Source organism: Lucilia sericata, unplaced genomic scaffold, assembly GCF_015586225.1.
Source record: "Lucilia sericata isolate MDLA Ls3-8-SP2 unplaced genomic scaffold, ASM1558622v1 Contig000420F_arrow, whole genome shotgun sequence".
Classification (NCBI taxonomy): domain Eukaryota; kingdom Metazoa; phylum Arthropoda; class Insecta; order Diptera; family Calliphoridae; genus Lucilia; species Lucilia sericata.
In genome coordinates, this window is record NW_023994437.1 from 20,835 (window position 1) to 152,238 (window position 131,404).

Here is a 131,404-nt window from a genome sequence, read left to right on the forward strand (position 1 = left end):
ATAAAGTTTTTCATGAAAAACTACAGACAAAACTTTAATTTAAAGCAAAATTTAAAATGCAAAACAAAGTACATATGTATGTATATGTATGATAATGCTTTTTATATTTTTATGGCATTTATTACAAAAATTTAACAGAACGTAACGCATTTTTATAGCATAATTTTTCTAACTAAAAAAGCAGAATATGAAATGTCTGTAATTTTTAGTTGGTGCAAAATATTTAATGGCCATTTTATGGTTTCTTGACTTATGCGAAATAGAAAAATATATTAAAAAATAAACTTAATAGCTTTTCTTATTGCTGATTTAAATTCTTCCTTAGAATAGTTATAAACGCATTAAAATAATAGTAAAATTTTTTATTTTACAAAAATATTAAAACTTTGGGAAACAGTAAGCTGTAAGCATTTTATATTGTTGTTTCCTTCGATGGCTGGTTTCCTAATTGTGCCAAAAATGTGGGTGGAAATAGAAATAACTGCCACTAATGCAGTCATAAAAATGAAATAAATGTTTTTTTTAATGTTTTATAGACTTACAGACGTTTTCATACACATAAATCGTCTAAAATGAACTTATAAACAAGATGGCGTTAAAATACATAATTTTTAGTGCAATTAAAAATATCTTTAATATATAGGAAAACTTTAAGGAAATACATTTATTCATAGATCGATGCAATTTACTTAACAAAATCCTTTTAGATAAATTTAATAACTAAAATAATAAGAGACATACATCCATACATACTTATGAAGATACTGGTTACAAAGCAAAAAAGTAATGAAAAACCTTTATTTACCCTCATCATCAAGGGCGGAGGGTATCACTATTGGATAAAAAAGGTTAGGGGCTAAATTATGCCAACTCACGTATTGTGTGTTAAGCATGTCAGTGACACTGACATTGTCAATATAAATTTTATGTCATCTGTTTTTTTAGTAGAGTTTAGGTACATACAGTGTTGCCAAAAAAAGAAAAATCTAATTTAAAATAAAACTTAATAATACATACTGTATCGCCTTTAAGTTTATGAGCGATGTATAGTGGTGTTATTACAAATATAAATATCTAATAGACATAAAACTGCAAATGTATGAATTATAAGTATTCTTTATATAAGTCGAATGAAAAGTAACAAATTGAAAGATATCTTCCATAAATTTCTTTCAACCTGTTAACCTTTTCCCAAAAACTCAAAATATTTTTTCAAAAGTTTAATTTAAATACTACAATTTCTACCTTATGGTGCCAATTGCGAAAATCACAAAATTTAAAATAAAAAATACACAGCTGAAACATAAAATGCCTAAAACCAAATAACAAGTCCGAATCTTTTTCATAACGTTAAAACAGCACTGCAAACATATGATTTTAAAAGTTTAGTAATTTACGAGATACTGTAAGCAAGTGTCAAATGTTCCCATGTGTCCAAACGCCATTCTTATAAAAAATCAAAAAGGATGTGAAATTCTTTACAATACAAACATTTGTATTTATATCTCTTATTTGCAACAATATATTAATACATGTTTGCCATTTTTAATCTGAATTCTTAAATCTCTTCATTTCGCTTTAAGCATTTCTTATAAAATTATTTGCATTTTTAATATTATTTTTACAAAACTGTTAAATTAAAAATTAATAAAAAATCTATTAAAAAAAAAAAAAATAAAAATTAATGAAAATTCTTAATGTGTTTTTTTCTGAAAATATTTTTTTTTATGAATATTCTAGTCACAATGTGAGTATGTAATATGTATTTTTATATATAATATAAACATTTAAGAATAAAAACCTCCCGCATTGCAAACATTTATTAAACAATTCACAAACAAACTTGTATTCATGTTTGGACGACAGATAAATCACAGACCACCACCCACTTTTTTATGTGTAATTGTTATCGGTCGAATAATGGCACTTGTTTATATAAAATTTATCCACAATATTTAATTTTGTAAAATATCAAGTAAAATTAAAAATTTATAACTTCAGAACAAGTGATAGTTTACCCGTTTTTGTGTCTCTGAAATGTAATAGAACTATTTTGACTTAAATAAGTCTTTATGTAGATCACTTTTTTAAAATAAATATGAAATTGTATTTTTTACCTCTTTTTTATTCGCTACAAATAAAAAGACAAGACTACTTGCTTATTGACTAGACGTGATTGACTAGCAAACATAATATACATACACATGTACACAAATTTTGTCACTATAAACTCTTAATCACGTTCACGTGCCCTACTTCAAATTACACAATTAAAAGTTTAATAAAAAAAGTATGCTTGACTTTATGAAATATTTTGTTGCAAATGGAAAGTAACAGAATTTGGTACGTTAAAATAAAACATTATAAAAACGAAAAAAGAAAATACTTATAATTACTCTGGGAACTAATTTCTAATGGCTTTTATAATATTCAAGTATTACTGCGGACAAAGAGGAAATAAAAAGTTTTATTATCTGAAATCTCAACATTTTTAATTGTAGACTTTTGCATTTGTACAATATTAAAAAATAAACATCTTTAAAAAAATTTTGATGATTTCTATAGTTAGTGTTTATCTGAATTTTAAATTCAGTAATATTTTTACATTTAGTCATTAGATTCTGTAACATTTTAAATTTTTTTTTAAAAATTTGTGGTAAACATATACATACATATGTATGTAAGTATATGTAAAATATTCCATTTATTTTTCGCTGTGGATAATTTTTAAAGATTTTTCATAAAAAGGAAATATGAAATACATTTCTTATCGCAAAAAACATACAAAACGTATACAAATTTATGAAAACAATAAAAGTATGATTAATTTTTTCCAAAAGCATCAACTCTTTGTCTCTGTAAGCGCAATATAAAACAATGCAAATGTGTGTATTCTTAAGAAAATAAATAAAAATACGCAAATCCATATAAATACATAGTAGTAAGTTAATGCATCATATGGCAAAATTGACTGCATAATAATATGAATTTTTGTGTTTTTATTATTTTTTTAATCTTTATATACATACATATGTACATTAGGGTGATCGACTCGGTTTTTCAACCGGTTTTTTTCTTATACCAGCGTCGACTTTTTCTAAATGTTGATTTTTCGAATATCGAATAACCCGGTTTTTATTTACTTTTTAAAAACCGGTTTCGAATACTTTCATTTGCTTTGTATTCAAAGATTACTTAAATTTAATTTTGAAGTAAATAAAAATACAGCCCGTCTAAAATTTAAAAATATTGGAGTCCAGGAACTCGAGCATATTTTTCTATCGCACCTTTGGTTAAACTTTTTTGATTTTTAACATTTAACATTAACATTTTTTTTGTAAAATTTATTGGAATAACTGTTTGATAAAATTTTATCAATCTTAAGATTATATTTCAATTACAGTAATTAATTTGCGGCTTAAATATTATGGAACTGTTGTTTACAATAAGCTAGAATTTCATAGTTTTTTTTACATTAAAGGAATAATGTAAATCAGACGACTAGATGTAAACTGTTAAAAATCAGGCCAAGTTTTATTAATCAAATTTAAACATAAAGGTAAATTTTTTCAAATTAAAATAGATTTTGTTATTTATAATGAAAAACCGGTTAACCGTTTTTTCTAGATTTGAAAAATGTCAACCGGTTTTTTTCAAATGTCAACTATTCGAACTATTCGAAAACAGGTTTTTGGAAAATGTCTAATAATCTATCACCCTAATGTACATATAAATTCTACGATATTTTATACACACTTATTTTACATACATAAATATAAAGATATTAAGGAAAATCACAGACTAATAAAACTCATTAGTGACATCTTTGGAATATTTATTATTGTAAATTAATCCTGAACAATATTTTAGCGTTCATGCCTTAGAAGGTATATTAAATTCATACCCAGCAAAAAAAGACGTGCAAAAAAAGTAGTAAATGCATGGGTTGAACTGATAATGAACTGGTTCATATTTAGGGGAAACATGCATGATTTTAACATTAGCGTGTCATTGGCATGCATGTGTTCGTATTTGGAAAAATAGTTCGCCATTTAAATGAGTTCTTATAACCAATGAATATTCGATGATTCTCAAGCGAATTTTCATTGGTGCACTATATTTATTTAAAAATGCATTAATAATGGTATTTCGATTTAATTATCAATATTTAAATAATTTTTTTGTGTGATATTGATAAAAATAAAATAAGATAAAACATAACTAACTGATTTTTATTGGATTTAAATTCATGCAGAGGAAAAATACCCATTGTGTTTTAAAATCCGTTAAACAGTCTTGGTTTTTTCCTTCTGTTATTAATGTTAAAATGGACTTAATATTACTAGGTAGGTAGGTACCTACAAAAACAAAAATCTAATAAAAAAATTAATGTAATTTTTAATATTTATTGTATGAAATGCACGTTTTCGTTAAATCTCCTAAGAGAATACCAAATTATAGTAAAATATTACAATTCCTATAGTGGAGTTACATGAGTGAATTTGGGTGCATTTTTCATGCCTTCACTGATGACAAATTTATTAGAATTTAGGCATGTATTTAAAACGCATTAAATAGAATACGTACAAAAGAAATCATGAAAATATCCCTTCTTCTTTAACAACTTCAAATTTTTTTTGCTGGGTAAGGTTAATAAGTATTACATACATATTTTTATTTTCTGGGGAACAAATCAAGTCCAGCTTAATATATTATTACGCAATTCTGATCTACTCTTCCAATAAAGCTAAAATTTTATTAAAATAAATCTTTTAAAAGGTAGCAATAATTTCAATTCTCAATTTTTTTTTACTACTATACGAATAAAGATTCCATATGAAATTATAAGCTGACTATACATAATTTTACATATTTTTAAGGAATTAATAATTAATCTTTAATTATTTTAGAGATTAACCTGTTTAATTTTATTTTACATATTTTTCTTCTAAAGTGTTGAAAAATGAAATATTTTACCTGGGGACATTAACCTTGACTTTAAATATTGAACACCAATTCCTATTTAAAAGTACATACATAAATACATCTGCACATTCATACGTATGTATGTATTGTATGTATGTACGTATTTATGACAAAAAATCATTACTGCCTAAAACTCATAAAACCAAATCAAGAAAAATAGATACAAAACAAAAATACAATAAATAAATCGCATAAAACAAATTAAGAACAAAGTTATTTTTTTTTTTGTTTTTGTAACTAAATACAAAAGAAATACATTTTAAAAATTAAACAGACAAAAAATGTGACAACAAAGAAATACCGGCATATTGATCGTTTATCAAGAATAAAGGAAAATGGAAATAGGAAAGACAAAAACATAGTATGATGGTATGGGAATAAAAAAAATATATTTGAAAAATCCATAAAGCATTTGAGTAAAATACTGGGATGCAATGAGAAATCTACATGTTTGAACGTACGGTTTGAGGTATCTTTTAGATTAATTTTCGTGAACATTCCGATACATGCGACGTCAGTGACTGTGATTATATTTGTTTGAGGCAAAAGGTTGGTTAAAAGAAACCTGTTTTGTCAATTGTTAGTAAATACATACAAATGTATGTACACACAGAAAATTTCCCAAAACATTTACTTGAAATACAGGGAAATTTTTTCTTTCGGAACATGTTGAACCATACAAGTTGCATGAGGTTTGATAGTGTGTATATTTATAGGATTGTTTGTTTTAAAGTATCTTTTGGATTCGTTTTTAATTTTGTTCATTCCGATACATGAATCGTTAGATAGTTTAAGTTGGTTTCGTAGTTGCCACACTGTATGCATTTAAAATCGTTAATATGGAATATATAATAGAATATTCAATAACATGTATGGAAATTTCTAAACAGTTAATTTGATAAATAATTACTTATTCTAGAATCTCGCACCTCAATTTTTTCCAAAATATATTTCTTCAATTTTGTCATATGTATAACATTTAAGGTAGTAAACGTCCAATAATTCAAGGCCAAGTGTGTTCCATCTGGAAGTTATAAGTGCTCAAAGTTTAAAATTTGGAACAAATTAAAGTAAAAATATCTAACTTTGCAAAAAAATATGGTTGCTTTTAATAAATGATAGCATACATATGGGTAGTTCAATTAAGGATCGAAAAATTTCGAACAAAATAATTATCAGAACCAGCATCGAGACTACAGTTCAGATTATGTAAAATTGAAAATGCGTAAAAGTTCTATGTGCAGGAAATATTTTAAAACCACATTACAATTCAGGAGCACTTAAGCTACCATAAGCATGTATTAAAATTCAAAGGTGCAACAAAAAATACATTTTTGTTTTCCTTTAGTTTTACTTTAATATGTACATACTAATAAAATTACTATACATATTTCTCTTTTGTTTCAATTTGTTATACTTAAGAATTTTCGACTATATTTTATAACAGTTAAATAAACTATATAATAATCATATGTATCTGTTTCCAATTTTGTGAAAAGAAAACTTCAAAATGAAAAATAATTGAGAAATCTGGCAAGATGTATTGGGTGTGTTTGAGTTGGAAGTTCGATATTATTACCATATGTAAGAAACCTGTTTTCGCAATTTTATTAAACGAGTATAGTTCAGTCAACAACGAGCTGCACGCGTAAACGGTCGTTTGCTAAAAGATATAATGCTGCGTTTTTTGAAAGATATAATTAAAAACGAGGCGTTGAACAAGAAATACGACAGTTTAATAAATTAACAAATACATCTAATATTTTTAAAAGAAAAATAAAATTGTATCTGCTAAAATCTCATTACGAAAATTTCCTCTTCGGATCTTTTCAACAAGGCATGTCTGGAATATTTAATTTCCTTTAAAAACTACATTTGGAATTCTCGTCGAACGCCATTGTTTTGTCTGTTCGTTTAAAATTAAAAGAAAACAAGCATTAATGTGGGATTCGGTGCCCATGCGTTTGTGTGTGTTTAAGTTTAAACGAAAATCAAAAAGAATACTAAAACGGATACAAAATAAAAGTGAACAGAAAGAAAATGCTGTCTAGATAATTCATAGTTGTTGTTTTTAGTGTTTCTAAAGTAAGGTTGCATTTTGTGTATTGGATATAAAAATGCAATAAAATTACAAAAAAGAATGAAAAGATACATAAAAAAATCAAAATTTGCACTAAAGAAAATCTATACTTAATAAAAAATTGCACAACAAAATAAAAATATATATTTTTCTTTCATCCGTTTGAATTGATAGAAAGTAAAAATGTTAGTTCATTCAAACGCATCCTCTACGCCTACTCCTGGCTCTAGTTCTTCAACTAGTAACACATTGGAGCCAGTCACCACCTCTACTAATTCATCGTCGTCACAATTACATCAGCATTTACAACAATCATCGTCTTCAACGTTTTCTCTCCAACAACCACAGCAAAAACAACAAATGGGTTGTACATCTACTTTGAATTCACGACCCCCATCGCGTGCTCCTTCTATATTGGATAGTCCAACATTGGCACGTGTGGAACGTGCCAGGTTAAGATTGGAAGCTTCCGCCCAACACCAAAATTTGAATGATAGTTGTGGTAGTATAATAAATACTCTTAACGGCGAAGATAGCCTGGAAAGAGCTATATTAGATCCAAATAAGGTAATACTTTTTAAAATTTCGGATATTACAGTTAAATAAATACGAAAATATAATATTTTTCATTTTAATTCACATCGACAAATGTTTTTCAAAAAGTATGTAGTTAAGTAGAAGTTATATACTCTATAAGTACTATACCACATTTTCGATATAAGTTTCAGTTAAATTATTATAACTTTTTAACCAATTGAATCATGTATATATGCGCTTCAATTAGTTTTATGCGACAAACATACGAAATTAAGAAGAATAGCGAGGTCAAAGTTTCAATTGATTAATAAAAAATTATATTTGTTCGAAACAATAAGAGTAGTTAAAATGTATATTCACGTCATCATTTTTATATTTACCCTCACATCAACACTAATAAACCCAAATCCAACTGCAATAAATGTATTCTACGCACTGTAAATGCATTTATAAAACTTTATCCTTAAGATATTGATATACATATGTATGTATGTACATACATATATCCTATAGACGGCATTAATTAAGTTGTACGTAAAAATGTTTAGTTGTCGTAAAGTTGTGTTTAATTATATTTTTGAAATAAATAAATAATTAAGTATTTATTTCAAATATATAATTAAACACTGCTTTACGACAACTACACATACATATGTACATATAATGATTCCCTAGTCCTTGTTTAATTTGGTTTGTTATATGTATGTATGTCCGATATACATACATACATACATATGCTAATGATTTAGGTATGAATAGGTGCCAATTTTGTGGCAACTGGATATTTGTATAAAATGGTGTAGGTGGCAAAAAGTTTTGTTTTTATGGCATTATGTATATTTAAACTGTCCAATTACAATGGCATTGAAAATTTCGTAATTTTCCTGAGGTTATTTATTAGTGGAATTTGTGTTACATTGTGTACATATGTTTGGCCGCTTTTAATTTTTCCACAGTTTCTTGTGAGAAACAATATAGTATGTATTAAAAAAGAAATTTAAATAATTTTTTTAGTTATGCTCTGAATATTTGTAAAAATTGCCGCAATTTTATAAAAAACTAAAAGCACTAGAAAATGTAAAAACGAACAAAAGTCTTCACTTTTTCTTCAAATTTCTTTGTTTTTAATTTCTTGAATACAAGTTGTAAACCTACTTATATTCTTATACACACATATCGTCCAGTTAATGGAATACCGTCACAACTTTAAACATAATTTAAAACAAATTGCTATATTTTCATTTAAAATAAATAAGTATTTAGTTCCTAAAATACATATATATTTTCATAAATTTTAAATTTTTTGAAACATTTCAGACGGAAGATTGTTTTTCATAAATGAAATATTATGGTTTTCGAGTTGCGACAATTTTACATTTTGCGAGCGATATAAAGAATTTAATTTATTTTCTTTTTAACTTTTATTTCTTCTGTGATTATAACTGGTGTGAATGATAGTGGCTGAAATAAGCACCGAAGCTGAACAATTATTTCATCGAAGAATAAATAGGTTAAATATAGTTTAAAACACTAAATATTCCCGATACCATACAAAATATGCAATTTACAGAAAATGAAATCTTTAGTTAATGTTGTACTTAAGTGTTATGTACGTACATAGGTTTGTTCAGAAAAAATCGGCTATAAGAACGAATTTAAATAAAAAGCAGGCATATTTTAGAAATATTTGGCATCTGATTATATACGATTAGTCGATTAACCTATTTAATATTGTAATATCGTATAAGCAGAAAAAAGTAATAATCTTAAATTTATGTGGGCTAATACCTATATGTTTGTATTGCTTCACCATCATAATACACTCAAAATATATTAAGAATGAAACACAACGTCTTTTGTGCGTGATAAAAGGTCATTTTATTTGTGGCTTACGTAGAATCAAATATAAATACATACTACGAAATCCATATGAATGTATCTAAAAATACCTCGAATACTTAATAAAAACCTCTTAATATGAAACAATGATAAAAATAATGACCATATTGACAGACACATACATTGTATACATAAATTCTTATAAACGCATCAATGTTCCTCCGAAATGTGATCAAGGAAATAAATAATTATAAAACACGAATATGTACCAAGAAAAAATATGGGAATCTGTTAAAAATTTTAAGAATTTTTATAATCATTATGTTATGTGATTTTTAGTTATTTTATTGTATACACATAGGTACATACATATAGAAAAATATATCCTTTCTTTATATATATATTAACATATTTATTATTGCTGCATAAACAATGTTTTATTATTCGCAAAATACCGTGTTTATAAAATAGGAAATAGCGGTTTTAACTGTTTGAAGTGCGTTAACAAAGGAACAAATTAATATTTATTTACCGTTAATTTACAAAAAACTTTATTTGATCTAAATACCAGAATAGAATTTTCCATAATTTTTTGATCAAGCTCTTTGCTAACATAAAGTATTGGACGAATGCATTATTATTAGTATTAACTCCATTATTTTGTATTTTAAACTTCAACATACATAGATGATAATGTACATTCACAATTATTAAATGAGAATTGCTAAAACCCTCGTACATGCTATATCTACGTAGTGGTGTAATGAAATATTTCAATTGGAAATGGTATACTAGAGATACAAAGAACTTGCAATCAACGATTATTGTTTGCAGAAATACGGCTGCATGTTTTTTTTTATTTTTATTTTTTAATTTTTTCATACACTTTTTATAAGAAATGAACAATAAATTTAATGTTTCTATTGTAGTTGCATTCTGTTGTCAGTGGAAGTAATGTTTGCATGACGATAATGCCTTGAGCAAACAACAAAAAACCATTTGCGAATGCAAAAAGAAAAAAGCGGTAAAAACTTTAACAAAAGAAACGAAATGAATATACATACATATGTACATCTTAAAACAGAATCTATATACATTTACACTAAGAACGAAATCCCAGAGTTTTGACGAAATAAGGGTATAATGTACGTACTTGTATATTCTAAATTTTAAAACAAAATTTAAAATGAATTTATCTAATGAAAGGAAATAAAATGTTATTAAAGATTAGTAAGTTCGTAAATCAATATTTCGATGCAGGTGTGGACGCATCAAGTAAAAATGTTGGAAGACATAGCAAATACATATATGTATATACTTGCTAAATTTTAACTATAAAGAATTCTTTAAAATGGTTGTTAAATAAACAGCAAGTAAAATACAAACAAATACATATGTTATATCCATATACTATGTAATGTAGGTAGTTTTAATGTGTACAAAAAGGGCATTGAGCCGTAAAATATGAAAAAAATTGCAAAAATTTTAATAGAAATGTACATACATGTGGATATACATATGTATGTATATGTAAACGTATGCCAAATATTGTCTGAGTACAGACGTATGTATATATTATATACGTCTATACATAATACTTAGATATCGTAACTGAAAAGTTAAAGGCGCCTCATTATTCTAATAATTAATTAATCGAATAAATGAGATACATATGTATAAATACATTAATAAGAAGTTTTACTTGTGTTATCTTATTTAAAAAACGCTTTACTTTAAAGTTCTGATTTTTCATTTCATGTTACGATAAATCTACACATTTATACGTATGTATGTATTTAATTTACGCACTTTACACGTACTTACATTTGTAAATACATTTGTGTACATAAAATGTTTAAATACAAGTAACTGTCAAATTATAAATTGTGGGAAAAATGTTTTAAGATTTTTGGGTTCGGAATATTATAATAATGCTGTACTCGTGAATAGTAGTACAGTAAATTCGTTATAACCTCGTTAAACTGTATGTAGGAGCAAAGATTTTTAAGATGCATTATGTGTTTGTTGTTCACTGGAAATTAATGAAAGAAACAAATAAACAATGATATCACACATGACCTCTTTTTAAACAACGAATTAAATAAAAACAAATGCGAATAAAATGTACATACATATAAAGTCATTATGATGAATATGATACCCTTATACTTCCTGTAATGCTACTGAGAGATTAACCCCTTAAATGAACCTCAAAATGTGTGGATATCTAAATTATACGCCAGACAAAGAAAAAAGTTCATGTTATTTTAAAATTTAAATACAAATATCCATATTCTATGTAAACTACATATAAAATGCAAATGTTGCGAATCTTTTACTTTCATACATATGTATTATTTTATTATATGTATTTCCCTTTCATGTTCCAATAAAGCTATACATACATACATCACATAACTAGATGTTTTTGTGCTATCTGACATATAAGGACTCCCTCACTGTATCACAAGTGGACAATCGCATATTTTCTACATATCAAGAAACTTGTATGTAAGTGTATGTATATCGTAAACATGTGAATATGTACATATGTACGTACATAATATGTCCATTCGTATGTACATACTTATGTACGTTCATATGTAAGAATATAAGCACGTATGTACTTATGTGTATGTATGTTTTACATACATATAAAAAAATAAATATATTCATTTTAGTTTAATTGTTATTTCCGTTTAATGATTTGTTTACAGTTGTATTAAAACAAATTTTTGTACATATATACGTACATGCAAACATATGTATGCATGTGAATATTTTTATATTTAAATTTTTCTTTTGTTCAATTTGCCGTTTGGGTACATCAAATTCATCGGATTTGTTGTGGCTGTCGATTTGATTTATTTTTTGTTGATGGTTGGGTGGCGGCTGTCATAACAACAAAACCAACAACTACAAATACATATAATCGTGTATTCCATTTATTAGGCAAATAACAAAAGAACCGTTTGTAAAATGTAATCATTTTATAAACTTCCGTTTGCTGGTAGCACCAGCCAACATACTACATACTTCTCACCGCTAAAGCTTCTGGTATTGCACTTGCCAATTGCATTTTAGAGTTTTTATTTTTGTTTTATCGTTGTACTTTTGGGGTCTTTCAATTGTTTGTCTGTCATTATAAGCAGTCAAGTGCATGTTAATTTGTTAGTTTAGCATAAAACACACATTTTAAATTCTCTTGTTTTTGTGAGGTTTTTATCGTTTGGGGAAAGCCTTTTATGTTAAGTTATTCATTTGTAATAAAATGAGCATGTTTTTAAGCATACATACATATGTAATTATGTATAAACATATACACATATGCACATGTACATACATATGTATATGTACGTGTATATTGCACAGATTTTCAATTGTTGGTAGGGAACTGAGGACTATTTCAAAAAAAATATATTTTTTACTTTTCTCGTGTTCAGTACATTAATGCGAATCGATTGAGAGGTATTCCTATATACATATATATAGAATAACTAAAACAATAATGTACACTATCAAACTAATTTGCCAAACGACAATATGTATTGGAATTTAATTCACCGTAAATATGATTGCGAAACTTATTAAATTCTTTTATATTCTGATAATAGAAAATGAATCAGTCAAATTTGTTGTTAATTTCTTATTTATTCTTGAAAACAATTTAGTTTTCTAATTAATAAATAGAATAAAAACTTGGTTATACATCAACCAAATTAATTATTAGTATTATGACATCATTATACCCTACACCACTTTAGTGGGGAGGGTATATTGGATTTGTGCTGATGTTTGTAACATACAAAAATATTCGTCCTAGACCCACCTTAAAGTATACCAATCGGCTTAGAATCGTTTTCTGAGTCGATTAAGCTATGTCCGTCCGTCCGTCCGTCCGTCCGTCTGGCTGGCTGGCTGGCTGTCCATGTAAACCTTGTGCGCAAGGTACAGGTCGCAATTTTCAAGATAATTGGATGAAATTTGGCACGCACGTTTTATTTGACCCAAGGACGAAGCCTATTGAAAATGGTTAAAATCGGTCCATTATTTCACCTAGCCCCCATACAACAGAACCCCCCGAAAAGGGCTTCTGAGCTCATAATTATGTTAAATATACAGATATATCGATAAAATACGGCACAACTAAGTTTTATAGAAGTCTTGATGACCCTGCCAAATTTCATAAAGATCGGGCCACATTTGACCCTAGCTCCCATGCAAAGTCCCCTTCAGAAAGTTACTTGAATGTCCCAAATTAACTTATAAACACAAATATCGCGATGAAATTCAGCACAATAAAATATTATGTCAATATAAATATATTCACAAAATTTTATCGGGCTTGGTCCATATTTGCCCCTAGCCCCCATATAAAGCCTCTTTCAGAAAATTAGTTTTTCATCCATAAATTGCTTAAATGTATCGGAACAAGGGAATATTGAAGATAAATGCTTTATTATGAAAAATAAATCACATTTAATATTCATAACTGGTGTAGGGTATCATATGGTCGGCCACGCCCGACTGTAATTTCTTACTTGTTTTACTATACATACATATGTATTTATGTAATTTACTTTAGGGAATCTAAACACAAGTAGCACAATTGTTATCAAATAGTGTGATAAAAATGAACTAATAAGTATATATAGAAAATGTTAAATTCTTAATTTTTTGACAAAATAAAATTGGTTAATTGTTTATTTTTTATTGATTATTTTTTTGTTTATTTCATTTGTATATTTTCTTATATTGAAACAGAAAGATGTGCCGTGGCACCAAGTATGGACTCATATGAAACGATTATCTCATACCTCCAAAGTAAATTCAACCACAACATTGTGTGCACAGAAAACTGATAGTGCAGTGACTGGGAAGTCAATAATATTTCCAGATAAAACTGTCTCATTGAAAGATACTATGTGTGCTCATCAAGTGTTTACAAGGCCAGATATGGTAGGAAATAATTTGGTTCTTTTAAATTAAATTTATTTCATCTGGGTTTGTTAAAAAAATCAATAAAATGACTTGGTTTATGGCTTTCAGTTTCATAAAAAAATAACTTATTAAATTAATGGTTGTGGTTTAATATTGAATAGAATAATATATTTTGAATTATTAAAGCTTTTCAACGATGTATGTATGTACAGTTATATTGAAAATTTTACTAAAGCCTATTTAATTTTTCTATGGGAAATGTTTAAAAATATTGACAAACAAAAAAAATTGCATAGCATAAATTTTGCATTTGATAACAAATATCGTTTGCGAGTTTTATTTTTATTCATAAAGTCGATATGGATTCTTACAATAACTATGTATGTAGTATGTAGTACTGAAAAGTATGTTTACATTTATCAATTTTTTTTTTTTTCAGCACAAATATTTAAAGAATTTTTTAGATAAATGTATATACAATTAAGTAAAAAGGGATTAACCCTTCACAAATACACAGATATGTATATATATTAAGCTGCTTTTTATGTTAAATTTATATTTTTGGTAATTTTCTGTATGCTTCTGCGTATTGTTTATAAAGTAAACTAATTATAGAACGGATCTTTTTTCAATTGTATAAAGACTATTATAAAATAATAATTTAACAAAATCTTAATAAAACTAATAAAAATTATTATTCTTGTTTCGTTTTAGGTGAGTTGCAATTATTAAAATGTGATAAAAAAAACTTTACAAATCGGTATTGTTAAAAATTAGGGGCTATAAGACGTAAGTAGCTAGATTAAAAACGTTTATAGTAGTTTAATATTTTCATAAAATAATTTATGACTAACGAATTTGTGATCAATTCATTTTTAATATTTCTTTTTTTCAACAAAATAAATTTTCATATTATAGAAAATCAAAATAGAATTTATAAAGATTTTTATTTACTTTTCCAATTATTATTCGTAGATATTATAAAACATGTCCATTAGGGGGTTAACTTTTTGTAATTTTTTTGCAAAATATCAAAAATGCCATAGCAAGACCTTATAGGGCACGAACAGATGTTAAGGAATATATTATTTTTTCGCAATTGTGAAAAAAGTTCCCGCACCAAACGCGATGAAGTTTTGTAGAAATACTACTTTTTCTCAACGAGAACAGTAAATAATTTTGCAACACTTTTGCATTTTTGTTACATTATCTTTAAGATAAAATAGTTCTTTATAACGTTGTTATGGATTTTCTAATAAATTGCGATAATATTTTATATAGAAAATCAAAATAGAATTTATAAAGATTTTTATTTACTTTTTCAATTATTATTCGTAGATATTATAAAACATGTCCATTAGGGGGTTAACTTTTTGTAATTTTTTTGCAAAATATCAAAAATACCATAGCAAGACCTTATAGGGCACGAACAGATGTTAAGGAATATATTATTTTTTCGCAATTGTGAAAAAAGTTCCCGCACCAAACGCGATGAAGTTTTGTATAAATACTACTTTTTCTCAACGAGAACAGTAAATAATTTTGCAACACTTTTGCATTTTTTTGTTTTAAGATAAAATTGTTCTTTCTAATAAATTGCGATAATGTTTCATATTTTAGACAATATTATACATTTATATGAAATTGCTTTCGGTGCGGAAGGTTTTTTCACCAAATTGAATTAAAATATAACTTTTTATTATCAGGACAAAAAAGTGCCACTCCAAAAAAGTTATTACCCTAATGTCCATCCGTTCAAAATAAACTAAAAATTAAAATTACTATCTGCAATATCTTCATGTTTTCTCAAATATTAAATAGGAATTATGCCTTTTTAGGTTTATGCTTACGATATGTAAATACAGACATCTAAAATACGGTTATACTCGAATTTAAAACCACAAAACACACCTGTGTTTCTATTCGATATGAAGTGAACGGTAGTAAAAAGTATGATGAAAACTTGTTGGTAAGGTTTACATAAATACATATGTGGTTTATGAACATCGATTAGTGTTCGTTTGTTATTATAGATATATATTTACATATCAAAAGCTCGAAAGAATTAATTCTTTATATACTTTTAAAATTGGTTTAAATTTGATATGTTGAACATTCCATATAGATAACTATTACGAATATAATAAATAGGGTTTAAATTGCCAAGTCCATTGAGTGTAATTATTTTATTCTTTATATCATTACTTTTTTCTATTCAGTTTTAAACTGCTATTAAGTAACGAAAAGTAAATAAAGTATGTAATGTTCATTTATTAATACGAATGCGTTTAATATTTTAATGTGTACCTACACTTTCTCTCTAACACTTTGCCATTTTATTGCTTTTGTCGATGATATTAATGACATTATTAACATTAATATAAGTTGTGGTCATTGTGACCTTAACGCAAGGGTTGCCTACGCTCAATCATATTTATATAAATGCATATAGCTGTGTACAAATGTGTGTATGTCTACTAATATAATTATATAGTTATATGTATCAAATGTATAATTAATCTATTGATTTTTAAGTTTTAGCATTGTTAAAAGTTTAGAATGTTTCTTTTAAACAAAAACCTTCATTAGTGCACCACAGCAGATAGGAAAAAGTGGAGAAAAATGTAAAGAAGAAATAAACTCTTTCTTTAGTTTACTGTTTCCAAATAAACTGCGCTAACCTAACAATATTTACCATATGTATGTATGCAAGCGTGTACATAATATATACATACATACTACATACATATGTATACCACTCATAACAGTGACTCACTGTGATCTTGTTGAATATAATTATTTTGATAAATATTTTTTTGTTTATGTATAAAAGCGAGTCATCATAAACAATTTAAACATTATTATTTTTTACTTGGAGAAAAATAATTTACATATAAATTCACATATTATCACAATACTGCAATAATACGAATAAATAAAATCATATTGTAAATTTGACGAGTATTTATTATTGCTTTATACCTTTACAAATGTACATATGTAGATATGTTCATTATTCATAAATACACATGTACAGTAGTTTTCCGATTTAACGACCATTCAATTCTACGAACATCGCATTTAACGAACAAGCTAATTTTTCCTATTGACTACCTTAAATAACGAACAAAACTTGTTTTTTGTACTCTGTTTAACGAACTAATAAAAATATTATTATTTAAATGAAGATAAAATGACATTTATCAAAAACAAATAACCTAAGTTGTAGCAAAAATATACCGTTGTTTTAAGCGGTGCTTTTATACCCAAAACTGTAACACATTCTGGGTTCTTATTAAATTTTAGTTCGATGTAGCTATGTCCGTCCGTCCTTCAGATAATGACTTTAACGCTCAATACTCGCTTAACAATACGAGTACGCCGATGAAATTCGATACAAACATGTTCTATACTAACCGAAATCTCTAACAAATTTTATGGGAATCGGTCCATAATTGACCTTACCCTCCATATCAGGCCCCCTTAAGAAAATTACTTCAACGCTCATTACTCGCTTACAAATACGAGTATAGCGATGAACTTCGAGAAATAACTTTAAAGCTCATGACTGAATTAAAAATACAGCGATTAAATTCGACGCAAATGTGGTTTGAAGGTGGGTATATAAGATTCGGAATTTTGTGTTTTGTGCTATTTTTATAAAAAAAGAATTAATTTTTATAAAATACATTTAAAAAATATTTTATGTGCCTATTTTTAATTATTTTCCTACCAAAAACCCACGTTTTAGTTAGTACTGTATATAACGAACTTTTCAATTTTACGAACAGGCCTGACAACATATGGGTTCGTTAAATCGGAAAACTACTGTATTTAATTATTAGTTTACTTTCTTATATAAATACATACATATCTATATTTTATGTATATTTGTAGAAGATTGAATTGCAAATTTAGGATAAATGGCAATTGCCACATTATGTATTTAAAAATAACAAAAAAGCATTTCCACCTGTTCATGTTTACGCACTTTTCTTTAAAACTGACGTATTGTGCATGAGATGTAATATTTAAAACTTCTTTAGTGATAAATGTGTATGTACTTATGTACATTCGCAAGAACATACAATCATCCTGTCCTGTTAAAATGAATAGAAATCGGAGTTTAGTATTTATTTACCTGAAATATTAATAAACATTATGAGTAAAAGACTAGGTGGTTTTACATTAAGAAATACCTGTAATCAATACAATGGATGGATGTACAAGGTTTAAGAAATTTCAGTAATCTATTAAAATAACACTTTGTGTAACCCAACGTAACATCTAATTGTTGTTCAATCGTATTTTCCCAAGGTTTTTATCAATGAAAAATATTTTATGGGTGAAAATAATTTATAAAATACTTTATTATTATTTCCTTATGTGTTGCTTTTAGATCTAATCTGTCTAAAAATCACTCATGCATACATTTTTCAAAAATATTTTTTTCCGTTTGTAACACATCAAAAAGGATTAATCCATAATTGATCCTACGCCCTGTGATTCATTATAAAAGTCGTTTAAAAATCAAGATAAATTCAACAAAAATTATTTGAAATTATTCACTCTCTCGAATTCTGCTGAGTTCGTTCCATAATTTACCGAAGTTCCCATAAATGGCACTCTTCCGAAAATTACTCTGATACTCATATTAATATCGATATATGACAAGCTTTTAAATATGCATAAATATACGGTTCGCAATAGTTCAATATAATACTCTTACTTCTATCCGATTTTCTGCCGTTATTTGCAATAAAAAAATAATATATTCTATATTTAAAAATGAGTCTTATACATTTTATTTCATTTTACAATCGAAATCTGCTTTCGATATGAAATTTCATTCAATCACGAATGCGGACATACTTAAAAGCTCATTTCACCGTTTTTTATCTTTATTTCCTCCAACATATTTTAAAGCCTTTTTATTTTATTTATTTTGTGGCTGGCTTTCCCCCTACTCTTCATACAACCTTCTATACATACACACTGATACTTATTTTGAACGAACTAATTTTGAACAAACTAAAGCAACACGCCGACCGGCACTTAATTGCGTTTTCTACAGTTTTGCAAAAATCTTTTTCAATATTTTCGATATTTTTGGATAATATTTTCACAGAAAAATATCAAAAAACCTTTAAATAACGTGTTTAAGTAAAAGTAGTTGCAATTGTTACCTTTTAATGTGATTTTTTAATTAATTAGTCGACGACCTGCTAATTTATATTAAAATACTAATATATATATATACATATATTTTTTAAAGTTGGTATTAGTACAAATGTTTAAGTTTTTGTTGTTATTTTATGAGCTGTAACAATTGCATTTGAAAAATTATTACATTATTTATTAATTTTTAAGAAATTTTTAACAATTTCTTTAAAATGTGTTGTTTTATAGTCAGCTAAACACTAGATAAAAAACAAAAATATATTGATATTCTCAAGAGTTCACAGAATCAAAATAATTTTCCGTTTCCATCCTTTATTAATAACGTGAATTTACTTTCCAAGTATCGTTAAAATGTTCTTTCCACGTATCGCAGCTTTCACATTAATTGATAATATTTGGCTTTTATTAAAAGGATTAAAGGGTGTAATAAAATCTTTTCATTTAATGCTTTAGAGCATCAATTAGGCTAATAAGTCTCCTCATTAGGAAATATGAAAAAATATTAAAAAAACATTATAAACTTAAATTTAATTGTATTTGTTTAATTATACGTATGTACAAAGAAATACTTTTGCTTTCGTTTTTTATTTTTAAGATGTTGGCAAACTTGTCTTGTGTAAAATAATAGATGCGTAGAAAGTATTTTATATTGCAAGTTTTTATCTTTTCACAAAATAAATAAAATTAATTACAATTAAAACCAGATTTTGTTGCACTACAAGCCAAATTGTCTATAACTTTTTAACTATTTCTTTAACGAGTTTATAAATTGTGGTATCTATTGTAAATATTAAATTGTACAATTGCAAAACTTACTAACGCACATACATATGTACATAAAACGTCGATAACATCACAGGTTTTACAATATTTCATGATTTTTTTCGAAATCTAATTGTCAATAATTGTGAAAATTACACCCAAACTTTTTATTTATTTTTACATATTTAAAAATTTTGACTTTTAAAATATTGCAAAAATCTCTATAATTAATATTTCATATTTGAATAATTTAATTTGTAAAATTCAGACATTATTTTGAGTTCCGTTTGTTTTTTCTAGTTTCCTATTTTAAAATTCTTCAAAATGCTATTAATTTTGTTAAATCACAAAAAATGGAATTTTAATTTTTATTTAAAATAAATTAAAATTTAATTTTATTCTGTAAAAATATAAATTTTAAGAAAAATACAATGTTTCTTCAAAAAAATTGGTTATTCTGTAATAATTCTTATCGAAGTAGAAAACGCATTCATGTGTATATTTCTGCATACAACTAAATTATAAGAATTTAGAAAGATCCCTAATTGAATTGTACAGGCAAAATGGAAAGTTAGCTGCTGATTTTTGGACATCCTGTACAAAAAATAGTTTAACATCATTGATTAAAGATCTAGTTCCAAAAAAATTGTGTCGGCTCCATAACGCTTCCTCAAAAAAAAAGCCGAGTTTAAAGCGAACACATCTTGTACCATTTTAAAGGCAGCAAGAAATTCTTAGGTGTGCTTATAACGTGCTGGCGACTAAACGACTGTCTTGAATACATTGATATGTTTGTATGTATACATACATAGTTAAATTATCATACAAATGCAATACATATTTGTTGCCGTTTCAGACTGTGGCAATATTTAAAATGGAAGTTGTTTTCATTAATAAACGTTTTCTAATGATTTTAATTCTAGGGGATTACCTCATCACTTATACGCAATTTATATAGGTGTTATCTACTCTCTCTCTCTCTCTCTCTATTTCTCTCATTATTATTAAGTTATTTAAAAAATAAGCAAAATACACTTGCATTTTTCTACGGCTTTGTCGTCATTCGACTTTTTTTAGCAGCAAGTGGTGGTATTAAAAGTAAAATGCCAACTTGTGTTAAATAGAACCAAGCAAAGCAAGTGTTTTTTATTTAAAAAACCTTTTTAGTTACTACAACAGCATACTTTAAATAACTGGTTCTTTTGTAGTTAAAAGTTGATTTAACCAATTATGATTGATAAACTAGAAATTTATATTAGGGTGGCCAATCAAACTTGAATAAAGTTTTTGTAAGACATTGTGAGCTGGGTCTCCTTTTATTCGATAATATCTAAAGTTAAGTGGATAACGAGGATTCTTTTCTAAAGTTTTTTTCGAGTTTCCATCCTGCATTCTGAAAATAAATGTTATAAAATTGATATAGGGATAACCTTTCATTGAAGGAAGAAAGCACTTTTTTATACCGGTTTGGAATTTTTTAAATATTTCTACAGGGAACTTCGATTAGGTAAACACTCCAACATAAATATGTATGTGTTCATGTATGTGAATGAATTGTTTTGAATACATTCATTTGACTGGGTTGCTTTGTGTGAGACCTTCAAAATGATATTAATAAGCGTTTACTTAAGTAGTAAAAATACCCACATACCGACAATTTATCTATGTATGTATGTACATACATATGTCTTCTTAAGTGTCAGACATTTCACATATTATGGCCACATTTTTTATTCTAGTTGTTTAACAATATGTTTCTTTCATTAGGCACATACCGAAATAAGTAGACTTTCATTTATGGAATATTTTTAATGATATATTGAACTCAAACATAATATGTTTAATATTTCAGTACTGTTGAAAAACTTTTTAAACTAAAACTAAGAAAACATATAATAATTTGTATGTATATATTTGAACATTAAAGCATTACATTACATTAAAACAGTCATAATTCAAAATTAAAGTAAAAACGACGTTATAAAATATATTAAATATGTTTCGTACCTTTTGAAATTCTCATTGAAATAATATAATAATATGGATAGTTTCATTAAGTCAATTTTCTAAAGATAAACTTCCCTCCTGCCTTCGAGAAAAAATCTTAAAAAATTTTAACTTTGAAATTCGATAAAATCAAAACCATAACAAATTTGAAAACTTTCGAGAACTTTAAAAATTGAATAAATGAAAAAAATTATGTATGAACCAAATTTCATCAAAATAGGAGACCCGTCTACACTTTTTGTTGGAACTTTTAAATATTACACCAAGTTCAATGTAATTTTGTAGATTACATTGAAAAAGCTAAACCAAATAATGAGACACTCGAAAAACATTACCTAAAATATGTACAGTGAATCAACTAAGTTTTTTGCCTACCTTTTTTAAGAGAATTTTGTTTTTTGTTCATAAATAAAATTCAAAAAAACAGGTAAAAAGTAAATTTATGTTTTCCAATTGAAAATAGAGATTGTGTAGAATGGGAAAACCAAGAAAAAATATTAAAATAAACATTTTGGTGCATTTGTTGTTGCATTTTATTATTTTTCATCAGAATTTGCACGTCAATAAAGTATTTTGCATATTGAAATTTCCAGTTAATTTCGTTGGATTTTTCAAATTATTTTTTAATTGCTTTTTGGAATTTATTGTTTTATTGTTAAAAGGACACGTGTTAAGTATTTTTCAATTGGAATTTTCCAAAATCATATCCTCATTGTGTGAAAATGTGAAGTTATTGCCTTAAAAATGTTTAAAGGAAAATAATGAGGCAATTCCAATATAAAAAATTAGTTTAGATTTTTAGAACAAGTATAAATCAATGAAATTCAATTATGAGATGTTTAATCAATCATTAAAAAATATAAAATATAGAAATTGATGAAATAACACAAAGAATTATAAAAAAACGCACTGAGTTGTCTTTAACTGCCAAAGGAGAGCGACTTGTATCCAAGCAAAAACCATTGAAGCCCTCATTTATCTTCTCCAAAGTCCATAAACGAACTTAAAAGAACACTATGTTTAAATTTAGACCTCTAAACAGACCTTAGGTTGCTTGGAAACAATATAAAGTGAACTATCGTGTGGTACGGGAAAAATCTCATCATCTAAGATCCACAAAAGCAATATTTTTCAGCTAATACATACACTTATATATAGTTAGAACCCAAATCAAGAATAACTATCCAAATCCAGCTACGCCTACTGTATTTTATTCATAAAATAATGCATTCAAAATATGAGGTAGAATATCAAAATTCTAGCATGTAATAGTTCTATAGTGGTATACGGTGATATCCCCACACTTAGAGTGGCTAGGATGGTACTTAGTGTTAGCTTTATTGAATAAGAATCAATATTATACAATTCTAAATAAAATTCACACTGTACTCCCCAAATAGATGGGGTTTCCGTAATGTAGTTTTTGTTTATCAATACAAAATGACCAAAAACCCAGATTATTTTTGTTATAATCTATAGATTTATAACCCACTAATATTTTTTTCTAGGTCCAAATCAATTGATTTCCTAATATATCATGTATCCAATTCGAAATTACTTATTATTTTCGAAATTAAATCAAAGAAACGATAGATTTCATGTTAAGTCAAATATTGAAAAATTCTTATAAGTATATAGGATAATAAATCGGTTAAGAAATGTCCAAACTTAGTCGTTCCACTACTAAAATATCTAAAAAATGTTATTCTAATATATAGGAGTAATAAAAATATTAAATTTTATAAAATAATGCAGCAATATTAAAAAAAATAACAAAAAACCTAAAAAAGCAAAATACTTTATTGACCTTAAAAATTAACAATACGTTCACATTTTATCAAAAATCTCGTTAATTAATATCACGATTTTACTTTTTATGGTAGAAAATTAAAATATAAGATATTCTTACTTTATTTTGTTAAAAATAATTGTTCAGATAAAGTTTTTTCTTAAAATTTATAAAATTTTACATAGGCAAATTACTTAATTGATTCACTGTATGTAGTTATTAAATGTTTACTTAAATAAGTAAATAAGCTAATATTTGATCAAGACTTTAAACTTAGTTGTCAAGATATAAACATGACATCTTTTTGCCTTCACTCATATTTAATAAAAATTAAAATATTAATATTTACTTGCAGATGATAATAAAGGGAAAGGTATTTCGTCATACTTGAATTATGATTTTATACAAATATCAGAATTACTTTTCAGAAATTGTAGATACTTTTAGTTAGAGAAAATTTAAATACATACATACATGATTTAAAATAAAAATATGCGCGTATTTATGTATGTGTGTATGTACATATATACACATTTTTTTAATAACATTTTATTAACTGTTAAGCTTCCGGGCTAAATTAATATAAACCAAAATATCAATGGAAAAAACTTTTTCAACTCAATTTTAATATTTTATTTATTTTTTTTTAACGTGACAAATTTAATAATTAATTGGTTTCAAATAGAACTATGGGTTTCTCTGCACGATGAACATATTGATTATATTTTTATGTAATTACTCAAAAATGTTTTATTTTTATAAACTTTTAAGGTTGTAAATGATCTGGAAGTTGTAATCATTTTTAGCCAATTTCTGTATTTTATATCTTGTTGGATGATAAGTTTATAATGTTATAATTCTTCACCGTTAAAATACAAAAATATAAATTTAGTAGTACAGAGCCTTTGTGCCACCAATTAAAGTAATTCTGTTATCCTAACTTTTTCAAGAATGTATTATATAGTCACTAAATATCTAAAAGATATAAATGTGATTGGTGGGTGATACGCCCTTTAATTCCATTATTATATAATAATGGAATTAATGCAAATTATTAATAAAGCTTTTTCGTCGTTGGCCTGTGTTACCAATAGATAGATCATAACTAGTTGCTGCTACTGATTTCCCATGGAAAATAATTATTAAATATTAGTTCTGTAAATATACCTTCACTTTACTTTAAAATCAATAACAATTAAAGTCTCATAACCATAACCCGTTTTAGTTGTTAAACGTACATATACGGGAAAACAGCTAAACAACATTTTTTTATAGTATGGCTAGATTACCTACATTATGTATGTACATATGTTTACTTTTTTACGACTTAAAAAATTACATATGTTTGATGAAATTATAATAAGTTACTAAATTAAAAATATTCTTGAACAATATGTAGTCTTTTTAAGATATGTATAAAAGCATTTTTGTATGCAACGTTTATATTAGATAAGTTTTTTGAAATTGCAGTAATGGAACTACATTTGTTATTAACAGGGAAACCAAAATTTGCAAATGCATGTTTTTTGTGGTGCGTCGTATGGACTCATGGATAAGATATTTACACGTTTCAGACCAATTTAAGAATTTTGGCATCGATTTATTAGAGCATATTTTACCCATAAGAGCATAATTTTGCATGATTTGACTTTTTTAGCATATTTAAGGCATATTTTCGAGTTTTTAGAGCATATTTTACTCTTTTAGTGCATATTTTGAAGTTTTCGCTTTTTCGTTTTTGTACATTTTCAAAACTTTATTTAAAAAAAATAAAATTTTATTTTTTATTTTTAATTTTTTAGCCTATTTTACAATTTTGAAAAAAAAAAAATTCGTTTGTAGAACTTAAAAACTGCAAAAAATACATTACTCTCACCAATGTTATAGTTTTTTGTTCAATAAAGCATTACATTTTAAATCAGACATAAAACCGATTACTTTTGATTTCATGAGACCAATCCATGTTTATAGTTAAAAAAACTAATTAATGGAATTTATGACAACACCGATTAAAATGTCAGTTTAGAAGCTATGAATACAATTGGAAGAAATATGTCAAACTTTGTCGTTTGAAATATGTTTTTTGGGGTCCAAATAGTTTCATGTTATTTATTGGTTATCTGAACGTAAAACGGAATTCTATTAAACTAGTTCTTCAAACTATGAGATGAATCAATTATAAAAAATCGTGTAGGATGAAATATGACACTAAACAATTATTATTTCATTACAATTTCTGTCTTTTTGAGCTTTTCAATGTTAAAAAATAATGGAAAATTTTATTTTTAGAGCATATTTTTTAAATTTTAAGAGTATATTTAACATATTTAAAGCGCTTAAAACACCTTTTTTAGAGCATGTTTTCGGTTTCCCTGGTTATTAATATTGATTCTTCAATTCAGATATGTAACTAATAAATCCTTGCAATATTGCATAATCATTTTGTACTCAAATTTGAATACTTTTATGTAAAAAATATATGTACATAGACCTATTATTTTTGCCAATAGTGTACACAAATATGTTCATATATATTTCTACGCTTTTATTTTTAACCAGATCATTAAAAATTAAATTTTTTTAATTCGTTTTTGCATTTAAATTCGCTTTTCCATCCCATACTGAAGCAATATAAATGTGATTTTGTGTTTTATCGCAGTTTCATGCTCCGATGATTCCGGCAGTATCATAATCGTTATACTGATAGTGTTGCCAGTTTGGGAGATTTTCTTCATTTAGGAAAAATTTAAAGAATTTTAAAAGATAATGTGTAGTACTTTTTGAATGTTGTTTAAAGTACATCGATGCTTTTGAAATCATATATCGTATATCCTTAAAAAATGGGGTTTAAATTGTTTTTCAAACATTTTAGTGGACTGAAACTACTTTGCAATGGTGAATGGTAAATATAATGCTTTCGAAGCTTTGTACTTTCGAATGCCTCAATATCCTTGAAAAAAGTTTAGTTAATAATTATAAAAATTGAGTTTTTAGCACATATTAAATTTAATAAACAAATACTTAGTAGTAATATTAAATACTTTAACGTAAAATAAATGTAATTTATACATGTTTTCAGTAGAAAGTCCTCGAACAGATGCTTATTTAATTTTATGTTTAATTAATTCAATAATACGCTTACTCAAATCAATATAATGGTCATTAACATGAAGTATATGTATACCTCCTATGTTGGTGTGTAATAACAAGTATAAAGTCAATTCAAATTATAAATTATTATTTATAATTTTTTTTATAATTCATTTTCCTTATTTTAGCAAAGGAATTACTTCTTAAATTAGGAATGTTAAAAATAATTTTTATTTTAAATAAGTAAAATTCGTTAAGACCGACGATATGATAACCTCCAACAATATAAACTGATTTTTAAAGTAGTTTTGATATCGGACCTGTGGCCAATTATATAATAAAATAAAAATGTCAATGTCTATCAGAAATATATGATAGAGTCAAAGTATTAAGAATATTTCTCTAAACATGTAGATTTATAAATTTGGCACTTGGCTCTATCTGAAATCTTGGATGGACAGACATTGCACTATGTATAAGACGAAAACAGCTGATGGTACGCAAAACTGACATTCAACAGACGTTGGAAATTATATTTAGTATCTAGAAACTCATAGGATGCATTATAATAATAAATTACACATATTATATTATAACTTAAAAACGTTTAATTTGAATCTGTTATGTTTTAGCAATCCTTGTTGGCAGGACGCGTACCCGTATCCTCAATGACGGGTCCAATTAAACGTGGACTTTTGTGGCAACAACGGGATCGTTTATTTTCACGTTGGAAGGAAAGGTATGAACTATAAACATAGACTTGATTCATTACATTAAACTTGATTCATTATGCCGAATTTTATTAAATTATTTTCCAAATTTTATTTCAGATATTTTATTTTGACACGTGACTATCTTCATTGTTTTAAAAGAGCATCAGGTTCGGCAAATGACCGAGCCTCTGACATGGGGCAATTTATATTTAAGGTGAGTTACATATAATTATTTTAATGATTATTGAGAAAATAGTATTGATTCATAAAGAAATATAAAATTCGAAAGAGTTTTGTCTAAAAGATTTATTTTATTAATGTTTCACTTTTTCCATATTTTGGTTTAATTTCATGAATTTTACATAATATAATTGCAAAATTAATGGACTAAAGTTACATTCAGATTAATAAAATATTTACAAAAAAAACCTAACCACTAATTTTGGCAAAAAATCATTTGATTTTACGTTGCAACACAATAATGAATAATAAAATAAAGAATTCCCCTTTAAATTCAAAACTACATAACGTAATTAATATTTTGTTTAGGCACCCAAAAAATCTAGAAAATACATAATTTTGCATATACTATGCAAGTATATCTATGCATGTATATCTACTCTTACAACAATAAATGAATGTATATTTTTGTATATGTATGTACATGGATTGAATTATGAACTAAAAAAATCTCTAAAAACTAAACTGTAAATTATTCATTTTATGTGTGATTTATGTAAGTTTGTACAACATATTAAAGTAAGTACATATTCATACATATGTACATATATTTGTATGTATGTACATTCATCTACATGATATTCAACGCTAGTTTACAATTCATTCACCTTTAGACTTAATGTGACTTTTATTTTGTATATTTTTCATCTTATATTATATCAAAGTTAAAGTAACAGAACAAAAATATTAATTCTTACATATTAATTCAAAGTAACACTGACTACTGATTTACTCGCAATATTTGTGAGCATGTTAAAGATAATGTACCTAGTGATATTTTGTGCCTTGCTTGTGAGAAATATGCACTTTTAGCTGCAATAAAACTATTGTTCATAAGCAATATTTGCGTGTTGCAAATGATAAAAGTAAAACAATTATTTAATGAAAAGAATTGCATAGAAATAAGATTAAAAAACAAAAATGTTCCAATCTAAACAAGTAAGAGTGTTATATTCGTCTGAACCGAATCTTATAATACATATGAATATATTTATGTGCAGTGGATATACATATGTACATCCAAATATATTTGTCGGTTTAATGAATCAGTACAAGCACTACATACAACGCGTATTGATTGATCAATTCAATTCGAAACATTTTGTCGGATTATTCATATTTCATATTAGACTTTAGTATACAATTCTACAAGAACATGAACTTAATTTGACAGAAAATGCATGCATTAAAAATGCTTTAGAACAAGTGAAAAAAATTATTATCGTAAATATCATATTCAATGCGCATGAAAAATAGTGTTAAAATATCTGTTTTGTAAAAATACAAATCCAGAATTATCGAGTAACTACTTCTTGAACCGAGTACCCCATAAAATACTCAATTATTTGCCAGTTGTCTGTACAATAACAAAATCAATCATCTTAAACGTTTTTTTTTAATTTATTAATTTGTTTGCTCTGTGTAGCCCATCCCAGGCAAGCAACAATTATGAATCACTTCTGCTTAATAAAATGTTAAAATAATTCACAACTGATACGTAAAAAATATAAATAAAATATTTTGCTTCATACGTACATACATTTATATGTATGTATTTTTTTTTAATTTCTCTGAATGAAGTCACAAAATCATAATGAACATTTGTGTACATGTAAATTTTTACACTTGTGACGAATAATGTGAAAGTACTCAAATACTCAACAACTTTTATATTAATTCAGCAACGATGGACTTCAAGATAAAGTCATTCATACGTAGATATGTACATACAAGACATATTTATATCTATAGGAACTAAATAGTATATTCAAATGTAGAAAAATGAAAAATTTCACATTTTTCATCACGTAAAAAGTAAAACAAAAACATCTTCATATGAACTTGTATACAACGATGTTAAGTTATACAAACTACATACAAAGAATGGACATTAAAAGTGCCCAAAAAATATCGGTTTTGCTAAGATTTATCTTATTTTGTTTATTAGTTAATAATTCCATTCAAATTATAATTTCTAATAATTGAACAAATTCTTAACTTCCGAGAAAATTGTTTTCTGTGTTTTTTTTTTTTTTTTTGTCAATTTCCGCGTGGGTTCCCGTTATCTGAATGGACTTAAAATTTATACCAGTTAGTTATAGACACTATTAAACAAAATAAGACCCATTTGAGCAAATTTTATATTTTTTTGTACACTTCTAACGTACATACATATGGATGCATATGGATAATTCCATTTTCAATGAGTAGAATTCAATAGAAATTAAAATAAAAATTATATTATTTTAATTTTGAGATTTTTTTTTTCATTTTCTTGGCACATTATCAAAAAAGCAAAAAAATTTTTGTATAATTTATTTTAGCTAGCTTACATACGAATCGCGTGTATTTTAAACTTGACATAATTTTATGACTATAATTTCTGCCGTACTCATATTAGTTTTATCTTTGTTATCATTTTACTAATTATTATATGACAGCCTTATGTACCCTTATTTAAAAACATTAGATCGGCTCAAAAGTTGAATTCCCAAAATATTTTGGTTTTAACAGTGGCCGTTTGTGAACTGGACCGTTTTGCAAAAATCTTCTAAAGGTGACACGTTGTTACATGTTTAAAAATGTATAGTAGAACTAATTTTGAGTTTATTTAATATGATTCTCGTATGGAGGCCCTATATGGGATCAACTATAAACCTACAGGAAAAAACAAAAATAACGCAAACGTATATAATTTTCCCCACTGTAGTGTAGAGTAAAAATACACGTTTACTTATACCTACATGAATGATTGTTTATTATATATGTATGTATGTATATAAACTCATTTCAACTATGTATTTTTAAATAATTTTAATGTTTTTGTTTTTAGCTACAGTTGAGAAATTCGGCAAGATTTAATGACCGAAAGACCTAGTGGCTATTATATTTTCCATTTTAGTTTTATTTTATTGCTTCTTAGTGGAGAAAATGAAAATAGCAAAAAGTTTTAACTTAAATAGGGGTTAATGATCGTTTGACGTAATTTAATTATTATTGTAAGCCATTGTTGGAAGTTTTAACAGAAATGGTACTAAATTTCTTTTGATTTTAGTTAACACAAAAATCTTAAGAAAAATAAAACACTCATGTATTAAATAGCTTAACTTACATAAACATATTAAACCTAGATCCGTCTGGAAGTGGTTAAAAAAGTGAATGTCAGAGGTTGTAGGTATCTTCATATTAAAAGCCACAAATGCTTTTAAATGGTGACAACTAATGTAATAAACCTATTCTTCAACGAAGGAGAAAATTTTTAAATATTCAAATTGTTTCATCCAATATATGGATAACAATATGCATATGTAATAAATACAAAATATAAGCTACAATGTTTTTTTAAATGATTGTGAACTTACATAATCCAGACTTTATAAATAAGATTTTTCGTTATTGCAGGTCAAACTAGTTGACGTTGAAAAGGTGGAATGGCTAAATCGTCGTTCATATAGTGCGATTGGTTTGCTACTTGGCAGGGAAGGAAGAGTTTTACTACGTTGTGATGAAGGTCTCGAAGATTGGTTTGAGCTGCTAGAGGTAAGCAACAATTTACTATTTTATATAAATATTTGAACTTTTTAATAAGGTAGAAGTAATTTTCGTTACAATTAGTAAGAAACTGAATATGTCAAATGTTAAGACTTGACATAGCACGACGTTTTTTTGTTAACAAAAATTACAACTAGTATGTTATGCATTTATTCGTATTAACATTAGTGTATTTTTCTATTTTATTTTAGGAATGTACGATAACTTCTAAGGAACGTCGCAAAGCACTTAAAATAGCTCAAGGTCCTAGATCACGAGCGTCATTAGCCGCTCCAGTATCTCATGCTTCATTGCAAAGTAATCATTTTGGCTTAGGTGGCACTTATTCCAGTGCCTTGGACGATTGGCTTATGACGAATGGGAGTGGCATGGGTGGAGTTAGAGGTCAAAAGTTGGTCACGAATAGTATGTGTGGTTATGGAGGCACGAACCCTTTCTTATTTTCTGATTCGGTACCAGATTTAAGTGTTTTAAATAATGAGAACCATAATCACAGTAGTGGCTTGTCAACAAATCATTCGACTCCTCAGAAAATACCATATTCAGCTAGTAGCAACAGCAGTCGTTACTCGAATGGTTATACCTCACAAAATAGTTCATTTTCTAATTGCAATGGTTTGTATGGCTCACCTCGGCGTATATTTATAAACAGTAGCTTCGGTTCGACACATATCGTCGATGAAGAGGCTGAAGATGGTGAAGTAGAATTGAGACGTCCTCGCATTTTCCGACACATGAGTACAGAAAATGGTAACGAATTGGATCGTGATTGGTTATATCGTAAGCCGAAGGCCCCAACAGATATGCGACATTCAGGTAATTATTTTAAATTTATGTTTTAGAACTCAGTTCTTAATAAAATATTTTCTCTCGTAGTACAACCCATGTTGCCGACTCACAATAACACTTCTTATAATAAACAAATTTCGGATCTGGACTATTCTGCGCATGACAGTGGACTCGATACTCCACCATCTACACACCGTCCGTCTAGTTATCGCGAACCACCACAACATAATAGTCATGCCCGTGCATCACCAAGAGACTCAACAGAAACCTCCGTATCATCCTCCCGTGGAACCATGTTAAATTCTCCTGGTGGTAGTTTTCGAGCTAAACAAGTGCGTCAAGTCTCTAATTTAAATCAAGTTAATGCTCTTCATGGATCTCGTTATAGTGTTCAAGAGCGAGTTTTAAAAATTCGTAACGAAGAAGAGCATTGTACCTCGATCAAATCGTCAAATCGCATGAACCACAACGAACTGTATGATCCCAATCAAAATCGTTACTATAAGAACGGCAATCAACCACCCACATCGATGACACCACAAAATACTCCTGTAAAAATGCAACAGTTACATTCTCACAATCTTCAAATGCAAAATCAGTATCAAACTGCGAATGGTAATGGTAACGTCAATACTGTTAACAATAATAACAATTCTATTAATGTGCAGAATGGTTCCGCTATATTCCGCGAACGTTATCAACATCCAGCTTTGGCGGCTATAATTAATGAAGCTCAGGGTATGAAGTTCCGAGGTACGTTGAAGAACCAATTGAGCAGATTATGATGAATGTAGCATGTAGTGAATTATGTTATGTTTTAAACAGACTTAAGACTATATTATGAATACTTTAGGACTCACTTAATATTTACAACTTTAGTGAAAATGTTAAATTTTCATTTTCCCAAGAATCTTTTCCTGGGAAATATTCTTTCATTCGGATAAGGAACATACTGTATACAATTTTTGCTGATGACTTTCGTTTATTTTTTGACAAATGACTGAAGTTTTTTTACTTATATACATATATGTAATTAATATCCTATGGTAAAATTAGCATGCAATGAAAATACAAATAAATAGTTGTTCTTTTTTATTGCAAGAATAGAATATTGAAATTGGGCACTTGTACAATAAATATAAATTTACATATAATTAATTAACTAATCAATGTTTAAAAATTTTTTTATTTTAAAATAACCGCATGCCTGCACATCCTACATGAAATTAAAATAAAATAATCGCCAATCCACACCTACAAATATAATATGTAATAAAAATTGCACTTACACAAATATTAATTACAAATTAAAACAACAGCCGAAGCATGAATCACAAAGAAAAAGAAAGAGTTTTGAACTTTATTGTAATAATGTGAAGAATACATTGATTTTTAAAACAACAGATCGTTCTTATTCCGACTGTCAGCAAATGCCGTTACGACGCAGTGTTAATAACAATCCATCACCCCTAACCAATAGGAGAAATCACGTAAATCCAATATTTGGAACACCAACTCGAGTATAGCTGATTCAAATTTAGACCTCAAAAGAAGTGGCAAAAATTAATGCAGATAAATGCAAAAATATTAGAGACCATTTTTAAAATATTTGTATTTTAATGGGTATAAAACAGGTAATAGTAAATACATGTATATGTATTTATTTATAAATAAATACGTACCATGATAATAATTACTTTAAAAATTATATAAATACGTAAAATCTACATACATATATGTACATGTCTATCGTCACCCTAATATAAAAAAGAAGTATCTAAAATTTGTTTTCCAATAACTTTTTTAAATTTGTCAGACAAAAACTCTTTAATAAATAATTTCCTTTATATTAAATACCGATTTTTAATAAGATTTCATTCACCATACTATAATTAAAATGTTTGCCTTTTTTATATTAAGGTGACGATATGTAGAAAATATACTTATGCAAACTATGTATACATATTCAGTTTACAAATAAACTAAAAAGTAATTGTTTTATACATTTATTATATTAATATTATATACATAAATCGAATTAATTTAGTAATTATAATTATTGCTCACATTTTCATCTGAGCTTTCGAAAAACCCTGGCAATAAAGTCTGGTGGTTTGAGCTTTATTTAGTATGTCTTCAGATGAAAAACTGTAAAATTTCCAATGTGTTATTCTAACATTTAAAAATTAGATAGATTAGTATGCATATTGAACCATTGGTATCAATTATAAACATAAACGAATATTATTTCTTATTTAAAAATCGACGTAAACAAATACAAACTGTGAAATAAAATATAATTATCAAATATGTATAAATTTTATACTACTTTAAGTTTTGTTAATGAAAAAATAAACTTAAATAAAAATACTTAAAAATACTCTTTCCCGAAAATAAATTAAAACTTTATTCTATACTATAAATATTACCAAACACCAAATATTAAAATTAGTAAATTAGTAACGAGTAATTTGTATGTTCTTTATTGCAGTATTGTATTATGTTACTCAAAATATAGCATAGTCGAAGTTATAACTTGCATAGAACAGAAATGAAAGCTATATCATACATACAAAATGTAAAATCCAAATAAATCTCAATATAACAATGCACATACATATATACATAAAGTATTATTAAAAAAATGCGAATATATTGCTTTCGATTTGGGTATTTTAGTCAGAAGAAAGAAATGCCAACATTTATTTATACAATATGTATTAGTATTGCAATACTTTTTTTTTATTTTACAAATGTCTTTGATTTACTCAATAGAAAACCAGTAAATATACATAATAAAAGTATATAAATAGTTATAAATGTTGTTTTATTCAAAAATTTTTATCAAATATCTATAATTTGATTAAATTATTGGCTGGTAAGTACGCCTGTTTATGTAAATTCTAAAACTTTTAATTGCAAATAAAACTTCCAAAAATTTATGGTTTATGTATTGCTAGTTGGGGTCGCTTCGAGTTGCTGGGCGAAAGTCTTCACCCTTTCGGGTAAAACGTCAATTAATTGAAATGTTTTTATAGAAAAACAAGTTTGCTCTGATTTTTGGTGAAAAATCGGTATATATTTTCATCTTTAATATTCATAAAAAAATTCACATATTTTCTCCAAATAATTTATTGATCTAATTTAATTGTTTCCTAACAAATTCTTTATAATTTGTATTATTTTGCAATTTAACAACAAAACAATTATAGAACTGTACATTCTAATGAAATTTTATGCGATAATAATGTAATAAAACTATAATCAGGACTCGTTTTATGCGAATAATTTGTTTCGCATTCGATGCACTGGTTCCATACAAAATCTACGAATTGGGTTAAAAAATAGCGAATAAATTTAAATTAAGCCCTTAAAAGACAAGAACATAGCATTTGAACAATATTTTATATATCAGAACAGGTATTGCTAAAAAACAAAAAAAAAAATAAATTTATAAACCTCATGAATTAAATTAGCATAAAATAAAGATTGGATGTATATAGAATATAATTGTACCACAACATCGATATCAATACATATTTTATGATTTTAGAGTGCATTTATTAATAGACCCACTGTGCGGGTTTGGGTCAAGTATGGTTAAATTATTTTATCAACAGGATTTTGTTTTAAAATTTATAAGAAAAATTTATTTTATACGTAGAATTTTGAAGTTTATACATACATACGTAGGATTCAATTTTAACATATTTATGAGCTCTAAGCCCATATTTGGAGATTCCATTTGTATAGGGTCTATGGGAAATAATGGACCAATTCTCACCAAAATTGCATCCCACTTTGCCTTTATATACATTTCCCACCATTTTCGAACCGTTCTAGCACAACGTTCGTCATTTTGGGACAATGGATATAAAAAATCACCACTTTAATTCCAATGTTAAAGAACTTTCTTAAGAAAAAGAAAAATCGAATTAATAATTGTACGTTAAATTGCTAAACATACATACTTATTTCCGAATCGCTTTTCTGTTTTTGTATTGAGAACTTTTAATTCCAAATGAAGAAGAATACCAGTTAAAAAGCTTTCCATTGGTTTGTTCCCTCAATGAACTTAAAGCTTAAGATTTGTAATCATAAAATATAAAACTGATACGTATCAGCAAATAATTAAGAATATTGTTCTCAAAAGAAAACACAAACTCCTCCATCCTGAAGTACAAATAGTATTTAAAGAGCTTTTTCGTATAACGATGCAACAGACGTTGTTTTTGTATTATTCTCCACAATATTTACGCATCATCCCCCGTAATAAAATGTATATAGACACAAAAAATTAACCCAAGTGATGGTATGTATTTTTTCAATGATGTGAAATAAAATATCTTCTTGACAATCTAAAATAAAAAGGAAACTAATAAAATATCCGGGAAGAAAACAGAACCTCTAAAAATGAAAAAGAGAAATGTCAAATTCTAAGTACACAAAGTACATACATATGTATGTACGTGCATAAATACCTGTATAAATTGACTAAAACGCAGCACATTGACGAAGTCACATACATACGAACAACTTGTGAACCGAAGGAGTAAAAACAATGTAAAATTGTATAGATTTATCAGTAAAAATAAAAATTATTAAATATTAATTGAAATTATAAATCATTACTTTTCTAAACAGTTTTAACACTTCGGTAAAAACTTGGAATTAAAGTGAATTTGACAACAAAGTTAGTTGGGTACTTTACAAAATATAACTCCAACTAGAAAAAGGATACTGTGGTAAAAATAAGGAACATACACATGTATGCAAGTTTTGTGTAAAAATTCTTTTTTATTTAAGAGCAAACAAATATAGAAATATATGTATAATACATACTTATGTGTATGTATGTACATTCATATGCATGTACATATGTATGTATTTATTTGTATTACTACATATTAAGTAGCACTACTTTTAACGTAATTTAATCAAAACATTGCATTTTTTTATAATTCGTTATAATATCCAGACTGATAAGATGCGCAGTCGTACGGAAATGGTAACTACCACATTTGTGGATTCCGAAGAAGATTATAGTGATGACAATGATTCCGAAGAAGATTGGAGACCATCAGCATCCAATAAAAACGGTAAAAAATCAAAACAACAAAAATGTAGTGGCGGTGGCGGCCCATCAAAGAGAGGACGAAAACGTAAAGGTAATTCAGGACAACCTAATAAAAATTCAAAACGTAAAGCTATCTATGAAGAAAGCGAAGATGACGATAAAGATGAACTAAGCGATGACGACTATGACTACAGTGAATTCGAAGCCATATCCGGTCCATCGAGAAAAAAACCATCAAGTTTACCTCCAAAAAAGCAATTTTCTGACAAGAATTCATCTACATCTGGTAATGATGACGCTGGAGACACTTTAAATTTATTAGTATACGTTAAGGATTTGACAGGAACAGACCTTAAAAAAAACAGCCGTTTGTGTTTATGGCGCAAGGATAGCAATAATTTGCTACAAAAATATATACGTGTTAAAACAACGCCAGAACAGTATATATTCACATCAAGCTCAGTGGTAAGTTATCCATTGTGGTAATTTATTTCCATTTTATAAACTCTACTGGCCATAAACGGTTACAAATAATAATTCATTTCAAATAATTTAATTATTTTTATTTCATTTTATTTCATTTCATTTATTCATTAATAATCTTTTTTTTTTTTAAATTTTTTTAATTTTTTAAATTTTAAACAAATTTGTAGCAGATGTTAAAAGATAAATTATAAAAGATTGCTAAAAACTATACTAATAAAATTCTTTACGAAATTATATAAATCATTTCAATACAAAAATTCAAGTAAATAAATATGTATGTAATTGGTATTTACTACTATTTCTGTGTATACATACTAGGGTATTCAAACGATTAATCGTCCATCGGTTAATCGATCAATTTTTGACGATTAATCGTTCGAATAAATAAAAATTGCCAAATACCAAATAACGAATAAACCGAACAACTTCTATCAATTAACCGATTAAGAAAAATTACTGTTTATTTCATACTAAATCCTATGTAACAGTAAAATGTCTGTATATTTTATACAAAATTCACTATTTTTATAATAAATTTTCTTCCTTTATTAATTCCTTAATTATTTTCTATAATGAAGAAAATTTATTTGATGATTTCAATAACAATACTTCAGAAACATTTTAAGAATTTGTTCTTATGTAGATTTGAACTCAAAGAAGTGGAGAATTATAACTTTGTTTGTTATAGGAAGAAAAATAATGTAAAAATGCCACAGGTTTTTTTTATTAATCCAGTTTCCTTTTATTCGATTAACCGAATAATTTTAAATTATCCGATTATTAACCGGCTAACATAAAACCTCAAATAATTATTTGTCAAATAAACCGAATAAGTCAAAACCCGAATAATTGAATACCCTAATACATACCAACTACATTTTTTAATCTAATTCATCATGTTAAAGAATTATTCTTTTTCGATTTTTTTAATTGTATTACCAATGATACTGGCTAAATATTTGATAAAAAACATTTTACAACCTTAAATACATTACAGCAAGTATGACTTAAGACATTTTCTTTTTTTTTCTTATCTTATCTATATAGTACTCCAGTTTCGACGATAAACGCATTTCTGACTTTTATGATATCAAAGTCACGTCCATAGATTCTAGCAACCGACGTGTTAAAATAATTAACCCATCTGAATTGCAAAAAATATATCTTAAGGCTCCAAAGAATAAAAACAATAGTGACGATGATATTTTGAGTGATGAAAAATCGGACATTGGGGAGAACGAACAAATTTATGTAAAACACAAGAAAAATCTTAAAAAAATATGTGAAGCTGCGACACAACATCATCAAGACGAGGATGATGATGAGGAAGAAGTTGAAGAAGAAAATGATGAGGAGGAGGATGAAGGTGACTTGGAAGATGACGATGACGATATTGAAGAAGATGATGAAGCTGATGATGCTTAAGTACATTACGACATGAGTGAAAATAAATGGAAAAGATAACTTACTACAGCAACTATCGATATAAGGCAACGAAAAACTCTTTCAATTCTGTAGAAAACATAATTGCATAATAATAATATAAAACAATATGGCAAGCAAAAAAACCCAAAATAAATACTACATTACTTGTAATACTGACTACACTGACACTTACAATTTTATTATGTATACTTCCCAATAAGCAAAAACCTTTGAAATGATGTAAATACATATTTGAAAACATATTTAAATATCATACATAGCCTTTGAGAACAAATTTGAAAATTTTTGTTTTCAAATAGAGAATTCGTACCATCTCAAACAAAAAGGCAGTTAGAAATCAAACCAAATTTAAAAAAGGCTAAAGATAAGCTTGGAACTGAAATTTTTTTCAAACGTATTTCAAGTATTCTTTATTAGTATTTTCATGCATTTTACAAAACCTAATTATAATGCTAACTATTGCAAACTTCATATATTTTTGTACATCACCTGAAAACAAGACATTCATTTTATCATATTCTTCAATTATATTTCCGATTATTTCTTCTATATTTAGCGTTTTTTCGCTCCCTTGCTGTAGAACAATTGTTGTTTTTATTTTTATAAAATAATTTATTTTTTGAAAGAAAATTTTCTAAGTTCAATTGAAACAGAACTTTGAAAATTTTATAAATATCACACATTATATTTTATTAAACGTTTTTTGAAATTATAATGTTTATTTCAAAGGCTACACTTTTTAATTTGAAAACAATTTGAAAAATACATTATTTAGTTAAGAAAATTTTCAAACATTTTCACAGGCTTGAATCAATGTTTATTGGGTTAGAATGATATATTTGGGAGAAATGTACACTTACATACATATGTTTTGAATGCTTTCATAAAATATGGATAATTGAAAGTTCAATTCGAAATTAAAATCGTTCGAAATAGTATGATCTACAAGTAGTATCTCGATAACTTTTTCATTCGATAGAATCACGCAATAACAAAGCGAAAAGTAGACTTCACAAACATAAAAATATTTAAAATTAACATTATGATAATAGTTTTTATCTTAGTTTTAAGGAATAAAGAAGAACATTAATTTACTCATCTAAATTTAAGAAAGTAGTTTGGAGCTGACAAAGGCTTTAATTTAAAATTTAGTTAAATCGAATTTGCCAAAAATATTAGTCAATAAATAAATATTTGGCAACAAGGATTAAGTGATCATGTAGTTTTTTAAACATATTAATAAAAGTATCAATGATTTACTAAACTCTTTTTCTAAAATAATTATAAATAATTGATAAATGTAATTATCGGCAACGGATACTGGGGTTAATTTTCAATAGCAGGATGTACTAAGTAAGGTGAAATCGTTAAGGCAGCTCATTTTTATTAGTTTATTAAAAAAGTGTATGGGTTGTGTCAAAATAAAATAATTTTATTATAAAGAAAAAATTAAATTTGTTTTTTCAAAGGAAAAAATTAAATTTAAAATTATGAATTAAAATGTCCATAAAAAGTTTTTAAATAAGAATATTCAAATGAAGAAGCATTAAAAGGTTGTCCTGTTGTAGACACAAGTAAAATGTAACTACGGTTTTATAGGTAAATATTGTGAAATACACAAAAACTATTTCTTTCCAATATTTATTATTTTTTAATTTTAGAAATTTTATTTTGGCAAAATCCAACTCTAGACAACAAAAAATATTGTATTTGTTGTGTTTGTTGCCGAAACGCTCTCGCCTTAATTTTTACATCACGAACAATAGTATATTTCATTTTAAAATAACTGAGTATGTCTTTCCAATTGATATGTATTTCTTTCAACAAAAATAGACCAGGATGCACTAAGTTGAATCGAGGTGAAATCGTTAAGGTTTGGGTTGTGTCAAACTAAATAAATTTATTTTTATTCTAATAAAAATATTTGTGTTTTCAAAGCAAAAAAATTGAAATTTAAAATTATGAATTAAAATGTTCAGATGAAGAAGCATTAAAACATTGTCCTACTGCAGATACAAGCGTATTGCTAATATTTTCTAACTTTTAATTTTACGTTGTAATATTTTTGCATTTAACTATAGCAATATGTATTTGAATTCTACAACTTAAAATTTGACAAAAATACTATTATATAGAGATTATTTGTAATATAAATGTCAAAAATACATTTCCAAAATTAAAATTCAATTTAAAAATGTGTGGTTATTGTGTATTTCCCCTGTAGGAGTTTCTTAACATATACATATGTATATACATATATACATATGAATATGTATTTTAAAATAAATTTCTAAAAAACTATATAAAAATATAAGAAAATTGCTCAACTAACTCATAGTTGCTCTTTAATTTATGCACCAGAAGCTAACTCATAATGAACTGAAACTTATGCAAAGTGTGTTAGTATTCACTCTTTCTTAACATTGAAGAACTGAAAATTTTTATAATCCAAATAGTTAGCTTTTGAGTCACTCATTTGAGTCTGACTCATTTGCGGTTAACTTTGAATAAATTTTAAGTTAACTCCAAATCCGACTGGGTCTATTTGAATGTGTTATATTTCATATATTATACCACCATACATATATATACATACAGACAGATACACACATATGTATATCTATATTAATATGTCTGCATGTAAAATTTTTAAATATTAATAACGCTGATTTTTTTATTAGTTTCAACACAATAATTTATTAAGAAAATGGAAAATATAACTATATAAAATTATTAATTAAATACAAACTACAAAAAATAGGAAGTAGAAGGTAGAATTTTACAGCAAGAATACCTTTAATGTTATTTTTCAATATGCCTACTTGCTACCGTCTACGCTCCCCTTTAACAGTTTTACGTTTCTCCTTTTTTTCCTCCCGCAATTGTTTTTGTTTCTCTCTATCTTCCTTATCTTTTTGTTTTTTCGCAGCAGAATCTAGACGTGCCTGTTCTCTTTTTTCCTTTTGCAGTGCAACAACGTCCGAAAAATTTGTGTTTCGTTCTAATCCACAGGATTTGCTACTGCCATGCTTATCAGCCTCCTCATCCGATTGAGCAGCTTCATATTCCTCTTCGGAAACTTCGGTCTTTACAAATATAATAAAAATTTTTGTATATAAAATATGTTTGAATAGTATATGCATGTATGTACATTAGGGTGTCCGTGGATCACTTTTTTGTAAGACTGCCTCTGAAACGATGTATATTAATGCACTAAATACGAGAAATACGAGTTCTCTAACAACGATTAAAAATCTTGATCTCAGTACAATATTAAAAAAATGTCTGCAATCTAATCCAAAAAATTCTGAAATAAATCAAACCAAAGAATTTTTTCTGTAGAAGATAAAATTTACGAAATTTTTTACACCTATTTCTATAAAAGCGAAAATAATATGCCTCTCATACCCACTAAAAATCATTTTGTGGATCAAATATACTCTAAAAAATTTGAAAATTATTTTTCCAGTAATCAGCTCAAAATTAAATAATTTCGAGACCCATTTCAAAAACAAAGATATTTTTTCACAAATTATACTGAGATCAATCAGTATTTCCAATCGCTGGTAGAGAACTGATGACCATTCCAAAAAATATAATATATTTCACGTTTTCAGTCCATTAATTAACATCGACTTAGAAGCATTCATACATGAGATTCTCTAAAAAGGCTGTTCCTCGAGATACTCTAACGTACATTAGGGTAATAACCATTTAGGTAATAACTATCACTAGCCAGCAAAAAAATAAACGAAGAACTTCCAAAAGAATTACATTTATCAGCACTTCATGAGTAGCACTAAGTATATTTTTTAGCTTCTGTGCAACTGATTTTTAATGACTTCCACGGAAGCTGTATTTTTTGTATTGAAAGTTAAAAAATATTATTTTCGAATATTTATGTTCAATGTGTGTAATTCTGTAATTAGTGTTAATAATATTTAAGTTAAATGAATTATTACTATACTTTTAAAATTTCACTACTTAAAAAACATTAAAATTACTTCTTGAAAATGAACAACGCTAAATCTATTTTTGAGGTTTTGATCAGATCAATGCAATATTGTAATGGGGAATATTATTTGAATTTGAATCATCATAAAACAAAACAAAGATTTGAATAAAACATATAAAATAGTGTCTCTCTTAAGATATTTTCTTGAAAACAGACCAGCTCACAAAGGGGGAGCCTAAATTCGACATATTTAGTGTAATATCTTATGGCATTTGAGAACCGTAACTCAAGCACCATTTTTTGTGGGTCGGTCTAATATATATATGCTATATATTTTTATTTACCTACTGTAATATACTGAGGATTGTTACTGCTAAGATGTATTGTCATTGTATTGTGATGATGAATGAATATATAAATTAAAAATTTAGGTTAGGGTAAATATCGAAATAATTAAAGCATTTGAAAGGGAAACTTTTTAACGCTCGGAAAAATAGTTATATACCTAATTTTTTACAGTTTTTTGTACTCTATATGGAAAGGAAAGAGCCGATTTCATATTTTCAGACATTTTGTAAAAGTATTTTGCATCGTTCAATATAATATACCTGTGAGTATTGTGCCAAAATTTGTTCCCGTATTCTCTTTTCTTCTTCGGTATAATGTCGTTCCTTTACAACAGCCTGAACTTTGGTTGTCTCCAATAATTTGACTAGTTGTTCTTCCACCTTTAAATCTAGCACCTGCTTTGAAGGTTCTTCAATTTTTTTATTGCTCTCTTCCCACTTTTCTAATATGCTCTGAACAACACTTTCTATATTGTCAGACTAGTCCAAAAATTTACATTTCATATTAAATGTGCCCATTCACTTTATAATCAAATATTTACCAAAATTTCACTAAAAATTCCCTCAAGTGCTTCATGTTTTTCTTCATAAGCTTCGTCACCTTCTAAGATTCCTAAAATATAAGAACCAAATACGGATTCATCAGTATTTAGCTCTTGCAGTTTTAGGTTCAGCCATGTGGCAAAGTCGCTGGAGACTGCCATTTGATGTATGTTCCAAAGATTTTTCTATGCTCTTTCGGAGGCTTAGTAGCTGCTCAATGTTTTTATAACTTAAATTGGTCTCTAATAAGATTCGCAAAAATGTTCTAATTATTTTAAAAAATGTTAAGAAATCTTTCTATTTTTGGTATTTTCCGGTATTTTATTATGACATTTCTTAACATTCCTTTGTTACTGATTTTCGTTTCATCAGAGACGTCCGCCGACCAAAATTTTTGCCGGCGCCTAGCTCTACAATATTCAACGACGGTTTATTTCCATTATTCATCATAAAGTATGCTGCTGTTAGATGAGTTGTAACAGCAATATACATAATTGTAAAATTTCTATTCAGGATCAAGTTGTTGCCAATAATTCTTTGCAACACAATTTTAAAACGATTTCAATAAATTTTTTGATGTATTTTATATACGTCTTCTCACCAAACTATTTCAAAATCAAACAAAAGTAGATTTAAACTTTTTTAAACTTCAAAATTGATTTGAAATTGAGGGTGCACTCTTTTTATCGTTCTCTAATCCCTCTGTCAGGTTTTTTTTTATTCGTTCCTTCCTCGCCAAGGGATCCTTTTTACTTTTGCTTTCCTCCATGGAATTATGAAAATTATACAAAAACTAAAAAGAAACTTGTTTGTTATCGGCGGTTTATATTCATATGTGTTTACGAGACACACTGTTGTGTAATAAAGTGGCGCCATCGTGCGTATTTTTTATATATTAGTAGTGTCATTTCATTCTTTGGGAGTGAAAACATGAATTCGACTGCATCGATATTTGTTCACTGTAATGGCGTAAAAATAAAATTGTGACTACGGATTTTTTAAACCAAAAACAATAAATATTAAATTTCATTTTAGAAATAGCACTAAATAATAATTATTCTACAAATTTTATCGATTTGAGCATATTGCAGTTCTAAGCTCTTGTGCCCTCTATCGACATCTTTATGAACTAATACGTCAAGTAATCTAGAGAAAAAAAAAACAAATTTCTCAAGTGCAGAAAATATAATTTTGTTAACTACGTACAAGAAAAAAGTGCAATAAATAAAATTCAGAAATCAGATCAGAAATAGTTTAAAAATACATTTAACTATAATGAAAATGTAATGAAAACATGAAATATTTCTAATAACTATAATTAAAATATATTTTTTTGTAAAGATGAGAAAAATTTAAGGCACTCTAAACGTACCTGACAAGAAGAAAGAAAAAACAGATTAAGTGAAAAATTAAAGGATAAAAAAGTGTTTTCTTTTTAAATAGTTGAAATTTCATTTTGGTGAAAAGGTAAGATTAGTTTTACAAATTATTCAATTTGCTGTAAGAACTTTTATAGCAATTATGGCGTGTCCAATCCTGCCCCGTTGCCATTGTTTGGATTTTCCTTTTGGGGAAGGAATTGTATTGTGTATAGTATATAAGATCATTTTCTGCAATAACCATTGAACATTTGACAACAATCGTATGTGTGTCCAAATGTTTCATTTAAATTCAATAAATTTAGAAAAAAATCTTTTATACATATTTCATTAAAGTGGCCTCATTTCGCAGCTGTTTACAGCTGTTGCATTCAAAGTTGTGTTGGAAGTTGAAATTAATAAAAGCAGTCATGAATATAAAGTGGTTAAATCTCTCAAAAATTAATAAGGGTTTTATTTAAACGCTTAAATTTCCCATTTGTGCAAGTTTATTCGACTTGTTTCAAGAAACCCCTGTTCAAATTCTGTTCAATTACAATATTTATAAACATTATACAACAATGTCAAACTAAATCAAAAAATAAATAAATTATTTTAACAAAAAATTTTACAAAATATATAAAAATGTGAATATTCAAGTCCATAAACTCAAAAGTGAACAATAGTGAACAGAATTATTAAATGCACAATGAGTTTGCTCAAGTTTGACAGTCTAAATAGTCGCTCAAACTTATAAGGGTTGTGTAAATCAATTTTCATACAATTCAATTGCGAGAATGGAAACATTCACAGGTTGCACAGTTTACGAGGGTTTTGAACATTTAAATGAAAACCCTTAATGATTTTTGGATCATTTGTTCGATTATGAAAAATGTTGAAATGAGGAATTAGACATTGAATTACGTATCGTTTGAGGCATGGTATAATAAAGTAAGTGTGCCCTGATTTGAGGTATACTCGGAAATGTGTTCTGGGAGGAGCTCAAATATTGGAATAACAAATATGAAAGTTTCTAAAAAGGGCTTTTTCGCAAAGCATACTAAAAGCTTAACTTCAATATATATAATAGGGTTAGGTCAGAGAAACCAAAATATGCATATGAATGTGGTGTAGACTCATGGACAAGATATTTACAAGTTTCAGAACAATTTAAGAATTTTGGCGATTTGTTAGCTTATTCACTATTTTTTGTTTAAGGCATTATGCTTTATTTTTAAATATTTAATTTTTGATTTCTTTAAAATTTTATTGCTTATTTCATTATTTTTTGTTTGGAATTTGATTTCTTATTGATTAAATGTGGCAGTTATTCATGTTATTTATTGAATCTGAACTTAAAATGGAATCTTACTTACTTTAAGAAATTAATTTCTAAAAAGAATATTAATCCTCTATGTACGTTAGAGTGGGTCGAAAATAGGCTTTTCTCTCTGACCAACTTCTAATAGAAATTATGTTATATTTTAACGTCAAATGTAAAAGTAAAATATTCAATCAAAAGTAAAATATTCAATTATTTCGAGGGTAAGACCATGCACATCGCCTCCAAAGTTTTTAAATGCGTTTATAAGGGGGAAATGACACTATTTCAAATTAAAAAAATAAGGTATTTAGTATTATTTTATGCACTATTTTATAGCAAAATTCTCTTTCCGGAAAGATAGAAAAACTTAATTTTGTAATTTCTACAATATAACTTTTTGACTCTATAGAGTATATATGTATTATATGAAGACCCCAGATATCTTTGGGATCTAAGTTTTCAATAATTCTATCTGACCTGCTTTCAAGAAGTTTCCTATTTAAAATCAATAAAATCGACCAACTTCAACTACATACAGTAGTCATTGAAAAGTAAAAGTACAACTCAAGACCAAAAGCACTTTTAGCTGAGGGGACATGTCGCAGGTTTTTTTTCATTCTTTTTTAAATGCCCTTTGTAAAATAATGAACGTTTAGATGGAGACTCGAAAGGCGTTCGTCATTTTTTGTTAGTGTTGCCATATTTATGATTCTTAAATGTTGTTTCTATTATTTTGTTTAATAATATATACATATGTTTATTTTTTAAATATTTGTTAATTAAATGTTGTGTTAAATATGTATAACAAATATACTTTAATAATTTATAAAATTTTGTGAAATAACGACCAATTGATTATTAAAATATGAGTTTAACTGAGAAGTATTGTTATTTTTATAGTTATTTATTTGATTATTTATATTTTTATAAAAATAACTAAAATTTCACAAGCAAATATTTAAAATATTTATTATTTTTGGAATAAATGTAATGTAAATAAAATTCAAAATATTGCAAGTGGCAACACTGAATCATGCATTCGAGAGATCGCACATGATCTTCACTCTTTAAGTGCAGAATAAAAATAAAGCAACTGCCAAAAATACGAACGATAACAAAAGAGATATAAAAAACACTCAAATTACGATTCGTGCGTCTTTTGCTACTTTCCTTTTTTCTTTACTCCCTTTGCCTACAAACTCGTGTCGCAAGTTGTTGTCCCCTCAGCTAAAAGTGGTCCAGGTTGTTGCTGGATGGTTTTCACACTTTTAGGTTCATAGGTAAAACTTAAAAAAAATTTTCGTGCTCTAAATTATACAGTTCCTTTATATTTTTGCGATCTATAAGAAACCCGCAGCTTTATATACCGAGAATATCTTCGAATTTTTGAAAATCGTTTCTTATAAGGGTTGCACGTTGGTGGAATCACTTACCTTTTGATTTAAGAATATTTTCGCATTCAAATAATGCTTTTCGACTGAAACTTTTAAGGCTCTTTTCAAATCACTGATATTTTACTAATATCAGTATTTGAAATTTAGGTATCAATACCTAAATTGGCTCATATACTCTTTTGCTACTGAATTGGACCTTTGTACCTTTTTATATAAGTTTTTTTTCCTGTCTGGGGAGCCAATTTGATCAATTTGGTAAATTTAATTTTAGCTATTGAATGAATTATAGTATACATAGTTTTAAGTATTCAGGTATTATTGTTACTGCTATCTGCCGGTCCACACTAGGAAACTTTTTTTGGGAAACTTTAGATTTTGCGTGAGAGAGAAAGAATATCATTCATCTCTCTCGCGGTACAGAGTTTCCCGTACTCGGAAACTTGTTTTGTTTTGTTATTCTTCTCATTCGTACAACAACAAATCAATGCAATTAATACGTAGTTTCTGAAACAAAAGTTTCTATGTGTGGACATTAAGGAAACTTCAAAAGAGAATTAAGAAAAAGTTTCTCAACAAAAGTTTCCTAGTGTGGACCAGGTCTATGTAATATTTTTATTTTAGCCTCTTAGGCTTATATTACATGTTATGAAAATAAATAAATGAAAATGAAATATTTTATAAATCTGCCAATCTTTTTTGCAATTTGGCGATTTGAAAGATTTGGATCTTTATAAGCCGATATTTCTCCACGTTCTTTGATTGATAAAGATTTTGCACGACCCATTTACAAAAACCTGAAAATCTAAAGTTTTTAATCCTGGAATTTGTTAAGAAGTTTTCTTAGAAGCTGAAAAGGTTCTAAACACTGAAAAACTATAATTTTACCTGCACCCCCAATACAGAATCGTCTAGAATAATCACTGAACTTATATTTATTTCGCTCTAATTTTGCTATAAAAATGGTAAACTTTTTATTTTTTATTATTGCAAAAAAAGAAAAAACAATTTTAACAAAATCTATAGAAATTTGACGTATTAATACACTGGAACAAAAAATGTGATAAAAGTCGATTACACTTAGAAAAAATGGGGATAAATATGTGAACTTATCTTTATTTCGGCGACTGTATATAACACAACGTTGACATTGGAGGCAAATACTTAAATAAGTCATTACTAACAGGGTGTTTCCATGGGGTATAACATTAACAATTTAAACATCAATAATACCCTCCCCACTTTTTGGTGTAGGGTATAATTAAAAAAACGTCAGTTTAGAAACTTTTATTCGTCAATTTATAAGCTAGTGTAGTACTAAGTATGACAATTTTGATGTTTACCTTCTTAAATATGAAAGCAACTATTTATTTGGTTTGTATAAGATTTCAAATGCTACATAAGTATGTATTAATTTGCTTGCTGAAATCAATTTAATATTTTTCTTGCATGTGAACATTTCTTTGGACATTATTTTTGCTGATTAATCCAAATTGTACAGTACCTTAAATATAATATCCTATTACAAAAATAAAATAAAAAATTTTGTTGACAAAAAGTAACAAAATTAAAAAAGTTTTTAATATGATTGGAAGGGGTATTTCAAATTTAGCCAGCACAGAATTCGAGGAATTTGTTTAAAAATAGCATTAAGTGACCAATAACCAACATAGTGCAAGATTTTAATAAGTAATACTAGGGAATAATATTAATATAAAATGTATTAATAATTTTACAAAACAAAAATGGAAAAATAATTATTTATTTTAACTTATTAGTTGAAATAATTTTGATTGTGTTTTATAATTGTTAAAATTATTTTTTCTACTTTGGGGGAATTTTTCTTTCATTGCAAGTCAATAACCTTTCAGAATCAGCAAAAGTTATTTATTTTTTTTTTTAATAAAATTCGAATTTGTTTTGAAAAATTATCTTGAAAATTAATACTTAACACAAGTTTGAGTTTTGTTTCGTTTACAAAACAATTTTATTATGTTGTGGGAAAACATTATAAAAATAATAACGTATTTTTATTATTTTGGTTTAAATATGTGTGTTACTATGTTTCAACATACTACAACATTTACTACAAGACTGTCATAATTCAAAAACCTCGTTTCGAGAAAACAGCTTTCAAAGCTTCATGACATTTTACTATTTCTGAAATATCTTTGAAATAAATTATTGGATTTCAAACATAAAACGAAAGATATATAGAGTATAGATTAATATATTTCTAATCTGAATAAATGAAATATATATTCCACTATATGAAAAAAACTTGAATTTAAGTTTTTACGTATACAAGAAAACATCATCTAATCACTGAAAATAATAGACATTTTTGAAAATAACTCCGGCAGATTAGTTTCTAGTCTGTTTGATTCCCACCTGAAAAGAGATAGCACAACAGTCCCGACATTGGCTTAGGTGTATTTCTTCGGATTTGATGTAGATTTTTAATTTCTAAAAAATTCTTCCTTTAAAATTATAATTTCTTAACATTTCGACCAAATCTTATCTTCCAAAAATAAATTATATTTCTAACAATATATAAAATATTAATATCGAGCGCAATTAACAAAGGTATAGGCATTTTCTTATAAAGATGTTTTTTTGAATATCAGTACCTGGAATGCATAAAGGCGTAAGAACCAAAAAATTTAAATCGACTTTTTGATTGAAAATGGTGCACGGCATCAAAATACATATTGTTGTAGAACCCTATTGACAAAAATACCGTCTTTATTGAAATGAAATTCAAAAGGGCGTAACAACAAATTAAGTCATTTTCACAAGTAAGAAAGTCCTAAAAACAAACATAATAGACAATATCTAGCGGTACAGTTATATTCAAACGAGTTTATCAATGTTGGAATGCATTACTTGTAAGAAAATGTCGTTTTTATAACAAAAATAGCTTTCATTTTGTTTTTTGTCTCTCCTGTAAAATTTTTAAAAGTGATGTTACGCCCTTTTGCGTTTTAGGTGACGATATGACTTCGGAAATTTTATACTTTTTAATCGATTTCCGGCACGAGTTCCCGTTATTCTATTGGACGAAAGTTTGAAACCAGTTAGTTTTAGATACTAATGAACAAAATAATATCCATCCAAACAAAATCGATATTTTGGGCACCTCGAATGTGGATAACAAATGTGTCCATACAAAATTTGAGGACTCTGTGATATGCTTCTTTTAACCTTCATATACCCGTGTCAAAACTATGACACCAATACCCGCTTCAGTCTGTGGGACCGGTTTTTTGTAGAGCTTATATAGTTACTGCTATTCCAAAAATCGTAATTGAAATGGGAAGAACTTTTAGTAAATAGTATTTGAAGCGATATTAACAGACATTTTGCAGAAAAAGTCGTATTACTTAAGACTAATAATTTACTTTTTAAGAATTGTAGTTCTAAATGCTGATATTTCTAACAAATTTTAAAAATCGGTCTCACAGACCAACGCGCGGTTACAAGTAGGTTATTATTTATTGTGTATGTGTACTTGAATATTCGAACTAAAAAGTAGCCTATAGGTCTTTCCGGGCATACAGGAAGACACTAAACAAATTTGAAGAAAATCGGCCCAGTTGTTTAGCCGTCCTCACCTTCGTGAGAAAGGTACATACATAAGTTTGTCATTCCGTTTCTAATTTCTACAATATATTTTTCCGACCCTATAAAGTATATCGAGGGACTATATTCAGTAGTCGCTATCTGTAATTTGCATGAAATAGTGATTTTGACGGCAAAATATCAAAATTCCAAATACAAAAACATATTTTTGGCAATTTTATAGCGTTTTGAAATAAAAAAAGAAAAAATGCTGAATGCAAAACTCGCTATCTATTCCAAAAATTGTTTTAAACTCTATCCCTTTGGATAATTTTGCAAACTAATTTGGACATGCTGAACATAAATAATTAAAAATATTTAAAATTGGCCTAATAGTTTTCGAGATATCGCTTATTATGACACTAATTAGTTTTATTTTTCGTGTTGAACCATATAACGTTGATTTTGGACCAAAACATTATAATCTGCTACTTTTTTAACAATTTGATTTCTAAAATGCGTAAAATATAATATTGATTAGTATTAAATCAAATAACAATATTTTATTAGTATAAAAAACTCTCTGTCTGTATGTTCGTACAAATATATTGTAGAAGAAAAATTTTAAAAATCTTCTTGAACTAGCGAAATAAACAGTTTTTTGCTCTCCTGAAAACTTGTATTATTTTAGATAGTCCCTCTATATATTCTGGATCCTTATATATAGCGGAGTTGATGATGATCACAAAATAAGCTTACTTGTCAATTTAAACGTGTTTTGACCAAGTTATAAGTGATTTCATATTTTCGACCAAAAAAACTATTCTTTAAGAAAAATATGGGTGATCACAAAATAAGTTTATTTATCAATTTAAAGGTGTTTTAACGAATTTATACGCGATTTTAAGTTTACGACCAAAAAATCAATTTTTGAAGGAAAATATGGGTGATCACAAAATATGCTTATTTTTCAATTTAAAGGTGTTTTAACGAAGTTATAATCGATTTGAAGTTTACGACCAAAAAATCGTTTTTTGACCACAAAATAAGCTTATTTTTCAATTTAAACGTGTTTTATCGAAATGATTTTATGAAGGTTTTCACGTCACTGTTTTTAATCTTGCGAAATTGCAAAATTTTGCATTATCATTGCAAACAGCTGTATAGAAAATAATTTCGGACAAACTTTAGCTTTTTGCAATTTTTGGGCGAAATTCCGAATAACAAATTTATAAACTCTATTTCTATAAAATAAGTAAGAAACAAAAAAATTATGTGCAATATGATACTATTTATGAACTCTTAATTTTCGGAATAAAAATGTTCGATTCATATAATTTATTGCAAATTTCATCCCAATTATGTATTAATTTTTCTATGTACAACATAGGAAGTAGTAAAAAGCTGATTTTTAAGTAGTAAAGGACAAAGTTGAACACATTCTGGACCAGGCGATTAAGTGTAAGTACTTACTTATATAGATAAATTTAGAAATCTCCTTAGTGTATATTTTTTTAAATTCATCGTAGCAGCATCTTGAAGAATTGTAGGTCAAAGAATAATATTTGAAATACTTATCAATGAAACAACAACATGCGAATATTTATACTTTGATTACAAAAAGCTCTTCTAATCACCGCGGGATTGTTATTGTGTTTGTGTTCTAACGAAAGAATATATTTTAGTACAAAAATACTTACGTATGTACATATGTATGCATGTATAGTATAGTATGCCATTGTGAAAATAAATAAACAACTGTCAAATCAAAATCTATTTGTTTTCGTTCACTCCACATTTAACTTTGTATGTATTTGTTTGTCATTGAAAAGCTGCTCCAAACAGTATCCTGAATATCCATCAACCTCCTATGGCGTTTAGGAAAGTAATTTTAATCATGTGTCACAATTACATAATATCGTTGTTCCAATTTAAAAACGACTTACATTTTCCGTCAAAATCATACATAGTGTGATAATTATTCTCTTTAGTTCACTTTTCTCAAATATATTATTTATATACATATAATAGATATAATTTATTTAAATTATAATCGGGATTCTTGATTAAATATTAATGACGTCCAACAGACTCAGATGTTTATAAGAATCCAGAATATATGGTTAAGTCAAGATTATTATTTTATTTTTTATTTTGAGGCCTGAAAAAAATTTTAATTTTTTTTTTGACGGTACATTGATATCCTTTTATATGCGTGTAGACCTACTCTCAACTATGACAAATCTGTTCACGTGAAAGTTATCGCGGTTTCTTATAGATGTTTTATAAAAAACTGTCAAAAATACACTTCTCAATATAATGTATACCAATCGGCTCAGAATCATTTTCTGAGTCGATTAAGATCGGGCCTAATTTGATCCTAGCCCCCATACAAAGTCCCCTTAAAAAATGACTTGAATTTCAACTATTCACTAATAAACACCAGTAACATGATAAAATTCTTTACAAATGACTTTTATATAAACATAAATCGCTCCAATAAATTTTATAATCGTCTAATATACTAAAAACTCTCTATCCAAAAATCGGCACAATGTACTGAAGTTTGTAACACTCAAAAATATTTGTCCTTAAGTATACCAGTCGGTTCACAATCACCTTTTTCATGATAATTTGTTGAAATTTGTCACATAATTTTCTCTAGATCTACTGACGAAGACTGTTGAAAATGATTGAAATCGGTCCATTACTTCACCTAGCCCCCTTTTAGACTCATAATTATGTTAAATATATGTACTTGTGTCTCATCAAAAAGTCGCACAACTATGTTTTATAAGAGCCTTAATGGCCTTTCTGAATTTTATAATAATCGGGCCTCATTTAATATTATCTCTCATATAAATCCATCCACCAAATTATGACTTCCCTTAAGGTAGAATTACCCGAAAGTTGCTGTTGGGTAATTCTGCCTTTAGTAAATCAGTTTTTCTTCAATAAATTTGGAACCAATGTAAAATTTAACATAAATGCTTTATTATTGAATATTAATCACATTTAATATTCGTAATTGGTGTAGGGTATCATATGATCGGGCGTCTATAGTTACTTGTTTTTAATTTGCATATGCCTCGAGCTTAAAAGTTGAGCCCCATCAAAAAAGATGGGGATAGATCGTCTTAGAATTTAATAAGGACCCAGAATACATATACTTTTGTGGGTCTATGACTAATATTTCGATGTGTTACAAACGGAATGACAAAATCAATATTCCGTTTGTAACACATCGAAATATTGGTCATAGACCCACAAAAGTATATGTATTCTGGGTCCTTATTAAATTCTAAGACGATCTAGCCACGTCCGTCTGTCTGTTGAAAACACCATAGAGTCTGAACGGAATGAGCTAGAGGATTGAAATTTTCCACGCGTTTTCGGATAGCCCTCATACAACTAGACCCCCAAAACAGCCTTAACGGGCATATATGTTTTAAAAGTGTCAGTATAACTATGAAATTCAACATAAATAAGTTTCATATAAGCCAAAATCTTCCAACCAAATTTTATGAGGTTCGGTCCATATATGAGCCCTTTCAGAAAATGAAAATAACGCTCATTACTGGCTTAAAAATACGAGTATAGCGATAAAATTCGACCGAAGTAAGTTCCTTAAAGTAAGTCTTACATTTATGAAATTTGATATAAGAAACTTTTATTGGAACTTAAATCTTACCACCCAACCCGCCTATACTTATAAGCCTGCCTCCAGAAAATTACTTTAACGCTTATTACAGACTTAAAAATGTGAATACATCGATAATTTTCGAAGTAAACACGTTTATATGAACCAAAATCGGTCTAAAAAATTTTATGAAAAACCGTCATCCTGATGTTTAGGTGAGCATTCCTTTTATGGCATACGGTTTGATGGTGGGTATATGAGATTCGGCACAGCCGAATATAACACTCTCACTTGTTTCGAATAAGATTTGAAACATGTGCCACTGATACTAAAGTGGAAAATTAAAAAATATTACGATTACGCGATGTTCTAGACCTCTAAATACAATATTATGAGTGTGCCTCTTATCAAAGTGGTATTTTCTTTCTCGTTTTCTCTAGTGTGGTTTTGTCGTCCTCCTATATTCATTCCATTTCGGGCAGATCATCGCGAAATGTCTCAAATGAGGCGTACACTCTTCAGTTTTGATTTGGTGTATAACATTTTTATCAATAAGAGAATACGTCGATTTTCTGGTAAAAAATGTGAAATATTTTAAAAATTAAAAAAAAAATCGTACTCACAACTTTACCACCATCTAACTCACCAGTTGGTAATGGCACACAAATTTACCAGAACACATATGATTCTTTCTGAAAATTTCAACAAATTGTAGAAGAAACTTTATTAAAATATTGAGGTACGCGGCTATAGTACTTCAAAGAATTTCGAATTTTTGGTTTGTCACAAGCAATTTTTTGAGAAGTTTTACCTTTGACTTCTCGTAGCTTTTAAATCTAAAAACATTTAAAATATCGAATTCTCGAAACCTTTGAGCGCTTTTTCACATCCACAACTTATTTCACCTTTACAACTTATTTCAGTGTGAATTAAAATCGCAAAAAGTAAAAAAAAAAAATTAGAAAATTAAAATAAAAGCAAAAATACTTTTTACCTTCGTAGGAAAAGTATATAAGTATAATTTACACAATATAATTTTCCGACCCTATAAATTATAAATGTATATTGTGAATCCTTATAGACCCTATAAACTATATATACAATATACATATTTTGAATTCTTATTTACTCTGTTTCAGCTCAACCACTTATAGTTTCTATGATTAATCGACTTTTATGTTTTCACTCAAAAAAGTTTGCGTTTGTTTGTTGAGAAATTATAGTGATCAAAGATTTTTGCTGATTTGGCTCTCTCTCTATTCTAATTTCCAAGTTAAATGGACTTTCATGTGTTCAATAAAAAAATAGATTTTTGTTGGAAAATGAGTGCGATCACAGATCCAAAAAAATATTTTTGTTGGGGAAATATAGTTTTTACAAATTATCGCATAAATGCACTTTTATATTTTCACTCAAAATACAAGAGGAGCTAAGGTTAATAATATAGGAGCTAAGTAAAAACTACTTACATTTGTGGTAAATGTCCAAAAATTTTCCTTAACCGGGGTTTGATCCCAATCCCAATCAACGTTATGAAGGTTTATCAACCTGAGATCGAACTACAAACCCCTTGTTTGCTATATAATAACGCCAAATTACTTCGCTCTACACCATCAGGTCTATTGAGATAATGTGGTTAATAATGACTACTTATTACCAAGTAATCAATGAAACAATTCAAGTTTATTACCAAAAATTAAATTTTTTTTACTTGCTTTTGAATATGAATTATAAATATATATAAATATACAAGAAATACTTAAATGACAATAATTTTAAAATTACTTCAGTTATAGATTTGGATAGTGTTGCCAATGTATGTGACTCCAAACAATATTTTATTGTCGATCTTGAAATGTAATAATCAATCAAGCAACGTTATGAAGGTTTATCAACCTGAGATCGAACTACAAACCTCTTGTTTGCTATATAACAACGCCAAATTACTTCGCTCTACACCATCAGGTCTTTTGAGATAATGTGGTTAATAATGACCACTTATTACCAAGTAATCAATGAAACAATTCAAGTTTATTACCAAAAATTAAAATTTTTACTTGTTTTTGAATATGAATTATGAATATATATAAATATACAAGAAATACTTAAATTACAATAATTTTAAAATTACTTCAGTTATAGATTTCGCTAGTGTTGCCAATGAATGTGACTCCAAACTATATTTTATTGTCGATCTTGAAATGTAATAATTAAATACCCCAAACATTTCCCAACAGGGACACAGTAAGTAGTATTACGTTCCTTTTGTAAGGCAAGGCAATTAAAGAGCTTCCCATTTGACAAAAATTTTAACAAATTTTATATTTTGTGTTCTTTTGAATACACACAAATACTAAAATCATTTATGTACTTTGTCACTGTGGCACATCCAATAGCTTCGAAAGAGTATTTTTTAATTACTCTCACCTTTGTTTCTAGTTGTTTTTCTATGATTTCTAGTATGAGTGTAAGAAAAGCTTAAGTATTTTGCTTATGTATATTTCTGTGGTAACTATTGTGTACAGTCAGCAAAGAAATATTAATACAATTATAAATTTTATTTAAAATGTACGTTTCTCTGTATTTTTTGTGAATTTGTTTTTTTATGCTTTTTGAAACCTGTCTTGGGTTCGTAATACAAATGAATGATACATACATATTGTAGCCATTTGTTTTTATTTAATAAAATTTTAATAACATTTTAAAGGGCTTCCGAATTTAATATGTTTTATAAATTTATAATAATTTAAAAATGTTGATTTGCTTTAAAGATATTTTGAATATCTATTTATCTCGGCTTACCTAAAATATTTGTAACAGACTTTAAAAAACGGTTAAACTATGCAAAAGACATTTACGGCGGATGTTTTATTCTTATATTGAGGTAAATTTAAAGTGAACCTACCCGCAGTGAAAATTGTCCATCTCACAATCAGTGTCGTAAGGTTGTATGTATGTCGTAATATTTTGTTGAAAACAAGAAATATTAATACAATTATTGTGAATTGGACAAATACGCATGTACATGGTTACAACATGGTTATGGTAAAAATTCAATGTTTTATGAAATATGGTTTCAAAATGGATTTCAAATGCGTTTCGATTTTAAACTATGACAACTATTAAGAATTTTTATTTTTCTCCTATATTCAAGTATGTATGTATTTATTTTTTTGTGGATTTAAGCAAATAATTTGTATAAAACTGAAGCAATGTCGCTTTCGTTCTTAAGTTTCACAAATAATGATTATTGGTAAATATCATACCAAAAGAGAAATGATGTGGGCATAAGGAGAATATATGTATGTATACGTAGTTATAGTTAATAGATTACAGTTGATTATTATTTTAATTATTATTTTTAAATTTATTTCCTGAGTTTTATTTTTTGCTTAGAAAACATTCATATACATATGTATGTATATTGTGTTTTATGTTATCTCTTAGAATCGTTATTTTTTACCTTTATTTTGGCTCAAAAATAAAACTTATGTTTGGGTTTTATTATTGTTTTTTGGGGCAACATTTTGATAAAAAGTATTTAATTTTGTAAACTATTATCAGTTAAAGTTTCTCAAAAAATAATCTGTAACGATATAAAATTCGACGTTTTTAATATATATTCGTACAATGATCTGGCTTAGAGATCATTGGCCGATATATTTATAAATGCTTAACAAAGTTGTTGATGTTTTATTTCAGAAATTTTGTATGGAAAATATCCGCAATAAGCCTAAAAACGATCAATATCTTTAAACGCGTGGCAAGCCTTTATTTTAAAGACGACAGATTGGACTTTCAGATGACATAACATATTATATAAACAAAGATGTTTCCACGCAGTTATGTCGTCTGAAATACATATCTAGGTTCGGGTTTGTACAACTTAATCCTCTAGAAATCAATTTGTTGGCCTAATTCTAAAAGAAGTTTTTGATTACTATTGAGACATCATACCAGTGATCAGTGGAGTGAAATATAAATTTCAAAATATACTTTCGCTTTTATAAAGCAAAAAATTATATATTTATATACTTACATACATAGATACGTATGTATGTGTGTATGTATGCATATATACAACAACAAAGAAGGCGTTTACGACTACGATCGAGCGTAGACAAACGTACACATACTCTCCCATACACATTATAAGTCAGGTGTAACAACGAAACAGTATCAAACAATTCACAAAGAAATATTTTCAACTCATTTGTTTAGTTTCTTTATTTTTCACAATTCTCAACGGTATAAGTGAAAGTGTTTAAAAAATTAAAAATAATTTGATAATGAGTAGCGTATCCACAAGTTAGTAAATTCATATGTGTAGATACAAACAATTGAATGAATCAAATTAATCTTGATTTTTAGTTGATTAAAATAAATTTTATTGATTTATAACGAAATGTTTGTTTTAAATTACTTGTTCTCTTTTGGAAGCTCTTTCATACCTTTCGTACTGAAGAAAATAAAAGAAAAAACAGCTGTTTTCTGTTTCGTGCTACAAAGAAATTGTGATTAGTTATGAAAACTTATTGAAAAATGAAACATTGCTTGTTTCATTATGACTACATTTTTAGAGCTTTTTATGGATACATATATATGTAGATGGAAGAGAATACCTCTTTAGAGCAGTGTTGCCATATGTCAAGTTTTCTCTTTTTTTGTAGCCAAAAAGTTTTCTAGTTTTAATCTAAAAAACTAGTTTTTTTAGAAATTTATACAGTTTTTATAATTTTATTAAATTTAGTTGTTACAAATAATGTACATAACAATGAATTTTCTAAAGTCTTTCAGGTTAGGTACACATAACCTATGTATGTATATCCACAACTAGGCTTGCCAGATTTGAAATCAACAAAAAACGTACATCGTAGTTAAAAAAGCAGTACAATTGAATAAAAAAAGTACAATTGTTTATTAAAAAAAAAAAAAATTAAATTAAATTGTTCTAAAAACACTATATTGACATTGGTTGCTATGATTTTTCACAAGAAAACTTATATAAAACTAATTTATGACAATAAAATTAATCCAATTACAAATCATTTTTTTAATATTAGTGTGCTATTAATTTATATATATTTTTTTTAAAGTGTAAAATTCCCTAAATTTTAGTTTCGTTTGGGTTGTTTACATTTTCAAATATTAATCATTTGTTGTGAACATATGTTTGATATCTTTTTATGGACAAAAAATGTCCAGTAAAATATAAAAATTCTTTTACTCTGTTATTCAAATTTGTCATTCTTTAAACATCCTCAGATACCTAATTTTCGAATAATTAGCCATCCTGCTACGAAAAATAAGAATGGCAGTATAGTTTTTTTAAAATCGTTCCACAGCGGGACTGGATAATGCTATCGAATAGGTACCTTCAAACATGTCCTTCACATTTTGCAGTCTTTTTTTATGCCGAAAATTCATTAAAAACTTTCATTACAGTGATATCTTAATCAAAATTTAACAACTTTAAAGCATTTTGAATAAACACACTATTTTATGCATGACAAATGCATCGAAACCTCTTATAGTTGAATTTGTCTTTCTGAGCTTAGTAAATCCACTTTCAAACTATGTATCTCTGAAGTCCTTAAATAGCTATTCTATAGAATATTTGTATATGGTCATGATTGCATCTATAAAATTATGGTTAAATTCAAAAAGAAGTACAAGTACTAAAAAGAAGTACATTTGCGTACTTCTTTAGAGGTTATGTTATGCAGTTAAAAGTACAATTACTAAAAAGAAGTACGCGTACTGCTGAAAACAGTACGTCTGGCAAGCCTATCCACAGCCAACGTAGATCGTAAATGAATTTACTAATATGTATCGTAATTATAAATCTCATTTAAAGGTGCAGCATTGATATATCTTTGTCTAGAAGCATCAATAGGCTATATTATTTTTCGAAACTTGGACCTTATTAGTTGTTTTGGTATTTTTTGGTATCTTTGTGAAATTTCTAAAATTACAAAACTATGTTTGCACTTTAGAAGAGGTACGTAATAAATGCTCGATAGAAATCAAATCAAAAATGATGCAACATTTTTTAAATAAATGTATCAAATTCAAATAGATGAGAGAGAAAAAATTATACCAAATGTTTGTGATGTTAGTACCTTTTTAAATTTATAAACTTTTCAGGAAACCCTCCCATTAAAAATGAACGAGGTGGTCTTCTTACGCTTAAAATGGGACTTGTCTTGAGATACCCAATACTTTTGCACAGCAAAGGACAGTTGGGTGGATTTGTCTCTGTGAAACAAGATTTACATTATTGTTTCAATACACTCAAGCGCTGCTTCATTTGCCATAGCTGCAAATCGCATTCCTACAATAAACTTTTTGGCGAAATTTGTTCAAAGGTATTTAGGGCGATATTAGGCGATAAGGTTAAATTTAAAACCGTATTGTATTCAAAGAAATCTTTAAGCGAAGACTCTGCCAGAGGTAAGGTTTACATCATATGGATATCATGCCACTCAGGAGTAGTCGACAACGACTGTGTCGTTAAACACATAGGACTACTGGAACAGCTAAACATATTAGACGTGCGGATGTAGTGCATGTAGATAGGATGTGGGGCATGTAGAAAGGACAGTTACACTCTGGACCGCTTTCTTAGTCATTGTTGGGCTTTTGTAGAAATTAGATCCAAATATCTTGGGGTGAATTCTTAGAAAATCGGACGATAGTATAAGGTTTATGTTTTTATGAGCAAACATTTTCCATAAAAAGGAGCGCACAACAGTCCCGATAGTGGCCTAGGTGTATTTCCACAACCTAACCTGTATAATATATTAAAACAATATATGGCAACACTGCTTCAGAGATAATGTACTGAAAATATCTCAGCGATTTGTTTTGTTCTCTTATTTTTTGTGAGATTTTGTTTTGTACAATTTTACTGAAGAGATAACAATACATTATTTCTTTTTCTATTTTGTCGGAGCTAGCGGTATTCTTTAATTAAAGTGACCAGCTTTATATGCAGAATAAGTAAATAAATACAAAATTGTCGAAGACAAAAAATTATATTTTACAATGTAAATCTAAACATTCAAAACATATGTATGTCTGTTTGCATACTTATACACATATGATAAATATTATTATTATTTTAAGGGTTATCACCTATCAAATATTTATCATCTATCAAATAGAATAATATCTATTAGCTAATAAGGAAATACATATTTTATTTAAAATGGTCACCTTAATTTGTATGTCACACAGCATGTGTTTCGTCATCAAAAATATTTAGTATTGATTATGAGGCATTTATGTGAAAATTGTTATAAACAATTTTTCAGTTTATTTAGATTTCAGCAATAATATAATAATATAAGTATTTTCTCTTTGCCGTAACCTTAAAATATAAAGTAATTTAGTGCTCATATTGTTGTTATTAAAGATATTGTCGTATGTTTCAGTATGATGTTTAATTTATCGACGTATCTATGAGATACATTCCAATATCTATACATTTTCATACACATACATATGCACATGGGTTTTTCTTTTTTAATAGCAATTTTTTAACATTTCAGTATTACGAAGGCAATCACGCACTGAAAATGCCGGTTCATATGTTAAACTCTTCTTAACAATAGTTTATAAATAAGAAAATACCCAGATAGTTTTTAATTGGTTATAAGAAACAGTATTGCCATATTCGTAAATTATAAACAAGTGAACATTTGAAAAACATCCTTTAACATGATAATAATATAACGCATTATAATAAATTTTTTAAAAAATTGTACTAAAACTCTTTAAACCGCTAAAATTTTATTGATTTGAGTGAACACACTCTATATGACGTATTTTGAAAATGTTTAATAAATTGCCAAAACATTTTTTCGAAGGATTGCAAATAACAGTTATGAACTCAAAATATCACTCTATTTTGCAAAATATTATAAAAAACCTTGGTGCAATCGTGTCCAATATGTCACTATATTTTTTTAAGAACATATCGAGGGACTATATTCAATAGTATCCATCTTAAATAAGTCAAGTGTTCAGAAAACTGTTTATTTCGCTAGTTCGTAAAGATTTACATTTTTTTCTTCTATAGTATTTTTTCATATAATTATAATTTAAAATTTTGCATTATTGGCAAATTATAATAGATTGAGGTTTTTCTACGAAAATGTTCATACAACCAACAGATAGAGAGTTTTTCATAGAAACATAAAAAAGATTTTGATTTAATATCAAATAAATATTTTGCATGATATGTGTTCAACACAATTTTGCAACAGAAAATTATCAAAAAAAGTTTAAAGCTATTTGTCGAATAAATAAAGAGATTTTCTTTCAGAAAGTTTTCTTTTTTAAAATAGAGAAATTTAAAAATGCTCTCAATTTGCTATAATTTTGGCTTCCACAATCAATGTATTACATGTATAGTGTTCCCAATTACATTTAAAACTCTTTTATAGCAATTGCAGGTTCAAGCAATACTTAAAAGAATATATTATAATTGGCAGTTATTAAATAATTTTTATTTTATCTATGTTTTCTAATGTTCTATTTTAGTTGAAATCCATTGTTAATGAAGTTTTCTTAATATCTTTTGGTAATAATCCTGTCTGATCTGTAAACCGAATCCTAGTAAATTTCTCGTTTAAAAACGAATTCTCATAATTTGTCTTGTTTTAAAGCCGAGTACATAAATCTAGTCAAAAGTAAATCGATTTTAATTTTATTAAAATAAATTAAATAATTATTTGTTACGTTTTTTAATATAATTGTAACTTGATATAAATACTATGGGCATTTTAAAATGTTTTTCATTTAAAATATGATCATTTTTCTGAATTTTACATTCAAATAAAAATTCGATTTACATAACACCAAATTCGGCTTTAAAGCTTCTCGGTTTTGAAACCGAATCGATTTACAGAACAGACATAAATATTTTAAGATTTGTCTTGCTCCTCGTGCTTAAAAATAAGATGTCGGTCGTTGGCCAGGCCTGGGATATTAAAAATTAAAAAATTATTGAATATTTCACAATTTAGTGAAAATTTAGTTTTTAGCTTCTGAAGTTGTTTCCCGATTACAAAATTTTCCAAATTGAAGAATAAATTATTAAGTAGATTTTGTTTTGGTTATTTGGTAGGAAATGGAATTAAACTTTTTTGTAATGTAGATTGTTGGCAGACAATATTGGTGTTAAATCGTAAAACCGAACTTAATAATCGTCAAAATATTTTTAAAATCGTCAAAATATTTTTGAAATCGTCAAAAAATCTTAAAACTGAAAATATAGTACATTCGATACCACAAAGGAATATATATTTCTGAATTTGAATTTGGCGCACAAACCACTTTTTACTCATTTTTTATAAAATAAAAATAGTAAAAATCTTTGTAAACTAGTTTTATTATTGTTATTTATTAGCTATTGGCATCGCCACTAGGACACTATTTCCTTCTTAAATCTGAAGAAATAACAGTTGAAAAGTAAAAGAACGTCAAATAGACAAATCATTTTAAGTGAGCAATGCCATATGTACAGTATTGTTCGAAACCTAGCAACTTTAAATTATTAATTCACATATCTAGTTAGATTTTTAGGAAATTAATTTCTAATTGGAATTTATATTCCTATGTAAAATTTGGTACGAAATATATACGAAATACATATTTCAAATAACTTTATATTATTATAATGCTGAAAATAAGTATTTTGTTCAATAGTACAAGCGGCTACAAACATAACAATAGTTTAGTTTGTATGCTGTGGTAGGTAGAGGGTTTTTGGTTGTACAAACGTCGTTTGTACAAAAATTAGAAAAATTATGATTTTACACACGATTGAATTTTGTCAAACCGTTTATTGTTAATTAATAATAACTTCACAAAATTCCATTCAAGAAAAATGACATCGTACTTGCAGTCACCGTGAAAAAATCGGTGTTGTGAAAAGTATGTAGTGCGAATGAAAAAAGTTTGAAAGCCGCTGGCTATTTGGGACTTAGAATCTGTGGTGCTCCGTTTTGAAAGTAGGTTAAGGAGATACTGCAATTAAGTGCCAATCCCTGAAGCTATAGAGTTCATCCCTGTATCAAAAATAATACCCACTAAAGTGGGTGTAGGGGTATAAAAATTTGTCACTTTCATATTCCAACCTATTATAAAACTTTATAAATTTTCAATAATGTATAAGAAACAAAGTTTATACATACTTGTCCTCAAATAAACGCCACCGTTTGTAAATCGTATTGCTATAAAATTTCTGGATAATGTGTATTGAATTTTTAATATTTATGTTTTAAACAAAATATGCATTTATAATATACAAAATAACAATATTTTCTTTATAATTACTTAACTTGTGACGGAACATAACTGAATTATGGGTAAAATAATTATAAGTGGCAACACTGAAGAGAGAGAGAGAAATTATTTATCCATATCTCAAAATTGTAGTAGTATAGCGCAAATAGAGTGCATTGATAGTATATTTTATAGGTATCTGCGTTTAGGTCAGGGACGGAAAATTGCTCAAGTTGTGCGATTATGATTATTTTTGTAAAACTGATTCTTCCATAAATCAATTTTCTTGCTATATGTATTATATATTCATAAAAAAGTTCAAAATAATTTATTAATTTTATTAAATTAACTACGGGTTTAAATAGTTTTATAATTGTAATGTAATTATTATTAAGTCATATTTTACCAAATGTGTCATGAGTTTAATACCACATTAGTTAGTTAGTTTGAAAGGAGGATATATATACATCAAATCCGAAGAAATACACCTAGGCCTCTATCGGGCCTGTTGTGCAATCCTTAGCCAGAGCCTCAGGTGGGACGCGAACCCACTACCTCCGGTCTACCAGACCACATTACAACTATTCATTATTTTCAAAAAAAAAAAAAAACTATTGTAACAACATTGCCATCTCTGACTTCAGTGTGTATGTGTTTTTTCGTCTACATTATTGGATTGAAATATTTAGTTCGAGTGTGTATTTCGTTTGGTACGGATGGGAAGAAGTTGACGTGTCGCGCGTACGCGACTTTTATCATAAAATATTCTATATAATTAAAATAAAGAAAAAATTTGTGAAAAATTGAGAAAAAAATTATAATTCTGTGAAATATATACTTAGTTTTTTTTGTAGCGCGTATGGAACGTTTATAAATTCTCACTTGATAAAAATTTTTCAATATACTAAAAATAAAGTGTATTTAGCTTTTTTTTTTGCTAAAACGCAAAATTTTTTAATATCTTTCGGTTTTAGAAACTTTTTTATCGTTTCGTGATTTCTTTTTGTTTTCTACCTTACGGAATTTTTGAGTGTTTCAGTTACCACATCGTTTCGTTACGCCTTTAACTTAAAGGTTATCTTCGTGCATTAAAGCCTCCTCCCACTCTCTGAAAAATTCAGAGAGTGTGAATGTTATTTGAGAATTTTAAAGTAAAATATACAAGTATGAAAAATACAGTTTGCGTTAATGAATTTTATTAATAAAATTAAAAAAATATGTTTTTAATTTATTTATTATAAATAACAAAAAAAAAAAAAATTATGTGGTTTTAGTTCTTATGAAATTACTCGAAAATTTCGTCTTTCTTTCGTTTCCGTTTCGTAACTCTTGTGATTTCTTTATTTTTATGAGTATGAGAGAGTATTCATTTACTTCCTCTCTCAATAAGATTTGTTGTTGTTTTTATATTATTTCCATATGAACATTTTCTTGACGTATTTTTATATTAATTTCTCAGTTCCAGAAAAAAAAAACGTATAACAATAAAGTTTATTTCGCAGATTTTGATGACTCGTTAAAATATTTTTAATTAAAAATATATACATACACCTATAAAAAATACTAAAGTTAAAATTAATTTTACAAATATTAGTGGAAATCAATATAAAGTTGAAATAAATATAAATCTTTAAAAAATTATATACCTATTTACAAAATAAAATAAAATTTAGCAAATTATTTATAAAGTGTAAAAAAATTGTTAAAATTTACTGAAAAATATTTTCATAAATAAGAAATCTTTTAAAATATTTATAAAAAAAGTCTTAAATGATAATGTTTATCTAAAAAAGTGTCGAAAATACAAATTGAATATAAAAATAAATAAAATATTACAACGGTTTCAAATTTATACAAAGTCGCCTAAATATTAAAAAAAAATTAAAATATATAAATTTGTTCACATTTATTACAAATTGTTATCCAAATAAAAAGTGTATTCATATTTACAAAACAAAACAAATAAAATAATTATATAAATCCCTACAAGAAAACGTTACTTAAAGTACTTTTCTTCACCCATACCCACACTTACAAACATCTTCCATAGGAGAAACAATAATGGAAAATTTATAATTCAAATTGGATTATTTTACTGTCATTCCCCAATCCAAACAGCAGTACAAGCAACAATTTAATGCTGGATTCTTTTTTGCAACAAATTTTGTGGAATATATAACGAGGTACTTAAGTGATATACATATCTATTTACAAGTAGGTATAACTAAAATACACGCATTTCTGTTTTATATTTTATTATTTTGCATTCTTAATGCATTTTATTAAGAAGGGCCTGTATCTTGTGCCGTTTTAAAGTTCTTCGTTAGAATGTCACTGGGAAAGTTGCACTTGTTAATTACATATTTATTGTTTAGTCAAATGAATACCTAGTCGAGTCGAATGAATAATTTGCCACAAATGTAGTTCAACAATTTTAAAAGTGAGACATAGAGAGGCAATCTGTGAGAGAATATGTTTGAAATAGAGTTAGAGAGTGGCCATCTTAATTATGTGTGTATGTGTTTAAATCTGTTCGCAAATAGATACTCGTACGTACTCGTATTTACACATTCATATACATATGTATGTACATACATAAATTCGAATTTGTCGAAAAAGAAAAATAATAAAAAAAAAACAAACAAACAATTCGACTGTCTGCTAAAATATGTTCGTCAATTGTTTGTTTGTTCGTTTGCTTGTTTAGAGAATGATTAGTAGTTGTCTGTAAAATGCCCAGCCAGATGTTTTAGTTAAGTAAAAATTTATTGTACATACATAGAGATACATACATGCATATCTACGTATTATATGATTTTGTATCAACAGTAATTTTACAATGTAAAGGAATTATCAGATTTAATAGTTTATCTATCTTAATGTTCCATCTTAAAAGAGAATAAAGTAAAAATGGTAATAACATATAATAAGCTTTGTTATCGTTGTTTTGTCTTTGTTTTGAAATTCCATTTTACTTATAAAATTCTCTTCATACGAATTATGAATTACGTAATATTGTTAAAGATAATATAATGTTGATGTTTACTGATGTTTAAACTACATAATTTGCAGTCATTATTGTTGAGGTAGATTTTTTCAGGAAGAACAAAAAAGTCAAATAATACTCGCGCTGTTTTCATACCAACTGCAACTGTTTTTATATTTAAATGTGTATGATTTGACATACATACATATGTATGTACATATGCATGTATGTATGTATCTCAAAATGTTTTGGGTTTATTGTTGTCCGTTCGGGAGTTGGGCCGTTTTAATGAAAATATTCGAACGATTTTACAGCTTCAAAGAAGTTAATTTTGCTTTATGATAATTCCCATCGATTTTCATTTTCGCATATACCTATATACAGTGAAAACTATGGGTATACTACATAGAAAACTTTAAAAATGCATTTTACATAAAACTGACTTTTTATGAACCAAATCATATCGTATTAATAGATGTAACAAATTTTTTGTGGAAAAATTAAGTTTGTTTAAAAAAATGTTTGACACAAAGATAAATATACCTACATACCCCTTTCCTTAATAATGCGATTTCATTAAACATATTTATTGATTAATATTTTGTTGCTCCTAAATTACTTTCGAACGTGACATTTAATTGAGTTTTCATTAAATATTAATTAATCATTCCCACAAGTCAGAAAGTCCTAAAAAGCTTCATAATAGGTATACAATGCCTGGCGGTACAGTTTTATTCAAATGTATTTATTAATGTTTGGATTTATACTTGTAAGAAAATTTCGTTTTTATAAAAATAAATGTTTTAATTTTATTTTGATTCTGTCTCTCCTGTAAATTTTTGAAAAGTGTTGTTAAGCCCTTTTGCATTTCGAGTGACGATATTTTTGGTTTCATTGCTTGTAAATCTGCTTGTAATCCGAACTTGTTTTCAGGATACAGACAATATTATCGAAAGTTATAACATAGTTTAAATAGCGTTTCTTGGTCAATAACGACCGTAAATATGCTAAAAGTGCAAAGAAGAATTTCTTGGAAGCGAGCGGGATTGACATGCTTGCAGTGCCCAGTATAATTTCTCGATACCAATTCAATGGAGAACATTCAAAATGACCAACAAATAAATTTTAAGGCCTGAAAGTTAAAATTTATGCTATGAACTTTTTAGTTGGGTATAGGAAATATTTGATGTTACATATATTTAACAGATACGAAATGTGCTAACCTCATGGTCACCATTGTATGTATATGTACAAAGAATCGATGATTCAGCCTTTTGTAAACACCTGTTTTACGTATATCTTCACCTAAATGGCAAAAGGGCTTAACAACAAGCTAATACATTTTCCAGGAGAGACAAAAAACTCAATAAAATTAAGGTTGGCCCGAGATGGCCAATGTGGTATAAGTAATGAAAATAGTTATTTTATGTCATTTCTAATATAAACCAATTTTTTTAATTTTTTATTTTAAAATTTAAATATTTATATATATTTTACGGCGCTGCGAATTATGGCCCCAGGTAAAATGGCCCCAAAATATAAAACGAAAAATTGCCCCAATGTTGGGGTCAAAATTCATTATGAAGTATAACCCTAACATTTTTTAAGAAAAATCACCCCAAAATTAATGAAAAATCTCCCCAAGGTTGAAATGAAAAGTGGCCCCAAATATTGGGTTAATTTTTCGTAATGAACAATTACCCCAAAAACGTAAATGAAATTTCACCCCATTTAATTTTAATTCAAATATAGGTGACGTGTCATAAAGTCCAGTGTCATATTTTCCATGGGCGTTATGACTCACTAAATTGAGTCTAGTGTCCATGGACGTTATAACAATTTCAAAAGTGTCACAATGCATATGAGCAATGTAACATAAAGTCTATGGATTTCAAAGAGTCCATTTATCAAAAGAAGGCTTAATTTAGCGAAGCCGGTATTCAAAATACCCCAGAGTTTAAAACCCCTGCGCCCGGCCGAAGGCCGGCTATACAGAAAACTTTTTAAATGGAAACCAAAATGCAACATACACCAAATTTAGGATAAATTCCTTTGGGGGTAAGAATGTCCCTTTCATAAATTCTTTACAAATTTTCAAATACAGTTCTGTTTTAAAAGTGATACAATGTCAATGGACATTATAACACTTTTAAAAATTGTCATAACGTCCATGGACATTATGAAACTTTTTGGTGTGTCATAACGTCAATGGACATTATGACATCCCACCTCAAATATAAGCTAACATATTTATAAAATTTCATATTTAATAATTTTTGTTGTATTTTCATTAAATGTTTGTTAATTTTGAACATTCTTGAAATATTTTTTGTAAAAATATGTTCAAAATTAACAAACATTTTATGAAAATACAACAAATATTATTACATAAAATATTTTTTAATAAAAAATATCGCGCGATAATGTTCTGATTTTTTATAAAATATTAATAAATAGTAATAATGAAAGATCACCCCTAATTATTATATGGTTTTTTAGGTCCCTTTTTAATATTTTAATATTCACGTATTTTACAAAATTTAAGAATGAAAATTAGCCCCAAAGGAAAAAAGTTTTGTTTTGGGGTATTTCTTCATTTCACAACATTGGGGTCATTTTTATTTTTTTTGCAAAATGCAGTATTACCCCAAATGTAAAAATGTTGAAATACCCCAAAAAATATATGAAAAAAAAAACAAAAGTTTCGTGTTTTTGTTTCCTGTATCTTTGTTGGGGCCATATTTCGTTTTACGTTTTGGGGCCATTTTACCTGGGGCCATAATTCGCAGCGCCATATTTTACACCCTTTAATCAAAAAGTCCATAAAAATAATTTGTTGATTATATTTGTTTTAGCCAAATATCCGATTATTATGGACCGATTTTAATTCTTAAAAGCATATCTAATTGAATTCTCTAAGATTTGGATTGGCAAATAATGTCTGACTTATGGAAATAACTAATTTGTTGTTAATTTCATGTTTATAAAGTCTGTGATTTTGACAATAGAATTCTAAAAATTTGCGGCATCATTTATGTCTAGGCAATGGACCATTTTCAATCAAAAAATCGATTTTACATTATTGGTTGTTATGCCCTTTTACATTTCAGGTGACGATATATAAGTTTTCTGCATTTTTAAAGCTCTGATGATTTAAAAAATGTCAAAAATACAAATTTTATTAAAAGTTTGGCGTTCGGTAAAAATTTTACCAAACTCTGTACCCGAACCCGAACGTTCGGTCAGGCCCTACTACTTATTAATTTAATTCGAGATATCTAATTTATTTGTCATGTTGGTAGGCACTTTCAATGGCGTATCACAAATTTTTGTGCTAGTTCAAAAATATTGAAAAATTAATCATTTTTCGCAAATATTTTAAATTTTTAAAATTATTATTTATGATTCAATATTGGGATAAATAAATTTTACATATCAGTGAAAAGCTCGGTGAAGTTGTATGATCTTTAATATGTAATAATTTTAATTATTTACATTAAAAAATAACTAATGTTATGCAAAAATATTCCTTCACCAAAATGTCAGAAATTCAATTTTCTTTAGAAATTATAATTACATTAAAACGCGTACGACGAATAATAAGCGAGATATTCGCTAAAACAGACTTTGACCTTCAATATATCGCTTAGCGTACACGATATTTTCGGTGACTTTTAATCCCTTACTATGCTAAGGAGAAGCTATGTGCCAATTTTCACTTAGCTATTTAACATTCCGCAGAAAACCCTTATTTTTCTGGGCTATTAAAAACATAAACGTTTAACAACTAAAAATCGATAAATCTGGCGACAGTGGATGTAGTAAACAATTGCACGGCATATTTGCAGCCACTGTAATTTTAAACTGTGTGGAACATTTCTTTTTCATTTTCTGAGACATTAGAAATCATTTATGTAAATGCTGAAATGTTGTCTTGTTTTCGAATAGTAATCCTAGTGAAAAATATAATTCTTATTAGACTTTAAATAATACTACGTTTTTAGCTTCCATTAACAATAACAACAGCGGCAACCAGCGGTAGCAGCAAATCATAAAGAATATTTTTTGGTGATGACCTTGAAAAAGCTTTATCTAAAAATTGAGTGCAATCAACTTTTTTCCGCGCTTTATTATTATATTATTATAAAATAAAAATACACAAAACAAACAAATACAACAAGAAGAAAAAACTTTTTTTGATATTGGTATATGTATTAGTATGTATTACCAATCTAATATTCATACATACATACGTACATACACAAGAGAGAAGCAGGCACAAATTAAATCAAAACATTACGTATGTAGAATGTACTCTCAAATCAAATGAAGAATACAAAAACTAAATTTCAAAACAACATTTGATTTTTATAGATTCTTCTTATTTTTGTACGAGTGCATGCATACACACATACATATGTACATATGTATGTATGTAATTTTGATTCTATTTATTCATTTAATAAGATGTTTTTTTAGTTTTGTATTTGTAGACGCAAATTTTAAAACATTTTTCTCGTGGTTGTGACTGTCATTTGCCGGTGAGTTCTTGTCATGTTCGGAATATTTTTTACTGACTTTATATTTAGTTTAAATTTTAAAATTTTCTGCGAGTGTATTAATGCTTTCTATTATGTCTCCCACAGGATCTAAAGTTGATAAATGGTACTTGTTACAACAGTTACTTTACTATTTCATTTGTTTTGCAATAAAAACTGTAAGACTTCTTACTAAATAGTGTTGCTAAACTGTCCTAAAAACAATCATTCAGGCCTGAATCCAAATATGTATTAAAATGATAACAATAAAAACATTTAAGAGTGTGTATCAACGAACTTCTACTTCTGGACAGTGGTTCGGAACCATTTTTTCGATATCTCCGGAACTATTGGTGATAACCAGTGCAAAATAACTTTTAAGTAGTTTTCAAAGAATTTGCTAAAAAATGGCATAGATTTTTTGTTGCACTATTTTTTCATATTTTTTAAAGTAAAGACCAGGACCAATAGGTGAAAAGTTACACTCATTTGAAAACAACCCTATATGACCAAAATGTCCAACTTTGATCCCCTCTAACTCCGCTAGTACTTGACGGCTAAAATCGATTTTTTGAGTTGGGTCACTTGACACGAGATTGTGATTCTGTTAAATTGTTATTAGAGTACATTAAGCGGTACCTCTGTCATCAAGATCCTATATATTTGTTGTCAAAAACTTAAGTTCTAAACATCTATAAAAATTTAGTTTTAGTGTCAATAAATAAATTTCACATGGAAATATTTTTTTGGTGCATATTTTCCACATGTTTATAACATATTTTTAATTTTTTTAGTGCATGAAAATCCTTGCCTTGATTTGACACTTTTTTCGAATTTTACTACTAAAACGTAGTTTTTTAAATTGATTAAGTGACGATAGGGTTGATGCTAAAAAAAAAACATTAAAAAATTCTTTATGATAAGTTATTTTGAAAATTTGTGGAGACTTCTAGTTTTATTTAATAAATGAAAAACTCAATTTTCGTTTTTTTGATGATATGTTATTTTGCATTTCAGGTGACGATATATTTTTAAATAAAACAATACACAAACCAAAATAGTAGTTTTTTAAATGAATGGCAATTTATTTAGATTTTTTATTTCCTACGTGTGATTTCTTGTATTTGTGACCTTAAAGTGGGTTAAAATAAATCAGACAATGTCCTCTAAAAACCTTGGATATTAGAAATTATAATAACAAAATACCGTCAATCGATTCGTTCAAATATTATGAAGATGATCATTGATTTTCTCCACCAACAAAAGTTGAAGATATACTAATATACATACATCATCGATAGATGTTGTTTTTAGGCGTTTTAGGAGAGTATAGTTTTGTTTATGTGTACATAACTTTTTAAAAATAAAAAGGTTTCGATTCAATGGTTTTTGTAGACATGACTGCTTTCCATACTAGTTTGAAAATAAATAAACAATTATGCTAATGCATAATTGGAATTGAATAAAAAGCTTTTAAACTTACCATTGGCTTCAAATTTTAATTTAAGTTTTCTTTAAAAGAAGTTTTTGGCTCTGGGTGAAAATCGCCAAAGAAGTTAACAGTTTTCATTTTACAAATTTATTTCTATAAATTGTTTTCATTTCCTAACTAAAAACTTAAAAAAATTCAGTTATAAATTTAATTTTTTAATTTTACTGTTTATGCGTTACTTTTTACTACATATTTAAATATGTTGTGAAATTTTTTCTTTTGAAATTTATTGAGAATTTTTTTTTATCAAATCTAATCTTTAATAAATATTTTTTATTACTTTTAATGTATGTTTGAGTATGTATGTAGATGAGTAAGTTGCTAAAATGATTTTGGGCATTTTTGAATAGTTGGAGCCACATAGAATACACGAATAGCTTAACGTTGTGTTTGTGAAATTTATATTATACACTAATTGTCATATGCAAAAACGATTATTAAAGTTAACAATAGTTTACTTCAACCTTTTCCATATAAAAACACATTTAAATAACCATTATTAACTTAATAATGGTTTACTAAGCATCTTTTCTATACAAAATTCCTATATTAAACCATTAATAACTAATTGATTGACTTCTAAATATAAATATCAGTGATCCCCAGTTTACTTAATATAGCGGTTTTAAAACTATAAAACAACGTATAAACATTTTCAAATTAAGAATTAGTAACTTTTTGGAATATTGTTATTAAGAATATTTTAGAAATTACAAAGTTTTAAAAAATTTGCAGAAAAATTAATATATTTTATATTAATTGCGAGATAAAATTAATTATGGTAAAGAATGTGGAATGCACCATAAATATATTTACATACATATGTATGTATATATGTAAATAATAAATTTTAACAATATATTCACAAAGCTATACGTTTTTTATTTAATTCAATAAATTGTCGAATTTCTCCAAAAAAAATTAATATAAGCCACACTTATGCATTTTACGAATTGCATTTGAATATATTTAAATATAATTCTGTTGCCAATGTTGCTTTGTTTATTTATAGCCATGTTCGGAAACACATAAAAAATGTTTGTGGGTCGTTGAAAGAATTGTTAGTATCATTTTAGCAAACCCCACGATTCGATTTAAATACAAATTATTCCTATTATAATTTAAAAATACAAAAAGTCAAATTTTTACCATTGGCTTCAAATTTTAATTTAAGTTTTCTTTAAAAGAAGTTTTTGGCTCTGGGTGAAAATCGCCAAAGAAGTTAACAGTTTTCATTTTACAAATTTATTTCTATAAATTGTTTTCATTTCCTAACTAAAAACTTAAAAAAATTCAGTTATAAATTTAATTTTTTAATTTTACTGTTTATGCGTTACTTTTTACTACATATTTAAATATGTTGTGAAATTTTTTCTTTTGAAATTTATTGAGAATTTTTTTTTATCAAATCTAATCTTTAATAAATATTTTTTATTACTTTTAATGTATGTTTGAGTATGTATGTAGATGAGTAAGTTGCTAAAATGATTTTGGGCATTTTTGAATAGTTGGAGCCACATAGAATACACGAATAGCTTAACGTTGTGTTTGTGAAATTTATATTATACACTAATTGTCATATGCAAAAACGATTATTAAAGTTAACAATAGTTTACTTCAACCTTTTCCATATAAAAACACATTTAAATAACCATTATTAACTTAATAATGGTTTACTAAGCTCTTGTTCTATACAAATTCCTTATATAACATTAATAACTAAATTGATTGACTTCTAAATATAAATAAGTGATCCCCATTTTTACTATATAGCGTTTTAAACTATAAAACAACGTATAAACATTTTCAAATAAGAATTAGTAACTTTTGGAATATTGTTATTAAGAATATTTTAGAAATTACAAAGTTTTAAAAAATTTGCAGAAAAATTAATATATTTTATATTAATTGCGGATAAAATTAATTATGGTAAAGAATGTGGAATGCACCATAAATATATTTACATACATATGTATGTATATATGTAAATAATAAATGTTAACAATATATTCACAAAGCTATACGTTTTTTATTTAATTCAATAAATTGTCGAATTTCTCCAAAAAAAAAAATTAATATAAGCCACACTTATGCATTTTACGAATTGCATTTGAATATATTTAAATATAATTCTGTTGCCGATGTTGCTTTGTTTATTTATAGCCATGTTCGGAAACACATAAAAAATGTTTGTGGGTCGTTGAAAGAATTGTTAGTATCATTTTAGCAAACCCCACGATTCGATTTAAATACAAATTATTCCTATTATAATTTAAAAATACAAAAAGTCAAATTTTTAGAATCATACATTTGCAATCTGACATATGACTATAGAGTGTTATAGATTTTGTAAAAATAGGAGAAATAATAATTTGAACAAGTAAGAATGTATAGTCAGGAATGGCCGACCAAATGATTACTTTTAATAATAATGTTAAAGTTTTTATAAGTGAGATCTGGATGATTTAAATGTTTTTTTGAAATGAAACTTTTATTTTCAACACCCTTCGTTTGATCTACTGCAATGTACATAATAAACATTTTCGTTCCTTTATTCTCTTTAAAATATGCCATATAACAACAAATTTAAAGATTTTATAAAAAAACAGTAACACAAAATAAAAAATATAAAAAATCAACAACAACAATAAATAGAAACAGTAAAAATTAAAAACAAAAAAATTTAAATGCAAATTAAAAAAATTCTAAATAAAAACAGATAAACATGTTGTTATGCCATTCATCCACACGCCATAAACATCTACAATTGTATATGGACGTTCGACGTACACCAAATGAAATTATATTTAAAACAAAAAATATTATGCGATTTAATTATGGATTTATTTTCAAGATCATAACAAATAATACATACTACAAGAACTTTAAAAGGTAACACTTGACACACTGGAATGTATTTGCTATCACATTAAAGGCTTCCTAGGCTGCCATAAGTGTATAAATAACTTTAACGGACCAGAAAATGTAGCTATGGCAGTCTTTAAAAAATTTAAAATAAAATTTAAAAAATATGACATCACAAAATATGTATAGTTTCTTCTGTTATAATATCTCGAGTTACGGCTTTCATGAAGAAAATAGAACTAGAAACTAAAAGTGATTAACTGGAAAGAACAAATTTCGAAAGAGAAATGACAAGAGATAAGTTTCTACCTTATACTTACTAAATAGCCAATTGATTCTCCTAATAGCGCATGAAAAATGGCTTATAATTATAGTTAGTTTTAGGACCTGTTTTTGGTCACGTTACAAACATTAGCACAAACCCATAATACCCTCCCCACTATAGTGGTGTAGAGTATAAAAAGGGCTACTTAAAGTCGCCTAGACTTATATTGTTTTGAACTTTGTCTGTACTTTTTTATTGTTTTTATGGTGATAAGCGCAACGAATCAAATAAATTAAATACATATAAATAAAGCTAAAATCAATATGCAAAACAAGTTTTACTGTTTGTTGTTAACATTTCACAATTGTTTAAACTCCAATGAAGACAGAATGGTTTCAGAAATTCACAAAATTAAAAACATGGCTCTTCGGACCAGTAGGTGTTTCGTTGTAGTTGCTTAGACCCTTATTTTTTCTAGTATTCACCGTTTTAAAGCGATAACAGTGTTAGCTTTACGTTGGAATAGATAGCGCTTCCTTGTTTAGTTGCAGTTGTTAAATGCGGGTACAGTGTGTATGAAGCTTTTTCGCTTGAGTATATAATTGAGAGGCAATACAATTAATATTCCAAAAACGTTTTGAACTTCTCTTTCTTTTAATTTTTCAGTTATTTTATCGGCTTGCAAACTTGCGTAACCATTGTTAGAATGAATTTCATTAAAAAATATTTCATTTTATTTTGTTATTTTCAATATAGTTTCCAACACAAAATTTTAACAATAATATTTATACGCGGTGTCGCTCAATGTTTTAAAATTGAAATTAAAATATACGTGCAATTAAAAAAAAAACTAACTAAAAACCATAATTGCTACATATTTTGTTGAAGAAAAAGTATTATTTTCGTTATTTCTGGTACTAGGAAGCAATTGTACAATAATATATCATGAAGAAAAAGTTTCCTTTTTTAATTTTTAAATCGTTTAACTGACCTCAATTTTTCAACAAATATTTAAAACTGAAAATTTAAAAGTCTAGCAGAGAAAAAACTTGACATACATACTCTCATCTTATTTAAAATATTGTTTTATACATATGTATGTATATAATGGAAAATAAACAAAATTCATTTCAGTATTGAATTGTACAGAATAAAAAATAAAAAAATATAACAATAATAATATAAATATAATAATACATAAATACATTAAGGTTATAACGTTTATACAATTTTTGAAAATTTCAAATCGGTCCTAACAATTTCACAAGAGTATAAAGTTTTCAATATTTACTCAAACAAAATTTAAAAATTTTTTAATACAGAATAGGAATTTTTCATTGTTTGACCCATGACATTTATAATGTGAAAAAGCAAGAATTGGGGCTTCGGTTAATACCTCTTCCAATTTTAGTACCCAAACATGTAGATTAAACTATTAAAAATTCATGTAAATTTATTTGTGAATGTTTTTAGAAAATCGATTTGCCGCGGAAGGTTTTTGCACAAAAATGACCCGAGAAAGGGGTTTTCGTTATTAGAACAATACTGGCTAACACGTAGTGATAGAGCCTAATTTTAGTTATTACCCTAATGTACATACATATATATATATATTTATATTACTTAGTGAATTTTGTAAATAATTTTAATATTTATTTTACTGTACGATTACAACGTTACCAAGTTTAATTCTTTGAATCAATAATTTATATGTATTCGTAGTTCGTTTTTCATCTTCATTATTGACAAAAAGTTTATGTAAATAAATTAAACATTTGTATAAATATACATTATTTTAGTTAACTTATTCAAATAATTAAAAGTAAATTCTCTTCAGTAGAGCGCACACAGAAATAAAAAGAGGGAAGTAATTCTATAACTTCGTAAAGGTTTCGAAGGTAAAGTCTACTAGCTATACCCCGTGTGCTTTGCTACCCTAAAATCAATGTATATAAAAAAAACACTTTACGATTTTGAAGATTCTAACTATAATAGTTTTTCAGATATACATTTTTTACATTTGCAAGTTCGCCAATTTTTCCAAACGTAAATTTAAATGTGAATGTAACCTATAAAAATTTTGAATAATATAATAATAATCATATGGGAGATGCCAAGGTCCCATTGAATGTATGCCGATTTTTTCTCTAAATGTTCACATAAATGTCATAGTTTTTCATGTACAATTTTCTACCTCTAATAGTTTCTCAGATATATGAATTTTTTTATTCATATTGGGAGTTTCCAATATGCTAGTCCACCAATTTATTACCCATTGATGTCAAAGGATTTTTGCTCTAATAGTTTCCCATACATACGATTTTTTCTACTTATTTCATATGGGAGGTACCAACATACCAACACAACACGCCCACTATAGCCATTCCGCCCATTTTATCCAAAAATATTGTCCATACGAAATTTGAGGACTCCAACTCTTGCAGTTTGGCACGTCGACCACTTGAAATTTTTAAGTAAAAAGTAGCCTATAGTTCATTCTAGACATACAGGAAGACACTGTGAAAATTACAGGTCCAGCCGTTTAGCTGTCTATAATGTCCAAACAAACATATAAACACACATTCATTTTTATACCCACCATCAAAAAAGATGGGGGGTATATTGATTTTGTCATTCCGTTTATAACACATCGAAATATTGGTCATAGACCCACAAAAGTATATATATTCTGGGTCCTCATTAAATTCTAGGACGATCTAGCCATGTCTGTCCGTCCGTCTGTCTGTCTGTTGAAAGCACGATAGAGTCCGAATGGAAAGAGCTAGAGGGTTGAAATTTAACATAAATATTTTGTATAACTAAGGTTTGTTTGGTATTGAAAATGGGCAATATCGGTCCACGTTTTCGAACGCCCCCATACAAGTGGCCCCTCAAAAAGCAGCTTTAACAGCCATATCTTGCTTAAAAAATACAAATATAGCAAAGAAATTCGACATAAGTAAGTTCCTTATGATCCAAAATCACTATGCAAAATTTTATGAGGATCGGTCCATAATTGACCCTACACCACCCCCCTCCCCCCCTATATAAGGTCCCCTTCAGAAAATTACTTTAACGCTTATAAATGGCCTAAATATACGAGTATATAGATGAAATTCGACATAAGTAAGTTTCATTCGAGTCAAACGAGGTGTGATGGTGGGTATATAAGATTCGGCATAGCCGTATATAACACTCTTACTTGTTATATATATAGATGTAGGTGCCACGCCCCCTATTGCTAGTCTTCCAATTTTTTCACCAAATAATCATATGAATGCCAAAATTGTCCATAAAAAATTTGAGGACTCTAGTTGTTCTATGTTCCGAGATATTCGACTTTTGAAATTTAAAAATAAAAAGTAGCCAATAGTTCCTTCCAGATATAGGGGAACATACACTGAAATTTTCAAGAAGATCGCATCAGTGGTTTAGCCTCCTATAAGATACAAACAAATAAACAAACATACATTGATTTTTATATATATAGATGTGGAACGACTTCCATGAATTTTGTAATTGTCAAACATTTTAAACATTTTTAAATAATTTCCAAAATTTCCTATTCACAGGGGTCCCCAAAATAGGACACCTATTCACAAACAAATAACAGACGTGTTTTTTATTGTGTTTTTTGAAATTGAAAAGTAATTATATAGGGATATAGGGGGACATACACTGAAATTTTCAAGAAGATCGCTTCAGTGGTTTACAAATAAACAAACATACATTGATTTTTATATATATAGATGTGGAACGACTTCCATGAATTTTGTAATTGTCAAACATTTTAAACATTTTTAAATAATTTCCAAAATTTCCTATTCACAGGGGTCCCCAAAATAGGACACCTATTCACAAACAAATAACAGACGTGTTTTTATTGTGTTTTTTGAAATTGAAAAGTAATTAGTTAAAAAGCTAATATAACTAACTACATTTCATTACGTATACATTGGCACTTTAACTCTCTGATGTTTAATAAGTACAAGTCATTACTAAGATTTTGCTAGGTACTTAATTTATTTTAATTCACACTATATCCTAATTATAATTTCATTTCTGGTATCTTATCTGTTTTCAAAAATCCTAATTAGACACAAAACTAAATATGACGAACACGTTTCATGTTCAAGAAAAGAAACTTGAAATAAAAATACCCATTCTTTAGAAATTACGCAACTCCTGAGTTCACTGTTAAAATGTTACAAAGAAAATGTATAAATAAATATGTACAAACATCAACAGAAATAACATAGGAAATAAAATTATAAAAAAAAAATACTAAAAACGTGATTAAAAAATTTAAAAAAGAAACTTCGCTTTTACACAGAAACTGGTTATATTTATTAGATACTTCAAACCAACGTTTTGTAATAGAATTTAATAATAAAAGCACAAAACACAGCCAAACAGTCAGCAAACTTCATAAAAACATTCAATATTTTAACCAGAGAAAATACTTGTGTGTACCACTACTACATACATACTTATTTTATTTGTTTTTGTTTTTTTCAACACGAAAATTCTTTAATAAAGAAGGAAATAATAACAAGTAAGATTATTATATTCGTCAGTACCCACCACCAAAAAATGTGACGTGTTAAAAATGATTACCGACTCTAATACGGGCTTCGATTTTTCTGCATTTTATGCGTAAACATTTATCTCGCTCAACCATTTTTGTTAATTGTAAATTCGACATTGCTAGGGAACAAAACAAATATACATATTTATTAGTGTCCGACCGAACGTTCGGGTACGGGTTCGGTAAAAAGTGAGGTTCGGTCAATGTTCGGTGTTCGGCGAAATTTTGACCGAACGCCGAACTTTTTATAAAATGTTTTTTATCATATTTTTATATCATCAAAATGTTTTAAAAATGCTGAAAATCATGTCTGCCAGTCAGTCAGTCTCTTGAAAGAACGATAGGACCTAAACTATTGTTGCAGTTTGATTGGTATTCAAAATGGACAAAATCGGTTTACATTTAGACATGGCCTCCATATAATGTTCGCTTTAGAAAATTACTAACGTTCGTAACAGGCTTAAAAATACTAGTATTTTTATGAAATTATACTTAAATTTTTTTATGGACTAACCTTTCATATAAATTGGCAAATTGAAATTTGCGAATTGTGTTAAGTATTGTATATATATTTTTTATTTTTTTAAAAACTAATTTTACTGATTCGATACATATTTAAAACGAAATTTTGATCACATTGGATCATAATATCATGTATAACAATATTATGATAAATACAAAATATCAAATGATGAAATATTTTCACGGTATTTAATCATGATATTTTAAAATTATTACAATAACGAAATATGTTAGACTACAATCATAATATGTTGCTATCACAACCATGTTTTTCGATACATATTTAAAACGAAATTTTGATCACATTGGATCATAATATCATGTATAACAATATTATGATAAATACAAAATATCAAATGATGAAATATTTTCACGGTATTTAACCATGATATTTTAAAATTATTACAATAACGAAATATGTTAGACTACAATCATAAAACCATGTTTTTTCTCAGCGTGCTCTTACAGATAATTATATCATTGTCAATAAATCGTTTAAAAACCAAAAATAAAAAGTATTATTTTTCATTTAAAAAAATTTCGTGTTCACCGAACTTTAAAAACCGAACAAAGTTCGGGTTCGGCCGAACTTTCAAATTTACCGAAGTTCGGTGTTCGGTACCGAACGAAATTTTGAGTTCGGTCGGACTCTATTATTTATGTTTATCCGATATATGGTTATCAGGGCAGGAATTTCTTTGCAAATGTATATTTGTGGTCAGTAACTCAAAATAACTTGTAACTATTTTTCTATTTGAATTAATTTGTTGTTGCATATTTTTGCATATATTGTTTAAATGCATAATTTTACATATTTTTAAAATTTTTATTAAATATTATATGTTTTAATTTTTCTAACCTATTGAAAATGTGTAATATCGGTCCATGAAGCCGTACATTCCGAATAGGAATTTTAAGCTCTTAATTATGTTAAATAAACTAATATCTCTACAAAACTCAACACAACTAAGTTTAAATTAATCCTGAATTATACTGCTGTCTTTCATCGTAATCGAAGCTATTTTGACCCTAGCCATCATACTAATAACAACCTTTAGTTTTAATACCGCCCCAGTACAACGGTTATACATATAAAGATAAATCTATTCGCCATAGAAAAAATTTATTAAATTTCTCGGAATTAAGATGAAATTCAACATGATTTTTTTATAATAAATTATATATAAAATATAATTATAATTGATATGGGCAATTTCGTGTCAAGTGACCCAACTTTTAAAATCGATATCTTCCGATTTGGATGAAATTTACACCAAGGTGAGTACTATTCTATAGTAGGCCAGACACAAACTTTCAGCTCCTTTGGTCCTGCAGTTCTTGAACGATAGTGAGCTGTCTTACCTACTATCCAATAGTACTAACTATGATGCAAAATTCACCCAAATCGATTCTTTGAGTTGGGCACTTGACACGAAATTGCCCAAATGTAATTTATTTTTAAGTGCATATTTTCCCGTATTAAATATTTCATACGCACCACTTGATAGGTATGCTTACAAAACAAATCTGTTGTATATTCAATTAGTGGGTAAAGTCGTTTAAGTAGGCTTTTCGTTGAAATTTTGAATATACATACATGTAACCATGAATTGTTGAAACTGTATTTCGTGTCAAAGTAAAATCATTAAAAGATAAAGCAAACGTTAAAGTCTACTGATGTTAAAAAATATAACATATTTTTTATCATAACGATATTTTGACAGTTCTCATACAAACATTATTTTACCCAGCAGTAGGTTGAGATATTAGGCCCTAGAATTATTGTATAAAAAATTATTTTTTTGATATTCTTCTTTCCATTTAAGTTTTAAAACAAACATGTATTTTTCTCTTTTCAGTTGAAATAATTTGTGTAAAAAGTGTTAAATTAAAAAAGTTTATCGTTTGTGTTTATCAATAAACAGTCAACAGGAACTAAACGGGCTTATCTAACGCTGCAGCTAACAGATGAGCCCCATCACCACATGTCAATTGCTGCAGCCGAAAATGCAGGGTAAGTTAAATTAAAACCGACAAAATATTGTTGTACTCATTGAGAAATATTTGTTAAATTCTTTACAAACTATTGTAATGTGCTCTTCTAAGTTTTTGTTCTAAACAAATCATGGAAAGACGAAATCAAAGATAATATGACCCCGCGTTGCAATTTTTGTGCTCGCTATTGTATATTAAAATTTGTATGAAACATACTTCAATTTTACTGTTAAACAGTAAGTTTTTAATTGGTAGTAATTATTTGGTTATTTGCCATTTGAAATTTAAACATTTTAATTATTCGATCGATTAATCGAGAAAAATTTATCGATTAACCGATCGATAGATCGTTTGAATACCCTAATATTGATACAACTATTGCTTTAGTTACATATATGTACATATAGCCGCCACTGTTGTCTATTTTAATGCACGAATACGTGCTGCATCACTGTACATACATACATACATTTGTCTGAAATTTATTTAATATTTTCTAATTGTAATCATCGAAAGTGAAAGTTTATTTATTTTTTTTACAACAAAAACATAATATTTGTTGTGCTTTGAATAGAAATATAAAATAACTAAATTTAATTAATTGTTTATAGTAGTTTAGTTTTTGATATTGTAGTTTGGTTTGTGTATTGTGTTTTAATTGACAACAAACGGACAACAATGAAAGCAACATCACTATTAACCACAATAAAACTACAGATGCAACTAGTGGGAGGTGAATAAAGTTGTAGAGAATTATTATTTGAGAAAAGGAAAAAGCGATATTTGTTAAATGTTTGTATTTTATAAATATAAAGTTATTAAGAATCACAAGAAAATATATCTTTATCTTATACTTATAAATTCTCCGGAGTGATGTGTATGTGCCATATTAGGTTATTACTTTAAGGGGTTAAACAGAATAGTATTAGCATACGCAGACCATATTTTCTTGTGATGTTGTTAACAAAAATAATGGAAAAAATGGAAACATAAAACAGATCGACACTATCTATACCTAATAAATTGATTTGATGAATTTTTTTGTAAATTAAACGTAACAATACACATCAAAGTAGGTCTTTTTAAAATTGAGTTTATTTAATATGTTTTTACTATTTATATATAAAATAATTAGACCGTAACTAATAACAGCCTTTAGTTTTAATATTGCTACCTCTCTAACAAGAAAATAACTATGTGTAATAAATAAAAATATTTAATGTTTGAAAATCATGATCATTTTTTTTCAAAGCAGCAAGTTTTTGTCGCCGTCTTCAATTACAAAACGTGTTGTATGTCTTTGGTTAAAAACACAAATAAATTTAAAAATTTAGTTTTGGATTTCAACATTAAACCAACCTTAACCATAAAAATAATTACATTGAAAACAAGAGAGTGGGAAAGAGAAAGAATTTAAAGAAAAAAATCCAGACGCAAACGGCCCTATCTAACATTTTTAAAATTTTACAGGAAAAGTTTGTTTCTATCAACGCGATTTATTCGTAGTAAATAAACAAATTGTTTAATAGTGAAACCTATCAGTTGTTATAATAGTTGACAATGGCATATATAAAATGGATAAATTGGACTTTTTACCTTTAATATTGCCTTTGTAGATAAGGCCTTTTGTTTTTTGTCAATAAAATCGCTAATTTTGGTTGGAGGAGTCCAATTTTTTGTGTGGATATTTGTTTTGATGCAATACAATCGATTTAGAATTTTTGGTTAGTTATGGCCGTTTGGTATTGATATGTATTGAATAATAAATTATTCTTATATATTTGGGGATGAGTCAAAGGATAATAGGTCCTAATTTAAGGTTTTTCAATTTTTTCATGTTTCACGCAAAGATACGCTTTCAATAACGTATCATCAATTTTGCTGCTAGTTCAAAAATATTAAATAATATATTTTTTTGTAATTGCACATAAATGTTCCATAAGCCACTTCGAAGGAAGACCTTCATTAAATTTAAGTGCACATTTAAAGAACCAAAGTACTATGGGTATGTTAAATTTCAGTAGTTTTCTGAATTGCCGTACATGAAGATTTTTGGGGTTAAAAATGTTTTATTAAAGCCAAAAATAGCTTTAAATTCTTACTTTGTAAACTTTAGGTTTATTTGACAAATATTTCTTATGTTTTTGGTTCATTTCTATTTAAATAAAGTATGTATTAAACGAATAAAATATACTATGTAACTTATAAAATCCAACGGGATAGGTACATATGTGTGTATATAAAATCTATATTTTATTTTCTTCAATTATTGGGTCTATGTTTCGAATACGAACCTAACACTTAATTGTCTGCTGTTGAATTTGTTTTGAGTAAATTTTTATTCATACTTTCGTTTTCAATTTTTGTTACTTTTCATTTTATTCATTTGAGAAAGAAAATACAACAAGTAAAAACTGTGGTGATAAAATAGAAAATGAAAGTGAAAGTAGGCCATATAAAATTACCATCATCGTAACAGACAACAACGAAATATTTACGTGATGAGTAGTGAAGTAAAAATAAAACCGAAATAATTTAAACTTTGCTTATTTATGTGTATACATGGGCCATTGAAAATAAATAGGTATAGAATCTAATATAAACTTGACGTACACAACATACAACCAAGCTACTTTCAAATATTTAACTGAACATGTTAAATGATCAAAAATTCAATATAACATATTTTAAATATAACTAAAGTTGTTCCGCACTTTTATTCTCAGGGATTATATTTAAAAAATGGGGTCTCCACAAAAATTATTTCAACAAACATACAGACGGACACTACTTACTAAAGATTGAAACATATTTATAAATAAAGTCGAAGTATCCAGTTTTGCACGTTTTAAAAAAATTTTGATTTTTAATATTTTGTGCAAAGTCCTTTTGCTTTTATGACACTTTTCATACGTTTAGGCGTACTTTTGACCAAGGTCTCAATGGTCCGGTGCGGAATACTAGACCACTCCGTTTGTATTCTCGACCAAAGTTCTTTAAGATTTCTTGGCGCATTATCGAATTGCGCAAGACGTTTTTTTAACAAAGCCCATAAATTTTCAATTGGATTGATTTCCGGACATTGAGTTGGCTATTGCATCGTTTGAAAATTCTGCGCTGAAAGCCAATTCTTTACGATTTTTGCCGTATGCTTCGGATCCCCATCCTGTTGGAGTATAACCTCTGACTCTGGATATGCACATTCTTCCACAAAATCTGGAATATTGGATTGAAAATGCTCAAATAATCCTCCTTTTTCATTATAGCATCTAATTTTACTGAAGAACCGAGATTCTACCAAGTGAAACAAGCCCACACAATCAGACTACCACCCGCTTGTTTCACTCTTTTGTTTTACTTGGTGCTTTTTTAAGCTTTCATAAGGGCGGTGCCAGTAATATTCCTTGCCATCAGACTGAAAACGATTAGTTTTCGTTTCATCGGACCATACAACCCTTCATCGGACCATATAACCCTTTTCCAGTCATCAACACTCCAATTTTTGTGGTTCTTGCTAAATTTAAGACGATCCTTCACACTTTTTTCTGATAACGCTGGTGTTTTCTGCTTTACGGCTGATATAAGGCCAATTCTACGAAGAGCTCCCCGGACTGCCCATTCACTTAAGGACTTATTTATGGCGACTATAGCCTGTTTTTTGTATTTTTACCTGTTTGGATGTCAATAAACGCTCCATAGTTCTGGCATCTCTCTCCGAAAGCAAACACGATCGACATTTCTTAACTTCTGGTGTGCTCATATTTTTCTTTTTCGCACTTGTAGCACTCTTCGGTGACATTTTTAAATAAAACCTAAAGTGTTCCGACAAAAATAATTAATTCTGTATTAGTTATCATTTAAAAATGGGACGTCTACAATCAAGCACAAAAATAAAATTTTTCAATTCTTCATCTTTTAAATATATAAAGGATTGATTTCATTTTAAAAAATGGTTAATGTTTCATACCGGGACACTACTTTATGTCATAATTTTTTGTAATTCTCGCATCGAGAAAATCTGTCGATCATCATGATCATCTTGTGTAAAACAGGGTGAATACAAGAAATTTAAAAAGTTCTTATTAAATTTTAAGGAGAACAGTTTAAAAATAATCTGAGTCACACTGTTAAAAACTGGAAGACTATTATATTTTAAGTTCTTTCTCGATTCGAGAAAATTACAGAAACGAGGTACTCATCACAGAAAATTACTGTCAACATACAATTCTCTAGATATATTTGTTCAATTCTAATTTGTTTTGTAAGTTCACACAACTCTTCGTAGTTTTTATTGATCCAAGATGTAAGAAGTAAACATTTTCGAAATATTTTGTAATAAAAAATCGCAAAATTAAAAATATTTTTTGCTTATGTGATAAACATTTTATTGTATCGTATTTGAGGAATAAGCTATCCATTGTGACATATCTCAAGGCAAAAATTATTATCATTATTATTTAACTTTTCTCAGAAAATCTCCTTTCCAAAATATATGATAAATTTTTTTACTCTTGTTTTCCGCGGCCGGTTTTCTTCTGTCTGCGACCTCCAAGTACGTCATTCATGCTGAATTCCGCGACCGCGTAATTTATGGCGTTTATGAATGTCTTCAAAGCTGTCGTATACGAGGGCTGATCTAATGGATCCTGCACATATCTGCATATGTTAATTTGTAGGCAGCCCGTTAAAGTCCTTAGGTATGTCCTTGACTGGAAGGTTGTGAAGTTTGCGAACAAGGTGTAAACACTTAAAAAATTGTCCATGAACTTCTTTTCATTAATATTTTCAGTAACTTTCAAAATTTTAATACAAAAAAAAAATACCTCAGGCTTACGGACTTTCTATTACATGCTTAGTAAAACCATATAAAATTGATAATTCATTTTTTTGAATTATCTCAAAAAATAAATGAATAATATTTTGCATTAGAAAATTTCAAAGTGCTTTTTTCTGTAAAATAAAATTTGACAATGTGAAAAGGAGGGCCATTTTATCTACGGTTATGAAAGGATAAATATAAAAAATGAAAAATACTTTCTTCAGAAGAATATTGGTATGTTTTACTTTTACTTGATACTCATAAAATTATTCTAATCTAAATCTAAATTCATTAAAAAAATAGAAAAGGGCGATGGAATATCAAATGCTCTTACAACGAATAAAATTTTTGTGCAATAACTTAAAATTTGTTATTGCTAATTTTCCGAAAATTTGGCCAAATGCTTCGGCAAAATAGATGTAAAAATGTCCCCAAAAAAATTATTTTCTGGGCAAATACCTTAACTTTGTTCGTTTTTCAAAGTTCGGTGAACCCGATCTTTTATTATATTATTCTGTAAGAGGGTAACGATCTATTAAGTACCAATTCCTTTGAAATTCTTTTTCATAAAAAATGTGTATTTTTCATAATAGTAATTGTATTTTTAAGCAAGTATGTATGTATGTGCATTAAAGTAATTTTGTAAAGCCATGTTCAAATGTGGACTGATTTTGTCAACTTTCAATACCAATCATAAATTGTTTCTAGAATAGGTATATATTTTTATGGGCCCATGATAAATATTTCGATGTGTTAAAAATTGTATTTAAGATTTATTATATACATGATTCCATAGTTTGTTTCTTCAAATAATTTCGGTAAAAATTTCGTCGAACACCGAACATTGTCTGTTTATATTTCGCCCAGTTCCCCACTAAGTATTCATATCGAAAACTTCTAATCTAAAATTGTATAACCTAATTTTGGGAGGTGACACGCCCATATACTATACTATTATTATGGATGTCATATTTATCTGGGAACATTTGAAAATTCTATACGTATACAGATATACGAAGTTTTGTTTTTAATTCATTATGGGACGTTGGTTATAATTTTATCACGTACTGTATGTGTGCATTTAGAAAGAAATGGAATAATAAATATTGATGAAAGTAAGAAAAATCATTAGCATATTTTAAAGCCATGTTATTAGCAAAACATCATGTACAAGTAAAAATAACACGCACCGAATCAAACGATACCAACTAATATTTCATCTAACCTATCAATCATTCATCGTTTGCATCCAAAGCAATCATCCTTGTATGTATCTATAATAAAAAGTAAATGTTGGAAACCATCATGTTGTTAATTTGTTGTAAAAACAATATTATTGTTGTTGCTATTTATGTCATTTGAAAAATAAAAACTTTAATGTAAGTAACAGTCGTGTAGACATTTACGCAGAAGAATCAATCAATGCCTTTAACGGCAACAGTTCATCCCATACCCTTTAAATTTTTCAAATTAATTGAAGAACCGATTTGTAGGTTTGCCCTATGTCAGCGTTATGAATATTTTGTTTTTTTTCCTCAAAAGTTTCAGTTGTTACCTAAGAATCCTTAGCGATTCAATGAAAAGTTTAAAATCCCTATAACAGCTTAGTAACAAAACGAATTTTTATTAAGACCTCAATATTTATTGTCACGACATCTCAGTTGTGCGTATGTACATATTATTTATACAGTAGAATACGCATATAATGACATATATCTATCTATTTATATAGATTGTTTGTTCGGACTACTTTAATTGGTGGTATGCCTCTGAAGGTCAAAATTCACGAATATCACGATGAAATTCTGCATAAATATCTTTAATGTAGACTTAAATCCCTCTACCAAAATTTATGAAATACTTGCCCTCATATAACCTCTCTTTCCGAAATTTACATTTTTGTCAACAAATTGTTAAAATATTTCGGAATTAATGCAGTAAATAACTTAAATGGTTTATTATTTAAAATTAATTAAATTTTTATATACTATGGTGTAGGGTATAATATGGTCGGCCATGACCGACTATACATTTTAACTTGTAGTTTTATTTAATTAATTAATATAAATCCTAGTAAATAATAAACAAATTTCATAAAAATCCGTATCTTATATACATATATAAATTTTAATAACATTTTAAGATAGTTTTTACATTAGAGATAAATTTAACTATTAAAATAAATTAAAAACAATTTTTTTTATAAAATATTACACATGTCCTTTTTTTGATTTATTGTATTTTTATTTCTCATAAAAATCTATTTTTTTATAATTAATTATAATATGTAGTTATATATATAGTAATATATATAATTGTAATAATGTACTAAAAACATGTAAATAAGATCTGTTTTGTGCTTTGCTTAATTCTTTTAACATTTACTAATAATTATACAATAGTTTATAATAAGAGGTCGTATTTAATAAATGTTCAAAGAAATTACAAAGTTTTATAAAATAAAAGTGTTTTACAAACATACAAATTCTGAAAACAGCTACATTTACCATTTGGTTGCAACATTTTGTATTTGGTTGAAAAAATTTGCATTTAGTTGCAAAAATTGCATTAGGTCACATTTTTTGCATTTTTGATCTTGCTTACCTATGTAAAAAAATATTTCCAACTAATGATTTTCGTAGTTGCAACGGTTTGCATTTAGTTGTGGTATGTTTTAACATTTTTGACCTCGTTTTCCTGTATAGAATGTTGTCAACTAATCATGTTCGCAGTTCTAATTATGAATGTTGCTCCCTGTTAACTTAATTGTTTTTTTTTTTTTTGAACAAGTGAAGAGGTTCGTCTGTTTTTTAAATCAAAATTAATATTCCTTTTCCCTACAGTCCCCTCTTCCAAACTTCCTTGTAAAAACACACCTATCAACTTACTTGTGATGGTTTAGATTTTCCAAGAAAGTACCTTTGAGGTTTTGGTATCTAATAAAACATAAAAACCTGTAAAAACACACCTATCAACTTTCCTCTGAATGTTTAGATTTTCCATTATTCAATGATTTTTCTTTATTTAATATTTAAACTTAATACTAATACATTTGTAATTTATAATAACAATAACATTATATTTATATATAATTAATTAAAATTAAAAAATTAAAATCCTAGTTAATAGCAAAAAAAAAAAAAAAAAAATACAAAAAAATTATTATCTTAATATATAAATTATAATAACATTTTATGAAAGTTTTTATATTAAAGATAAATTAATTATTTAATTAAATTAAGTTTTCAACTAATGAGTTTGTGCTGATGTTTGTAACACCCAAAAATATTGGTCCTACACCCTACACAAATCGGCACAGAATCACTTTCTGAGCCGATTAAGCTATGACCGTCCGTCTGTCTCTCTGTGTGTCCATGTAAATCTTGTGCGCACTCCGTCGCCATACAACCGGACCTTCCGATTTGTGACTTTTAGCTCACAAATACTTCAAATATACTATATTTCCAAAATTTGCACAGCTAAGTTTTATATAATTTGATTCGATTAAGCTATGTCCGTCGCAATTTTCAAGATAATTTGATGAAATTTGACACATACTCTTCTTTTCACCCAAGGACCGAAGCATATTGAAAATGGTTGAAATTGGTCCATTATTTCGCCTAGCCCCGAATACGTTTTTAGAGCTTATAATAATGTTAAATATTGTGCAATCTCTACAAAAATGGCAAATCGTAGTTTTATATAAGTTTTTATAAGACAAAACCCTTTCAAATTAATTAAGACATCTTTAATTTTTACATTATATTATAATTGCTCGATCAAGTTTTTGACATCAAAAACTGGATTTTTAGGTATTTTTTCTTTTTATATAGAGTATAAAATTTCTTAGAAGTTCGCTATATAAACTACCTTATTTGTTAAATGTTAAAAATTTACCTGTTCGTTATATCGGATTTTCGTTAAAGTGAGCTGCGTTATATCGGGATTTGCCTGTAATTTATATAATTTAATTTTAATAATTTTAACATGACAGCCACAGTGTCATGGCAATATTTTTACCGCAGTTAAAATCTGAATACATACCTACATATTAATGTACAAATATACATATGTAGGTATGTATTGTTTCAATTCCATTAAGTTTCCAATCTACATATGGTGTGTATCAATAACATAAAAGAAACATAATTAAGAATAATATAAACGACATAAATGCAAAACGTAAGCACAAAAAACCTACGTACATATGTATGTATGTATATGTCGCTCATTTACTACAAGACAAGCATAAGTCAAAAAACTTCTTTTTGAGTAAAACAGCTTTAAATGTTTTATAAGATTTTACTATTTTTTAAATAACTTTCAAACAGATCTCCGATCTAACTTGGGTTTTAGTTTTGACCTTTACAACAAAAAACTAAAACAAACTATCACAACGAAAATAGTAGACATTTTTGAAAATATACAAAACTGTATGAAAGGCGTTGAAAAAACACGAATTGGGGAGTATGCCAGTCTTGTAGTAAATGAGCGATATGTTTGATATGTATTATGTATGTAAATATTCTGTTAATATACATTGGTATGTATTTATCAATTCCGATGTTCTCAAGTTGTTGTTCTTTTTGTTTTATTTTTTATTTTGTAAAAACAAAACTTGCGACGCAGTACTTGTTTTGTAAAAAGACTAGAATGAAAAATATTTTCTACAAAAATTCATTTACGAAAAAAAATAAAGAGAAAAAGAAAATAGAATAAAAATAAAAAGAATACAAAAACAAAACAATTCAACACCGTAATACAAGAAAGCACAAAACACCAGAAAATTTTGTATCTGGCTTCTACATACATACTTATGTACGAATGTATATATTTAATACTCGTACATTTCGCTCTCATAAGCTTTTTTCCATTCGTTTTATTGTGTTTTGCTGGTTTTGTCGTATTTCTTTTACTCACACTAGAGTAGAGTGGAGAATTGTCAGTGAGTCGCGAGGACATTGACATTTTGCAATTTTGTTTCGTTAAAATTTTCGTTTCGATTCCAACCGTCTCCAATATTATTGGAGTTTTTGCCTTATTGTTCTGTTTTTGTTTTTCCTGTTTGTCTGTTCTTCACTTTGTTGTATTTTCTTTGCTGAAAAATACTCGAAACAGTAGATAGATACAAAGAAAAGAGAAAAATAAAAAAATTTAAATAAGCAAATGCGAATAGGTACTGTTTATGTAGAACTTGTTCCTAAATAATTAGGTATGTATGATGTTTTTGTTTTTCTACATGGCACTAGTTTATGCTGAATACAGCAATATTTTCAATTACATAAATGATATTGTTTGTTTACAATTCCTTTAGTACATATCTACAAACATATGGAATTATATTAAAATTTCCGTATAGTTTTTTTATACCCTACACCACTATAGTGGTGTCTGTCTGTGTGTCCATGTAAACCAAGGACGAAGCTTCTTTTAGAAAGTCCCTCTTTTATCAACAAATTGTTAAAATATTTCTGAATTAAGGTAAAAATTAAATATTATTAAAAAAATAATCAGCTTTTTTAACATAATCACTGGTGTAGGGTATCATATGGTCGGCAATGAACGACTATAAATTCTTTCTTGTTTATTTACTGAGTTTTTGATATAGATATGTATGTAGATTTAAACTCAAACCAAAATACGTAGTATGCACATTAGGGATATAACTATTGACATTCTTTACAAATATGCTAGTTGGCATATCATAGTCGAATAGAGTATTAAAAACTATGAGAAACTACATTATTATTTTTTCGCGGTTGGTTAAAAAGTTCACGCACAAAATGTCTGTCCGTCTGTTTTTTATAATCAGTTTTTTGAAGGTTCCATATGTCTTCGGAATCCAAATCTTAGATAATTAATTTAAATATGCTTTTAAGTGTTTAGTTGTTTAAAACCCGTAAAATCGGTCCATAAAAATGGGAGATATGGTCAAAACAAATATGATCAACAAATAATTTTTTATGGACTTTTTGATTTAGGGATGTAAAATAGTATATTTGCGAAAAATCAAAAGTTCGGAAATATAGGCAATGATGAGTCGCGATGTGACAAAAATATACTTCTAGGTAGAAATTCCCATATACCTATAAATATTTTAATCTTAAAATTAAAAAAATAAAAAATTAAAAAAAATTGGTTTATATTTGAAATTGGTGTTGGTGCGTGATGTTTTTGATTTCAAATGACCTAAAAAAATTATTTTCAATAATTATACAACATTGGCCATCTCGTGGTGGTATGCCAAAAATTTTGCCAAATTAGTTATATCCCTAATACACATAGCTACATATGAAGTTTCTTTTTAACAAAAAATCATTTGCCAATATTTTAATCTTTAACTATACGACTACATTAACTATTTTAAGTTTTTTTGACTCAGTAGATTTTTTACTTGGTCTTGTGATATAGAACAAAAGTAAAATAAATAATAATTTTTTTGAGTCAAAAAAGTGTAAAAAATATATTTCATAAAAGTAAAGGCGATTTAGTATTTTATTGTTTTTCCTTTTGCTTTCATAACTGCAGTCTGTCTTCCTGGCATCGATTCTACTGTTTTTTTTTTTTACGTCAGATGAAATTTTCTGCCAATCCTCCATTATAGCAGACTTCAGAATATCTATATTGTTAATTGTACTTTTTCGAATCTGGCGGTCCAGTTGCTCCCACAAATGCTCGATTGGATTTAAGTTCGGTGATTGGGGAGGATGATGCTGTAATTTAATATAGCGGTAGATTCGACATTTTTCACTATTTTTGCGGTGTGCTTGGGATCATTGTCTTGCTGGAAGACATTTGGAATAACCTTGCAACCCCAATTTCTTTACATGGCTTCTGTTGATAATAGAACCAATTTCACGAAAAGTTTTACCTTCATCCCGAAATTTTAATACAAGTTCTCTAACATTAAAGGATGTTTGCTTGTCCATTTTTAAAATTTACTTTCCACAAAAAGTATTTACTCTTTCATGCTTAAAATATCTTAATTGTTTAATTATAAAACACATATTTATTAGTTTGTAGAACAGAAATATATATTTTTTGCTGTTGTTTATACTATTCTAAAGTGTCTCAGTATAATAAATAATTATGTTAAATTCTACTAATTAATATAAATAAATCTCTTTATTATTAAAAAAATGTATTCGAAAAAATTTTATATAAAGCATAAAATATGATTATTGAATATAGGAATGGCTGTGTTTAAACTCTTTGTGTTTTTCAGAAACATGACTATGTGAACCTAGTATTAATGATTCTTGAATTCCGCTTTTCTCAATGTGATATTTTTTATTTGTTAATTTCAATTTGCAGATATGAAATGAAAACTCTTAATTTTTACTTTTTTTTCATTCGGCAGAAAAATAGTCCGAATCAATTAGAAACTCAAAAAATTTCCTTTAAAAATATGTATATGTACATACATATGTAGGTACATAATTATGTAAGTATGTATATATGTGAGTTGGTCGTTTTTATATTTTGTAAGTTTACAAACATTAGCAACAAATAAGAAACGAATAGGTACGAATGAAACAGCTTGTGGTCGTTTATGTTAGAAAAAACAATGTTTCTAATTATTAACGACAGTAACAATTAAAATGAGGGCTTATTCACGACCCTATCCCAACCGGCATTTTCCAGTTGTGTTTTGTGCTTTTCACTTTTTCATTCATATATTCATGATTTTTCTCGCCTTTGTTGTTGTGTAACAAATAATAACAAAAACAAATGAAAAACTGAGAACAAATTGAAAAGTATTATAAACGACGCAAATAGCAAAGTACACGAAAACGCCATGAAATCCAAACACCAATACCTTGACGAAATGAGATAATTGAGATGGCAAACGCTTTCTAGAGCGCCAAACCCTACAATGACAATGAAATCTTTTTGGAAATGAGCTTTGGTAGAGCGGGTGCTTGCCCATAATAGAAAATAAAATGAGTGGACTTAAACCAAGAGACTCAATATAAATCCTTCTCCAAGAGAATAAATGAAAGAGAATAAATATGTTGTAATTGTAAATTCAAACATTGTTACCATGTGTAAAAAATCCAATTTATAAGAATAAATATTTTTTCTTTTGAGGAAACATAAGTTTTATTCATTAATCAATTATGTACCTATATAATATATTTAGCGACAAACAATTTCAATGATTGAATATACAAATTAATAAATGAAATATAAAAATTGAATTACAATTATAATAAAGAGACAAATGCAATGGAAGGCAACGGAATGCAATGTTTAAGATGTAATATTATTATTAATACTTATTACTTTACGATTGGAAGAGAAGAAGGAGGAGGAAGACGAGGGAGGAGGAGGAAAGGAGGATGAGGAGTAGAGAGGAGGAGGAGTAGTATTATTATAGAGTATTATATGAGGTAGGAGGAGGAGGAGGATGTTTATTATGAGGAGTAGGAGGAGGATATATGAGGATGTTATTATTATGAGTATTATATTTTATTATTATTTATTATTATTAATTATTATTATTATTATTATTATTATTATATTATTATTATTATTATTATTATATTATGTATTATTATTATTACTATTATTATTATTATTATTATTATTTTATTATTATTATTATTACTATTATTATTATTATTACCTACATATAATTATCGTCAAAATAATAGCACAACTTCCTAGTTCGATTACCTCATTATAAGCTAATATTTTTATGCAATTTTGCAGTATGGACCCCCAAAAAATTGTTCTTATTAAATAATATTAATTAAAGTTAACAATAAGTACATTTCTAACCTTAAATCTTTCTGATGTATGATAAATTACATCCATGACAAATTTATTTTTTAAGCGCTGGTTTCGTTTCTTTACATGTAAACAATCAAGTTTAACAAAGTAGGCAACCTTTACCAGAACTAACTGTAAAACTGTAAACATGTGAGTTAGTGCGACAATGACTTAGGTTTTGTTTGGTTTAGGTGAAGTTTGTTGTAATTTTGGAACTAGCGCAACAGCAGCAATAAACTTTTATACATTGGATGTTTCAATAGAGTTTGTATGTATGTATGCATAATAAGGTAGATATTTTAATGTAACTAAAAGACTAGATATATCACTTGACAATGAAGAGCTTTTGGTAAAGTCAACTTACACACCGATTTGATTAAAATTTTACACCAGTTATTTTTAGACACTAATAAAACAAAATAAGACTCATTTGAAGAAAATTGATATTTTTGGGCACCTCTATTGTAAATGCTGTATACATACAAATGTATGTAACTATGTACTTCTTTGTAACATACTACTTATGTACATCTAGATGTAGCCAGTTAGGCTACAAAAATAACATAAATAGTATAGCATTCCTGACCTAGTCAACCAATAACAACAAACAGCAACTGTAAGAGCTATTTTGTCGATAAAGTTGAAGTTACCACTATGTTAACCGGCTTCCTAGGCAAGTAGAAAAAACGATTTACACTTAAAGAAACTGATGAAAAATTAAAATGAACATTTAGAATCAACTAGCTTCTATTTGATCAATACAAAAAATATTGGTAACATTACATGTAAATAATTATTTTCTTATCCTGTTTTGCATTACATATATGTATATTAGAAATTGTTCTCCTTTCCAATAATTTATGTTAGCATTTAAGAAATTTAAATTACTTTTAATAATTATTAAATGCATTGATCAAAACTACAATATTTTTTTCGGTGTATTTTATGGCAAGGACTGCGAAAGCAATTTAAACAAATCGAGTTAATATAAAAATCTTGTTGCACAGAATAAAAAAGCTTAACAAGTTTTTTTTTATTTTTTGTACTTCATTGAACAAGTTTTTCTAATATTTCCCAGCAAAAAATTATGCAAGTCATACTTTAGTTTGATGGGGAGATGTTTGTAACATCAAATCCGAAGAAATATACAGACTTAAACACTAACAACTAACAGTCCAGAAGCACATAATTAGTTTTGAACTTTATTTGAACAAATTTTGCTAAAATTTACATAAGACATGTATTATACATATTATGTATATTTCATTATTTAAAACTTCCAAATATTGCATTAAAGAAATATAATATTTGCTATTGTATGAGGACTTTATTGGCATACTGTGTATATTTACATATATTGTAAAACTAAATGATACAAGATTACAAATCAATCGGATAATGATAACCAGTAATGGATATTTTTTAAATATTAATATTTTTAACACTTTTTAAATAAATCTATAAGCTATAAAACGTTAATGGCGAATGGAAAACAGTCACGTTACAAGCGCTTTCTAAAAAAAGGATAAAACATGCAAAATCGTGTATAGGGACGCAAAATGCTGATAATTTGTAATTTTTCATTTAGAACCTTGCTATGTTTGAAGGTATGTTTAATGTACCAACATATCGTCATCTAAAACATTTTTAAAATGTTACAGGAGAAGCATAAAACTATTTAGAAAGTATTGTTTATATCAACGCGATTTATTTGTAGTAAATAAACAAAATGTTTAATAGTGAAACCTATCATTTGTTATGATAGTTGACAATGGCGTATATAAAAATGGATAAATTGGACTTTATACCTTTATATAATGTATATAAACTAGTTTGATTACACAAGTAATGCGTATTGTTGAGACGTTCTTATTTTATTTTACCTCCTCATTTTATAAAACGAAACTTTCGTTAACGTAAGAAATTTGTATGAAGATACTGGGAAATTTTTGAAATCGTGATGATCTAGCATTTAAACTAGATTTTTTTAACGTATAGATCAAAATCTGAACAATGATTGGAAAGGCGTTATTAAGGTAATTAGTATCCAATTAAGTTCACCGATTACTCCTGAATAAAATAACTGAATCAAATAATTAGAAGGTCATTTATTATAAGAATTTTAAAATACTACTGTTATTGCCACTAATAGGTATGAGAGAACGTATTTGAGATCTCAAGCTCCGTTAATTCGGTTAAAATATTTTTTGTATGCAAACTGTCAATTTATCCTTAGGATAAAATATAACCAGATATTGAAATAATAGGGATAAGTCGGTTTCATAAGAGCCAAAAGCAGAATTTTACCATATATAGTTTTGTATTAATTGTGAACCTACCTCAAAAACATTTTCAACAAAAAAATGTAAACTTCTTAGATATAAAAAAGGAAAACACATACAATGACAACTTTTTCGCAGCAAGAATGTTAACTTGCATAACGCACTTTTTATTGCCCATGTTCGCATATGATAATGAGCACTATGAAAATATTAAGGGGTGGGTATGTTTTTTGCTGCTCATCGGATAAAGGGGAACACTTAGAAAATGAAACAATACTGCACTTAATTTACTTTTTATTACGTTTTATTATTTAATCAGTTTTCCAAAAATTATCATATCTGTTTTAATCTGGTCAAGTTTATTAAAGTGAGAAAATGGCAATTGAGTAAGTTTATCACAATTCTCGAGATTCCAATTTTAAAAACTTCAATACAGGAATTTATATAAATTACTAGAGTTGTGCATAATAGGAGAAATGTTGAAGCTGTGTGTAGTATAATGACATACATATATAATTTTTAAATCAATATTTCTTTATAAACTCATTAAAATCTAATTTTATATTGTCACTTAAAACGCTAACGGCCTTAACCAATAATACATTCGAAATCATTTTTTTCATTGATTGGATTGTAACAAAACGAATGTCCGACCAAAATTTGCCATTAAAAAAAAAAAAACAAACGGCCCTATCTACTAAAGTAGTTATGTATTAGTGTCTCGTGAACAACTCTATTGTAGGAATATCGCTCAAACGATTCCCATTAATTTAATTGCTGAATACGAGAAAAATATAAAATTATTTTTTTAAGGTCATCATTTTCCTACCAGTGATTGATCTTGACGTCAGTACAATATGTAGAAAGGTTTCTTATTTTTTCAAAACAGGTCTCAAAAATTCCCTAATTTTGAGGTTATCGCGGAAAAAATAATTATATTTTTTTAAATAAACAGTTATATATATTGTACAATAGGTTAAAAATTTTGGAATTTTTGAGACCCATTTGGAGTGAATTTGAGTTCTTGAAAACAGTCATATTTTCACTGATTTTGTGCAAAGGTTTTTCATTAGTCTCTTCTTCAAATTGGATGTAAATTTATTATTTTGGACAATAGGACTTCTAGGGTGAATAAAACGCTCTTTTACCTCATTAACTAAGAGCGCTACAATCCAAAGTACAGTGCGTTCTAACTGAATAGTTCTGAATTTTAGAGAATGCATCAAGGAAGCATAGAATTGAATGCAGCAGTAGTAATGATAATGACGATTATTACATTGCATTATATTCACTTAATTGTATTGCATGTATGTATATGTAATATATTGCATTGTAATCATTGCTAATCGCTGTGAGACTTATGTATTTATGTTTGCATGTATGAAAGTAAATACACGATGTACGTATGCATACTTGTGTTTATGTATATACATACATATGTACTGTAGAGAGAAGTAAATGTGTCACTGGTTGTTATTTAAGCTTTAGGTTGTTTTGGCTTTTATTCTTGTCATTTTTTATGTACGTGTGAGTAGAATGTCAGTGTATTTGTGTTGTTGTTTTTTAGTTGCATTGCAAGTTTTGATTCGAGTTTGTTGCGTTGCATTGCGTTAGGTTAGGTTTTTATTCGTTTTCGGATGTTCTGTTCTGCTGCTGTTTTCTGTGTTTTATGTGTTTCAAATATGACGTCAATACTAAATAAGATACATACATACATATGCATTTATTTGTCTGTATGAATGTACAGCGAAAGAATGCGATATAATTAACAATAATAACAACAACAAGTCTGTTGTATAGCAATAACAACAATCAGTTTTTACACAAAAATAAAAAAGGAAAAAATGCAGGATAGGTTGGCATGGCCAACATGTCTTGAAGTGGAATTAAAGTACATACATATGTACATTAGGGAAATAACTAATTTGGCGAAATTTTTGGCATACCACCACGAGATGGGCAATGTTGTATAATTATTGAAAATAATTTTTTTTTTGGTCATTTGAAATCAAAAACATCACGCACCAACCTCAATTTCTAATATAAAGCACATTTTTTTTTAATTTTTTATTTTAAGATTAAAATATTTATACCTATATGGGCAATTTTTACTTAGAAGTATACTTTTGTCACATCGCGACTCACAGAACTTTTTGATTTTTACGCAAATATGCTGTTACCTATTTGTTTTGACCATACCTCCGATTCTTCTGGACCGATTTTACTGGTTTTAAAGAACTATATTCTTAAAAGCATATTTAAATTAATTATCTAAGATTTGGATTCCGAAGACATTTGGAGCCTTTTAAAAACAGACGGACAGACATTTGGTGCAACCGCGAAAAAATTATAATGTAGTTTCTCATAGTTTTTAATACTCTATTCAATTATGATAGTTATATCCCTAATGTAAATACATATGTATATACATACAAATTTTAGTACATATGTATGGTGATTTTATGAAGAAAAAAGCTTTATTTGAAGAGAAAATAAGAAACCAGACGATTTTTTCTACATTAAAGGCCTACAACAAGAAAAATATATAAAACCTTAAATTATAAAGAGAATAATCAAAACAAGGCGAATAAAGGGCGATAACCTTTTTACATCGATCAGATACAGGGATGCTGGTGATGATAAATTTTAACCAATCCTTTGTCAAAAAATAAGTCATTAACATTAATGGTAAATATTTAACTCGTATATCCAATTTTTTGGAAAAATTCTACCAAGTTTAAAGAACAATGTTCTCTTTAACATAATCTATTACAAATGCAAAAATGTTGGCAAAAATATTTATTTTTCACAAAACTTTATCGCTTTTGGTGCGGGAACTTTTTTTACGATCGCGTGGAAATAAAATCATATTCTATAACATAACACGGCCCACACACAAGGTCTTTTGATCTTTTTTGATACTCGTAAAAATTGCAAAATGTACATACATACATATGTATGTACCAAAGACTTCTTTATAAAATTAATTATAAAAGTTCTAAACTGCAACCATAGAATATTATACATAGGTCTTTGAAAATTACGATGTATTATAACAGCTTTCTAAATTTTGTATTGGAGGTACATACTATAAAAAATCCTGAAACGGCTTTTACGATTTTCTCCATATGATGATTACATTTTTTCGGGGCTTCGAAAATTTTAATCAACATTTTATTCATAATTTTTTACGGAATAGACCTATTTTGCTAATTTTTCCATACCAAACTGGCTAGGAAAACAATCAATATTTTGAGTGAATTTAATAAATTTCTATTGGTCACGTGAGCGTATTTTACATGTTAATACGTTTTTTATATTTTATAACATTCTCAGTGTTCTACACAGAATGAAGATGGTGTTCTATCGGACACCACATGTTATTAATGATGTTTTACCCATTAAAAAATGCATGTTATTATAAGTCCACCAAAGGCTGTAGGCAAGAGGGCAACATTTATTAATATCAGATTTAGATACTCAAACATTATTATGAAATAAACTTTTATTTTCACTTGACTAATTATTTATTAGTCATTGCACCTGTATGACATGTTTTTGTTTCAGTTGAAATTAAAGTAAAAATTCCAACGTTCCCGTAGATGGCGCGTCAGTAAATATTTGTTTTTTAAACCACATTTGTTGCCTACTCCGCAAATTTTAATTCAAATTCATAGTTAAAATATAAAAATAAAACACCTCTCAAATATAAAGCTAATACATACTTCTATGACTACGATTTTGTGTGTTTTTTATAAACGGCCGACATACAACAACTACTATTATTGTTATTATTGCTGTTATTGTTGCTATTGCTTATGCTGACTGCCTCATTGCAAATCTAGGTCATGGATGAAAGAAAAAGCGCTGTAAAGTGGGTCATGAATATTGTTTCACTCACGTTCAAGTGTATTTCGAATTTTTGCTTATTTATATATTTGTTTTTGCGTGTTGATATTTTTTTATTCTTTTGTGTTTGCAAAAATATTCGTTTTTTATTTGTTTTGATTTTGCTGTATGATTCAATATATTATTTGTCATTATAAATCACAAAGCAGGAGAGTAAAATTAAAAATAAAATTGTTAATTTTTAATTATTTTCTCATTTGTATGACTGAAGTCATATAATGCTTCGAAATAAGGTACTATGTATAATTTGCATAAGTATAGATTGCTTAAGTAAGAAAAAAAATAAAATAAATAAATATAAACATAGTTCTTAGTTCTTAATTACGTCCTTAGCTTCCAATATTATTATTTATCCAAATTTATTGTCTTTCTAAATTATATTATTACATAGCTTCAAATTTATTAAAGAATAAAATGACGTCAAAGTCTAGGAAATATCTTAATATCCATTTAAAAACATTTGTAAAGATTTGTTCCATTTTTAACATAAAATATTAAAAACCTTAACTTTTATATAAAAATTAAAAATAGATTTGTAAATTCGTACATTCAATATAACAAAAATATTTCCATGAGGAACAAACAAGGGTGGAGTCCTTTAGTATCTCTTCCAAATTTAGTATCTAAACTTGTAAAATATAAATTTTTTGGTCTTAGAAAATAAATCTGCTTTGAAAGTTTTTGTTAATACACTTTGAAAAAATTTATGCGTTCAGTTTATAATGCAACACGTTGCAATAGCATTAAGTATGTCCAACTACATTGAAAGCAGCTAATTTTTATGTTTTCTTATCTCCAATTATTAAAGTTTTGTGCTGAGTCATTAAGAAATATAAAACTACCGTAAAAATCTCAATGTCAAAAATTAACTAAATAGAGCTATTGTATTTTTCAGGGCCAAAAATATGCTATTTTTGTTTAAATTTAATTAAATTTTTCATAAAAATAATTGTTAATTTTAAAAGCACCTATCTAACCATTTCTTCAAATTCTGGTAGAATGCCGTACAACACATCATAATTCTAACAATATGTATTTTAATTATCTTTTACCTTATTTTTATTTGCATAAAATGCTACATTAATTAGAAGTGGTTACTACTTTTACATACATAACATACATACATACATACATACATACATACATACATACATACATACATACATACATACATACATACATACATACATACATACATACATACATACATACATACATACATACATACATACATACATACAATTCTTTTAGAATGGAGTTACTTTATGTCTTCTAAATTAGAAATTTTGAATATAGTGATTCGATGTTTACTTATACTGAATTCATAATTATTCATAATTAATCAATTAAATAAATTTTTTATGTATACAAAATTTCAATATATATAATATATGTAAATATATATTATAATATATGTGAATAAATAATAAAATTCCCTAGAAATGTCGTAAATTAAAATAAATGTGTAAATAAATAAAGTTGAAAAAATTAGTTCGCGATATTTCACTAATATCTGTATAAATGTTATGAATTTCTTTCCTTTTACAATTTTTAAAATTAATCTATTTTCTTCGATTACAGGCTTGGCCCATCTGATTTACCAAACCATTGGGCATCAACATTATCCACAGCAACAAAATCATCAACAAGTACAACACAAACAGAAACTGACTTCTCAACAAATATTACAAATAATTTCACAACAAATTCAACGCTATCAGCAACAGCTACAACAACGACAATTTCAACTCAGACATCGGCACCAACGAATACAACGCCAGAAACAGAATTTAGTTCAGCAGCGATTAACAACATTTGCAAGCTGCCGCGTTCATCGCCGACTGCAGCAACAGCTGCTGTAACGGTTTCAAACGCTGGATCAGCAGTGTTAGGGCTGGCACCGGTAGTTCCAACCTCAGCCGGTGTTGTACCCCTCCCCACCACTATAGGTAGTGTTGGCAGCGCGGGAGGCGGTGGAGGGGCTGCTACAACATCATCAATTATTGCCAACCATAGAACCAATACAACAACAACGGATTCCATTAACAGCGTTTCACCTACGGCAGCTGCAAATGTGCTTTTAGCCAGATTTTCTGCTTTACATCAGCACCATCAACAACAACAGCAACATAACGTATTTTTAAACAATAACCATTCATTGCTTAATAATAGCAACAATTTGTTGCCTTTGCATTTGCAACATCATCAACAACAACAACACCCTTCATTGCATAAAGCTGCTACAACAGCTGCCAACATAGCTGCCGCTTTACAACGTTCTGCCAATATGAATGCGGTGGCATCACCGATCTCAACCAATTCCACGACGTCGTCGAATCGAAAAATTCGAAGGAAAAACGATTCCAAAGCTAATTTGGTAAGTTTTGTTTTCAAATTTAAAAATACATTTTCAAAAAAGATTAAATTATTTTTTTTTAATAATTTAAGTAAAATGACGATTTAGGTCCACAACATTTTTTTAATGAAATATTTTTTTTAGCCTCAATCCCAAATAAATAAGTGCAACAATGAGAAGCGACGTCGCGAGTTGGAAAATAATTATATCGAGCAACTCTCAGAGTTTTTGCAACTTAATAAGCGAGGCGATATGTCCTCAACCAAACCGGATAAGGCGGCTATACTAAATCAAGTTGTGAAAACGGTAAGTGTAGCTTGAAATAATTTGTCTTGTCTACTCTCTTTATCGATAATTAAAAAACCAAACGTAATAGAAAAAGTAATAGAAAACAATGAATTGAACAATGGATTCAATCATATGTTTTCATGTAAGTAAAACATTTTTTAAGACATTTTACTATTTTTTAAAAGACTTTCAAATAGATCACAGGATTTGAAAAATAAAACTTGATATTAAATTTTTATTTATTAAATCTACGTGAAACTTCGCTTTAACACCAAAAATAGTACACATTTTTGAAAATATACAAAACTATATGAAAGATTTTAATATGACACGTATTTTCTAGTACTTAATTCAAAAATCCCAAATTTTGGATTATGCAGTCTTGTAGTTTTATGCGTTTTTAAATTTTAAATTGCTCGTCCCCAAAAAAGTTTTCAGCGAATAATACGTTTGCAAAAAGTAATTTTATACATATATAATACATAAAAACACTTACATATTTCAATTACTTTATTTTTTGGAAACATACATACATATACATATATTTAAATCATATATATGTACATTCCGCTGATATGCGTCATAACTAAAGAAAAAAATCTTCAAATTAATTATATATTTATTGATTTCCGCGATATTAGTACTAAATTCTAAAAGTTATATACATAAATAACTGTCTTTATGATTTATTTTTAAAACAATCAATTACATATTTTTAATTTGTTTCTCCTTATAGTATCGTGATATTTGCGACAGAGGCCAAAGTCGTGATATTTCTTCGTCTTCGTCAACACCGGCATCGACAGGAACCACAACATCACCATCGACTACAACATCTTTATCAACGGCAACCTCGGGCAATAGTACGATAACCAATAATAACAGTAATAACCAAAACACCTCAACACGCTGCAGTCGTTGTGCCACTGATAACTGTTCAATACATCCGGTGCAACAAGGTGAAGTGTCATCTACAGAACCACCACTGCCAGAGCCATCACTGCTAAACGGACAAGTGCCTGAAATTTCGGCATATTTTGAAGCATTGGAACATTACATTTCATCGGTAGGTTGGGTTCTGCTGCAGGTTAATTCAGCTGGAATTATTGAATCGTGTACGCAGAATATACGAGAACTGATTGGTTATGAAAAACAAGAGTTATATCGTCAACCATTGTATATGTATCTATACCCAGGAGATCATGCCAAATTAGATCCTATCATAAGTAATATGTCGTCATCTTCGTTGGGTGGAGGCAATGGCAGCGGTGGAAGTGGCAATGGCAACATTCATGATGTTAATTCAGCATGGGGTCTGGGAGGTGAAACAGAAGACCATACTAGTAATTGTAGTAAACCGGAGCGTAGCAATTCGACCAAAGTTCGAATGCTAGTCAAAGATATACGTTCATCAACACAAACCTCAGGATCTTCAACGACCACAAATAATGATAATAGTAATTCAATGGACCAAAAACCAAAATATGAAGAAGTTGTTTTAATGGCTGCTCCTGTCAAAGGTGTGTATTAAGAAAGATCTAAAACTTACGCACAATAATTCGGGAGTTATCGTAGTTTTTAGTTTATTTAATTTATTTTTCTGTTATTAATTTAAGATATTGATATTTCTTTTAGACGATGGTGATTCGACATCAGTTTTGTGTCTTATAACAAGGCCCGAAGATGAATCACCTTTGGAAATGAATATTCAACAGCATGTTCAACATCCCACTATCGAACAAGTAACCTTTAAATTAGATATTCATGGCAAAATTATAACCTTGGATGCAACCACTTTAAGGGAACCTTTTAAAATGCATCTATCGCAATGGTCAGGTCGGTTGCTACAGGATTTGTGTCATCCTCAGGATTTATCCGCACTAAAGACGCATTTACGTGATATACAGGATTCCACCGCCGGCCTTAATGCTTTAAATGCCTCGCAGTCACCCGGAAGCGGAGTAGGTATAAATCCACCTATATCGAATGTTACATCTAAACCATTTCGTTTACGTTTGGGAGCACCGGATGTCTATGTACACGTAAAGGCAAATTCAAGATTGTTTATTAATCACACACCTGGAGAAAGTGACTTTATCATGTCGGTGCAGACATTGTTAAATACCGAAAGTGATATGAATAGTAATAACACCGGTATGATGTCTGGTAACAGCGGATTGTTAACCACAGGGATGGCTGCGATGTCTCCCGGATCTTCTTTGGTATCCTCGTTAGTTTCTAATTTATCTATGGACTCGTTTGTTAACAACAACTCAGTTTCTTCACCGCTGGTTAATGTCTCAGGTTTAGGGGGATTGGTAGGTGGCGGAGGTATGCCTCCGCATACAACCCAGACTACAAATGTGGGTGGTCCTCTAATGACATCGGCAGTTATTAATGGTACTGGTGGTGGTGTTAGTGGTTCTGGTGGAGGAGGTCCAGTTACAGTTAATAGCGGCTCTGGTATAAGCTCACAAAGGGCTGCTTACACAACTACTGCTACATCAGGGGTGGCTTCTAATAATTCTTCATTAGTTAATTCATTTACAGCTTCTCCTGCTGGCCACGAAGGTCCATCATTCTATAGTAATGAATTTGATTTAGACTTGCCACATTCCTCATTTGAAATTGATCCATCCGTCTCGGCATGGAATGATTCGAGACCAAATTCCCGAGCTTCTGTGACCACGCCTGTAAGTACACCGAGACCTCCTTCAGCGGGACATGGTTTTAGTCCGGCTGTGTGTCCCTCGCCCTCTACTCCTTACCAGTTATCATCACATTCGGCGGCTAGTTTGCCTTCTCCTCAGTCAAATGCGAGTCAAACAGGACCTGCAGTAAGCGGTGGGCCTGGACCATTTGGTTTTGGTTTTCCGGCATTTGAAAGTAATAGTGAGAAAGTGGATAAGGATGGTTTAAACAATAATAATGGCAACAGTAACAACAGCAATATGCCAAGTGTTAGTGGTGTAAGCATTACTGGAAATGTATCAAATGGTGGAAGTAATCAATTAATGTTGGGCAGCGGTGGTGGTTCCTTATTACCAACTAATCAACAGCAACAAGCTCAACCGCAACAGCAACAACAACAACATAATACAACCCAAAAGCCACCTACTGAATCGGAAAGGTTAAGACACTTACTCACTAATAAAGCTCACCCCTCCGCCACAAATTCTATACTTGGGCCAGATGGTGATGATACAAAGGTAAATTAAATTTTAATTCATATTCCTGTCTGTTCTGTAAATCGATTCGGTTTCAAAACCGATAAACTTTTATAACCGAATTTGGTGTTCTGCAAATCGAATTTTTATTTGAACGTAAAATTCAGAAAAACAATTACATTTTTAATGAAAAAGTGTTTAAAATGCCCATAGCATTTATATTAAGTTACAATTATATTAAAAAATGCAAAAAACTATTATTTAACTTATTTTATTTAAATTAAAATCGATTTACTTTCGACTAGATTTGTGTACTCGCTTTTAAAACGAGAAAAATTATGAGAACAGACAGGATTATGTACTTTGCTTCTGAGTATTAAATTTAATAAAACTAAAGTTAATAACATAAGTCGGAAACAAATTTTGCCGACTTTTAAATTTTGACGGTTAAATATCAACTTTTTTGGAAATTACATTTTTATTATCAAAAATAATACCCTTTAAAAATACAACAAGCTTTAGAAACCCGCAAACAATGTATAGTTTACTCGTATTGACTCTTTTAGTTTTACAAACAAGAAGAGGACAAGGAGAGTTTACAGTCCAACATGCCTGGAATGTTCAAAATGGGGCAAGGCCCGATTGGCCATGGAGCTATGGGAACTTCGCGTATGTTTAATATGCAAAAATCGAATTCCAGTAATCCCATGCTATTATCGGTAAGATTTATAAATATGTATTTCAAAAATAAAGTTAAACATTTGCAGCCCCGTACGACAGAAGCAATAAACTATTCGTATAATTTTTGTTTCAGTTACTTAAATCTGAAGATGATGAAAAAGGTGGTCCATCTATGGGGCGTTCTGGTGATATGGTTCGCGTCAAAGATGAACCACATGGATCTCATGGTGGTGCGCATAGCAATCCGAACAATTTGTCACCTGAAGATTTGAGACGCATTCTTAAACATCAAGGTGACCCTGCAATGACACGCAAACGTTCTTTAAATGACCCTGATGATGGTCTTTCTGCCAAAAGAAGCGATGATCGCCCCTCGAAATTATGTGAAAACAATAAGATGTTGGCTCGCCTATTAAGAAATCCTCCAAAGAATATAAGCATGAATATCCCTACTGGTATCAAGATAATTCCTGATAAAGTACCAGTTGCCGTTGGTCGTGTTTCCTCAACCCTTAGTGGTCTTAGTGCCGCATCTTCATGCAGTAGTAGTGTTAGTAGTGGGATGTCATCCATGTCTAATAAAAGTTCAGCAATAACAACAATGGCGGGGTCTGGTGCTCCTGCGGGTCCCGGGCGAGGAAGAGGACAACATAAGCACCAACAACAGCATACTTCAGACGTCTACCTCACTCAACAGCAACAACAACAGCAGCAAGGTTTGGATCCTATACCAGGTGGAACCAATTTACAACGACCACCTCAATCGCACCAACAAACTCATGGGCAAATGGAATTTTCTTCATCTTCTTCATCAACGGTGGATCATCCGTTTGCCACCCCTCCATTAAACACAACGGCCCCCTCAACAACATCTACCTCAACATCAAGTGCAACAACTGGTACCCCTCTGGCAGGTTTGGGCGATGGTGATTCCGAACTTTCCAAAATACTTGACAGTGTTATGGACTACGTTTCTGATGATCAGTCGTTTGCACCCTCTACCCCAACCGGTTTGACACCTCAACAAATTAATGAACGTTTGGCTATCAGCGAAATACAAAAATCTCTCATGGTAGAAACATCAGCATTTAGAAATGGCCCTAATGCCATTATTGGTTCTCAAACCGCCCAACAAATGTTACAACAACAAATGCAGCAACAACAACAGCATTCTCAGCTGCAGCCTCCTGCTTATCCAGGTAGTGGGATTCCAGGTGCTGGAGGAAATACCAATAGTATGACTCCACAGCAATTACAGCAGCAACAACAAATGCAAGTGATGCGCATGCAGCAAATGTTGGAAAACATGAGAGCGAATCAAAATTTCCAAAGACCACCTCCCAATTATCCAACAAGAGGTAGGGCACCTGCAATGAATGCGGTTGCAACACCTGGTGGAAGTATGTCTGCAACACAACGATATCGCACATTGGCTCAGCAACAAATTGTCCAACAGCAAAAGGAACGATTGTTGCAGCAGCAGCAAAAACAACACATGTTAGTGCCAGAGAATGCAACAGCTCGTAACGACCAATTGTGTAAGTTTTATAATTATAATTATTTTCTTTTAAATACAAAAATACAATTTGTTTTTTTTTGTGATTTTATAGGCTTAAATCCCAACATCGGTACTCTGCTCAATACAGTCGCTCCTAATGTAACATTGTCACGCACAAATATGCCTCCCGACTCACAATTAAGTCCGAATTTTGCCCAAACCATGATGCAACAACAATTAAGTCCGGGCCAAAGAAATGCTAATTTCAGTCCACAATCTAATACAGGTAACGTAGTTGCAGTTGGTTATTTATCGTAAAATTTTATAAAATATGATATAATTTGAATTCCAGGCTATGGCCCACAGTATTCCCAAAGTGGACAACGTTTATCACCTCAACAACAATTATCGCAGCAGGCATCTGCACAACAAGCGCAAATGGCATTCCAGAATAGTAACGCCGCCCAATTATCACCTAGACAACCGCATTTTGGCAACCAAGGTCCTAATACTCCCGCAAATGCTAACATACCTTCACCAGGTATAGCACCGAATGTATCACCACAACAGTGGTCAGCACAGGCTCCAGTAAATCCACAACAAAGAGCTCATTCACTGCAACAGCATAATCCTATGCTAAGTGCCCAATTACAGGTAGATTACAAACTTTATGGAAAAAATATAATATAAATAATAATTTCTTGCATATTAACTTTAAGGGAGTAAGTCCTTACAATGCCCGCCAATACCAACAACGAGGACGAAGTCTGAATTCGCCGAGTGGAGCGATGACGACAGGTCCGGGTGTTACATCGGGCCCTCAAGGTCCTGCAGCTGCTGGGTTGCAACGTCAAAATTCATTTCAAACTAATGATGGTGGCGGATTTGCAAACACAACACCGAATTCACCATCGCCACAATCTCCATATGGAGGTGGCAGTGTTTTTCAACAGCAACAAAATCAGCAGCAGCAAATGCAACGTATGCAACGACAAACAAGTATGCCGCAAGCTTCGCAACACCTGCCAGGTATGATTTTATCCCCCTTAAGATGTTTCTAAAATATTTAATTGTATGTTTGAATATGAAAATCATTACATTGAATATTCAATGGCTTTTGAAATATTCCAATATTTAAACGTTAGATTGCTTTTTATTTAAATGGAAAAACACCTTATTCATAACAAATTATCAAAGATTTATAGAACAATATTTGTCTCATAAACCTTTAATTGTTATTAATAAGGCCATTACAGTTTAAAGGCATATAGAGAGGCAATAATTTAAATAATTTTCATCACTTTTAATGTAAATTTAAATTAAACAATTTAGTAATATACTTTTTAATCTGCGGAAATAGGAAAAATGTTTAAGGTCCTTTAATAATTCTCTAAATGTAAACATGTAGAAATATGAATTTTAATCAGTGTAAAATCGAAAATATACATAGGATCTCCACGTTCTTTTGGTACAAATCACAACCAGAATCACACTCACAACAATAATAACAGTCATCAGCACCACCATCAACAACATCAGCATTCACATCATCTTCATCAAAACAATGGCAGTAGTGGTGGTCATGATAACACTGCTGTTGGCAACACTAGTCCACATGTCAATGTAAACGGTTTTACTACGACTTCTAGTAGTATGTTTTCCAATTTACATCAATCCACTAATAATTCAACAACTACTACATCATCGCAACAATCACCATTGTCGTCATCATTATCATCATTAACAAATGATTTTTATGGTCGCATCATGCAGACCGGTAAGCGGGATTAAATACAAGAACGTAACATTAAATGAATAACCAAAATACATACATATGTACAATATACCTGTAATAAATAGTACTTTAAAACATTGTATGTATGTATGTTTGCATATACACACATTTGTATGTATACATTAGAGGTTCCCAAAAAATATGAAATTTGTTTGGATGGGTCTCATTTTGTTCATTAGTATCTAAAACTAACTGGTGTAAAATTTTAGCTCACTTGAAAAGTGTAAAAATTCGTAAACGATAGGACATTTTTGATTTCTTCAAAAAATGTGCATTTAACAATATATTCCCTTAAAGTGTGGATCAATCTTATCTTCAAGAGTAAATTGTTTAACGAGGTAGTAAACATTTATATCGAAGGTTAAAACACAAATATATTAACCAATTTTCCACGCCACATATTCAAAAAATAATGCATTTTTTACATTTTTTTTTGTACAAGTGATGTAAACAAAAATGTGTATACCTCGTTGGAAAGACAACTTTCCATAGAAGATAAGATTTGGAAATGTGGAAATAAATAAAAATATACTTTAAATGGCATACATTTTGAAGAAAGCAGAAAAGGTCGATTTCTGGCACTGAATCCTGTAATCCGATTGGGATAAAACTTTACACAAGTAAGTTTTAGAAATTAATAAATAAAATAAGTCCCATCCAAACAAAATGGATATTTTTGAGGCACCTCTAATATATGTATGTCTGTACAACGGATCAAAATTAATATACTTTGATAAAAATGGAAATAGTTCTAATCAGATCATACCAGTTTAACAAAGAATCAAGTTTCAAAGTGACACTAAACATAAACATACATATTTAAGAATAAATATGTTCATTTGAAATTTCATGCACTTAGTTGCTTTACAAAGTAAGTTTGTTTGGGTTCGGCATGTATAAATTACTTTTTCTTGCTTTTTATAATTTCTAACCCTTTTAGTGGAAATATTCTTCAAAGTTTCTATAAAATTCTTAAAAACAATATGGAAAAACTAGATGATTTTACAAAATCTATTGTATCTATGATTTTATAAATATATTGTACAGTTTTTCAATTTCCGTAAAACACTTAAATAATTAATTTTATGTCACGGGCGTAATAATTGTATAAGATTAATTGTAGAAATTTCAGATCTGGTAAGAAATTGTTTCCTTATTTTCGAAATATTTTTATAATTTTCCACTTGTGCGTATATATATGATATCAATTATGTGATACTACTTTTACACTTGATTTTTTATACACACATACACCACCAGTCCATTTAAACTATACTTTCAAAATTATATAAAAATTATTATACATACTAGGGGATTGCGAATGTCAGTTTAGCGAATGCACATAGTATAATTCAAGCTAATTTTAAAGGAAAAGTGAGAATTATAAAATTTATTTTGATAGAAAAAATCGAGTTGTAACTAAAACGCTAATTTGCATATGCGAAAGTGCACATTCGTTACGCCCCTAATACGTGCATACATTTATGATACATACATATATTTTTAAGACTAAACAATTTTGTTTTACGGATTAGCATCGCATGTAACCTGTCTTTTGTATTTACACATAAAATTAAAAAAATATCGAGGGACTATATATGTACCTAAGAGAAACATTTTTAGAACAATTTGTAATATTTAAATTTTCATTTCATAATGTCTGATTTTGGTATCTATCGCGTGAAGCCAAGAATAACATACATACCTAGTTTTAATTATAGTTTTTGCTAAAATTTAGGATGAGAGTATTCAATATAATCCCTCGATAAATCCCTTGCAAAAAATGCAAAACAGTCGTTTAATAGAGAAAAATATATTCTTTTATTAGCTCTGCGTGTTTAAACAAATAAAGATTTATTGTTTTATTGTTTTATATATATATATATATATATATATATATATATATATATATATATATATATATGTTTTAAAGCCACAAACTGGTAATGTGATATTCACTTTGTTTCGAACAAAATTGATTTCCGAATTTTTTCCCTTAATACTGAACTAATTCAAAACATAATATTTGTTTCCATTTTACACATTCTTTTAACAAAAACTTTATGTACATACATAGTAATGATAACTAGTTATCCAGAAAAAAAAAACTATATATAACTGTGTGCCAAACAGGCACCACACTGCAACTATTTATTTAATACATTTAGTTTTATGTACATTTAAATAATTTATTTTTTGATACCGTTATGCACCGTCCCTCTTTTATCAACTTAATTCTAATTAGCACACAAATAATTTATTTTGTAAAATAATTATTTTATATTTCACACATATTTATATTTAAATAAATAAAAAACTGTTATTGTTGTGTTGGTCTCCCTTACTGAAATATGAATTAAAAATCCCATTCATGTAAATATTATTTATACGTAATACATATTATATTATCAATATACTATAGTCTATGTAATAAATCAGATATAAAAAATAATATTTCTTTATTAATTTAAATCTGATTTTAGCTGGTAACCCCGCCTCTTCAGATTATGTTAAACAAGAACTACGAGCTGTTGTAAGTGGTCGAGCTGCAGCAGCTGCCAATTCGGGTGGAAATGGTGTTCCAGGGGGAGGAAATGGTCCTGGAGGAGGTGGCATACCCAGCGGTTTAAGAGTCGCTACTCCTCAAAGTCCACATGGACCACAAACTTCTCAGGGACCTATGTTAGGTACGAATAGTACGAATTCTATGGCCATGACACAACAGCAGCAACCACAAACATCAATAAGTAGTGGCAATGTTTCCAATAATTCAACAGTTGTAGCTAGTAGCGCTGGAAATGGCAGTGGAGGTAGTAACATTAATAATGCTTTATTAAACACACCACCAGATCCAACAATGGGTTTTAGTTTTGATCCACGTAAGTATTTACAGAATATTCTTAATAGTTTAAAAGTTTCTCAACGCAAAACCATTAAGATTTTTTTAAATATAAATAATTTATTTGAAAAATAAAGGCAGTGTCCTCCTTATTCATAAACCTTTGACAGGTTTTATATTAAAGATATAAAAGAGAATTAAATTTGCCAACATTAATGGGTTTATGAATATAAAAAACTTGACCTTTTAGTTAAAAATGGTTAAATAGAATAATACATGCTTTTCAACCACAAATTATAAATTTTATGTTTTTCTTTATTGAATTCATTTTAGAGGATTTTTTTGGTAGCAACTCTGCAAGGTGACCCTAAAATGTATTTTTACTCTAATGTGTCAACATTTAATGCCGACAACGCTGACGTGCATTCAACTTTATCCTGATACGATACATTCAAAATCAACTTTAATACAAACATCTACGATATTATGCAGATGTTACGTACGTACATACATATGTGTGTGTATTAATGTCGTATATCGTATATGCCTGTATCAACTACAACAACAACAACATACTACGTAACAATAAGGTGCAATAGTCCGTTTTAATTTTTTATTTCCTTTTTTATTTAATATATACAAACTAATAATAAAATTACTATTCGTATACATATACTCAAACACACAAAAACATACAAACACAGCGTTAGCATTTATTTAAATTAAATTTAGTCAAGTAAATCAATTAATGGCAAAATAAAATGTATATCTGCAACGCAGCACTCAGAGTTTTGCTTTTGAAACTAACGAAAAAAGAGAAACATTTTAAAAATTAAGTTGAAAAGGAAAATAAACAATTTACTGCATTTTTAATTAAAAGTAAGGGTTATAAAAACTGCAAAAAAAAAAAAAAACTTTTTTAAAACGATACTAAATTATATTATGTAAAAATAGTTGGAAATTTAAATAAATAATTGACATTTCATGAATAATTACCTTAACAAAATGCACTCTTGAAGAAAATAGGGTTTATAAAAAGAAAAATACAATTTTAAAATTTTTTGAATAATTTTCTAGAGAATTAATTGAAAAACAATACGCAAAACCAATTATTAAATACTTTTGTAATGCTAAGAACTTTTAATATTAAACTTATTATATTATAAATATATAAAACATACATATAAATAGAATAATTATGGGACTAACGAAATAACAAACACCTTTTTTGCGCCCCACATTTTCACTGATACCCCTTCCTCTTTTTAAACATTAATCAAATATATTATATATTAACTATATATTAATGTTATTATGTATTTAAAAATTAAAATAGCAAATTTATTTAAGAGCAAAGTCATGCAAAAGAAGAAAATTAAAATATATTATATATAAAAAATATATATATTTTAAATTAAGTTACACTTAAAGTTTACATTAAAAATGTGTACATATATACAATATACATATATGCATAAATACATAAGAAAAATTAAAAAAAGAATCGTGAAATTGTACTAAGACACATAATTTCATATTACACTACTGTATACCAAACACGTAAAACATATTTAAATAATGAAAAGTATAAAATGTTTTAATTCATGTTCTATTTTATCTATGTTATCGTAAAATCTTATTATACTATTCTGTTACGCGTACATATACATATTCTTTGAATATTTTTTATTTATTTTCTTTTTATTTAAGAAATAATGTTACAAAAAAAATAAAAAAGCAGAGCTTATCTTTATATATTATACATTATTAATCATTAAATTTGTTTGTGTAAAATTTAATCAAAATTGAATGAAAATCTTCTCACAAATTTGTTTGCAAAATATAGTTAAAGTATAATTGTTTCTTCACCTGTGATCAAATAAGATATAAAATATTTCGAAAATCAAGATAGACCCATCAATTACATCAATAACATCTGAGTATGTGTATAGGTGAACATATTTTAAATAAAAGTTGTTTTTTTATACTTGTAAAGATCTTGAGATCGATGCCTAATCGAAAAGTCACACACTTGATGAAATATAAATCACAATAGAGTTTTAATACAGACAAATATTTCGTCAACACTTTTTAAAATTTTACAGGAAAAACAAAAATCTAAATAAAATTAAAGCTATCCTAATATCAATAAACACGTTTGAATATTATGTTGCATTTTAGGACTTTCTGGCACTAGGAAATGACAAATTTTTTGTTGCGCCCTGTTCAATTTCATATTAATAAACTCGGTATTTTTGACAATGAGATCTACATGTATTTTGATGCTGTCGACCATTTTCAATCAAAAAGTCGATTCTAAATTTTTTGGTTGTTACGCACTTTTTCAATTCAGATTACAATTTGTTTACAGATTACCAAATATTCATTTATATATCACTCACGTTTATGAAAATGAAAAATGTATTTTTTGTTGTTTTATGTTCTATTCATGTGTGACAAGACAAAAATTCATTCCTGTATTTATAACATTTTATTTTTCTACAAAATTGAGAAAATTTTTGCTCTAGCATTCAAAAAAAAAAAACAAGTGTTTATGCTTATCATTTTGAATGTTCAAAATTGAATGAGAAATATTTGGGAGTGTTCGTCTTTTTGTAAATTTTGTTTTTAGTTTTACAAATAGTGTTTGCTATTTCTGAAATAAAGCGACATCATCATTTTAAAAATGTGATACTTTTAACTTTAAAATAATGTGTACGAGTATAGATTCGACTTTTATAAATATGATGTAGACTGTTAATTTAATCTCTAAAAGTTGAATGTATCAAATTTGTTTTCTTGTCCAATATTTGTTTACTATTTTTAATTTTTCCTAGTTTCCTTAAACATATTAAACTCCTATTAGAGAATTATATTTAAAGGCTATTGCAAAATGAAATTTATGCATACAAATATGTGAAAAACAAAATAAATTTTACAAATAAAACGAATGTCAAAGTGTTTTCAGTGTGATAATTTTCTATTTAACGGTCACCTTAATTTTAAAATCTGTAATAAAATAATATCTGAAAAGTTGCTTCAAAAATTATTTACTAACATTTTCAAAAAACAAAATATTTACATAAAAAATCCGCTTAAATTTGTTTATTTATGCATTCAGTTTCATTGTCGAACATGGTTATAACGAACTATATCTATAGCAGTGAACCTAGATTGTATTAAACTTGCTCATTTTGTGATAGGTATTCTGGTTCTTTTAATCTTGTTTTTATTCTATCTTGTGATTATTTAAAATGGACGACATCTTTTAGTTTAAGCATTTTCAATCAAAATAATAAGGTCTGGTAATGCAAAAGTTAAACAAAATTTGTACAAATAATTGCTATCAAACGGCTTTAATGAACTAAATTTGTCGGTCTCTACGAGTTCGTTATAACCGTGTGTGACTGTACACGTATTAGGTGTTTCCAACTTTATATAGACTTAAAATTTGATACAATTAAAAATGAATTAAAGGAATAGTGGAAGTTAATTAGGTTTATCTTACCTATTTCAGGGAAATATAAGTTGTTAAAAACAATCTTACGACATTAGGGCTTATAAATTCTTTTTGAAATGTGTTAGTAGATAAAAAACATCTTGTAAATAATTTTTTCTATAGAAAATTTATAATTTATGAAATATATTTTTTAATAACAAAAATTAGTTAATTTTTTAATAATGAATGTTGAAAACATTTAAAATGCTTTACTAACAAAACAAATAATAATCACGAAGATTAATCAAATAATTATTAATGTTTATACTATTTTGTATTTAAATTTAATATAATAAAATTATTAAATATAGCAAAACAAAACCAGAAAATATAATTTTGATAATTTATAATGTTATATTTGGTTTACGTTGTTTTATTTAAATTTTTTAGTAAAATTTGTATAAATATATTTTAAAGATTTCTTAAATATTTGTTTTATTGTTGTTTATTTATTTTTTTTTAATTTCATGCTTATAACTTTCTTAAAACAATAATAAAGAATGGTGTGTATATAAAAACTGAAAGATATACATACATACATACATTATGCATAAAATATTCTTAAACTAATATAATGTTATCTACAATTTTAAGTCATTTAGTTTTTTCTATATATTTTTTCTATTAAGATAATAATTATAAATAAAATATTTTTAAAATATTTAAAACTTGTAAGAATGTTAGCAAAACACTTTTTATAAAAAAGATATATAATTTAAATATACATACATATATTTATATTTGTTCAGCTTTCAATAAAAAGCTACATTTTTTCAAAAGAAGGCTATTTTACAGGTTTTGTTTAATATTTCGTGTTTTTCTTAAAAAAAATATTAATTTTATTTTTATTTTTATAAATATTATTTGTTTCAAATATTTTTATTGTAATAATATTTTTTGTTAAGTTGGGTTTATAAATATTAATTAAAGAAATGATTATAACAAGTTTATTATATATAATTATATAAAAAATAAAATACAAAGTAATTTTTTTCTAAAATTTTTTACTAAATAAAGGAAAATATGTTTGCTTATTTTAAAGAATATATTTTATATACATTTTGTTTTATTTTGTTTTAAATTTATTTTGTTAAAATGGACAACATTAAAAAATTCACTAAGACCACGATTTGTGTCGCCTTTTTATAATTAAAATATCGATTTGAGTCCTAATGATTACGTTTTGTGTCGCTTCATAAATTTGTTTTATAAATTCATGTCTATCATTTCAGAAATTAGTTTCTCCCCTGTTTTTCGCTTATATACATATATTATGTTGGAACAAATAAAAAATAACATTTGTTTAATATTTAGAAATTCCAAAATTACAAATATTTTTATTACCGAGATCAGATATATGGAAAAATATTAAATTTGCTTCGTTCAATAATGACGTAGATCGGGGCCTCAAAGTTAAGATCATATTGCTATATTATATTACGTTCATATTAAATGAGAAAAAGTATCTTTGAATTTACCAATTACATTTCAAATACATATTAAGTTCGAGTTCAAACTTCAAAATTCAAATGGAAAGTAACACTAGTTTACATATAAATACTTTTTGTTTGCTCATGGAATGAAACATATATTTTTGAAAAGGGCCGATGTTTAATAAGCAAATTTTTTTTCTTATACGTCAAAATTTTTGGAGATAAAGAGGTTTTAATTTTTCTTCAGTAGTGCTGGTAAAATATTTAAAATGACTATCGATTTTTCTGGACTTAGACGGCCTAAATAAAGAAATCCATATATGTACATAGGTTTTATATTATGAGCAAAATCGTTGTAATCTAGTATAGTAAATATGGTTCAACTTAAAGTATTATGATGTGATAGTTACTTCACTACCTGTTATTTGCATAAGCTGTGATAGGGAAATTATTCATTCATGTTCAGTTTTTGTTTAGTTTGAGCACAAATCAAGAAAAATCAAACAAATTTTATTTGATTTTACTTTTTAAATTCACAAACCAACGCAGTATGTACATTTTTAAAACTATTTTTTCGAAAATAATTTCAAACTATCGAATTGGATTTTGAAAATTTGAACATAAAATTATATGTATTGTCATAAGATGTCTAAATATGTACATGCCAAATTCCAGCGTATTTGGGATACAGGATCTGATTTAAAATTCATTTAAAATGCTCAACCATAACAGCATACTAACATAACACCGAACTTTCGAATTTCATTTTAATTTTTCGAACATAACATTGCATTATCATCAGGTGTAAATGTGTGCAAATTTTCAACCAAATTGGGCTACGGAATCTGGTCAGAAATTCAGCAACAAAAAATTTAAATTTATTTATTTTGAAATTGTGAAACAGGCAGTAAAACTTTGAAAATAAAATTGAAAAATATATGAAAAAAAAAAATAAAATAATAAAGTATAAGATATCGAAATAAGCACTAATAACATGCTACATATAAACAATATAAATTATGCTACTAAAATCAAATCATGCATTTGCATATTTCGGTTTCTCTGATCATCAGTAATAGAATTCAATAGTTTTGAGGTGTTCAGAATATCCCCCCTCATATGCATTTCAATTAAAATTGTAGTATCCTGCAGAGGTTCCGTTCCGTACGAAAAATATATGACATACTTACATATGTATGTATAATTGTTTTCTGAGGGTTCTCATTTAAATGGAGGGAGAAGTGTTTAATGATGACGGCATAAAACAAATGAATCTTTTTTCGAAATTCTGAAGGCAATGACATATACACACACATTAATTGTAAAAATATTCAATATGAAATTATTGCACTGAAAGCAATTACTGTTACAATAGATAAAAAAGCATAACTAAAATTGATATTATTAATACTTGGGAAAATAGAAATACCTCTCTTTAAGTTCAAATTATAAAGTTAAAAAATATTAAAAAAATATTAATTGAATAATACAATATAAATAAATAATTAACAAAATAGGATGCCCTCATTAGTGAATAAATAAGAATTTAAATTTATAAATAATCTTAAGGAAATTAATATATGTAAATATTAGCATTAACAAAATTTTGTTTACAATTTAAAAATAATTAGCAGAATTTCAAATAAATAAAATACTTTTCTAAAAAGTTAAATACATGAGGCTTGTTCTTATTGAAATAAAATAATTGACAAAGGCATAATTCCAAGTATTAAAGAATGGAAAAGTTATATTGTAAAACCATAAACCTCATTTAAAAGTGTAAAAAAAGTATACTAACACAAATTAAATTAAGAATAAACAAATATTACACACACTTTTATCACGAACTGTAAAAAAATCACCTTTTATTAAATATATGAAATTATAATAAAAAATATTTATTATTTTGCAAAGCAAATCCCATATTGAGAAATACACTGACACAAAATAACCTCTAGTTTTTAAAAAATTATGAATAAAATAATAATTTAATAATTAAAACTAAACCCATGAAGTACATTTTTAAGTGCATTAAAACCAACCACAATATAAATATAAAATACATTTTAAAAAAAATATTTAAAAGCTGAAAAAATAATATACATTTTTAAGGAGTTGTTGAATAATAATAATAATAGAAAAAAAAAACATAAACTAATAAATTTCAAATATACACACATACATAAATGCATTATGTATGTACATAAAATACGAATGAAGCAGAATTAGCCTTTTGTACCAAAATTGTATATTGAGAATTAAACAAGACGAAATAAAAATTATCAGGAAAAAAACACACATATTCTATACATGTACCGTGCTATATAAGGGCATTGAAACTAGAAAGCTAAAAAATTTCATTTTGACTGGATCAAAGGATCCTTTTTTTAAATTTTCATGATTTTTTATATACATTGCAAACAATTATTTATATATTATATTTTATTAAAATATATGTTTTCCAAAGTATGTTGTATTTTTTTTTTTGCAACAAATCTGATTGAAGTGTTTTGTGACTCTTAATAAATCTGATGAATTTATTATAACATTTACAATGTTGAACAGATTTCTGAATATATTTTATTGTAACGATAATTGTATTATTTAAAAATAATAAAATCCGACTTTGATTTAAAAATTATCGATAAAATAAAATCAAAAGAATGACACAAAATGTAATTATGTATATAGCATGGTACTATATGTATAAGAATATACATTAGAGTGTCCGAGGAACAGTCTTTGTAAGAATTTAATGTCGGAATACCACTCAATCGATGCGTATTAATGTACTGGACACGATGGTCCTCAGTTCTCTACCAGCGATAGAAATATTGACCTCAGTATAATTTTTGAAAAATAAAATATTTTAGATTTTTTGGAAATGGGTCTCAAAAATTCCGTTTGAACATATTGTACTGAGATCAATATTTTTCAATCGCAGGACCTTTTCAAAAAAATTGTTTTTTTATTTTTCTTGAGGTATTCATTATAAAAACTGGTCCACGGGACACTTATAAAAGCTATATTTCTAACTTAATGCGATACGTACGATACTTGGATTTTTAAGGTTTAAAAAAGTTATTCCGTTAATGTATGTATCACTAACTTAACCTCAAAAGCAACAGAAATCATATGGACATATTAATACATATTACAAAAAATCAATTTTCTCTCCAAAGTGAAATTAATGATTTTTTATATTTATTCATGTTATAGTTTTCAATTTTACAATATCAAAATTAAAAATCTCGCATTTTCCTTGATATCTTCATGAATAAAATTATTTTTCTGTCAACCCTTTTGGGTTATTTTATTTACTTATTTTTACATAATTAAAAAACAATAAGCTATTCGTTTTTAATAATATCTCCATTTATGAATAAATTTTTCTGATAATAGTTTCTTAACTTATAATTGATCTATGATTTAGATCTCTAAGGTTCCATGGTTATTGCATTAAGTTTGCGATATAATATTCATAACATTTACACACAGTTTTATATTTAGCTATATTATTTTAAAGTACATTTTACGCCTGTATCATTTTATTACATAAAATATGGAAATTCAAAGGACCCCTTCTCTAGTACCAATATTAAGACAAAGTTTAAAATATGTATAATATATTTGAATTATGAATAACAAAATATGATATATTCATACAAAAACCAAGAAAAAGTGCAAAATAAAAATAAATATTGTTTTATTGGAAAATTCAATAACTATTCACAATTATGTATTTAAATTAAACATTCAAAAATGTAAATATGTATATTACGATTTATTTTGAATTTACTTATTATAGAAAGAAAAAAAATTGTAGGTAATGAATGTGTATTTCAGCATTTTGGTTGTAATTGGATTGTTCCGTAGTTCACAATTTTGTAAAAATAACGCTCACTCAATCAATGTAAATGATGAGGATTGCAAATTTCGATTATAATATAAAATACGGAAATTTTCAATGTTTTTGCAGCTTCAAAAACCATTGATTTGTTTTATAAAGTAAATTGAAAATTTCAATTACATGATTTTAAATGTTTTATAAGCTTCAAAAACGATTGATTTGTTTTATAAAGTAAATTTAAATATTTTAAGTCTCGATGGCCGTTCGTGAGCTGGACGGGATTGATAAACTTTTTATTTTTCATTAACAAAATATGCAAAATGTATTAGTTTATACACCATTGGATGTGGCTTTAAAAACTATTTCAAATAATACTCTATATTGAAAATATTGTCTAAAAAATATTAAAATTTGAAACCGAATGAGTCGGTCTTTTATTTAAACTTAGATATTTATAGACGAATCGATTAATTCGACATATAAATTGAGAATGGAGTTTGATTTTTTGCACCTATTTATATGTGTATAATGATTTATAATGATTAGTTATTTATGAATTAAGGCCTTTAACTTATTAAAAGCCATTTTTTGAAAACTATGTTTTTAAATTTAACAATTTTTACCAAAAATTAACACCAAAACTCCAAAGCCGATTATAGCTTGCAATATAATGGTCAATAAAATTAAGTTTTCGATAATAATTACATTTATATTTAAAAATAAGCAAATAAAACCTTAATACCATATACACATATTTATACCTACATCTATTTGTTTCTTTCTAATAGTGTAATTTGAAGTTATGATTAAATTGTGTTAAAGAGTCTGTTGTGAAACATAATAAGGTATGGAATGCATTTAATGTGAACGACATGTTTGTTGAAGATTTTTATAGAACAAATTAATTCGTAAGTATAGAATGTTTGATATTGAAATTATATGATCGAGGGCAAAAAATGTATGTTAAATTTAGCATGAAAATAATTTTTTAAAAAATTTAAAAAGTGTTTAAAATTTTCAGAGTAAAATATTTATATTATGAAGCCTTCACAGTTGTTCAATTGTTAATCGGCTGTGGGTAATACAACAAATTAAATTTATTATAATAAAACTATAACATATTAAATACGCATGAGTACCATAAAATGTTTATTATGAAATATGTATATTTATAATTTGAATGATTAAATTGAAAAACAATGTATGTAAGTTTTTGGTAGTTAGAATATTAAAATTATGCAAGTAAATGCATATGTAATTAATATATATTATTTGGCATATTTGTTTTATAAAGTACATACTTGGATATAGTTGTTCAATTCATAATCGACGTTGTAGCATACTAAGTGGTGCAAGTCAGCACATTCTATAATAGTCATACATTTTTTTGGTATTTTCAATGTAAAAACCCCGTATAAAACCCCTATAACCTTTTTTAAATGTTATAAAATTGGAATTCCTTTCGTACTAGCAATAACTATATAAGACATTCATTCAGTATTCGTAATGATAAACAACTGCTTTTTCCAATCAAATATATTAATTAAAAGCCAAGTTCCCCTATTTTAAAAACTCTGTTGGCGCAAAACGAAGATGAAGTCGTTTAAATAACAAGAACTCGTATCAATTTTGAAGAGGTCTAATTTTTGTATGGCTTTAATTCAACATTTACTTCAATTTATTTTTTTTTATGTCGGGATTTTTTTATTCTCAAATAGAAAAGATTCCATCAATATGAAAAATTCAATCTTTTAAAATAAATTAAAATAAATTTTCAAAGTTTTTTTCAACTAATTGCGAAAAAAAAAATGTTGAAAAACAATTCAGAAATTGAAATGGTTTTTTATTATGAGGTTTTTAAGGGGGTAGTTTAATTACGAACCTATTCTTATGAAATATAACACGATTTTTGCCATATTTTATATTGATTTCACATTGTCAATACCAAGCAAATCTTATCAATATGTAGATAATATTTGTGGAAAATTTCAACTCTCTAGCATCTTCCGTTCAGACCCTATCATGCGTCAACAGACGGACAGAAATGGCATTCTACGTTTGAGGACTGATACATATTTCAAAAAAAAAAAAAAAAAAAAAACAAAAAACATATATCCTCCATTCTCCCATCCATTTTGATGGTGGATATAATAATTATTGTATAAATGTGTAGGTTATTTTTGAAATATTTCAAATTAGTAATTTGTTTTACTAATGTATTTCCTCCAATTTTTTTATTAAATATTTATAAATATTTAAAGCCGAAATCGAACAACTCCAATCGAAAAAGTAATTCTGAAATTTTGTCACAAATTTTTACCTAAATCTGTATTTCATTTCGAATGTTTAAAATATGTACATATGTATATGAAGCGTTGAAATCACAATTGAATAGTTTTCATTAAAAATTCAGTTTAAACTAGTGAAAAAGTAATAATATATCCGACTTAGGTATCTAATTAGTAATACATATTATTTATATATTTCTAATATTGGTATTATGCATTTCTTTATTTTTAATTAATTTTTTTAAAATTATAAATTATTAATAAACACTAATTGCATTAAATAAAACAATGTTTTGAATGTGTAAATGTTTATAATGTTCGTGTGGCTGTCTGTCTCTATGTTCTTACGATCTAAATGTTTTATTTAATGTCTATTAATGTAATTTATGTTTAATGTTTTAATAATATTATTTAAAAAATGGATAATAACAATGATTGCTTATAATTAGATTTTAAAGAAACTCCAGTATAAATGTATAAATATTTGTAAAATATTTTTATATAAAAAAATTAAAAAGATAAATACATCCATGTGTATTTATTTCTATGTATAAAAGAAATATTTTCATAAAAATTTAATAATATGTTATTATAATTATTAGGTTCTCTCTATGAAATCGATATATGTATAAAACTAAAAAATTAATTTAGTTTAATTTTTAACCATTATTAGAACAATTTTTTTATAAATAATTTATTACATTATTAATCAAAAGACATAGTTAAATTTTAAAATAAAAAAATCTAAAAAACATCATACAAAAATGTAATTTATAATTATTTTTATTTTGTTTGTAATACAATATTTAAAACCATAACTAAATATAAATTAATATATCAACAACTTTGAGTTTTTAAAACTCTTCTGTTTTTTTATAAGAAAAAAGTGAATAATACTATAAATAATATTTTGTGTTTAATAATTTAAAAAAAAATACAGTTTAATTTGTTAATTAAGAACAACAAAAAATTATACGTATATAATTGTATTAACTTTATTATTATATTTAATTATTAAATAAAATAACTACGCAAAACACACGAGACAACAACTCATATGTAATTTTTGAGTCAAACAAAACAATTAATTTAAACTAAATATGTATAATGAAGAAACAAATACACAATATACATATTTATATATTTAAATTACATTAATAAAACAAACAAGAAATGGAAAATAATAAGAAATGAAAAAGACTAATAAAATTATTATTGACATAAGAAAAAAATATTAATAAAATCATGTGTATTTTTTAAGGGGGTATGAAATCGAAAAGACAACATCGAATTTTGGTAAAATTGAATCTTAAAAGACAATCTGCTGCCTATTTTCATATATTATAAAAATCGATCATCGTCACAGTCATTTAGAATTAAAAAAGGAAACAAGAAGATTTTAATTTGTTTTAATTAAATTTAGAAGATATATTAAACATCGAAGAGTAAAGCACAAGAAATCCAAATTCTACTAAAAAATTAAAAGAATAATTTTCTATATACATTTTTGTATTTATAAAACACATGTGTGTACGTACATTCATTAGTAAAATTGTCTATTAAGTCAGGTTTCTTTAAATTCTATATGAAAATCGATATGTGAGAAACCTTTAAAGTGACAATTTTTTTTTCATTTTGTTTTAATGACCTACAACTATAGAAGATTATTGTATTTTATGTTTTTAAATTAAATTCAAAGTAAAATTACGAGAAAATTTATTACCAATATATAGAATGTAATTAAAAATCAATAAACAACGACACACAGAAACAAATAATTTTGATATCTTTCTCAAAATATACCTCGATTATTTTAAGATGTTTCTCGACATATTTCACGTTGTCGTGATCTTTATTCAATATTAAGAAAGTTTTTTATAAATAGATCAAGAACGGTATTCCTTCTCAAAGAATGAAAACATTTTTGTAATTTTCATAAATTTTTTAAAATGAAATAAAATTTGTTACATAATACGAGTTTTAAACATTATTTTATGCTCTCGCCTTTAATTGACCTCCCAAATTAAATCCACAAAATTTCTTGTTTTTACGCTCCACTGTGAACCATTTTTTGAAATGGCGGTTTTAAAGTTATTTTAATTTGATCATATCGAACAGTGACCAAAAATGAACTATCACAGCATTTTGCTTAATTTTCAATTAAAAAAAAATCGCAAAAATCTGGTAGTTAATACGTAACTCCTAGGGAAGGAAGGATCTAAAAGCGACTCAAATACTAAAATACGTATATCTAGGAAATTATAGCAGCAAGAGTCCTCAAATTTAGAGCGGTCATTATGAGACTATAAAGCCCTTAAAGGAAATTGTATAAGCTTTCTTTTGAGAAAAAAAATGGTAATCTAGATCAAATTTTATTTGATTTTTTAGAAACCAACGTTCATCCCAAATCATGCCTTAATAATGTAAACAACATTCAAAATAGTTTTTAAAAGGAATTTGTTTACTTGAAATTGTGAAATGAAACCGAAATATTTCTTCAATATATCATAAAGTGTATATCAATGAAAAGTTTATGCAATTACATGTAGTACAGTGATGTTCCGAAAAATAGAGCCACCTCTACTTTCGAAGTTTCTTTTTACTTAAAATCCCTCCAATGAAGAATTGAGTTGGAAAAACTAACTGAAATTTTGTATTGATCAGTTATGAATATAATACCATTATTTTTGCAATAATTTACGCGTCACTTTTCGTAATTTTAATTTAAGCTATATAAAATGGTGTGA

General features: G+C 27.4%; 4 protein-coding genes across 12 annotated transcripts; 3 read left to right on the top strand and 1 right to left on the bottom strand.

Moving 5' to 3' along the window:
• Positions 1-6,608: 6,608 nt before the first annotated feature.
• Positions 6,609-35,312, top strand: LOC119604710 (probable serine/threonine-protein kinase DDB_G0278665). Of its 3 annotated transcripts, none has more exons than XM_037957495.1 (8): positions 6,620-7,633; positions 14,207-14,401; positions 27,845-27,951; positions 28,043-28,139; positions 31,568-31,705; positions 31,909-32,533; positions 32,594-33,259; positions 33,911-35,291. In XM_037957495.1, the coding sequence occupies exons 1-8, from the start codon at positions 7,250-7,252 to the stop codon at positions 34,030-34,032; spliced, it is 2,334 nt and encodes a 777-aa protein (XP_037813423.1). In that variant the 5' UTR covers positions 6,620-7,249; the 3' UTR covers positions 34,033-35,291. The 3 variants fall into 3 exon arrangements, with proteins under 3 accessions (XP_037813425.1, XP_037813423.1, XP_037813424.1); XM_037957496.1 differs by lacking the exon at positions 33,911-35,291 and adding an exon at positions 33,826-33,844; XM_037957497.1 differs by lacking the exon at positions 14,207-14,401 and having other exon boundaries at positions 6,609-7,633; positions 33,911-35,312.
• Positions 35,313-36,699: 1,387 nt separating this feature from the next.
• Positions 36,700-40,097, top strand: LOC119604712 (glutamic acid-rich protein). Of its 5 annotated transcripts, none has more exons than XM_037957498.1 (4): positions 36,951-37,069; positions 37,151-37,274; positions 37,485-38,048; positions 39,117-40,097. In XM_037957498.1, the coding sequence occupies exons 3-4, from the start codon at positions 37,494-37,496 to the stop codon at positions 39,492-39,494; spliced, it is 933 nt and encodes a 310-aa protein (XP_037813426.1). In that variant the 5' UTR covers positions 36,951-37,069; positions 37,151-37,274; positions 37,485-37,493; the 3' UTR covers positions 39,495-40,097. The 5 variants fall into 5 exon arrangements, with proteins under 5 accessions (XP_037813427.1, XP_037813426.1, XP_037813431.1 ...); XM_037957503.1 differs by having other exon boundaries at positions 37,029-37,077; positions 37,151-37,251; XM_037957501.1 differs by having other exon boundaries at positions 37,035-37,069; positions 37,151-37,251.
• Positions 40,098-42,184: 2,087 nt separating this feature from the next.
• Positions 42,185-44,730, bottom strand: LOC119604722 (coiled-coil domain-containing protein 43). Its single transcript, XM_037957524.1, has 3 exons — positions 44,360-44,730; positions 44,079-44,297; positions 42,185-42,601 (listed from the first exon to the last, which is right to left on the bottom strand). The coding sequence occupies exons 1-3, from the start codon at positions 44,519-44,521 to the stop codon at positions 42,341-42,343; spliced, it is 642 nt and encodes a 213-aa protein (XP_037813452.1). The 5' UTR covers positions 44,522-44,730; the 3' UTR covers positions 42,185-42,340.
• A 1,004-nt stretch (positions 44,731-45,734) lies between these two features.
• LOC119604719 (serine-rich adhesin for platelets) lies at positions 45,735-121,320 on the top strand. Of its 3 annotated transcripts, none has more exons than XM_037957514.1 (13): positions 45,735-45,827; positions 85,043-85,197; positions 106,545-107,340; positions 107,464-107,625; positions 108,344-109,127; positions 109,243-110,816; positions 111,341-111,493; positions 111,589-112,993; positions 113,066-113,239; positions 113,306-113,607; positions 113,673-113,982; positions 117,232-117,627; positions 117,921-119,306. In XM_037957514.1, the coding sequence occupies exons 2-13, from the start codon at positions 85,169-85,171 to the stop codon at positions 117,950-117,952; spliced, it is 6,117 nt and encodes a 2,038-aa protein (XP_037813442.1). In that variant the 5' UTR covers positions 45,735-45,827; positions 85,043-85,168; the 3' UTR covers positions 117,953-119,306. The 3 variants fall into 3 exon arrangements, with proteins under 3 accessions (XP_037813442.1, XP_037813443.1, XP_037813441.1); XM_037957515.1 differs by lacking the exon at positions 45,735-45,827 and adding an exon at positions 67,732-68,110 and having other exon boundaries at positions 117,921-121,320; XM_037957513.1 differs by lacking the exon at positions 45,735-45,827 and adding an exon at positions 67,732-68,141.
• The last annotated feature ends 10,084 nt before the right edge of the window (positions 121,321-131,404 follow it).

Coding starts and splice junctions, on each gene's coding strand:
- LOC119604712 (XM_037957499.1), top strand. Junction 38,049..39,116: donor TATTCACATCAAGCTCAGTG/GTAAGTTATCCA, acceptor TTATCTATATAG/TACTCCAGTTTCGACGATAA.
- LOC119604719 (XM_037957514.1), top strand. CDS start 85,169: ATGTCAATTGCTGCAGCCGAAAATGCAGG. Junction 107,341..107,463: donor ACGATTCCAAAGCTAATTTG/GTAAGTTTTGTT, acceptor TATTTTTTTTAG/CCTCAATCCCAAATAAATAA. Junction 113,608..113,672: donor TGCTAAGTGCCCAATTACAG/GTAGATTACAAA, acceptor ATTAACTTTAAG/GGAGTAAGTCCTTACAATGC.
- LOC119604710 (XM_037957495.1), top strand. CDS start 7,250: ATGTTAGTTCATTCAAACGCATCCTCTACGCCTACTCCTGGCTCTAGT. Junction 28,140..31,567: donor TGGGGCAATTTATATTTAAG/GTGAGTTACATA, acceptor TCGTTATTGCAG/GTCAAACTAGTTGACGTTGA. Junction 33,260..33,910: donor TCAGGGTATGAAGTTCCGAG/GTACGTTGAAGA, acceptor TTAAAACAACAG/ATCGTTCTTATTCCGACTGT.
- LOC119604722 (XM_037957524.1), bottom strand. CDS start 44,521: ATGGCAGTCTCCAGCGACTTTGCCACATGGCTGAACCTAAAACTGCAA. Junction 44,298..44,359: donor GAATTTTTAGTGAAATTTTG/GTAAATATTTGA, acceptor TTTTTGGACTAG/TCTGACAATATAGAAAGTGT. Junction 42,602..44,078: donor TTTTGGCACAATACTCACAG/GTATATTATATT, acceptor ATATTTGTAAAG/ACCGAAGTTTCCGAAGAGGA.